Genomic DNA, 135,028 nt, shown 5'->3' on the forward strand with positions numbered 1-135,028 from the left:
ACTCTACTGAACTCCTGAGTCATCTTAAACACAGAAAACTACCTGGGACAGTATGAGAATCAGGTCTGACACACACTAAACATCATAAACTAAAAGCGTTTGAGAAACTCAGCTTGGAGTTTATGGGAACAACAGGCAGTAAAATTTGTGGTTTCGTGATATCCCCTCATCTGCTGCTGCAGCCGCTGCTCTGAGAGTCAGGTGGGATCCCCGGTCTCTTCCCGCGGGGACAGTATTCCCAGGAGACTCGTGGTGCGCAGTGGGAGCCCAGCCAGCCCCAGGCAGGGCTTGGGAGCAGGCAGCCCCCCGCTTGCCGGCAGCCCACCGCTCACCTCCCGGCCCTGGGACAGACCTGCCTCTCGCTACCAGACCTGGCCGCAGTCACGGTGTCCAGGCTCCTGGGCAGGGACGATGATGGCCCCAGTCCCGCAGACCCATGGCTGTGGCTTCACGGTACTGTGGGGCTACAGGGGAGCAGCTGTGGTACCCAAAATCACGGCGAAGGCGCAGGCAGCATTGCAGGCACAGTGCTGCCACGGCTCTGGGGCAAAGGATGGGCTGGGGAGAGGTGTCGAAACAAACCTGCAGCAAGCAGGTGCCAGTGACTCATGGGGAAAGGCTGCCTGCACGCCGGGACTGGCCCTTTGGAGGAGAGGAGGCACAGCGGGCGAACCCCGCTCAGCTTTTCCGCAGCTCCCAGCAGCAGCCGCTGCCGGAGGGGGGAAAGTTGCGGGTGATGGAGGAGCTGCCGGGGTGGGGGGTGAGGAGGAGGAAAATCAAGCTGCACAGAGAAGGTTTGCCAGATGGGAGGAATCTGCCGGTGCCTCTCCCAGCAAGTGATGCCCTGACAGAAATAGGGTTTGAAAACACACGGAGCCTGCCGGCCCTTCTCTGTCCTGCTGGGGCATGGACACCTCCATACACCACGTTATGGAGTCTGCTGGCCATACCCAGGGCTGGCTTTGTGTCCCTTGATACACAATTGCCCCCAACAGCCTTCAGGGGCATGGACCAAATCTGTTTTTTTCCAAGAAATCTTCCCAACCAACCCTAACCCAAATAGCTCAGGCATTTTGCTTGTGAGTGCCTGATTTCTGTACTGTCCTGACCTACCTCCATCCCTCAAAGGAGCACTGCAAAGGCTACGCGGGCTCCATCCTGCTGTGAGGAGTTTGGAGATTGGTTTGTCCAAGCTGCGGTGGAAGCAGTTACAGAGCAGGCATCAGTCCCGCTGCTGGCCTCGCCTGCTGGTGGCTTTCCCAGTGCTCCCAGCTCCTTTGGCACAAGTATGCAAATACCTGCCATGCAAACCATGCAGAGAGGGGCAGCCGTGCAGAGACAAACTCCAGTTGCAGCACCGGGCCTTGCTGCTTAAGTGCTTTTGAGAATCAAAACCGCTGGGCAAAGGCAGTTTCCCTGAGTGGAAAGACTCTCATCCTGACTGCTTGTTTCACTGCTTAGCATGAACAGCCAGCACAAAAGTGACTCAAAGACAGGACGGCCAAACGCAGGAAGGATATGTGATTTCCCTATCAGACAGAATTTCACCTGGTAATCCAGAGAAAAATGGGAGCATCCAACCTTCCAGTCAACCAGCATGAAAAACTTGCCCAGAATATGACAATGAACAATAAGTCACAGATTCCTTGGAAAACACATCTGAGATGCAGCCCGGCCCCATCCCAGTCCTAGCTGGCCAAGGCACTGCTGCCCCAGCCCCACAGGGTGCAGCAACCGGGGGTGTCAGCCTGGAGGGGTAACTCCAGCCTCCCTCAGAGAGAAGGGATGGCTGCCCAAAGCTGCTCCCAGCAGATGCAGCTGGGCAGCACCGATGGGGTTAAAGGCTGCCCGGGCCCCCTTCCACACTGGGTGACATTGCAGTGGTCCACAAACAGGTTTGGGAGTTAAATGCCTCATTAATATAAATGGGGCTGGGGAAAGGCATCTCCAGCACATGCCTATGGAAAACACTTTCAGGTTCTGAGCCTCTGCTTGTGCCCCACAATAAGGCACAGCGCTGGGGAGGCTGGGACATGCCTGGAGATTACAGATGTTTTAATTTTACCCCTTCACCTTCAGGGCAGGGTGAGCCAGCTCAGCATGGGGAGGTTTCTCCTCCAGACACCCACGAAGGGGCCCGCAGGGCTATGGCAGCTCTGCTGCTGCGTTCTCCAGCCAGACCTCCCAGGAAACACCCACGCGAGGGGCTCTGCCCCGCGGGAGCCCACCCGTGCCTCCCACTCAGCCGAAGCCCCGCGGTCTGGGACATCGGTGCTACCTCACCAACAGCAGCCGCAGCTGCCACCAGACCCCAGGGGCCAGCCGGTAACACATTAAAGCAACAGGCGTTCTCGACAGGCAGCAGCGACTTCCCTCTGCTTGGAGCTGTGGCCAGAGAGCCACTGCTCCCGGTGCCCAAACCGGCTCGGGAGGCTGTGGCAGCCGGGTGTGCAATACGGTGGCTGCTGGCAGGCAGGTACTTTATTGTACAAAATCATTGCCTTGGCTTGAAAGTCCCACTGCCCATCTCAGGCGATGCTGCAGCGGCAAGTGCCACGCAGCCGGAGCCGGGCACCCCCCCTGGAGCAATTCCCCACTGCCAGACACCAGGTCCGAGCCACCCCCACCAGCCCAGCCTGCACTCGGTGCCTTGCAAAAGCGTTTTCGAGCAACCTCAGCCCCAGGAGGGCTGCCAACAGCCAGAGCATCCCGAGCACAGGCCCAAGCCGTGGCAGCACCAGAGCGGTTTCAGGCAAGCGTGAGTCAGAGGTTGACCCACAATTGCAGCAGCTGCCTTCTGCAGTGACATGCTGTGACACGCCGTGACACGGCTCCGGCGCTAATCCCGATGCTGGCATCTCCCTGCGAACAGGACAGACCGGGAGGTGCGGAGTCATCGCCAATTCCCCACGCCTCCGCCGGCACATGCGGGTAACACGGTCAGCGGGGTGGCCGGGCAGCGCTGGTCACGGCTGACGAGCGCCGGGAAGAGTGAGAGTCGGGGCTGAGTGTGACCGATGCCTAAGGAGGGGAAGGAGAGAAGAAATCCTAGGCCATGCTGGGCAATCCCACCCGAGAAACCGGACTTCCCTCCTGTGCAGGGGGAGGCTGGAGCTGCCACTCGGGCTGTGGGGCAGCGCTGGTCCCGACCCTCCCCGCTGCTCGCAATGTCTCCTGGTGCCCCGCGCTGTGCCGGTGGCTCAGTGCCATGCTGCTCCCGAGGAGCAGTGCCGGTAACAGCCCTCTCCTCTGCCAGATGCCCACACATGGGGCTGCTCAGCCACATGTTAGGCGGGGGCTGCTGGGCATTGGGCTGTGCTTGCCCACCCGCAGCCGCACAATTGCTCCCAAAATGAGCGCTGGTCTGCAGCTCGCAGCAATGCATGCGCAGGGTGCTCGATCCTTTCTGAAGCAACGGCACAATTAGCCAACTGCATCACTCCCGAACAGCTTTTCTCTTGGGACTGACGCTCTCTGGCAGCATGGGCACCCCGATCCCTTGGGGATTTTTATGAAATCTCTTTCTCCATCTGTCCCCCTTCTTCCCAAAAGCAAAGGCTCTTCTCCCACACCCCGCTCATCCCACTCATCCGCTCCAGAGCAGTGGGGGCTCTGGACACCCCAGCCCTGGGGAGCTGGGGGTCGCGGGGTGGTGGGGGCGGTGGGCAGGGGCTCCGCCAGCCATCCCTGCGGCACCGGGCGGAATGCCGCGCGGCGGGTTCCTGCAGCAGCCAGCCACGCTGCACCGGGGCTCTTCCCTTTGGCCCAGGCGAGAGCAGCTGCGGGCTCGGGGCGCTGACCGGCAGCTGCGCCTGCTCCCCGGCCCGGTTGCAACACAGCCTGAGGTATAAACAGGGAAACACACCCGCCCTTGGGGCCGCGGACAACATGATCCTGGCATTTTGTTGTCTCTTGTATCATCACCTATGCTTTAGAGCTTTCCTGAAACACTCCTGCACTGCCTTGTGTCTCCCAGTCTTACGCTCCTGCCTCAGTTTCCCTTCCAGAAGGAGCTGGGTGGGAGCTGCATCCCGCTCCCCCCCCGCGCAGTGCACCACACTGCCCCAGATGCCATTTTCACCCTGGCAGCCTTGCCATCAGGCAGCGTTCCCAAAAGCAGTGGGACGCAAAGCACAGGAGGGGATGCTTGCCAGCGAAGCCTCTATTGGGCTGAGTGACACGAACCAGTGTCACCCCGACCTGCCTGCCTCCTGCCCACCTGAGAGCAAACCTCCCGGCAGGGGAAGAAGCCCAACCCTGTCCAGCGCGCCGATACGGGATCAATTCTGTCTCCATCCACTCATGTACTTTGCCCAAATACGTTTCTAAAGCTGGAAAAATGTGTGTATTCACTAGATGTATTCACCTGCAATTTCAAACATGCCACAGTCCCAGTGAAGCTGTGATCACCACGAAGCGTGGCTGAACGCAGGTGCTGGCCAGAGCCACGGTGAATCACACTGTTTTCACAACGCCTCTTGCTGCAGTACCTTCCTCACTTGTGTTTTAAGACCTTCTCACCCAAGTTTACACAATGAATCCAGAAAGGTACAAGCTGTTCCCCTGGATAATCACAAAGGGTAATCATCCCTGTTCTTGTTCTTGTTATAAAAAGTCATCCGTCACAAAATATTTCACATTTCCCCTAGAACAGGGGAGAGGACCATAAAGCACCGGCCCATGGGGATCTTTCTTTATGGTGATCCACCCTGCCCGGTGCCACGCTGGCACGCTGCCTGGCCTGCGTCGGGGCAGCGTGGCATCCCCAGGGCCAGACCCCACCCGCAGCTACCACATCTTTAGATGCTGGAGTCATGGCAGGCTGGTTATTTTTTCCAGTAAACTTCTACAGCAGAAAAGGCAAATGAGTGCAACTAATTGCCTGTCACACCAATTAGTTACGAAGCAGGTCTGGGGAAACCCCACCGGTGACAAACCGCCGCCCAGGCGCGCAGCCTGCCGCGGCCCCGCACCGAGAGCCTGCTCAGTTTCATGCACCCCGAGGAGCGCAGGCTCGCTGGGGCAAGTCGAGATTTGACGATCAATGTCACAGGTGCTCAGGCTGGAGGGAGCTGTGCCTGAGCTGAGTTTTGCCCCATCTTTCCCGTGCCGGAGCCAACAGCGTGGCTCGCAGAACCACACAGAGCAGTGGTACCCGCACCCCAGCAGCATGAGCCCCGGCACGGACCGAGCCCCTCTCCCACCAGCTCCGCAGCCAGGCCGTGGCCGCCAGCTGACTGTGCTGTGCCAGGCATGCAGGAGCTGGGCCCGGGGAGGACCGCTTCCCTCCCCTCTTCTGCTGCTTGTAAAACAAAACCAGTCTCGGTTTTACTGCCTGATCGTTGTAACGCAAACAGAGGTCAGTTAAAAAGGTTTTATACGCAGCGGTTACCGGCATAGGTTGGCTGGTGAGATGCTCGCTATCATTTGACCGTGATTTTACTCGTCACAACTAAATTACTCTATTTTGTTTAGTGACAGCGTGTCTCTGAAAGCGCACCCGATAAACCGAGCAATTAAAGTGCTGAATGAGCCTCTTTGCACCCTGCATGGGAACAGGTGATGCCCGGCTTCCCTCAGCAGAGCAGAGCAGGAGCAGCCTCCCTGCTGCCGGGGCTGCAGCGCTGACCACCAACACAGGGAGAGTGATGGCCATGGCCATGGCCACGGCGACGGGCGCGCTCCTCCCTTGCAAACCCCAGAGCTGTCCGACTGGAAGTCAGGCTGCAGACGTGACTAATATTTAGCACGTACATCTTGCAGCTCCTGCTAAATGGCAATCTAATTAGCGGGCGCGGGTGTGCTGGCAGTGCTTATCGTCAGCCGTAGGCAGGGCAGTTGGCCACATCGTCCCGGAACCCAGGCTGGGAGAGGGGCCGCCCGGGAGGGGACTCCGGCAGAGGCCAGGCAGGTAACGCGGGGCAGCAAAGCCACGGCACCGCTCCCATTTCTGGAGCCCAAAGAGACTTTCCAAATCCTCATGAAACTGCTGAGCACCGAGGAGTGACCAGGGGTCTGACGGCCACCACAGCAGAACCTCACCTTCCCCCTGCCCCGTGCCAAAGGGCATAATTTGGCCAAAAGCAATACAGATTTACACAGAACCAGTTACGAACAAGTCATACATTTTCTCCAGTGACCTGAACTCAATCCTACTAACAGGGTTGTAATTTGGGGGTGATTTCCTCCCTGCAGAGCTGTCCTTTGGTCTCTGCGTTGGGCTCTGGTACAAGCACCTCCGCTCTTCTTTGTCTTTACATACATGCCTAAAAACCAGCCCAGAAACCTTTTCAGCCTTTTTTGTATCCACTGCAGTCACCATTAAACTATTTTCCTTTTACCAGATAAATTTAGGACCAGTTGATATTTTCGAAACACTACAGATTAGACTGATGGTGCCATTTTCTGGGTTGATTTGCCCCGTGTATCCAGTTTCTCAGCTGTATTTAGCTGCTGTCAGTAGTGTATCATGCCAGCACAACACCCTGATGCAGAACACAATGCCTGGGGTGCAGAAGAGCTTTCCACAGTGTATTTCAGCTGTATTTTTAGCAGGAGGTTTTTGCTTATGAAATAAACTTTCTCATGAAGCAAGTGAGAGAGACAACAGAAAGTCAAGCCAAATTCAAGGTCATTTGGCTTCACTGGCTTCACAGCTGATGTTTCAAACCACTGAATAAGTGGAGCCTGCTCTATTTTCAGCGTTAGAGCTGCCAGTGCTGGTAACAGACATTGTTCTCTGGGGAAATAAGTAGCGATAGAAGGGCAATTATTTTGGCAGGATAGAGGTTAGAAACTGGGTAAGTCCTGGTACTCACCATCGAACCTGTTCATTCTAGCTTCACTTGGAAATACTGTTTAAACACAATCCCGCATTCCACTTCTGACATAATGGTAGGAGGTACACTTGTGCAATTTAAAAATAAAAATCCCTTTTGTTCCCAAACAACAAAACGTGGGGACATTTGGGAAAGTCTGACCAAGTCCTGATTGAACAAGAACCTGTGATTACTCTTCCTAGCAAGAGGCAATCGTTACCTTTTACAATGCTCTGCTGCTCTGCAGTGATTTATAGTTCCAAGGAGCTTTATACACGTTTACTGTTCTGTTGTGAGGAGTTAACATCTCCCACAATTGCTCAAGATGCTCAGAGTTTTACCTCTAAACTGTAACTGTACAGTAGTGTTGGGTTCAGGGATCTCACCCCACGGCATGCAGTGCACTGGCCCCAGTTTAGGAAAATACGGAAAATAAATGGGGGGGCGTGTGTCTCTCCAACCCCCCTGAGGGATTAATTATGTGATCAACAGGAATCAGTGTGCAAGACACATAATATTGAGATTAAGTCATAAAATCCAGAAACGCATGCTAAACACCGTGAAAATCACAGACAACCGGGCTATGAGGGTGCTCATGAGGGCACCCAGCCCCGTTCGAGCCACTTGCATTCCACCCTCAGAAGCAAACAGAAGAGCTGCTTTGTCTTTTAATTTCATTGTCATTTTATGGAAGCAGAGCTCATTTCTCCTGGCAAGAGATTGTCACCTTTCAGGCTCAGTCTGCCAGTGCCACCGAGGCAGAGTTCTGCCCCTTCTATTTAAGCATCAACATCTTCTGTAACCTGCACTTGAAAGACGTGCGGTGTACAAAACAGTCCCCAGAAAGCATGCCCAGCAGCAGTCTTGATAGTAAACACAGCTGCTCAGGGAGGCTTTTTTTAGGGAAAAAAAAAAAAAAAAATTATAAGATCTTATACTTCTTTTAAAAAAAGATTATAAGATCTTTTAAGAAAAGGATTCATGAGGCACGAGGGAAGCCAAAGCAGCAAGATGATGTCCTGGCACCTGGGACATTTCAAACCAGACTGTAAATGCTGCAGTGCAGGGGTCAGGGCAGTGGCCACAAGGTCCTGCTGCAAAAGTCTCCCTGCACCTTCCATGACTGCCCGCATCCCAGCTGTGACCCAAGTGCGCCTTCCCTCATGCCTGCCATTCTAATAGGACTTTCTCTTCTTTTGGGGAAAAAACAAGAATGGGTGCCCAGCGGCATGGAGGCACAGCTTCCTCACCATCTTGTGAAGCGGGAGCGGGCAGTGTCACGGGGAGATTTGTGCCACTGACGCCGCGCTGTCCGGTGGTCTTGGTAGGACCAGGAGCAGCAGAAGCGGCTGCAATTCCTGGGGGGTGTTAGGAAAAAATTAAAATTACTGCGAAAAAAAATTAAAACAAGAATTAAAAAATCAAACCAAGAATTTAACGAAGCCCGGACCAGCCAAGACTAAACTTGGAGCGACTCCAGCTTGAAGGGAGGGAGGGTTTAGATGCACCGTCGGGAAATGACAAGGGGCGGGCTGGGGCGGGACCGGGGCGGGGGGAGGCGGCGGGGCCGGTCCCGCTCTCAGCGGGGAGCGCTGCCGGAGCCGCCCGGGCGGTAGGTACGGATGGGGAGGGGGGGGAACCGGGGGGGGGGGGTCGGGGCTGGCCGGTCCCTTCGGCACCGGACCGCGCCGGAGGGATGCCCGCGGGCGTCCGCCGGCGGGCATCCCTCCGGCGCGGTCCGGTGCCGAAGGGACCGGCACGATGGGGCTGGACCTGCCTGCGTTAAGTAAAATATCATTTACATGTTAGTTCGGGTTTTTCCCTCGCTTCTCGCCGCGGAGGATGCGGTTTTAAGGCCTAATACTGTTTCTAAAGGGAAAAAAATAAGGGGAGTCCTTTGTTGATTTCTTTTTTTTTTTTGGAGGGGGAGGGGGATGGAATGAAAAACTTCAGTTTGGTCATGGGGTCTTTCTGCACTGATACAGACCCAATCTTTGCACACTTTTGCAACAACGGTGCAGGTTTTCGGGCCAGTCGGGTATTCTGGATGTGCGCAGTGTGCAGTCAGGTGTAGTCGTTCTTATTTAACTTCTGTTTACACAGTGTTTTCTTTAATCTCCCTGATCATGGAAGCAAACCGCAGCTTTCTGAATATTTCACTGTCCCGTCACTTCCCACAACACTTTGTTGTGGGAAATGTGCACCCGCCCCAGGCTGCTGCCTCTGGGGTGAGGGCAAAGGATAATCCCTCTCCGGGACACCGGCCTTATTGCAGAATAAGAGATCTGCAGGTGAGGAAGGAGCTGCTGGTTTTTATTTTTTTTCTCCTCTTACGTTCCAGTATTCACGTTGTTCATTGCACAAGCAGCAGAGTTAACTCTCAGCAACGTGACCTTACTGGCACGTGAGGAGTAAGGCTTGTCATCGTCCTGGGAAACAGGGACATCACAGGAACCACAGGGTTAGGCAGGCAGGGGAGGAAGGGATGGAGCATCTAACATACGGCACAGAGTCAGGGAAATGCTATCTAAACTTCCAGACTGTAAATACTCTTCGAGTGCTGTACATGTGCCCGTGGGGATTAGAGACCTGCAGGCGCCTGCGTGGATCGGGGCGGCCGTGGGTGCCTGAGCCAGCGGCTGCGTGCGGCGGCCACTCACCCTTCACACACAGCAGCAAGGCAAAGCATCTGCTGGGCACTCTGTGACCCCGGGCGCAGGAGAGGCTTTCATTGCTCACTGACACATTACTGCTCCACTTTTCTCTTTCAACTGCCAACCTATAAACTTGTGATGTAATAAAAAAGTTTCCTCTAATTTGCAAAAATATCACTAGATAGCAGAAATGTCTTCTCTAGGAAAACAAGGTCTTTTCATCAGGCTCTGGAGAAGATGGCAGATGAGCAGCTGGTGATCAAAGAGGAATGACTGTTGTGTCCCCCAGTATAGAAAGTACTGAATAATTGCAGTATCAGGCCTGGTTACGTTGGAGTGTTTTTTCAGCCAAGGTACCACCCTGGAGCTTCCAGGAGCATGCTGAGTTTTGCTTATGTCTTTATTTCCTTTAAGTGGCAATTGCCCTAGGAAAAACCCAGAGGAGATTCAACACAGCCAACGTAATCATTTCGTAACGTGGGAGTCTGATCTCACCCGTAAGGTGGAGGAGTTTCACCTGGGATGATGCAGGGCTGGACTCACGGCTGCTGGGGGACAGTGAGGACACCTCCTTCGTAGCACAAAGCAAAACCACGTTAGAACCAGGAGCACATTGCTTTTAGGACGGCTTTGGTCATCATGGGGATGTGGATACTGCCAGGAGAGAGGCATGTGGCACCCTGTTCATTTTAGGTGACACCAGTGTGCTGACAAGGGGCAGACCAGAGGAAAGCACGGCAGTGGGGAGGTGGCAAGGGAAGCAGCAGTGGTTCCCTGGAACCACCTGCGACGGAGACAACGTCAGTTCTTGCCTGCACATTATAGACCAGTTCTGCAAATGGAGCAGTGTGACAATTAAAAATGCAAAGGAGAAGGAGGAGTGAGGGAGCCTAACGGGTGTGTGTTCCCCTTCCCTGACCGAGGCCTTGGAAGTGGAGCAGCCAAACAAGAAATAAAACCAGTGAGCAGCAGCCGGGAGCTGCCAAACATCTGGGCCCTCGAGCTTCACAGGCTGTACAAATAACGGGGGATTTGAGGGCAGCAGGAGGGACAGATTTTTGTAACCATGAGCCTACCCTGCATGCCACTCACCAGCAGAAGCCAGGCTGCGTGTCCATCAAGGGGGAAGCACCTCCTGAGCCCCCAGCCCTGATCTCCTCCTCAGCTCCAGTCCCACTGTTGCCTCTGCTCCCTTTCCCCAGAGGGGGTTTTGGGAAGGGGTGACAGTTACCTGTATACTGATGGAGGGTGGGTCTTGTCATCCCTCATTTATCACTTCTCTGCTCCAGGTCTGGCCCGCTGATGGGGGAGAGCAGGACAGACTCCAGGCTGGCACCAAAACCAGTACCAAGCCCCCTCTGAAGAGCTACGGCATCTGAGCACTGAGCCTCTGTGCCCAGGGCAATGAGCCGCCCATAACAGGGGCTTTGGCTTCCGATCGGGCAAGGCGCCTCACACAGAGTGGCTTCCAGCAGTGAGAAAGAAATAAGAAGTCTATTCGGAAACATTCTGGAAATAAAGGTAAGAAGAAAACTATTAAAGAAAGAAAAAAAGATTGAAAAAAGTCATCCCAGTATGGTCAAGAGCAGCTTTTGCTTAATGCCATTTCTTTTATCAAATGACCATTTAAAAGCACAGCTTATGCCTAAAGGAAGAATAAACCTGGGTCCTTCACTCTGCTGCCATGTTAAGACATCCCCTGTAAAACCTGTGACTGTCTGCTTGACCGTATTGCCAGCACACCTTTGTTAACTTGGTTTTTTAATTTTGGGCTCCGTGAGTTTCATGGCAGGGAGGGGATGCTGCAGACATCCTGCCTGAGGACGCTCTTCCAGCCGACCCCGTCCTAGTCCCCATCCCTGTGCTCCCCCTGGCAGGTGCCCCGCGGGGCTGTGGGACAGAGCAGCACTTAAAAAGAGCAGGTGCCATAGCTTTGACATGAGGGAAAAAACATCTTAAATCAGTTTAAAACATGTCTAAAAACTAGTTTAATCTTATTTTCCACAGCGTGGCCTGAATCTAACTTAAAAATGTGAAAATGCTGCCCTTCAGCACAGTGTTTTTATGGTAGGTGAGCTGAAGAGATAAAGTGAGATAGAAGGCACTCCAAGCTTTGCTTAAAACTGATTTGGAGCTGGTCTTCCTTTCCTAGCACAGCATCTTCCCCTTGCTACCACTAGCAAGCATACCATGACTTTGCAAAGAGCACTCTCAGGCTAGGTGGTTAAATGGAAATAAATTCAAGGTGGAGAACAAGTGTATCAATGACTTCTGCAAAACCATGAACAAAGTTAAAGCAGCATCAAAATTATCCATTCTGTATCTCTCACTTTACTCAGTTATGAAAGCAGAGCTTTTACTCTGTGTGTGCTCCATAACCCATAAGTGTGTGTCTCGACATTGCCATCAGGAAAAAAAGCGCTAAAATTCAGCTTCAGGAAACAATATAAAAAGAAAAAATAACTTCTTCCAGCAATGTCAGGTTGATGAGCAACCCACAAAGATCTGTACAACAAACTGAGATCTCTCCGTGGCAGGTCTCTGACGCTCAGCAGGAGCCCACGCGCCGTGTTTGGCCGGCGCAGTCTGTAAGCAGCAGAGCAAACAGGCTGCAGGGCATGTGGCCAGTCAGGTCCAGCTGGGCTGGATTTTGCCCAGTGCAGTGTAGGTGTGTTTTAAATTTTAATCTAATCTAAGTAATTTATTGGATTTCTTAAAAGGCAGAAATTATTTACTAGTTTGCCTTGCTAGTCTCTCTGGATTTAAATGCATTTTGATGATACTATTTTATAAAGCAGAGACCAGTCTTGAGGCTGTGCCTTGAGATGGGTTTGTGTTCACACCTGGCAGCAGAAGGCTTGGGCAGAACGGCTGCGCGTCTTTCAAGTCTTCCCCATGGGTAATTAAGCAGAGGCTAAGGTCGTTGCTCCTGTTTTCGTTATAGTCCTGCCCAAAAGCCAGCAAGTGTCTGATGCAATGTAAGCTCCTTCTGTGAATAAACCCTTCTGCAGGCAGCTGTGGGCAAGAACCTCTGTGGCACGAGTTCACGGAGGATGAGCCGACGATGCGCTGGTGGGTTGGAGGTCCAGGGGGGTCCGGGAGGTCCGAGTCCCAGGACCCGTGTTCCTTGGGGAACAAAACGCTTTCACACGAGAGTAGAGCCTCCCCTCAAATCTTGGAGGAAGCAGCTGGAGTTTCTTCTTTCCAAAGCACTCTCCCATCGAGACTTCACTACATCTAACGTCATGTGTAATAGGGTGTGCAATGAAAACCATCATCTCTCTTTGCATCATGGAGTGAGACATCATAAAATCTATTGGGTTTATACTTTTATCAAACTCTGTATACACTACTCAGGAGATTTTGCAGATCTGGCCAATAAACCAATGAAGCAGTATTACCTTTTTTTTTTTTTTTTATTTGGAAAAGTAAGGACACAGTTGCTCCTGCTCCCCGAGAGGCCTGTGTGCACCCTTCAGCTTCCCCTTGTACCTTTGGCAGTCTAGCTACAAATGACTTTGTGTTAATCTAGTTTCTGCATTGCTGAGTACTGCTTATTATTGACATATTGCTGTATTATTACAGCACTCATTCTTCTAGGATGCTGAGTTATACACAGCATTAATCTTCAATTCTGTTCTCCCAGTTTAAATCTGAAAAAAGTTGTAAGCAGCTGACTCGGGTTTATTTTGAAATCCTGCCTCAGGATATTAAGATTTAGTAACACAAATTCTCACCTTAAAATAGCAGCACAAAATGTTCTATTTACTCACAATATGAATGTAAAATATGCAGCATCCCTCACATGAGCAGTGGAAGCATACCGATAGTATCTGAAAGACAAAGGAATTTGGTGGAAAAAAACCAATCCGTTGTCCTTCCTCCGGCGGGCAGCAGCACTGAACAGCATTCCTGGTCCTGGGAAAGGTGCTGCTCGTTCCAGGTCCTCTTCTCCTGCCCCCTCCAATAGCCTGGTGCGCTGTAATACTTTTTACTTTTAAGAAAAATTGTCTTAAGCCCTATATTAGCTTGAAAACTAAACACTGTTAGCCTGAATTCTAGCTCAAACCAGCTCGTGTGTGTACTGCTTGGTCCATCTAGCGTTGGCAAAGGTTTCAGACGATGTTACAGATGTACCGGTTGGCACACAAAACACCAACTTCCTAGAAGTTACCTGGTTAGTTATTGCAACATCTGCAGGGCCTGAGGGCCAGTCTTGGTAAGTCACACAGGCAGAGCCATGTCCAGCAGGTCCAAGTCACTTCACTCTCGTGGGGCCGGAAGGGACATGAGAAAAACATTTGCCACTTTTGGAACCGCTCAGCACAAACCTCCCCCTTGTACCCTCTCGGGAGGTGAGGGGCCCCGGGCCATTTCACTGCCACGCCGTGACCCTGCAGAACATCTGCTCTGAAGTTCCCCTGGGTTACAAAACCACGGTCGGGCCATCACATAACTACTCCAGTTCTGCTTTGCTGACAATACAAGTGTACTTGGCAAAACACAAACCTTGCCTTTCAACATAGCTGTTTTGATGTCTTTTCTCCCACTTGTGAACAGCGGCAATGAACCTGAAGAAGTACTTTGTTCGTGCGCTGCACCGCCTGCAGAAGGGCCCTGGCTACACCTACAAGGAGCTGCTGGTCTGGTACTGCGACAACACCAACACCCACGGCCCGAAGCGCATCATCAAAGAAGGGCCAAAGAAGAAATTAATCTGGTTCTTCTTAACGCTGCTCTTTGCGTCTCTGGTCTTCTGGCAGTGGGGTATCCTCATCAACACCTACCTCTCCTATAACGTCACTTCATCTCTCTCTATTGGCTTTAAGACCATGAAGTTCCCAGCAGTCACGGTCTGCAATGCCAACCCTTTCAAGTAAGTTTTTCTTCACCTAATTTACCCAGTCATGCTTTAACACCCTCAGTTATACTGCTAGTGTAAGGTACTGTGGACCTGTTCCTGTCTCAGCTATCACGTTAGGAGCATCAGTGGACTCACCAAGTGGCAGTAAAACCAAATAAAGGAGAACAATATGAGGGCGAATGGCACAGGTCCAGAAGAGGGTTCTGTGCTGCGAGTTTGCCTGGGTTTCCTTACTGTATCAGTTAATCTAATGGTGGTTGTTGCCTCCCAGCAAACTTTCCCTGGCTCAGGGAAAACTCGAAGTTCAACTCACTTGTCACAACCAAAATCAGTCTCTTGATCTTTCCCCACAATTCCTTTCTTTCTCCTTCCTTGCCATGAACGTCCCTCTTATCGCTCACACTCCAGCCATTAAGAGCTGGTTAAACAGTAGTATCAGCTGTGAGCTGCAGTGATATAACTCCATCGTAATTTCAAAGGAGTAACTGATTTTTTGTTAGAGCTGCTTTAAATTTATATGCATGCAATAGTGTAGCCCAAGACAAGATGCTCTTGACCAACACGCAGGAGTTACTTTGGGGTTGTTTTTTCTCTCTTCTTGCTAGAGATGTTTTGTGTAAACTATAGTGAATTACTGAAAACCAACCAGTTCGGTTCTGTGCTGGCAGGTTCACCACTGTAGCACTCTCTGTTTATCCTCCTGCTGGTTCTCCACCCAGTTGCAGGCTGCAGGGATGCCCATGTCTGAGCTGGCCGTACTCCGCATGGAGGCTCCCGTCGTTCTGCAGTAAATCTTTCAGGCAGAGAGCTGAGGTCCCCAGGAAGGTCCAAGCCAGTGGAGTGGCGATGAGCTGCTGCACATCCCCATCACCTTGACACTGCCTGGTAACTGCCTTTTGTCCTGCAGATACTCAGAGGTGAAGCATCTGTTGAAAGAGCTGGACAGGCTCATTGAAGCAGCGCTGGAGAGGATCCTGCAGCCTGCGCCGAGGAACAGCAGTGAGAACGCCTCGCCACCGCTCGACCTGAGGCTCTGGCACCAGATACCCCTGGTCCTCATTGACGAGCACGACAAAGACAACCCCGTCATCCTGGACATCTTTGAAAGCAACCAGACTGCTGGGGGCAACCAAACCACTGTGGGCAACCAAACCGCCGCGGGCAACCAAACCGCCGCGGGCAACCAAACCTCTGCCGGTGACCAAACTGCTGCGGGCAACGAAACTGCTGCAGGCAACCAAACTGCTGCGGGCGACCAAACCGCTGTGGACAACCAAACCTCTGTGGGCAACCAAACCGCTGCTCCACCTGCCCCAGCCAACATGACATCGGAAGAAAAGAAGTACAAGTTGGCGGTGAAGCTGGTGAGAGGGGTCCCAGGGGAGGCAGCCGGGGAGGGGTGAGGGACGGGCAGCGCTGGGCGCCTTGGCAGGGCTGCAGCACAGAGATCGGCATCTCTTCCCCACCAGCTGCCTGCAGCCACTCTGCCTCCAGCCTCTGGTCCAGCCATGCCAGGGCCAGGGCCAGGGCTGGGGGATGCCCGTGCCAGTGGCATCCTCGGTACAGGGCAGTTTGCAAGTTATGGCATGTTATTTCAAGGCTCCAGGGCTATTTGCTTGTTTTTCTGAGGAAGGCAGCACAGAGGTATTTTAAGATTTTTTAGAATTTCAGAGGGGGGTCTGATCCCCTGCAGGATACACAGCCAGACACCCAGCTGAAGCTGCTGGATTTCTGCATATGGGGCCTGCAGCAGGATCATACCCTAAATATACTTCTTCCTAAATGAAAGGAAGCCCAGCAAGGAGCCATGTTAAGTTAGTCTGTGATGAATTTTAGGTAGCTGCATAACACCAGTAAGATCAGCATGTTCCTCATGGAAAAACGGACTGACAGCGCGTAGCAGCCTAGCACTGCATCAGAGGTATGGAGCGGGTCCTGCCAGCGGGTCCGTCAGCTTCTGGTGAGAGGGATGTTGAAAACACTGGGCGGCAATGGGCAGTAACCGAGATGTGCACAGCGTTGATCGGTAGAGTCTGCCCGCAGCGCAGGGGACAACGCTGTACATCCTCTGCGGTCGCCCAGCGGAGCCCTGCTGCGGGCTGAGCCCAGGGCAGAGCCAGGGCAGGGGTGCTCCGCGCAGGCTCCCTGTCACCTTCACGTCTTTCTCAGATCTGGCACCCAAAATACGGGGGCCGCTGCCCCTGCCCCTCTCCTGCTGCAGTCCTCAGGGCAGGGGCACATGGAGGTCTCACGACCCCCCACCCTCTGCTCCCACAGAGGCTTCAGGGACCCTGCCTGACCAGAGCTTGGAAGCTGGGGCAACTCCAGCCTTAAAGAACTGGCCAAAAAGTGAGGTTTTCTGTAAGTTTGTGGAGGTAATGCCGGGACTGATGGAGAATGTGGCCAGCTGGGAAATCTCCCTGGGGAGGGACCCATCTGTAAGCACAGGCAGATGTGACAGCTGGCTCCACAGCTCCCGTTTGCCCGTACCTCTCCTTCCCCCGTGAGCAGCAGGCAGGGCTGGCATCAAGCCGAGCATGCAAGGAGAAGGGGTTCGTGCCGTAGGTCCCTCCTGCCGCCCCGCGCCGCGGGACGGGCTCACACCTGCCTGCTGTGTGTCCCCAGTGCAGCCATCAGGGCTCCGACAACTGCACCTACAGGAACTTCACCAGCGCGGCGCAGGCGGTGACCGAGTGGTACATCCTGCAGTCCACCAGCATCCTCTCCAAAGTCCCGCTGCAAGAGAGAATCAGGATGGGCTACCAGGCAGAAGACATGATCCTGGCGTGTCTCTATGGGGCCGAACCCTGCAACTACAAGTAGGTGCATACCGAGCTCCCTGCCCTTTTCTGTCACACCAGGAATGGTACAGGACGCTAAACGCATGACAGCCTCTTTCTTTTCTCTTTTTAAGGTATGTTTCAGTTAATACAGTGATTTCTGCTGGTTCTTAACTCTAACAACGTTTCCCAGAGGGTTTCTGGATGTGATCCTGCTGAAACAGGTTCTTTTGGAATAGTGCTGCATGAGTTTCAGTTTTGGATGGGCCATTTTGCTCATGACACATTGAGACTAACAGCATCCGTGGGACCTTCCCAGGGTTTTTAGTGATAACCAGCTGCCAGCCCAGGTGCTAAGTCAGTGTACCCTTGGTGCAGCAGTGCAGCCCCCAGTTACAGCCCCCCCCTTTTTACACAAGGCTTGGAGAAATGCATTTTAGCCATCGTTGTTTCTTGTGAATGCCAAATTTATATATCTAGTTTTGAGAAACGTGAGTGCACAGCAGCAGCCCAGGCTGCGAGGAGTCCTGCCCCTTCTGCAAAGAGGGCAACAGAGAATTACTGTCGAAGAACGAGATGTAACACCAGCCAAAACCTGTTACCATAGCTCAGATCAAGCAATTATTTCTCTCTTCTGTGTGACAGATGATTCCTTTCCATTCTGACAAAGCGTTACCCCCAGTGGCTGTGTCTCAGTACACACCAGTACCTTGCTTTGCTTTTTTTTCAACAGCAGATTGATTGAAATTATATCAGCTGAAATTTCTATACAGGCATTCAACAAAAGAAGCAATTTAAAGTGAATCCCAGATGTAGCTGCCAAGCACCGGTCCCACCAGATGCATTTTTTATAACCCTTTAGTCCTCCTCGAGAGTCACAGTTTTATGTGCATGATTCTTCCAGGAATTTCACCCAAATCTATCACCCAGACCATGGTAACTGCTACATCTTTAACTGGGGCATGGACGAAGAGGCTTTGAATTCCTCCAACCCCGGAGCCGAGTTTGGTAAGAGAGAGCTCTGCTAAGGAGGAAGGAGCTAAAGGAGCAGAAGTGCTGGGAGTTAGTTATTCTGTCTCTCAGTGGCCATTTCTGTCAGATATAACAGATTTACCATTTCTGTGTCTCTGGAGCACTACAGCAGGGAGTAACAGTTTTCTGGGAGGGGATAAGCCCCCAAAAGAGAAACGTGCCACATAGAAACAAGTGATGTGACTACGGATGTTACTTAGCAGAAGTGTAACATCTAGATAGCCAAAATATCTGAGGCAATGTCTGAATATTCACTCAGATATTTCCATCCTGTACATTCGCCATTGTGTGTGTTTATGCACATGCAAGGCTGACATGACAGCCAGACCCTGGCTCTTCCCCCAGGGCAGAGATCTTTGTGCACAGTGAAAAGAAAATAGACTCTTTTTTTTTTTCCAAAGACCCACATTTTGATACAATTCCTGTTCTGTTTTGTTTGTTGTCCCAGGGCTGAAGTTAATTCTGGACATCAGTCAGCAAGACTATATCCCCTACCTGTCATCCGCTGCCGGGGCCAGGCTCATGCTGCATCAACAGAAGAGCTTCCCCTTCCTTAAGGATCAGGGCATCTATGCAATGGCGGGGACAGAAACCTCCATCGGTGTGTTAGTGGTATGTGTGGCATTCCTCTAGAGCAGATTGTCTGAGAATAATGTTATCTGATGGGACTGCAACCAAGTTTGTTTTAAGTCTTGGCTGAACTGGCTCAAACCAAAAGAGTCAAGGTATACACTAGCTGTGGGCTGGAACAGTTTATGGAGGCTTTTATGTAACTGTCCTGGCAAAGTGCTTTATTGAAGCCAAAATATTGAGCTCAGGTCATTGTTCCCTCTTCCTTGAGCATGTCAGAAGGTGCCTTGCTAAAACATACTGCTCCTGAACATCCTCATATACCTCAATCCACCCCGGGGAATGGGCTGCATCTCTTTCAGCTCTGCTGCCTACGATTCTTTAATTTTTTTTTCAAAGTCAGCAGGGAATACAAGAATTACAGAGTCTCTAGAAAACAGGCACCAGGGACCTGGGGAGGAGTGATAACTGCTGAAGTTTGCTGTTTTGGTCTTCTTTCAGGATGAACTGGAACGGATGGGCTACCCCTACAGTGACTGCACCATTAACGGGTCTGATGTCCCCGTAAAAAATCTCTATAGCCAGTATAATACTTCCTATTCCATCCAGGTAAAACTCATTTTTAAATCAAACAAGGCTGTTCAGGAAAAATCGACAAAGCAGTTAAAATCTTTGACTAGCATGCACGATTGCTGGCGGATCAGCAACGATGAAGTAGAAAGCATAACCCAAGTACAGGAACCTTCTTTTCTGGTAAGGAGAGGGCATCAGCAGTTATTGTTCTCTTAGCCAGGTATGAATTTTGTTTCGAGAGGATGAAAATCATCATTTTCTCAAAAGCCAAACTACAGCAAACCTCCCCAGGATCCCTGTTGTTACACCGGACCCTGCTATGTGAGACCTACCAGCAAAGTGCTAATTTGCAGACAAAAAACCCAAATCTTTTTACCTCCACATATGACCACAGTTTAATGCTGGTCCTTTCCTCATACCCTGTCACCTTGGTGCTCAGCTCCCCAAAGCGGAGGGTTCCCTCTCATCCTGAAGACCAGGCAAAACGAGAACAGGCTGCGCCTGGGCCCCTCCGTCCCTTAAAAACCGCTGGCTCTTCAGTTTTCCCCCCTTTTGGCTCCCTGAGCAGCCCCAGCTGCTGTCACGCACCAGTCGGTTACTGCCTCGGCTTGGAGGGCAGAACCGCAGCGCCAGCCAAGGAGACCTCGTGCCCCCATCCTGCCCAGTCTCACTCCCTCCCTGCACTGGTTTCACTGGGAGGTGCTGGGGACCACTGGAGCCCCAGGGTGGAAGGGTCAGGAGGCAGCCCCCTCCTTCGGTGCAGGGGAGAGCGGCTGAAATGGGCTGAAACTCCCGATAGCTTTGGCTAATGCTGGTTCCTTAATAATGTAAGAAATGCTGGGAAAATACATCTTCCAGAGTGTCCCGTTGGGACCGTGGATCTCCCCGTCCTCCTCGGGGACCCAGCCTGCTCCCGGATGGCTGCCGGCACAGCATTAGCCCGACGCTCCTCTGCCGGCTGCCCACCTCAGCCCCAGGAGGTTGCAGAGCAGTTTTTCTCCTTTAAAAAGGGTAACTCCTCATGCCACGTCATTAAGGCAATTCATTTCTTTTTCAGCTGCGAGAATATCTTTTTTTTCCCTACAATTTCCATGCTTGGCTGAAATCTTTTAATTATAGGTAGATCAACTGGCAAGGGCTAGACTCTAGTCACTCCCCATGTCCAACAGGCTAACCGCTCTAAACTCAAGGGTGTTTTGAGCAATCACCGTAGCTGCGTGTGCCGCTGCAATGGGGACAGCAAAACTGCTCTGTCCGCAGCAACCGCGGGCACCATCCTGCAGCATCAACGGCCACCGCGGCTCTGGGAGGTTTTTGCTGAGACGTTAATGTGACACTTTTCAGGAGCTAGGCTGGCTTCTGCTGCTTGGGGTGCGCTGGGAGACTAACAGCTATTCAGAGAGCTATTGTGCTCCGGGTTTTAGCCACGGCACTGCTCTAATGTGCACAGCAGCTCCTATTTTGTGTGCACAAGTAATATTTATCCCTGGCAGGAGAGGAATATACAGGAGGGATTCCTCTCCTGAACACTCCTACTCTTTTTAATCCTTTTCTCTTTAAGGGAATTAAGTCATTTTTCACCCTGAAAATGCCTGCTTGTTTTGTATAGGAAATGAAGACAGACCTTTGCCTTTTCTTCGCTTTAACATTGGGATGAGAAAGTTGAGTGTTTGTAAACCTTGAAACTGTAGAAAAATATAGTGTAAACATTAAGCACTGGTTACTTTGTAACAGGCTATAACATAAGGGAGAAGCATTTCTGGAGGGTGAGATCTGGCAATAAGGAAAACATCAAAACCATTTTGGGGGTTATTTACAAAAGCCTGAAGAATACACCCCAGACAGGTGGGAGGGCTTCAGTCTAGCAGGGTTTTTTTATATTTCTGCCTTTATATAATTATAACAATTGGACCACTTTACCCTACTTTTTAAGATGCTTGTATAACGTTTAAGCAAATACTTGAAATGATTGCATTATTACTTAAAAGTTGCTAAATGCTGACTGGGGCTCTACGTCCACATAATCCATGTCACTTCAGAGACCTCTCAGCAAAATCAGGCTTTTCCATCACTCCCTGATTGCAGTGAACTCTGTAAGCGTTTCATATCACACAGAAATTCTCTGATTGTTCTACCTAGCTGGAACTGTTAAATTTAATTATCTTTTCATAGACTTTGTTATTGCTTTGTGCACTGTTTCGTCCAGAATCCCACTCCAATCTCGGATGATTAACTTCATGCCTCACTGAGCTAATGGCAGCACTGCAGCCTGGCTCACATGCTGCCGAAGCTGCGGCTGCAATCCTTTCAAGGAGAGAAGCAGATGCACAGATAAGATAATTCAGATTTCTAAAACCTGCTCTTTATGTTGAAGTATTTTTAGAGTCCTGGCTTTAAAGTGGAAAGCAGCCCTTTGTCAGTATATCATATAAAGCCTGGAGACAACAGCAGTGTCTATGGGTGTAAGAGAACATTTTTATTCCTTTTTGGAAACTCCATATTACTTCCACGAAGCCCTAAAATAGTTAAGAAATGAGTAGTTTCTCATGCGACTGGGAGCAGGCGTTGAGGTCCCTTCTGCTCCTGCGAGGTGACTTACCCACAGGCAGCTCACAACTAGGATGTGCCTTAAAATCCCCAGGAGCGATAGTAAAAACGCATCATAAAGAAAACCGTAACTGCAGTGCAACTCTACACATGGCAGCTTATCCACCTGCCTCTTCTCGCCATTGTAAAACCAGTGTCAGTTGTGACAGGCTTCCAGAGCGACGGCGATGCTCCGTGCACGCTGGAGGAGGCATTCGCGCAGGGATGGGCTCCAGCAGTACCCACTCCCTCTGTGGCTTCAGCTTTCCCCGCGTGCGGCCACAAAATCATCTGTTCAATGCAAAAGAGAGAAAATACCTCGGAACTGAGTGATTCTCATAGCCAGCATAGACTCCAGAGGCACAGAGGTGGGCAGGGCGGCTCAGCCCACATCTAAGCAGCTCCCTCTTCCCTTTTTCAGGCTTGCCTGCGCTCTTGTTTCCAAAATCACATGACTGAAATCTGTGGATGTGGTCACTATATGTTTCCTTTACCTGAGGGGGTAAATTATTGCAATAACGAAGATAACCCAGGTTGGGGTAAGAACATGAACAAAACTATTTGCACAGCCTTCCCAGGGTCCTGGCACGCAGGAAGGGGGGAGTGGATGTGAGCTTTATTGCTGTTGTAAGTGCAACAGGTGAATGGCTTTTGCCTGTGTAACGTCTCCCCGTGGCCGTTGGGGTCAGTGCTGGGGAGAGGGGGCGAAATCTTGGTCCTGGCCACGGGCTGAGGGGCCTCAGCATCCATGCTGCCCCAGGGCAGGGCTCTCCCAGACAGCCAGCTCCAGCCGGGGAAGGTAACGGGAGCCTCTGGGTACCAAAGGGAGAGGAAAAGGGGTCACGCTCCAGGCCTCCGCGCCTCAAGAGTTCGGGTGCTGAGACAGGCTGGCCCGGGCAGGGGCAATGGGCTCTGGCGAGGAAGCTTGCGGGCAGGCAGAGGCCGGTGAGCCGGCTCTGCATGGGCAGCTCCGGCAGGCAGCCGCCCTCCTACCCCTGCCGCTGGCCAGGGCTGTGCCAAAACCACCGCCATCGGGCAAGCTAACCTTATAGAAACTGTCTGCAGAAAATTAAAATTTATTTTTAATTTACTATTAAATTGTCTGACCGCTTTGCCTGAGTTTCTCAAGGAAAGGAAGGTTAGAGGGGAAGACAGCAAACTTGTGCAGCAGGTTCATACATAAATATTTATTTTATTAAATGAAACTGATATAACCCAGTAAGCAGGGTCCTTATCTAAACAGGTGCTTTGATTTTTTGTTTTCACCAAACAGCATATTGCTATTCATCACTGAGATCAAGTATAACACACAGACAGATTTGTATTGACTCTTGTAAGGAAACGTGCAAGTAAGTACCTAAGCCATTCCTGGCAGCTGTAAAGGTGGAGGGGATCCTACATTTTGTCTCCCATCAATTCTGACCTTTCTAAAATGGCAGCAAATCACACGGGGCTGCTTTTCTGCATGACACCTGAAGTTCCAGTGACTTCAGAGAAGTGGTATCTTCTGTACTAATGCTCTCCTTTCCTCTCTCCAGCGACACGCAGTATAAGATGACCATCTCCATGGCAGACTGGCCATCTGAAGCTTCGGAGGTAACACTGATTTCTTGTTTTGAAACATACATTAATAATTACCTGTTCTTAGCCACATGAATCACTCGGTATTTTCAGAGCTAATGTCCAGGTAGCAAGTGCCTCTTTGCTAAATTACACATTTTCAGCATGCAAACAAGCAGCAGCACTGGGGCACGTGTCCGGAGGAGGGACACCCCCATGGCAGTTCCTCCTCCCCGAGCACTGGTTCGGGTCTGCAGCACGCTTGCTTCACCCGCTTACCGGGGGGCTGGAGGCTGCCTGGGACAGAACATGGCACTGGGATTTCATGCTCTTTCAGGACACCCAAAACCAGAGCAGCCTTTGTACAGCGTGAGGGTAGGCTGAGGCAGAAGGATGAGATAACGTCTCATGGGCTCCCTAAGGAGAAATGAATACTCCATTTGGATCAGGCATTACATGCTAAAGACTAGCCAGTGTCAAACTAAGTGTGCAGCCCTACCTCTTGGTACCCACGTACACTGCAGGCCTTTGCTTGCACGCCTGTTCTCTCCAGATGACTCTTCATCATGTAGTATTCCCACAGCATCACAGATGAACGTACAGCATCTTCCACCACGCAGGCAGCATCCCCAAGCCATACCCTGCTAAGTACGGGATGTCTCATGACTGCATTGGTTAGAATCGATTTCGAAGGAGATTTCCAACGCACATCCAATTTATCCTAGCACGTGGCTGCCAAGGACGTTGCATGTATCTCCTACAGAAGAACTTAATTTTTATAATAGTAATATTTAATCCTGAATCGGTAAAGCTGCAACCAGCATAACTTGGCTATCGCAGCATGAGTGCAGCCATAGCAAAAGTGCACTTGAGCAAAGGCATCTACAACTTGCCAAACATAGGAGCTATGGATGGGTAAACAGGCGTCGCCTCCTGTCCCAAGCTCCTGGTAACTGCCGTTGCCTCGCTTGAAGCACATCAAACCAGTGACTTACAGACTCGCACCATTGAAGCAAAATGCACCTGCAGCCCCAATGGGCACTTGACATCATCCATGAATGCAATGTCAGACCTGGTTGAGGCAGTGTGGGGAGATGCTGTAACCCCCAAATAACCACAGAGTGGGAGCGGGGTGGATGACACTGGTTGAACACATTACTCGGTATTTTCCTTTGCTTTTAATCCAATAGAGCTGGATTAAAACAGGACTAGTCAGGACTATGTGACTCCCTTGGGTTCCTGCCCCAGCAGGTGCCCAGTGAGGATGCTTCTGCTCGGTTCTGAATAAATTTTGTTTTCCTAGGACTGGATTTTCCATATTCTGTCTTATGAAAGAGATATGTCAACAAATGTGACTCTGGACAGGTAAGTGAAAGGAACAACCACTTTATCTTCTCTTTTGAGCCTGTTAACATTAGATTAACATAAACCTTGGCGATGGGCCAGAGCACACATGTGCTGATGGAAAGGGAGGACAAGATTTGGCACGTGTTTGCCTGGAAGATACATAAAGCAAATCTGAAACGTACTTCATGCATATCCTCTACTCTCCATAATGACAAATTGGGTCAGACAAACTCAAACGTATAGTTAACTTAAAATCAGCATTAACAGCAGCACCTCTAATCAGTTGCATGTAGGAGTCTGGAAGCTCTGAAGCTGTGAACTGCCTGGGCCCAGCTCCTGGATCATAACATTCATCCCTCTATACTCACATCTGAATCTGCCAACAGCAGCAGCAGTAGGGGGGATGCACCAAAATTAGGGTAACTGGTAAGTTACCCTTTGAGAACCTAAACCCTGAATTAGGGGGAAAAGAGGAGGGTTTTTCCCCAAGGAAAAAAACCTGAGAGAAGCAAGAAATAGCTTCACAGCTATTGGCTGATCTGTACACATTAAGCCCCCTGGTCCATCGTGATGCAGCTGCTTTGTCCGTGCAGAGGAACATGAGGTGCAGGGCATTGAAGAGGGGCAATGGCCCCTCTAGACCAACCAGGGCAGTTGGGAAAAACAAAGCAAACAGCCCCAAAGAAGCTGCCAGGTACCCAAGCACTTCTTCAGGAGGAACTTCAGAACCGTGTCTCTCTTCCCTTCGCAGTCAGTAGCACTTTAACTTCTTCCATGTGCCAGACAGAAGTTTCAGTGGGCACTCGTGAGCAGCTCCGGCCAGGCTGTGCGCAGCCCTTCCCGTGGGCAGGCGTTAGAGCGGAGACACGGCATGCCTGCAGCCCGGCTCTGCGCTGAGCTGCTGTTTGTCCCTTACAGAAACGGCATCATCAAGCTGAACATTTACTTCCAGGAGTACAACTATCGCACCATCTCGGAGTCTGCCGCCACAACGGTGAGTGCCCATCCCTGCCCTTCTGCCCGGTGCCGCAACGTGCTGCGAGCGGACGCAGAAAACAAGTCACCCTGGATGCACAGGCAGGGCTTGGCTCCTCGGGGCCAATCGGCCCTGTCCAGAGATGTTCCTCACCGGGATAGTCTGCCGAGTCCTTCGGTGCTGCCGCTTCACACATATGCTGCGAGGAAGCGGACAAAGCCGCCTCCGCTGTCCGGTTTGCAGCCCCTGGTTCGTTCCCACTCTCCACCTCCCGTCCCAGTCGCCAGTGCGGGGCAGGGCACTGGGACACAGCACCAGGGAGCGCAGCCCCTCCAGGGCAGCACCCGCAAGGCGAGGGTCTCGGCAGGCAGGTCCCGGGGGCAGGAGGGGCAGGGGCATCGGCCGGCTCGGCACAGCACACGGGGTGATCGGCGGGGGCTGATGAGGGACGGGGGTCCGCCGCCTCAGCTCGCTCTGCTCCCCTCCCCGCAGATCGTTTGGCTGCTGTCGAGCCTGGGAGGCCAGTTCGGGTTCTGGATGGGGGGCTCGGTGCTGTGCCTCATCGAGTTCGGGGAAATCATCATCGACTCGCTGTGGATCACCGTTATTAACGTGATCAGCTGGTGCAAAGGCCTGAAGCAGAAGCGGGCGCAGGCACGGTACCCGGACGCGCCCCCGACGGTGTCGGAGCTGGTGGAGGCTCACACCAACCTGGGCTTCCAGCACGAGGACGCGGGTGCCCTCCCCAGGGACGAGGCGCTGCCCCCCGAGCCCGGCACCCCCCCGCCCAACTACGACTCGCTGCGCGTGCAGCCCCTCGACGTCCTCGGTCCGGACAGCGACGCAGAAACTGAGTGAGCAGCATGCCCCGGCACCTCCCGATGGCAAGCTGCCATCGCCGTGCTCAGTTTGTCACTTGCTGAGCAATCTTCTACTCTCTATCGAAATTAGGAAGGAACTAAAAAGCCCTGGCTGTGCTCCCCTCCCTGATGGTTCACTGTGAAGGAGCTCTGTCTAATAAACCCTGTAATAAACCTTAGAGAGTTGGTGTTCAGGCTCTGGCTTGTATACATCGATATTGCTATATAATCATAAGTCACCGTTTCTTTTTAACACATGGGTGGGAAGCACGTCCTCGTGAGAAGAGCGGGGTGGTGGCAGCCGTGGAGGGCTGCAGCCGGGGGACAAGGCAGGGCTGCGGCAGCACTGGCAGGGAGCAGTGAGGCAGGGGGTGCTGGGGGGAGGCCAGGATGTCCCGACGGTGGATGCATGGCCGTGGCCCGGGGGATGCCGAGACACAGCACCCTGTGTGCTGCAGCTGTGCTGCACCATGGGTCGGACCCTCGGGTTGGGACCCAAGCTACTTTTGACTTCTGAGGTTGCAGTATTTCCACTGCTAAACAACTACAATGGAAACAGAGTGAAAGAAAACCATTCCCTTTGCTTCTGGAGCCCGCGAGTGCTCTGTTTGTGTTTGCTGCTCAGGGTTTGTTAACGCTCACGCCGCAGGTGGGCACGGCTGTTAATGTGTGTCGGAGATAAACACTCCAGCCTCCAGAAAGATTCAGGTGTGGGGAGGAAGTGCCAGCCATTTAACAGTACCACTCTTAGCAATAAATAAATTAATTTAAAAGTTGCCTTCAAGTTTCCCATTGGCAGTGGGTGCAGTTCAGTGCTGGCAAAAGGCTGATGGCAGCAGCCTTCAAGAAGAGGAGGTGCTGGGCTCGCCCCGACGTGAGGGTGGCTGGTGGGGTTTGGTGGTCCCCATGGGGGTGGGCTGAGCGGGGCAGCGAGTTTGCCTAGCCCCCGCCTGGTCCTGGCCCCCGGCTTTCCCAGAAGCCCATCACAACCCACCAGATCCTGCCTTACTGAAGTACTTTTGCAAAACTTCAAGAGGAAACACGATCGTCTGGTTAAATCACGCGACTGGGAACCTGATGTTCTGGGCACAGCGCCCAGCACAGTGCGAGCGCAGGGTGGTGGGGGCAGCCGTGGCAGTGAGGGGGGTCCAATGCTCCTTCTCTGCTTGAAGCTCCGCAAGCACAGGGTGCTCTGGTGCAGAGCTGCCTGCGCAGAGCTTGCCGAGGGTCTCTCCATCTCCCCTCAGCAGTGATGGAAGTGGTGGGTCTCGTTGCTGATGACCACCACCAGCAGGACCAAGGAACTGGGGGACGATCTGCCGGGTGAGATGCTGCTGGCACGCGGGGGAAATTCTGTGTTCAAAATTCATTGAAAAAGTCAAACCCTTAATTACTGGTGTACAGCTGGTCTAATGCTGCTGCTGTACAGTTACAAGATAATAATGCGTAGAATACCTGCAGTCTTAATTTCATAAGACTTGATTAATGAATTTTTTAAATTTTATGATTAGCTCCAAAAGCAATGGCAACTTAAAGTTTTGATTTTCTATTACTTCTGATACCTGAATTTTTACAGACATTTTCCAATTTCACTTGGTGATCGTAAGAACAAGAAGCTTAACCACTTTTTAAAAATTAAATTCAGACTCTTAAACAATGAAATGGCTTTAGAAATCACATGCTCAGCATGTTTGGGTTTTTTGCTGTTGAGAAAGAAGGGTAAGGATCAGGAGAGTTTGGTGTGTATCTGTGGTGTGCTCCTTCACATCCTCCTGGGTTTCAGCTCAGTGACTGGAGTCCCGCCACCTCTCGCTCAACATGTGTGGGACACTCAAAAAGGGGTAAGTTAACAAATCCTACAGAGCCAGACATTAGAGCCAATTTAGAAACCATGCAAAAGTTTCACCATTGCTTCTTCATCAGTACTTCAGCAACCCACCTGGCCGAGGCTTTTGATTCTGACAGTGCCCAGACACAGATGCAAGAGGAAAAACCCGCACCAGGGGCACATGCAGAACAGCCTTTCCTTGAGTTCACCCTCCTAGCAGCCCACGGTTCATGGACCTCCTGAGCTGGAGGCTGCATTTGTTTTAGTTGCCACAGCTTGAAAATCAGGAGAGAAGGAGGTTACTTAGAAGCTGACGCTATGCCATGCCACTTCGCAGAGCAGTTTCATTTGCAGAACTTCCTACTCATTCCACCAACTAGTACTTTACAGGCCTTTTAGCATTTGGAACAATTCCTCCAGAAGTTTTGCCTCAGAAATGACATATGACTATCTTTTATACATTAAGCAAACAACAGACTTGCTACACTTCACTAAGAGAAGAGGGAGATGACACTTTCATCCTTCAGCACCAGATTCCTCATGAACTGGAACAGGTAAGCGAGGACTCAGCACACAGAATTCATCCCTCACCACCAGCCTTCCTGGGCTGGTGAGCAACCATACCTGCCTCTGATCTTGATTGGGATGAGAAGTGGGAAAATAGGGGTAATTTACAGTCATCTGCAGCCAGAGAATACTTGAATTAAAAGTTATAAGGAACAAAAATCCAGATTCAGGAAGCACCTTCTTAACAAGCCCACATGCTGCCCCCAGCCCCTTATCCATCAGCTGGTTCTTGTTTGCAAGAGCGAACAACCAACAGCCCATGAACACGCTGGTCTGTGAGGAAGCCATCTAACCCCGGGTATGGCGTGAACTCAGCGAGCACGTAAAACCAACCAGAGCAGTGACAGGGCAGACAAAAGGCAGTTAGACACTTGTAAAGACAGAAGAATCCAGCTCTTACAAGTTGTCCTAGACTTTTCCCGCCTGACTCCTCACTTCCCTTCTCCCTAAAGGGATGCTTCCCTCCCTGAGCACCATAAAGCTACAGTACAGCCTCCTTCACCAAAAAGGAGAGTTCTTGTAAAGTGACAGCACTTCATCCCACATCACAGCCAAGCTGGAAACAAGCACCTGACACCCATTTAGCGTTCAGTGCGTGCACACAAGCCAATACATGACAAAGACCTCCAAACGATTTTGCAACAGTGAAAAGACACTGCTCCCTCCAAAAAAATCCAATAGAGCAATTTGCTTAAAACACTATGAAAGCTGAGAACAAGAACCTGGGCATCTATTCCCACACTCTCACCAACACTGTCAACATCACTACCACTAAGTCCAGTTGTGTGGGAATCCAAATAGCTGTTCAAACATAAAGATATGGCAAAGGGACATCAGATGCTTTTCTGTGGGGCAAAATGATCGCCCTGAGCCCGCTCCTTGTGCTGGTGAAATGGCGGTATCTGCGAGGAGCTCACTGCAATGAGATGGGCTGCAGAGAGAGGGGGAACACAGAGCTGTTTTCCCAGGCTAGCCCTCTCCATGGCACTTTGAAACGCAGCACCTCGGCTGCCGGCATCCTGAGGTGGGCAGCAGGTCTCGGGCTGCGGAGCTGGCAGGGCAGTCTGCACCCTCCAGCTCCTCACACCTTTAGCCCTAGCTGGGTACTCCCCCAGGACCACTTGCCCTGTGAAAAGCAGTAACAGCAGGCAAAGCACAGCCTCAAAAATCCTCACCTTCTAGTGACAAGGCAGAAGGATTGGAGAGGTACAGTGAGATTCACCCATCTCATACCAAGGGTAAAGTGGAACAGCATGTTCTTTGGCAGGACACGGACAGTTTACTATTCCAGTTACTGCTGGTTTATAGAGGGCGTCTGATGACTAATAGAAGTGGAAAGTGTCTCAGGTACTTGACTTCAGCTCTTTACCAGCTTGGCTCTCTCCTCCAAATGAACTGATTGCAGATAAGCATATGTGCGCAAAGGGGTTTTTTCTTGCTGCAGCAGCAATGCAGCTGCTGGAAGACTCAGCTGAGCCCTGCACAGGACTGGGCACAAAGCTCTCCAGGGGAAAGGCTTCACAAATCGCAGCCAAACGAGACACCTGAGAAGTCCCAACTCAATACAGTAGCAAATTTCCAATTCATTTGGGGATCTTTTAATAGACTTTTCATACTCTGAAACAAAAGAGGAAATATCTAACTGAAAACCTTGCCAATAAAAAAAAAATAATCCAGAAAACATATTTTATTTCCCTGCTCTGAAATTCTTTTAGGTGCCAAAATTCGTAAAACCCCAAAACTGTTTATAAAGCACCTCTGCTCTCCTCACCTCCCCAGACTGCAGTTTTGGCAGTGAAACATCATCAAAGTCCAGCTGAGAACAGCAAAGGAATCCAATTTCACTGAAAAAATACACTGCTGGTAAAATATAAGCCTGTATCAGCACATTACATGTGTGCCCAGAGGAGAGACAGCTTTGGCAGCCATGGCAGCTACATGCACAGCCACCCAGGGGAGAACATATCAGGCTAATGAGTCCCAAAAGGAGGACCACGAATACAGCAACACTGGGACAAGAAATGACAGCTGTCCAAAAGACAGAGGTAGTCAGGGAAAAAGAAAGCCAGCCAAAAAGCAAAGACAGCAGAAAGATTTGTGGACCAAGCTAAACACTGATTAGAGCAGCCTGAACCAAGTTAAGGAAAGAAGAGACAAAGACATGGACACTTGGAAAAGAATAATTCCCCCAAGGCATCTGGTGGTAAAATGGAGAAAACTGCAGAAATAGATACAGATAAGGGGAAGAAAGATGGTTTTTCCTCTCCAAATCAGAAGAGTGTGCATGTGGGGTGTTACCCAGCAGCATCTGACACAGCTGGCATTCCAATTTTGGGACCTCTTTGTATTCCGTCCAGTTTTCTCCTAAGAAAAAAAGCTGTGGGAGTGTTGGAAGCACACTTAGGCTAGATGAGTTGTTCTACAAAGATCTATATACCAGGCTTTAATAAATTTTACAAGAAAGCAACACTTTCATTAAATTTCTTATAAACTTCATAGCTTTCAGTAGAATACATTAATCGCACAAGGAACAACCTACAAAACTGGTTTTATTCTCAGGGTTGAGCTTGATCATGCCTCATCTACTAATTGATGAGACTGTCTTCCTGACTTTGTGAATAATGACAGAGTTGAGCAATGATGATTGCCTCCAGGTAGAAAAGCTTCCAATCAGTCGATCTTTGTTGCACCTACCCCATAATTTTAGATTCAGAATTGATTAAATTTTCTGAAAAAGCCAGTCATCTCACCGCCATGAAGCATGAACTCTCCAGCAACCGGCAGAACATTTCTAGTTAGAAGCCCGCACTGCTCAGCCTACTCAAGGTCATCCAGATAGTTCTTGGTAAATTAGGCTGTAGGACATCTTTCCTTATTTCTAAGGATGGAAAAATGGAGCAAGCTTTTCCTAGACAAAGACATTTATTAAAAGATATTCAGAAATAAATTGCCCTAATCCCCAGAGATATTTTCACTGTCCTTGCAAAGTTTATAGGGAAATAAAATCAACCCAAACAGTTCAGCCCTTGAACAGTGTCCAGCAGCAGGGACGTTACAGCTAACATTCCAGGCCTCTCATTGCACCGATGCTGCTGGCCATTCTGCGGGGCACACTTTTTGCAGCTTGCCGGTAGTCCTCTGGTTTTGCCTTCAACAGAGTTACAATATTTTGCAGTGTTCTTGATGGCTGAAGGCCGAGGGCATCCATCACATTTATGAGATAATCTGTAAGATTAAGGATAAACATGTATTTGAACAGGTACCAGACAGAGTGCTAATGAAAGTTATCCTTTGTTCTTCACGACAGCTAGAATCCTGTCACTGATAGGTCCAAACGACAGAAAACGGCAGTGTGTTTGGAATCTAACTGTACTGACTGGTGTGTATTTTTGGCTTCCTGTACACTAGTTTAGACAACCATCTGTTTTGTTCAGAGGACTGAGACACATTCCGCCACGTTTCAGTATCTGCTCACAACACCCTCGGGGTGGTCAGTCACCAGGGTCACAGATAAAGGATCACAAGCACACTTTCAAAGGCAAAGAGCTTGCAACAAAGCTGGGAAGTTCTGCAGAAGTGAATGGCTGTCAAGGCAGGAGAGAGTTCCAGCTCACTGATTCAAAGTCAGCTGGGGAATTAAGGATGGCAGGGAGAATGCCAAGCAACCAGCCTCTAATCCACTGGTTTGTTTTTAAGCAATGCCAAAAAAAAAAGTATTCAGGCTGAGTTCACTGGCATTGAAGCCTACTTTCAGGTGAGCTGAGGAGATCAGGTGAGCTGAGGAGATATTGTCTGTATCCTTATTTTTGAGCTTGGCCATGGGGAAGTCAGCGTGCATGATTTACAGCAAAGACAGGATAAACTGGCATTTACAATAGCTGTGGTGGTCTCGAGGTAACACTTCCATCAGCTTCGGATAAGAAAAACCCATCTCCTCCATATGCTGCAGAAACGCTTTCCTCAACACCTTCCATCAGTTCCTCCCTCAGTCACCCTGCCTGGCATAGTAGAAGGAAGAAATGAACAACGTGTGCCAACTATCTCCCACTTTGCTGCTGAAAATTTCTTCATGTTGAAAGTAATTTAGTCATCTAGCACCTTCAGAGCAGCAGGGCAATAAGTTAGCCATGGCAGGGGAGCTGATCCTATAGGTTCTGTAAAAAAAGGATGCTGGTCAAGTGCTCCACAACAACTTTTAGAAGGCCTTTAGCCGACCTTCCCTACTTCAGCTATCAAGTGAATGGAAGAAATCAACCAGCTGCCCCCTTCATAATCCACTGGAGCACTTCCCAACAGGCTTGACACATGCTGTGTACCCCCTATATGGCATATACTGGTAGTACACAGCACTCCCATGAGAGGGGAAAGAGCAGTGCCACACGTGAATAGATTATATACACATCTTTCTTGCTAAGACTGGCTTGTAAGGGACTCCTCACAGTTCAGAAGGACTTTGACTTCCACAGTCAGAAACACAAAGCAGTGAAGAAGCAGGAGTATCTACTGGAACATCACCCTTCCCTCAAAGAGGGATGTGACAGACCACTTTGCAAAAGAGAAGCTGTGAACCACTCCACCATGCCGGATATCAGATCAACATGCTCACGATTAAAGGAGAAACCCACACTGCAGTTTCTTCAAATCTAATGTAATGACAGAGCAGCCCATGTGTTATGGCAACAGTTCTCAGGACAATGTATGCACTGAGCTTACCAATGTCAGTGGCAAGCTGCTTTGTCGAATGTACTGTGAGCTCTGGTATTTGCAGGATGACTTCGCAGTAAGTTTGCATCGTAGCTCTGGCAATGGAGCCCAGCCAGTAGTCAGCCATGTTGTCCAGCTCAGGTAATTCATCTCCTGGACAGAAAATTCTCGTTAGCTGTCAGCAGTCTCACTCACCTGCATTTTCTGGTTTTGTAAAAAAAACGTAATTCATAAATGGTTAACTGTTTCTTCAACAGGACATTAAGATATTCAGAGTTTATCAGCTGTTTTTGGAGTAATCAAAGCAGTTACATATCCTCCCTGATACTATACAACATTGAAAGTTAGCTCAAGACTCAAAACACTTCCCTCTATTACTTCTCCAGGTAAGTAATTTCCGAAGGGCTGACAGGTGATCAGGCTGGGATCAGGGGCACTGCCTGGCATGTTTTAGGGGATCATCTTCCAGGAGTAGTTTACAAACTACTGCAATGACAGGGGCTTTTTTCAAGCCCTAAAGGCATCCCGTGTTCATCAGTGTTTTGAAAATTAACAAGCTATTAAATATGTAAATGCTTTAAGATGACAAAAGTAATGCAAAAACCTGAACTAAAGAGCGTATTCTCAGAAGGCTACAGGAAGACTATAAATACCAAGCTCTATGCTTCCTTGATTATCAGTGGAAATAAATACTGAGAAGAGATTAACCACAGCACACCATGGCGCGCTGCCAATCTGCTGTGAAGCACTATGTAGTTACTGTTGTTAACTGCAGCAGGATTAATGACACAACAGGTAAGGACAGCCATGTGAAGAACGAATGCCAGCCAAAACTCAGCTTCCTGCAAGAAATTAAGGAACGACATGCAGAAAGAACTCCTTGGTGCATTCTGGGGAGAAAGTTTTGAAGAGGCGCCTGGGCCGTAGCTGTCTCAAACAGCAGCCACCCACAGCACCCACTGCACTTCCCTGAGCACAGGGAGTTTAATCATTGTGGCTGGCATCTAATCACTAAAGACTCAGGTGGCACTGGAAGTAGCAGCCGAGCTCTAATGATTTTTCAGCTGGAGTTAATATAGGATGAAAAAGGAATTTAAATGAAGTGGTCAGCATTCCAGAATTGTGTCCTTACTGAGCAAGAACCTGACTATGGAGACTAGAACACATGGTTGGACCCTTAAGAAAAGAAATTCCCAAAGATGCAGAACCTGTCCAAAACAAGACAGACAGCAGACCAGTTTCTGACCATGGGCTCCTAACGTTTGTAACAGATGAGCACAGGTTAGCATGTCACACAGGGTGTAACAGTATTTTTTCCTGGATTTACAGAGAAAAGAGGCAGAGAAAAAAGTTGTTTACAAGTAAACAGCATTACTATCCTGCTTGAGAACGAATATCTATTCCTCAAGAAAGGAGCTCAGGGGCTCCTCTTTTTCTAGCAACAACGTCAGGGGCTGTGGTTCTCAGCAAGGCTATAGAGAACTGCGTATTTTATACTACAAGTGACTAGTGTAAAACTAAGCTTACGGGACATTCTCTCCAGATTTCACTAGAGTCTGAAGATGGAAAGCTTCATACCAGGTTAGTTCCTGGCAGCAGTTGTTGCAAGAATCCCAGCTTAGATGCTGTCTGGGGATAAGAATACACTGTATGATCACCAGTGCAGGGTTGTTTTCTTCAGTAGATGGGGACATTTCATGAGAGGGTCAGCCAACCTAACAACTCACCACTTCTAAACATGGTCACAAGCTTCCTCTTTGCTTATTCCTTGCTGTGCACTCCTGCCAGCTCTGTTGCATAGTAGACCTCTTAGGAAGTTGATTTAAATCACTTTATTGACACATTTTTGAGAGAATCTAGGCCAGAAAAAAGTGAATACCTTTCTGTGGGCTTAATGAATGGAAATGGTGCTACGGTGGAACCAGCACAAAGGAGAGGGCAGGAGTGCAAAGCTGGAGCAAGACTCTCCCCTTCAGCAAGCTGTTAGACAGTCCAGTGGACAGGTTGATAAGGAGCAGAAGTTACAAAAGCTAACTTGAGAAGTCTTTCAGGCTAGATGGTTCAATGGTTCCCCTCAGAGTTTGGGAACTGACCCCAAGTACCTCCTGTTCACTCCCTGCACCTAGGATATTAAATACTGCTCCAGCTCTGAAACAGTAATACTTCAGACCCTGCACCCAAACCACAGTTTTAATGAACACTAAACTTAAATCGACCAAGCTAAAGCTTCTGGTTTGAACAGAACTGAAAAAGTTTTACTCATTATTTAGAGGCTCCTCCTGCATGTTACCTAAGAGACTCTTGGAAGAAACAGCATGACTAGACAATAGGAAATGGGTCTCAAATAGCTGTGTTACCGTAACACATCACACCCATGTAACGTCAAAAAGTGAAAGCTTTCCCCCAGACACTTCAAGTCTTTGGTTTTATCCTACCTTGTTCTGGGGGGTAAGGCAGCTTTCCAGCATGTAATGCCAGTTCCAAAGCAGAATCCTCTTGAGTGACAAATGGCTCAAGGTGGAGAGGAAGTGACATAATATATTGCCCAATCTAGAATAAAAGCACAAAGAGCTGAGTCACTGAACAAATGTGAAGCAAGTACTTTGCTAGAGAAAAAAAGTCAACTGCAGTAATCCACACCTGAAAGCAGAAAGCTGAGCTTGACAGCAACTCACTAAACTACATTTGCTCAGAAACAAATTGGCTCTTGCTCATCATTACACTTTGTACAAGAAATAATTTTTCACAAGGTCAGAGAACCAGTCATTGAAACGATGTTAAGAAAAACCTGTACACAGAACTGTTACTCCAAGCAAATCTTTGATCTCTGGAGTGTTCCTGGCAATTTGTTTTCTAGAGCAGAATCCAAGAGACTGAACCAAACAAAACCGCTGAAGAAGAAACACATATTCAAGTGACAATATAATAATGAATTACAGAAACGTATCGCTCCCAAAAAGGGACCATGCTCACAAATTCGCACACATGAGCTACATAACCTCAGGCATACAACAAATACTGCACTGTTTATAAATTATTATCTGCTGCTTCAGAGAATTTTCCTAGGTGCAGATACAATTCAGAGTACTCTGCCTCCCCATTATGGAGCATGCTCATTAATAGCTTTTTCCTGAGCTCACATCACCTGCCTTTTCTTCTACACAGCACATATGCCACATTAATTTGTTTCTAAACTCTACGCTAGTTTTTCCAGTTGTCAATTTTACCGCACAGTGCAGTAGTGTTATTTCAAGACTACCCAATAGAGAGAATCTGGCTCAGTCTTGGCCCACCTATTACTCAGCAACAGGATAAAGGGTAGATCTGAAAAGATGTCAGAAAACAAATGCTTTGTATCTGAAATTTTCTGAAGTTCCTCTGTGCCTTGGATAGGCAGAAATGTCTTTTGATTCCTCACAGAATTGAGTAACGATCATACACATCTCAGTTTCAACTTTCAGTTAAAGTGGCAGGTGAGCAGATCCAGCCTCTTACCACCCATGCACGTCTCTCTCTGTGACCTGTGTTAATTAGAAAGCTACTTAGAATTCAGTAGCAACCTTCCCTTGAAGTTACACCTTATACATTGCCCATGAGCTTTCTAAACCTCATAAAAGTCTCTCAGATTGCTAAATTCAAACTACCCATGATAAAATTGTGCCACAAATTGACTGACTACCCATTTCTATACATTCCTCTTTTTTTTTTTTTTTAAAGCTTTAAAAGCAGAATGTAACAGTTTGTAGGCCATAAACCAGAGGAAAACAAAATATTAAAAGCTTTTGGCTGCAGCCTGTCCTTGAAAAATCCATTCCCTGTGTGATGCACAGAATGGTAGTAACATAAAAAAACTTGCTTATCAAATTATATGTTGCATTGAAATAGTAATAGCAGCTAATATTAATATCTGAACTGCAAATGTGGCAGCAACTTGAAACACCAACCAAGAGAATGGGAGAGCAATTTGAATGCTGTTCAGCTGCACCAAACTGAGGAGTGCCTAGCCAGAAAGAATGAACAGCTCACTCTCCTTTTCCACTCAGACACCTCACTGCCAGAAAGGTTTCATTGTTATTCCATCAGAAAGAGAAACCAGGGAGTCACATGGGGATTAGAAGGGTAAGAGCTCAAGACTTGTTTTAACTTCATAGTGTGATTAAATCACTCCAATACACATTGCAGGAACTTCTCTGCTACATGAGCTGCATTATGAAGATACACTCAGTATTCACCACTAGAAACAAAAGTTGGCATTTTCCATCCCATTACAAGAGTTAACACTGTAAACAGCCCAGTTCACTAGGAAGGAACCTCTCCTTGTGCTCCTGACATTCTTTTGCCATTCCAGAACTTGACAGGGATTTCATAAAAGCTACAATGAATGGCACAACCCAACTGATGAGGGCTGGACCACTGAGAGCATCTATCACCATCATATAACAATTTTAACAAATACTACGATTTTACAAAAAATTGGGGAAACAGAAGAGCACTGGGCTTCCAGTAACTACCCTTGCATGCTCTTACATTGCTGATATATTCCAGAGGAGTCAGGCTGAAGTTTGGCAGGTCATCTGTCAGGGTCTCACCAATGCCACCAGAATTCCAACCCTGTAAGGCAAGAAGTACAGAATGAATCTATGACTTCCTGGAGCATGAAGTCTATCAGTGTTCTAGGAAGCGGTCGCCCAGTGACATGAACTGTGACTACCCAAGGACTTCTAGAGAGCAGAACATAGATGGCAAGAAAACTGTTTCCCTTGTCCTCCCTCAGGCCCAAAACATAGACACCCTTTCCACACAGCTCCCTGTGGGAAATACATGCTCACACAGGCTAGAAAAGCAACATCTCAAACAAACATCAGAGCTTGCAAACATAGCTGTCTGTCGCAAATGCTGTGGATGCAAGGAGATAAACTTTTCCACTGACTGTAGCTCATGGAAGAAACGTGATACAAGAGGGAAACATTCTGAAAAGGAGAAAGGTAAGCAACAATCAGCTGTACTCCACTATAAGGTATCCCATGGGTAAACCTTGCCAGTTCAGATCAGATCAATGTACCCATTACTCACCTCCATCTTTGAAATGAGTAAGAGTTGTTGTTTGATGCGAAGAAAAACAGAATCAAAAGCCAAGTGGTGTGCCAGCTGGTTGAGGCGGCTTAGGGCAGATCGCGATGAAGACAACAGGTTGTGGTTACTTGTACCTTTTTCCTAACACACACACACAGACACAGAAAAATGTTTATTTATGGAAGTCATTATGCTGACCACAGAGAAGCTATGTTAACATTCTTAAAGCGGTATTTATTGGGCCATCCTAATACAAAAGAGCTTTCCTCTGCAATGGCACAGTTTATTTTCTTTGGGATGCCCTATTCCAACCAGTTATTCAAGACAGAAACTGTGCATTGTTCCGTGAAATGTAAAACAAATAATCAGCATCACATTCCAGCCATGCCAGGCACCAGTATACGCTAGATACTGGGAAACTTGCAGAGAAGATGGCAAAACTGCCTTTTGCTCAGAGGGCACAACTAACTGATTCCCTGCACGGAATTAAGCAAAAATTTTATGTGAAGGGTACCTATGGAATTTGACTATTTAGCAGAGGTTTAAAGTCAAACATTTAACACTGAAGGCAGAGCTGCACAAGTTGCAGGTAAATTAAGTGCAAAAGAAATCAAAACATTCTAAGGAAATAAGAGACAGAACTCATAACCTTGACTTCACTACTACACGTGACTGACGATGGCAAACATAACTTAGATCCACAAGAAGATAACTAGAGTCGTTCTACCCTGTTCACAGATGCATGCATGAATGATCTTGCATACTTATATTTCAGAATGGATATGGCAGCAGAGCATAAGTGGCAAAGAAAGTCTTGCGAAGCCAGTACGTAGACTCCAGAATTTGAGATAGCTCCAACACAATCTTCCCAATGCGTTCTGTGACAAAATCTCCCTCACATGAACTGATAAGAGCATGTTCACAAAACACAGCCAGAATCTGGGGAGAGATGGAATGAGCCCAGACTTCCTGGGTTTGAACATTTCAATCTCTCCACGGATCAGTGTCTCTGTGGAAGACTTGGAACATAGCCCATCAAAAGGCTGCAGCTCAGGATGAAATGTAAACAGGCTGTAGGGGGAATCCAGGTCTCATCTACCAAATGTGGGCCCAACAGCATCCTGTGACAGAGGCAGGCTCTCCCAGGCACCAAAGCTACCTTTAGAGTGTAAAGTGTTTCCATAAGGCTGGCATACTCGGATGGATTCTCCTTCAAAAGATAATTGTACTCCTGCCAGGGATTCTTTACGGAGCTCTTCTTTTCTGCAGAACTGGTATCCTGAAAGCCAGAAAAACTACAAGGGCTGTAGGAGTCCGAGAGATACTTCCCAGCAGTTGATAAAATCCTGAAAACAAGTACACAAAAGTCACCAGCAAAATCCTCAAAAATCAGCACTGTTGCTCTCATGTTGGTCCAAGGACCAACACTACCTTTATGTTACTTCAAGGCAGCGAGTATTCACTGGTGGCAGACGTTAATTACAGCCAACTCTCACATCTACTGTGCAACTCAAAAACTGCAAAAATACTGAGATGAAAAAGAGAGGATTGTCCTCTCAGAACATGTAGCAAATATGAAACAAACGTAGCCTCCTGTGCACTGCAGGCCACTGTGTCCTATACAAAGCACAGGCACTCAAGTCAGACCAAAGCATTTCAATTACAAGAGGCTGAACAGTGCACTGCTGACAAGCAACAAAAGATCTACGTGCCGCCTGTGCTTGACACTCCTCAAGTTACAAGGAATTGATCAGTTAAGGCACACCTAGATTCATTTCAGCAAATGATTCATGCCCCATGTCACAAGGGGAGTGAGAATCTTGCCAATTTGATCTGGTGGAAAATTCCTTCCTGACCCCAATCTGGCAGTCCATTTGATGGCTAACCAGGTATCCAAGAAAAAGGATTCTTGTGACTGTCTCAGGGTACACAACTAAGTGGAACAGTCTGCAACCCATCTCTGACATTTCAAAAGATGGAGAGGGGCAGCGGGGGCAAATCACAGTGGCTGCTTTCCCTCCGTGGTCTATGCAACAAAAGCACCTTGGGGTTTGTTTTCTTTCAACTTGGTACCTATGTTGACAGCTCATGAATTAAGTTCAGCAACGCTTACCTGTTGGCCAGTTGCTGCTCAAAGTCTCCACACTGACGAAGGAGCTCACCGCAAGTAGTAATTATCCTAGGAAAGAACAAGACAAAAACACATGTGAGATTTGAGGCAGATAATGCCAGACCCCTCCCCAGACAACCCATCTCAGACACGTGTCAATCAGTAATAAAATGGAATAACCAAACTACAGCCCACAGGGGACACATCTGTCAAGAATTAATTTGGCTATTAACTCTCCATCCATTTGATAACATACTGAGGTTTTTTGCCCAACAACCTCATCCACATGCTGCTACTTGTCATCATGGCTAAGGCCAGCTCAGTGTCACTGGGAAAATGCTAAGAGCTGCTGACATTTCAAGTGATATGACATGCAGCCTTGCTCCAGACAGGGTGGGGAGCCTCATAGCACTTACTGTGCCAGCAGCAACCTGAAACCCAGTCACTAACACTAATGCTCCCAGCAGCACTGCAGCTAAGTGGGCATAGCCCTGCATTCTGCACTAAGAACTTGTGTAAACTGACCCCGAGTAATTCCATTTCATCTTTGATACAAAAATCAGTTCTGAGCTGGGCAAAAAAAATCCCCTTTACCGGACAGAGTTTTGGAATGCAGTCCAGTCCTCCTGGAAAAGGGAATCTGATAGGACATCATCCAGCTTACATTTCTTTCGTATAGACTGCAACGTATTTGTAAAGTCAGATGTATACCTGTAATGAGAAATGGAGAAGAGATAAGCACCAGCGTAAGAGAATAGGTTGGAGAGCAGCATAACTGCATGTCCTGCAATTTGCTCATTCAGTCCTCTACAAGGGTCAAATAAGAACAAGAAATATTAAAGGAAGAGGAGTTCAGAAGAGGCACTGTTGTTCTAGTCCAAACACATAGATGTGAAGAACTGACCAGCTATGGCCCACTCAAGCCTCCAGTGGAAGACAGGGAGAAACTCAAGAGTAACAGATACTGTGTGGCTACTTCAATTTGCTGCACATGGGTTACTAGGATCTCTCTACTCCCATGAGAAGGTATGACTAAGACATTTTTGTTACCATTACACTAATCACATTTCCTAGGAAAGATCACAAAAAGTTTATAAGGCTACTGCTACTCCAACATCACTTGGCCCTTACTCCAGGAACACAGTGACAACAATCTCATGTATTTGTTTTCTCAGCTACTCCCCAGATAAGAACATGGATAAAAAGGAGAACATTTTGTTTTCCACACTGCCCCCCCTTTTTTTAAATAAGGCCCATAAGCTGGAGGCATGCACGCTGCTATGTAATTGCCTATAAAGAAGGTGAGATCAGAGAAGAGTGTTTTCCTCTTCCCTCTTCTCCACAGGGCAGCAAGGTAACAGTTTGATTTATACCTTGTGAACAGCTCTTTTGGTATCAGGAAAGAATAAGGAGGTAATCAGCACTGGAATACTATCTAAGTGGGCTGTCAGCGACACTTTAAAACAAGAACTTAGCGTGAACCTCACTCACTAGGGTATCTTGCACTTACAGGTAGATTCTGAATGTGAGGTCACTTGTCCCGGTAAGTACGTATTTGCCCACTGAGACCCACTTTCATCAGCCTAATTTGTCTTTGTCTTATTCCATTTTGGGAAACATTTTCCCCTCCAAAAGTATTTATTAAAAATGAAAATTGAGCCCAACCAAAACAGAAAACAGCTGAGAAAAGTCTTTGATTTAGCCATAAAAAGCTTCCATTTTTCCCCTAAGAAATAGTCACTGCCTGACCGAAATGGTAGGAAGGGATATCAGATGATTCATATTACAGTTCCAGAAACATTACTTTCTGCTCTCAGTCGTTTTTGATAAACTACAAAGTCCTTGGCCACAAACTGAATACTTGCTACTCCCTTAGGATAAATGCAGCAGTGTAACTAAAAGCACCTTACTTTGTGAACAGAGCTTTCAGGGCCTTAAGGAGCCCACACACTCCCAGTCCATCAGTGAGTTTAATGCAGTTGTCGATGGCTCCAGAGGCCAGAATGAAGAGTTTGCTGACTGAATGGTTCAGTTCCTGGACACAGTCAATTACTTCCCAATGCTCCTAAATAACAACAACAACAAAGTTGAGCCTGACTCTTCTTTCAGTGAGCGTCCAGGCATTAAAGACAAGACACCTTGTGTAACACATCATTCTCTCAGTATCCTCCAATCTTGTGAAACACTTAAGGGACAACAATGCTGGTTGCTTCCACCCTCCTGCACAGTGACAGTTAATAAAAGTCAGGCTGCCAAATCCTGTGTTTACCAGGTCTTCAAGGAAAAACAGTTCTGCCAACAACAGAATCTTCTACTAAAAGGACTTTCCTACCCCGGATCCTGTCCTTAATAAATTCTATCAAACCTGAAGCAGGCTCTTGGTTGATAGTAATATTTTGGTAAAGTCTTTCTCCAGCAGATCCACACAGTGCTGGTTACTGGGTGAAGGAGAAGAAGAAAGGAGTTACCTCCGACCTGACAGGGCTGCTGAAATTAACTTCATTTCTTAAACAAAATTTACTTAACAGTAAAAAATATACCGCAAACAGAAAAAAATTAGAGGAGGAAAGAGAGCAATAACTATGACAAAGACCCTTGTAGACCCTTAGTAGAAGCTTCAAGCCTCTCCTTGTGCAATTAAACAAAGACTGCTACATTACCAACGGCACTGCACTGATCTGAATGAGGAGATTTTCTTCTTCCAGGTCTCCATACTCAAGTTGATAGGGCTTGTACGGACCATACACCGCTTCCACCAGTTCCATCACTTTTACCAGGTTCTGCTCCTCTACAAAGAATCAGATGTTTAGTCTACAAATAGATGAGCATGCTACTAAAAACCTTGTTTCAAGCAACATGCAGTAGTTCTTCAATTAGAGCATGCTGCCTACACAGGCTTGGAATGTTGCCCAACAGCTTTAAGTCTCAACTACACAGATTTTTTTTTTAATTTTTTTTAAACACAAGGTTATTATCTCTACCTGTTTCCTAAAACCAAGATGTTCTACCTCAACAAGTGCCTCAAGAAAATTATCACTCACTACTCCAAAACAGCCTGGGTGACAAAAAACTATTAAACATTCCAACCTACAGTAGAAGGAAAGTACTGAAACCATTTGAGAAGTGAAACGCATTACTCCCACAACTTAAAACAGGGGCAATCCTCATTTGTCAGAAAGCCTGGTTCATACTTAAAATAACTGACACTAACTCAATTCACTTATTACTACTACTTTACAGTGTTCATCAACCAGAGCTGAACGTGAACCATGAACTTAGCATTTCAGTGCTATTCTGTTCAGCAGGGAGCTGCAAACCCAAACAAAAACCAGGTCTCAATGATTATTTCTCAAATCAGAACTGGACGCCAGCTGCTACTGTGAAGCTTTGCCAAACTCAAACTAGCAGCAATCCATAATTACTTTGAATCCTAGGTATAAGAAAAAACTTCTACACCCTAAGAACAGACAAGCAATGGAGCAGGTTGTCCAAAGCCTGTGCTATCTCCATGCTTGGACGTTTTCAAGATCAGACTGGACAATACCCTGAGTAACATGGTCTGACCTCACAGCAGACCTTGCTTGGAGCAGGAGGTTGGACTAGATCATCTCCCAAGGTCCCTTCCAACCTGAATTATCCTGTGAATCCTAAATGAACCCTGTCCTCACACACACATATGTAGGAACTGGTTTGACCCTGTTCTGCTGAGTCACCTGGCCTTTCCATTCTCGAGATACTTCTCTTCCCAAACATCTTACCGCACAGCAAAAGAGATGAAAATAAAGTTTTGGGGTTTTTTGTTGGTTTTTTTTTTTAACACACCCAGATAACAGTTCAGTAGCTGTCTTCCTATTCCATCATCTTCTACAGCTTGACATAATTCTTCCAAGTCCTTTTTAATAATTTCTATTACAAACCACAAATTAAGCTAAGCCAAGGATAGAAAATGACTGACAAGAATATGCAATCACAAAGACAACAAAAACAGACACAATGACAGTCATACTCTCTGAAATTGCCCAGTAATCATAATTTACATGATCAAGTAAGAATCTGGGTTTAAATAGCTCAAGACAATGTTATGAGGAACCAAACACAGGAAACACAGCATTAGGAATGCTCCATTAGCTTTAATTTAGGAATTTCCCATACCCAATCTTTGAAGGGGCCCTACCAGATTAATAAAGGACTATAAATAGCCAACAGCTCAAGTCAGACATAAACCTATGTAAGCACAGCACCTCACTACTTTGTGGTTTGTGGGAATTATTCATCAAGTCATGACCAAAATGAGATGACAAACATCATAGGGTAAGGAAAGCACAGGTCAGATTTTGAATCAAACACCAAGGATGCTGCTAGGGAACAAACTACCAATGGTTCAGAAATAGTATTTGGCCCTGCATTTTTACTTGATTAAAACTTAAGCCAGTAGCAACAGAAAAACTACAAAATAAAATTTAAGCATCCAATGGATGCAGCTTTCAAGCGGGTTTTCTCTTGTTTAGTAAGGTGTGACTTAATTCCAGGAAACTCTTCAACTTCTATGCTTTGTGATCTTTCACAATGGGTTTCACAGATAGCTTCCCTAGAGACATTTCCTCATCTATTAGACAGAAGAAATAGCAATGCTTAAAAAATATTTAGCATTTTTCCTTTTACATTCTAGGCACCAAGCATGCTCAGAACAGGTCTGCTTCAGTAAACTCATTCAGTATTGTGTCAGTATCTTTAGTGCAAGATAAACACATACACACACACACAGAAGTGCAAATGCCACGTAACTGGTCAATTCTGTAGAAGAGAGAATCCCTCCCTCCATGTAAAACTAAACAAAATCCCACAATGGAACTTAACAAAGGAGTTGACAGAATGGAATGACAAAATTCAGTGCAAGAGCCTTACTCAAGTTTGGCAGCATTGCTACTTCCAGCCCTTTTGCGAAGTGGATGGTGGCATCATAGAGCTCCAGCAGCTTATTCAGCTTGGTCTCTTGGCCCGTTCTTTCCACGGCAGTGCTGAGGCAGACAGGGATGGAAGGCACCAACGCTCCCAGAGTTTGAATCAACAATACAGTCACAATTTCATGGGGGTTCTTGAAAACCTGTGGTAGCAGAAAAGCTACTAGCAAAAGCACATTATCTCAGAGGAACACGACAGGCAGCAGAGAGCAGCAGATAGCTTCCAGAGAGAGACCCAAAATGTACAAACCACATGTCACTGCCTCAGCAAAGACAATGACAGATTGTCCCACTCCAAACTGAGCAGGTCCTGTCTGACCAGGAGCTGATACCTTCTTCAGCCCTCCTGAGCACGTGCTGCTGCCCTGCTGGCAGAAGCAGCCTTCACACAAGCAGCTCCACTTCCCAGGGGCAATCATGCCCACTGTAGTCTCCCTTAGGCCCTCGCCACAGAAGCCTGGGCTCCTGAAACAGAGGGATGGAAGGGGCAGAACAGATGGGTTTGCAAATGCTGTCAGCAGAGAGGCAGGCTGCCATAACCAGGGAGCAAAGAGTTGGGAAAGAAAGCAGCAGCAGCTGCCCAATCTGGACTTTTTCACGCCCAGCACAGAAAACTGTGCTGGGTGTGTGCTTCTTTCTATTAAAGAATTAATATAAAATTACCTACTGGTGAGACACAGTGATATACAGATCAAGAAGATGACATTTTGTGCACTAACAGATCGCAGAGTCCTCAGATGACAGGTGCTCCCAACCAAAAGGGAACAAAAACAAATTTGAAAAACCTCACAAGGGGTAACAAAACCAAAAGAGGTCTGCTAAGACTCCAAGAACTTCACTGACCTAGCATGCAAGACAGCCTGATTACGTAAGTCTAGGTCAATACATATTTACTGCTGAAACTGTGCTTTGAATACAGCAACCAAGAAACTAGAAAATAGGTATAGGTCAAAAATTGAATTCAGCGGAACACAGGCACTATAGTAATTCGAAAAATGACCTGGCAGAAAAGAGCATTTGAAAACAGAGCATTCAGTTTACACAGGTGTGTTGAGAATAAACACATATATCAGTAAAATAGGAAGAAATAGTACTATATCACAAGGCAAATTACTGGTCAGATATGCAGAAGTCACTACTGGAAAGGCTAGAAAGACCATAATCAGCTGAGAACTTCTATTGACATGCACCACCTTCAATTCTACTAGCATAAAATGTGTTACAGCCTGTCATTGTGACTTTCTTGTCAGCTATTCTCATTCATTTGCTCTGAAAGCTTGGATCACCACGAAAAAGGTCCAAGAATTCTTCAGAAAGCAGAAGCAACACAGGACATTGAGTGACACGAGCTTTGCCCCACATGCCATTTCTCTCTCACAATCCCCAGTTCAAAGAATATCTGCTAAAATGTAAGCTGACATCTGACCTGTAATTCACATCGAATCATTAGGCAGAAAAAATACATTTCAAGGAAGCACAGAGCTTCTCTGCAGTACAGGCCTAGCATTTGCACTAGGCTTTGTAACATGAAGATAAGAATCTCTTACCCTTCATGGATGAAAAACCTCTTACAGGCTCAACAATATGAACTTATTTCTTCATTTCACTAAAGGACAATAACTTTTTTGGATCCTACATTATTATTGGCAGGAAAAACAAGTACACAGACTCCAAGGGGTGATAGCAGAAGCCCTCAGATATCTTACACAGAGTGACATGAATCAGTCCAACATGACCTTGAGGGCTTCCTCCAAGCCAAGTGATAAAGCAATTCAGCCATTTCAAATGTCTTGCAACAGAACACATTTGCAACACCAACAAATTAGATTTAACTTAAGATACAGATGAAAGTGATAGAGCAGCTTTAATGTCAGTAACACAGCAACCTTGCTGTTGGTAGAACACCAGAAATCAAATCTTGTCTGCAAGAGCTGGACAAGAAACAGAAAGTAGGTTGCAAGCCCTGTTTTGCATTGATAAGGCACAGAGTATAACTCAAAGAGTGAGCACCAATGAACTATTCTGAGCTTTATAAGAATTAAGAGAGTGTGCTCAATCTCATCCTCTCCCATACACCACACCAAAATTAAACAGTCACTGCACCTGTGTTGCCCACTGAAGCTGTGAGTGCCAGGTCCCAAGGAGCGTGTCATACAGTTCAGTCAACTGGCGATTTAAGCTTAAGTCACTTTGGCAAAGATCCTGCCACATGGCCACCAGCTGCACCTGCAGGGGTAATAAGAACTATTTTAAGAGAACTGACAGTCCACAGATCTGGCTTTTGTTATTTCAAACCAAGAACTTACCAGGCAAAGCACTTTTGCTAAAGCACAATGCCTACCCTTGGTCCTCTCTCCCGATTTCAGCATAACATTTTGCTATAATTCAGCACCACAGAAGGAAAAGACTTTCAGCATGAAGCTAGAGGCTTCTTAGTTGATTCAAAGATTTAATTAACATTGGTATTTTACTCATAAAATGAGACTGTAACTGATACCCCCACATAATAGTTCAAATACTTGGCAAGCCCTAGCCTTGAACTTAATCCTCAAAAGTCACAGTCATGAGAGAAATTTGAGGATCAGGTTATGGCTACAGAACTGTCTGGAATTCCAACTTTTAATCTTACCTGAAAAGAGTTTACAGAAGTCAGCAGCTGCCAAGGTGCAGCAATAAAGCTATTGCTGACATAGCTACATCCAAGAAAAGCAAAGCAAAACTATAAGGCACAGAGAAATCAAGTAGAACACACATATCCTGTGTCTGTTGCAGGAGTGAACACAAAGTCCTGAATGGAGAATTACTCTTGAAACATGGGGAGTAACCAGAGCTGTTAAGAGCCAGAAAGTGAAGTCAGAGAATGAAATATGGAAAAGAACAGGATCCATCCTCCTTCGAACAGGAAAGGTAAAATACATGATGTAGCAGCTCCCCCTACAGTCCAAGCCAAGCAAGAATTCAAATTTTTATTCCTCCATATTAAAATATTATCAAAATACTTACCTTGTGGCATTTATAATAATAAGCAAGAAGCTGGGGCATCCGATCAATTTCAGTGAAGACTTTAACAAACGTTTTTGCCTGATCTAAACAAAACAAAATAATAGGCAGTTAGCAGTCAGTCTCAAAGCCTAGGGTGAGACATTAGTCTAACAGCAAGAGAATTCTTCTTTTAAGAGAGTGTGCACAACGACCTATATAGAAAGACACACTTTCACCTTTTGTTTGCTTATCTTCTCAAATAGGAACAGAACTGCCTAAAACCCACATTCAAACAAGAACAGGTAGCAGACACGAGGAATTAATGCAACTTCTTAAATTTAACTTCTTAACCAGCAAATGTATCTAGTATTAAAGACAGATAAAACCAGAGCATTTCCTAGAAGGGAATCATTATTTTCCAGAAGCAAGCCGCTATCTACAAAACTAGAACATACCTCACAAAGCCCCCAGCTTTGCTTTCAGAACTCCTCAAACTGATACCTAAGCTAGCTGCCTCAAGACTGTGTAAGAGCTAACGGTGCCATTAGTCAAAGCTTTGAAATTCAAGTTCATCAAAAGCTCGTTTTGTACTGTAAGGGGGATGACTATAGTTCTGTCCACAAAATACATCTGGGGTTAGAGGAATTAGTAATGAGACCTTGTTTTTCAAACAGGACCCAGAAGGCAGATAAACTAGAACACTAAGTACTTGAAGTACTCTTCAGCTGTGGAAGTCACCAAATACAGACTCTCTGGGGATATGGTTATGGACTTGTATTACAGTTATAGGAGCCAGACTTCAGGAAAAAAATACGACTTCACAGTAAACAGAGAAACTCTCTTCAATGGGAAAAAAGCCCATGTCTCCACGTGGCCAGAACAGATTTTGAAAGAGAATGCAAACAGTGCTTAAAGTGAATTATTCTGAACAGTATGCCCAAGCAAAGGACCTCGTACCAGCAGACCTGCTGCCAGCAGCTTTCTTGCACCTGTATGTTTTCTTTAGTGGAGAACTCACAGAGCAGATGAATATTCAATTTACTTTCATCCTAAGCAGAGAAAATATTCCAAAATGTCATCCTTTGTCTTGATTTTGTCTGTAAAGGTCAATGCACTGCAACAGCAGAAAAAAGGCATGGGACCTACTGTGAAGGTGATGAGCACAGTCCAAGAAAAAAGGAAGCTGTGCAAAGAAGAAAAGCCAGAAGAGGAATGCAAGAGAGAAGAGAGAGATCTATGCAAAAGATTAAGCACACTTGTTAGAAGCACAGCACATAAAGCTTCTTCCCTCCTCCGCTCCCTCCAGCCGTCTGTAGTCACACACTGCTGCGCCTTGCCTTTACATAGACAAGAACTCCAGAGCACTGTGCAGCAAAAGCACAGCAGCCCCAGATTCTCACTGGGACTTCATGGTGCACACAGATGAGAGGCAACAACCAGAACAAGTATTTTTCAGAAGTGCTGTGACAGTAGGAGAGGAAAGGATGAACACAAAGAACAGTACAAGAAGTCAAATTTTCTAAAGGAGAATTTATAAAACAGCTTTTACAAGGTAGTAAGGAGTCAGAATGTTTCCAAGCAAATTTCCTTCTTGATTACAACACCAAGGTGTAACAGAAATGCCCAGTGGCACTACAATAACACAAAACCAGAGGCCTTCTGCTTACTTGAGCAGCACTTCCAACTTGGAGAGCATTCATGGCATAACTAAACTCTGACAGCAGAGCAGCGCTGCCTCAGCACCTCCATTTCATACATCTACATGGCCTATAAAACCAGCTCGTATTTTCCTTATTTCCCATAGTGGCCACAGGCACACCAAACTGTAGGAAAATCAAAGATGCACTGGAGAGCACATCTGCAACTGCAGAGCACATAACATTTCACAGCATCTGGCTCCACCAGAAAAAGCGCACAACCCAGCGCCAGGAGCCTTCAGCACACCAACTCCCCACCCAGAAAACATCTTACTTTTAAAGACAATAAACTCTGCACCAAGTGACACCAAGACTTACTGACCTACAGACTGGGAATTAAAAGCAGCAACAATCTGAGGGCTGGCCATAGCCTCTAGTCGGTTCTTCAGAGCCTCAAGATGCACACACTTCTCGGAGTAATCTGGCGTATCCACAAGCATAGCCAGGCTGCTCTGCATACTTGTTAGTTTGGCCGAAATCACAGACACATCCTGCCACCAGGGTAAGGCAACTCAGTTACCAAACATGACTTCAGAAAGCATTAATGCCAGCTTCATATGACATTTTACAAAAAGGTACGTGTTTTAGAGTCACTTCAAAAACCTACTATTACACTCAGTTTCCCTGGAAAGCTGAAGGCACAAAGGCCAAAAAGAATAATGGGGCCTCTACCTGTGTTTTAAGAGTCTCTTCAATGTCTGCACTTAACGTGCTCCATTTGTCTGCTTCCTGAAGTGACTCGGCAGCCAACTGCATTCTAGATTTCACTTGGTCAATCTCTACCAGGACCTGAAGAAAAAAAAATATAATGTTGCCCATTGAAACAAAAGATGATTGTCATAGATACTTGTATTATGGGAGTTATTTTTGGGTTGGCTTTTAAAAATTGGGTGAAAAGATCATGCCGTTACAAGGAGGAAGGAGTTGGCTGAAAGAGCTAGAGATGTTAAATCAACTTCCAAAGTCAAACAACAAAAGGTTAGTTTGCATTCTGAATTTGTACTTTTAGTATCCACTTTGCCTGAAAAATGGACCCCAGCTAACAATAGGCAGAAATCTGGGCAGAAATCAGCGTCCCCAGTCAGGTAACAGCAACTCTGTCTGAACTGAAGCATGATCAGCTGTTCCTCAGGAAACGCAGATTGCACTGGTCTGTGCCACACACAGTTTTTCTACTATTAACATTAATAGAAGTGGTTTTGTCTATCTTGAGTTCAGAAGATTGCTCAATATGAACAAGCCTGGAAACCAGAATTTCACTAGTTGCAAATAAATACTGAGGAAGACAAGAACCTACCTGCATTGACTGAGCTGTGTCTTCTTCAAATTTCTTGATATCTTCTTTAACAAGGATCATTTGCTCCTTCAGGAACGTTGCTTCCTGTTTCAAGACCTCCACTTCCCGGAGGACTCTGGGCATGTTCTGGAGAGCCTGGTGGCTTGTTTCTACAGAAACACCAAGCAGTGCAGTGAGGAAGGAGGGCCTGAGAACCCTTGCAGGAAAGAGGGAGTTTTTCAATAATCTTACGTAACCTTCCATACTTGGAAAAGACCAAACAACAAAGCAAAACACCAAACAACAAAACTTTAGTTGTAACTTTAGAGTACTTAAACTTCAAAGTACATTTAAATACGTACTTTATCGTAGAATCATAGAATCGTTTAGGCTGGAAAAGACCTTTAAGATCACCGAGTCCACCGTGAACCGAATGCCGCCAAGCCCACCCCCTAAACCGTGTCCCTAAGCAGACACGTCTTTCAAATCCCTCCAGGGACGGTGAGCCGACCCCTTACCCGGGCAGCCTGTGCTCCACAACCCTCTCCCCGAAGACATTTTCCCTAATACCCAACCTAAGCCTCCCCTGGCAGGGGCAGCCGTTTCCCGGCGTTGAGAGCGGATCTGTCAGGACACGCAGCCTGCAGCAGCACCCCAGTCCGTCCCGCACCGGGAGGAAAGCTTCACCGGAGCAACAAAACCCACACACACCGGCTCCGGCCCGACACGCTGACGACCCCCGCCGCCCACCTCACCTTCCACGGCGTTGTTGACCTCCTGGATGAAAAGCTGCAACTTCATCACCAGGGTAGCGGCGTGGGCGTCCACCTTCCCGGGGGCCTCCTGCTGCACGGCCCGGAAGGCCGCGTTCACCCAGCTCTTCACCTCAAAGTCATCCGACAGGAACCTGGAGAAATCCATCGCCGCCGCCTTCACCTCACCTCGTCCCGTCTCGTCTCCGGGCCCGCGGCGGGGACAGGCCGGCCGCGGCGGCGGCCCCGCAGCGCACCAGGAAACGCACCGCCGGGCCCCTGCCGGCCACCGTACCCGCCGGGCGGCCACCGTCGGCGGAGAGGGGCGTTCCCCGGCGCGGGTGGGCGGGGCCGGCCCCGCGGAACGGAGGCCCCGCGGAACGGAGGCCCCGCGGAACGGAGGCCCCGCGGAACGGAGGCCCCGCGGAACGGAGGCCCCGCGGAACGGAGGCCCCGCGTTCCGGCCCGGACACCGGCTTAAGGGCGGGTAGCCGCCACCCTCACGGGGTCTGTGGAGAAAAACCAGCGGGGGGAGTGTCCCAGAGCGGGACAAACTCGCACCCAAAATACCGCCGGGGCGGCCAGGGCCCGGGGAAGGTCCTCCGGGACCCCGCTGCACCGGGGGTGCGGATCCCCCCCCCCCCCCCCCCGCCCCGTCCTCATGGCTCAGCGTACCTGGGCAATAAAATACGCCCGTTCTCCTCCCGCACAGCTGGAAGCGCAGGGGGTTTTAACCGAAGGCCTTGGCCTCGGCCCCGCTGTGGGCCGGTGTCCCCGCAGCGCAGCTGGCAGGCAGGAGGCGGCTGTGGGGAGGATGAGGAGGAGAAACCCCCAGACGTGCCTGGAGCTCTGCAGAGCCCAAAGGAAGGAGCCAGAGCAAGACAAGATGCAGGGCCTGGGGCCAGATGAGTGTCTTGGTGGTTTTTTCTCACTGGCTGGCCCCAAAGCCCTCCCCCTGCTTGCTCTCTTCCCTCTGTTTTGTACCTTTCCCTATAAACCGCCTCCGCCAGAGTCCAGATAGCCCAACTCCCACCATTCCTCACGTTCTTGCCTGCACATCAGCACACAGGCCCCAGTGAAAAGAGGGTGGGTAGGCCCCTGCAACAGATCCTGCCCTAGCTCCAAGCAGTCTGCTACGAGGGCTGATTGTTGGTATAGGTTTGCTTTTTTTTTTTTTTTTTTTAATTCAGAAAGAAAAAGTAATGGGGGTGAGGGAACACTGGCCCAGAAAGCAGCAGGAAACACTTATATGAAAGAAGCATCAGGGCTCCCGGGCTGCAGGGCTCTACAGCAGTCTCTTGTAAAGCACGGTCAGCTACAGAGAAAGGCCGTGGCAGAAGCAGCCAGTTTACACTCCTCCTGCCAGACACTGGCACAGAAACCAAAAGGAAGAAGGAGATGGTGGATCCTGAGGAAAGGAGCCATTACGGAGTCCAGGCCGGCACTGCTGGCACACAGTCCCTCCCCACGCGTGGCTAAGGCAATATGGCAACATCCAAGCCTGCTGAACTTCAGCTCCTGCCCCAGAGCTCTGCCTCTGGGAAGCCAGTCACCTCTCCCACCTCACTGAAGGGCTGCACGCCTTGCGTGAACGCTAGTTTGTATCTCAGTCGGATGGGATCCTATGAGAGAAAGGAACAGAGAGAGGGGCATGTCACGGTTGCAGATTCCTGGGCCCCCTTGAGCCTCACCCCTCGAAGCCTTGCTGCAATGAATTGCCCTCTGGAAGGGGAGAGTAACACTTCAGCCATGTGGAACCTCTGCACAGAACGAGACCTGAATCTTCATAAGATATTTAGGGAGGAACTGGGAGACCTATGCAAGCCACCCAGGGGCATGCTTGGCAATCCAGGCCTGGCCAGCCTTCACAGTGACAGAGGATTCCTTACACCAATCTTCAGTCTCATAATTATTCACCAATGCAACAGAACTGCCACCCATCACTTACTCCTTGGGTGGCCTCGTGTTCCATCAGCTGCAAACATCTGCACAGTGTCTACCAGGAGCCATCTCTGCAGGTAGACTGAGGCAGAGCTGTGCAGGCCCCTGCAGCAACTGCCCATTCAATCCTTCAGATTATAGCTCTGGAAAGCTGTTTCAGTGGGAAAATGTCTTCCCAGCACAGCCCAGACTGCTCTGTCTCTCCCCTGCATCTCCCTGCTAATAATATTCTCCCCATCTTTCATACAAATACCCCACCCGCTACAGTGACATTCCGAGTGCTCCACCAGCAGACTCCATCACCACACATACCTTGCGTGGATTGGCGAGCAGCAGGACCTGGGATACCACTGCAGGGGGGAGGAGAGGACTGAAGGCGGGCAGCTCAGTACCGGATGCTGGTTGTAACTTTATTTTCATGGTCTGAAAGAGAAGACAAAAGGAATGCTTTTTGGTCCATGCTGGGACCACCTGGAAGATGAGGGTGACCTTCCCAGTCTTTGGACACTTCTCGCAGTCACCATGATCAATCAAAGATTATCGAGAGTGGCTTCGCAATGACATCAGCCAGCTCCCTCAGCACTCCCAGGGAGGGACCCAGGCCTTTTTCAGCATCCCAGAAGAGCAAGAAGGAGGACCCAGGGAACTACAGGCCACAGATTTTGGCATTTAATGAAAAGCATGCCTTTCCACAGCCTGCATCTAAAGGCAGATATTCCTAAATAGATAACTCCATGCTGCACATACACAGGCAGAACGAGTGCCTTCCCCAGGAGGCTAAACCAGCATGTCTGGAGCCCTGTCTAGTTGTCACAAGGCCAGGGATATACGCTGTGAAACAAGCACTGGCACCACAGGCACCACCACACAGCAGGTTCACCGTTCAGAGAAAGTGAGGCATGCCATTTCCGATGAGCAAAGAAAATCCTAAGCAAGAAATGGCGAACCTTCTCCTCAGGACATTTCTGAGTCGTCCCTCTTCTCTGCCACTCACCACAGGCTTCTCACCTTCGGGACTGCAGCCTGGAATGCTATGTCCTTAATTGGTTGAGCTGATGTGCTCAGCATGGAAAGAACCATCACCAGCACATCTGGTTGGCCAGGAGCCCGGTCTCTGGAGAAGTGGAGCATAGCCTTGAAACCATTCCTGTCGTACACAGTAAGTGGACAGATACTGCCTGCCAGAGACAAAAGGAGAGTCAGAAACAAAGCATGGATTCCCCTTCCTTCTGAGGGCAGAACAGCAAAGACGGGATAAGGAACAGCAAAAAGGAAACACGCGTACAAACTTTTACTTCCTCCAGCAAACTCACAGACCAAGCAGCTGCCTGTGATTTACGTTTCACCTCTAAGGCAGAGAAAGGAATCTGAATGTCTAAATTGGAGATTTAGCAGCTCAGATTTCAACAGTCAGCTGGAGATGTCAGGTGTGGATCCAATAGAGATATGATGGGAAAAGCAAAATGTAATTCTTCGGCACACACAAGACTTAGCCCCTTATCACCGTTGCCTGGTAAATCCACACCTAACTATCACCATTCAGCCCTTCCAAAATCTGGTAAATCCTTCACTTGAGAGACTGAAGGCAGAAGACAATCAGGTCAGAACGTCTCTGCACCTGTCCTCTTCCAAAAGTAGTGACGGCCCTGGAGTCCTCATAACAGGATGTGCCCTGCTCTGAGACACTGGGGTGCCACGTACCCAGGCTGACACTCCATCAAGTGGTTGCAGGGCTGGGCCAAAGAGTGTTGAATTGAAAAGCAGAGGTGGAAAGAACAGCTCTGCTTTGGGAAGCAGACCAACTCCCACCCATAGATACCTTTTTAGCCTCTGGAGAAGAACTGCTTGAAACTTGATTAAAGGTGCTAAGGGCAAACAGTTTAGAAGCACATCACAGAGGTTAGCCAGGGCAGGAAACTCCTGAGTAGGGAGGACAAGGACATTTCCATGGTACGATCCCTAGCACTTGCTCAACTTCTTAGATACATTAAGTCCTTCACAGAACAGTCATTACTTTTCTCCAGCCAACCCGCACAGCATGAAGCTACTTTGGCTTGCTCCCCTGCAAAAATCACAGAAGAGCTCTAGTAAGCCACTAGTAAGCAGAGCTGGGGCACAGAAATCATTGCACTTACTCGGTGTAATTGAAATTAAAGGGACAAAAAGGTTTTCTAGAGAAGCATCATAGGAAGCTGGATGCAAAGAGGCAGCAGGCTTCAGCTCGTAGCCTAGGCTGGAGAATGAAGTATCTGCCATTGAGCTATGTGGAAGATCTGGAAAGGGCAATTTCATGGGTGATAAATCCCTGGAAAGAAAAGCATGTAGAAAGCTTATATTAACTGGGGAGACTACATGGTATATACCATCTTCTTGCTGTGTGCATTTGTATTCCCAATCCCTCATCCCTTTTAGGTATACAGAAAGTACAAGCTTATACTCTCTGAGTTCTTGAGAAATTAAAAAACTGTCTCTATTTCATAGGGGAAGAAGTTGCTGTTTCAGCAGTCAGTAAGGCAGACTTTGATTTCTGTTACTATCGTGAAACTTTGTTTCAGGGCTTTGGAAGCCTACTCTCCCCATTCACAGGCTCTCCGGAGCTCTAGTCAGTGAGATTAAAGGAAATTCTAGCTCAAAGAAGTTGGGAATCTCCAGTAAAATTTCTTGGCTTGTATTATGGCAGAGTGGATAAGCATATTGTAATGGTCACCTGCTGTGAAGACATGTGGATGATTAATTTGGTTCATGAACTGTTAGGCTTCCACTGAATGCCTGGAAACTACTTTGTCACAGCCTGAAGAAAGCTGGGGAAAGTATTTTTTGAGTCACAGGTTATTATAAAAAGACCTGACTGCAATGGTTTTGTTCCTTTACCTCAGGATCACCTTGTTACTAGGCCATGGGGTTTGTCTCCCCAAGTTTCTGACCCTTGGAAGGTCCTAGTGTGCAATTGCACACAGTGCAATTAACAGGATCATAACTGCTGCTTAAGAGCCAATGCACAGATGGATAGCTTGCCATCACTAACCAGTTGTAGTTGAAAGGTTTTCCTAAAACTCACTGCTCTAAAACAGTATTCCTCATCTCCAAAGGCAGTCTGTATTATGCAGAGTTTGCTTACAAGGATAATGTCTTGGTCCTGGATGGTGGAGAGAGCTGATCAGCCAGGCCCCGAAATGCATTCTTCTCCAAACAGCTGTCTTCCCAGCTCTCCTGCAGTCCCAGTGTTTGAACAGCACTTACAATTTCACCATATCCATTGTGTACATCAGTCTGAAAAGTAAGGCACTTCTGGTTCATGCTATAGAACATCACATCAGCAAAAATCAGACCTGTTCCACTGAGAAGAACCTCATTTTCAATAACACTACTTAAAGTAGAAATAAATACGAGTAATCTGGTTGCAAACTGCAACTGAGAAATTCATTGCAGAGCACGAGGATTCCAGTTTCCCTTCAGAATAGAGCAGTGTAACAAAAGGCTGCCAGAGAAAGCTAGATCAAGAATCACATCTGATTTTTGTCCTTTGTACCTTATGGACTAAAGTATCTGAGGATCACTCACCTCTGCTAATCCAAAATCAGGTGGTGGTTTCTGTGCAACAGGAGAGTTGCTGAGACCTAAGAAAGATGCCAAAATGCTACAGATCAATTACAGAAAACAAGGGTTTTCCACAGGTTCTTGTTGTCTAACAGCAGTTTGACTACAGTCTAACAGCATTAAAGAAACTATATTCTTGAAAATTTACGACACTGGCTGAAAGGGTCTACTTTCTCTTAGGACTGACATTAAAGTCAAAGTTCTCCTATCTTCATTAAACGCCATGAACCCTAGTAACAAGGGTAATGCTGTACTGAATTGCACATACAAACCTAATGACTTTAACTCCTCATCGAGCAGACAGGTAGAGGTTGTGCTGCTGTGCCGGGAGGCGGTGGTTATGTTTGCAAATTGGTCCGTAGGAGACTGGGATGTCGCCTCCAGTTCAGAGAAGTCAATCAGTGTATAGCTCTTCATGCGTCTTGGAGTTGGCCGGCATGCTTTGGAAAGAGCAGAAAGAGTTAAAGAGAAACCTCCTGAAAGGAACAGTGTATTTATGGGTGCAGGCATGCCCGAAAGGACTCATAGATGAAGAACTTTAGGAATATTTTCTATCAACTATACATAAAAGCAAATGATGGTTACATAATAGTTTTCCTGTGTTAAAGGATTTTCTCCACATTTATTCTCTGAGAACCACTTCCCTTCCAAACTCCACTCATACATGACGTGCAGGAGCAGAGCTGTCGCGGAATGCTGCTGGATGCTCTTTACCTGCTGCATCAGCAGAACTGGTGGCTGAACCTCCTCCATCACCATTTTCATGCCTGGCTACAACCTGCCTGTACTGCCCGAGCACCTGTGTGAGTTTGTCATTGGCCTGCAGTATCTCAGCTGGAAAACAAGAGAAAAAACATTAATGTTCTAACGGGAGGGTCAGTTCCACGGCACTCTCCAAACTGCTCATGAGGAAGGTACAGTGCATCTGAGGACTTGCCTGGAGCAAAGTCTAGCGGGGCAATGTGCCTTAAACTCCTGACTAGTTTTTCATTCCATTTCCTGAAGTGCAGCATTTTGCGCATACATCTGCTGATTTCAGGCCTCTCTCAAATTCATCAAGATCACTTTGAAATCTGATCCTATCTCTAAAGCACTTACAGTTCCTGCCATCTCTTATGCACTTTATTGTTCTCTGCAAGTTTGCCAAGTGTACTTGAGTATTTAATCCAGCACTCCCCAGCTGAGGAACCCTGGCATTCATGGGTATGAATGAAATGTTTGAGGCACAGCTGAGCTCTTATGTTTGCTGTTTAAGATCTCTATTCAGCAAGGCATCCCTTCAGTCAGGTTTTCAAGGCATATGGACAAGACTGTGAAATGCAGTCCTCTGGGAAGGGCTAAATTTCACAACAATGGAATTCAAAGATTCCACTCATATGGCCCTCCTCAATATATTACTTAAGAAAGTAAAAAAATATTCTCCCTTCTGTGTTGATAGACGGGGAGAAATTCAATCTCTGTAGAGAAAAGACTGCAAAAGCCTCCAGTTCTCTGAACACCAGAACTCCACAAACTCTGAAAACCACCTTGGCCAGAAGAAACTGGATTGACTGTTTAACTTTGGGCTCCAAGTGAAAATTTATACCTTCCTTGGAGAGGGGTGGGAGGAGCTTCCCATGGGCATGGTTTAAAGGTGAATGTGGAAAGCTTTGGCAGCAGGGTAGCAAGTGCCTAAGCATTCCCCCTCTCAGAGGAAGGGCGTATCCCACTTGTCAAAGCAAAGGTAGATGAACTTAACTGCAAAGAAATCCAAGGACAGAGTTGGCTCTTACCTAGAGCCTCATCATCATCAACTGTCTCACTGGCAAGGCGAAAGAGCAGTGGCCTGAGCTTCTCACAGCGTTGAAACAGAGTCTATGGAAGGAAATGGTTCACATCATTGCTCAGAAGATCCCAGACACTCTCACACTTCTCTGTCCCTGTGATCACCTGTAAGTGATGCTACCCTTCTAGAAGAGGAAGATGCTCTTTCTGCCCAGGTCCAGACAAAGGATATCAATGCTGCATGTTGCTGTACTCTTAAAAATCCACAGTGGCCTGGAAGTACAGCCCACTGGAACAAGGAGGGTTTGCTGGTATCTCCTCAGCAATCGCATCCTCTCTATGCATACAGATGTAAGATAGATCAGTGTAAAATTACTCAATTTAAAAGAAAAAGTATCCAGGTGTGAATAGATCGATCACAGTACTCAGAGGGAAGTACTACAACTGCCAGTTGCAACTACCGTCAGACAATGCAAGGCCGCTTGGTTTTTAGGAAGTGAGGAGGCACGGAGGCAGCCCCTTCTTCAGTCTGAAAGTAGGCTCTCTTCCATCTACAGCAGCAGCCCTCCCAACAGCAGCTAACTTCAAACTCTGCTGTCACACATAGCCACAGAATTTCTTACCTACAAAACTTCAGTTTCTAGAATTTTTTTAATTTGAGAGTCTGGTAGGCATCCTAGTGGAGTTTCAGATATTTGGAGGCCATAAAGCTCTTCTGACAGCCCTATTAGTGACATCAAACATTTCTTAAATTCATTGATAATTATGAGCAGCAGCAGACCAGTGAACTCTGGGCAGAAAAAGGGGAATCACAGAAACCATAGCACAAGCTGAAGAACCCACAGCTTTGAGCTTCTCTGGTCGGATCTCGTCACACCCACCTAAGCATGCCCAGGCTCAAGGGGATTCCTGTGTGTTACACCACTGTTGGAGGAAGAACCATTTCCCCGTAAGATACCACAAGAAGAGCAGCTAACCTGGACAGAAAGTCAAACTGGCACAGCAGGAGCCGGTTCCATTCCAACTTCCATTACACTGACGGAAGGGACTGTTATTTATCAAATACGCTGGAAACTATTTGCTGTGGTAATGTTGTTTCCCTGGCAGAAGCTGCCCTTTGAATCCTGTTGCCCTGGGCCCTCCCAGCCATAGCCAAAAGAACTTCTTATGCAGGAAAAAGACCATTTACCTGTAGGGACTCCTGGTCAGATTTGGATAATTCTTGTCTCTTGTAATTTTCCAGTAATTCGTCCATATGTTTCACATTCTCAGAAACCTCACTGATGGTATTCACTCTTCTGGACACCTTAGCTGACTTTTCTTGTTCCTTTGATGAAAAATGAAATAAAAGTATATGATGATTTGGCTAGTACAGCCAATGCATGTTGCTTTCTACTAGTATCTTATTGCAGGTAGAGGAGGCACAAAGCAGTGTGTGTGTAAGGACTCACCCCCCCAGCAGCTCCAGTATCAGCGCTGCACCACACTTCCCTGTCAAGGGTGAAGATGGAAACCTCCTGCCCCTCTCAGGGTACCCTGGCCAGTGTGCTGGTGCATAAGAATTCATTTCACCACAGTCACGAGTAAGACTTCAAAATTAGAGTTGGGAGCTGGTGGCTTCTGCCATGCAGAACAACACTCTCAAAACGACAGCAGGGATTTCATTAAACCAGACCAAATCTCCTATTTATGCAGAGAATTGGTGTGCCCTTTCAGATGGAAGATGAAAACAGACACACCAGACGTGCACGCATACACTGCTGTACAAAAGAGGTGGTTCTGTACAGATATGGCTTTTTTCCACTTGGGAACTGAGTTTATTTTTGGAAACTTGCTATCACTAATGCAGTGCTACTGTTGCGATCCCACTAAAGTGGAAGTGTCCTGTCATACAGGCTCCTGGGTATAAATATTTGCTCTTCCTGGCAATGGCATATTTTAGGGAAACAAAACAAAATAATCCCGCATTGTAACTTTGGAGTAACAAATACTGCAAATCGTCCCTCCTCTGGGGCAGCTTAAACAGTTCACCTGAGACTGATATCGCAGCAAGGTTCCCACTACCACCTCTTGGTGGTGGTGTTCCCTTGGTGTTCCCTTTAATACCAATGAGGTGGCAGGCACTATGGAGGTCAGGTATAGAGGGACCACTGTCAAAAACTGAACTACCAAGTCCCCTCCCACCCTCCCCGGCTGCAAACACAGCTTCTGACCCAAGGAGGTCCCTACCTCTTTAATCATACTCTTGATCAGACGGTTGGCAGCCTGCAGGTCTTCAGAGTGGTTGCTTTTTAAAAGCCTTGCTAAGAGCTGTTGAGGGGATAGCATTGGACAGCAGTGAGCAGCAGTCTCTAGGCACCATACTACAGGCACACATCACATAAGAGCAGCAACTGAGAGACACCCACTGTCATAATAGTTTCTATAATTCTGGAAATAAATGGACTCATGTCCCATAATCTAATCCAGATTACATCGCTGCCTCCTACAGCTGCCTGCACACACTGGCTGTTTGGGTATAGGAACTTTCTGGCTCTGCAGAACTTTTCCCTCCCTTAGGAAAGTTTCTATTAAACTGAAGTTTTTCTCTAGAAAAGTTTCAGTTTTTACTAAGCAAAAATTTCTGACAAAGCATCAAAGAATTCTCTAGCTGTTGTACAGCATGAAGTATTAGCATTATTCTGAAGATACTCTGTCTGAAACAGCAAAAGCTCCCAAAATATGACCGAGCCTGTTTTCTCATCAGTACAAATCAGAGTGGGGGGGTAGGCATGAAAACCCTAAGGTTTACCTTGGATTTCTCTTCATCTGTGTCAAAAATAGAATTCTGAGGTCTCTGAGAAGGGGGAGGTAAAATTTTGTCTTCTGGCAGTTTGGGGTCTTCTTTTACAATCCCTGGAATGGGTAACAGTATTTGTTCATTGATGCCTGAGCTGTTAAAACACCAATGCTCAATGGTGCATTGGATTTTGCACCTATTTCTTTCACCCCACCCCAGAACTTTACAGAATGAGATGAAGCAGCAAGGAGTTGCCTTAGCACACACCCAGACAAAAGACTTCCCTTTCTCCCTTGAATTAAGCACAGGCCAAATGAGATTTTCAGGGTAGAAAATAAAATTCAGATGTGCTGAACTCCCTCTGGGTGAATTGCTAAAATTCCCCCATAGCAAGAGCACTGGGAGCACACCAGTATTGACCTCCGAGCAGCAGGATTGCCACAGTCAGTACAGCCGTAAAATGTAGGGCACCAAACACACACAACCGAGTACCAAAGGAACCCTTAACGCCAACAGTGATTCCGTGGACGTCTCCCGTCCTGCCTCTCCGGCCAGCGCTTGCAGCAGCTGCAGCCTCTGACTGCGCAGGCATTGGATGGGCAGCGGTCCCCAAGAACTGCCCGGCAAGAGGGCACCCAGCACCCCTGCTCAGCACCCCACCAGTGCCGCAGCAACAGCCCAGCCTGCAGCAGCCACTGCACAAAGGAAAGGCAGTGACAGCGAGGAAGCTTTCCACAGCAGTACTTGTGGGAAGGCTTGCAAAGCCATTTGAGGCTCAAAGATGCACAAAGCAAACCTGGTGCGAAGCATCTAAACAAATTCCCTAATTCCCCTGAACTTCCACAGAAAGTATTATGGTATTTTCTTAGTTAAGCTGTGAAATTTATTACCTGGGATATCAAGATGGGATTGGACAAATTTCTGGATTACAACACCATTAAGGACTATTAAATATGATGGAATGGATGAAAAATCCAGCTCAGGATCTCTCCGAACCCATCCCTCATAATCCTGGGAGAGTACTCCAGGGCAAAGATCACGCTGAGTCTGTCCTGTACCTTTTCCCTGCACAACAGTGGTGAGCACTGTGTGAACAGAGGCCACAAGGCTAGCCTGATCTTTAACTCAATAAGGCTGTTCTTCGGTCAATCTCTTTAAACAGTTGCATGCATCCTTAAGTACCCAAACAGCCTTGTAAGCGTGGCCTTTGTCCTTTTCTCCTTACAACATTTTATGAAAAAAGCTGAGTCACAAATTAAAGAGGGCAGATATCTGTGGTCTGAAACCATGTGACTTAGAAGGCTAAAAAGGAAACTGAAATAACAGAACTAAACCTTGTTTCTTTAGCATCTGATAAGCATCCCGGATTTTAACTTCCTGAGGAAACCAGACTGTCCAACTGAATATTACTTCTGTGACTCTTGACTTTACTTTTTCTGAAGACCAGGTTCCATAGTACTGAAAACAAAACAAAAAAGTAAAGTAAGACAAAAAAGATTAAAACCAAAGAATTAGTGCCAGATATGGCATATGGGTCTAGCCCCAAGTTGTTTGTGTGCAGAAACCAAGTAGCAAATGGATTCCCAACACTTTATTCACAGTGTTGTCAACTGTGTATCTTGCGGTATAGGAAATGGTGTATATAGCTGTGGCTGTAAATACAAGGAATGCTATTAAGTGTATGATAATTACATAAATATTCTATGACAATCAAAATGAAACCATTTCAAAACTTCTCTGATTGGTTATTGAATCTGAAACCAAAAGTAGGTTGTTTTATTTTAGTGTAAACAGTTCTGTGCTTGACTTTAAATACTTCCCTTAACTGCCTGCAACGCAAATAGCACCACTGGCCTCAGCCAGACCCAGACAAATGAAAACTGAACAACACAAGAAACGAAAGTTACTGTCTTTTCTCAGCATCTGGATGTTTTCTCTGATTTCTCTCATTATTGCCTACAAGCACTCACTTTAATGTATTATAAAAACATCAGGAAGAATGACAAAAGCCACATGCAAACCTCCAAAGCACTAGGCATTTTAAACTCATTAAATGATACCTGTTCTGCCAAAACAGCAAACAAAGCACTCTGTAGTGACATATACTTTAAACTTTCTTGTTTCACTGAAATACCTTTACTAAACCTGGGACTGAGAGAAGAGGTTTTGCTGTTCAGTTAAACATTTCCCTGAAATCAGCTTTTTGCACCTCTGCCATCGAGATGATGTAATGGAAAATGAAGCTTGTACAAGTGGTAAATGTGTGCAGGACCCACTAAAAGGGGGAATCGATTGCTGAGTTGCTGAGAAGGGTATTTAAGAAAGTCCTAGGTCTGCTATTTGATGCAGAGAGGAGCAAGGCGTGAAGATTACACAGTCTCTGATAAAACAGCTCTCCATTTTTCATCATGAGAGGCACTGCCAGGGGACCAGGTGCATCCATTCCGAACTCACAGCTCACTTAGCTTCTCAAGCTAAACTTCTCATTTCTGTTGGCTGCTTCTCTTCTCAGGAGGCGGCAACTGCACTCAGAAGCAAAGTGCTCCACAGCAGGGAGCAGGAATGACTATGTTGAATATATTGAATGAATATATTGCAAGCCAGGGAAACGGAGCAGCAGGAAGGGACTTGGCAGCTTCCACGTTAGTACAGCTGATCCCTTCCAGCCCGCTCCTGACTCAGGGCTGTGGCTGCCCGGGGGCTGGGAGCCCTCTGCCCGGCGTTCAGGACACCCTCAGCAGGACCCCAAAGGGGCTGCAAGAATGCACAACTGTCAGACGATGGTGGAGCAAGAGCTGCACAAGGGCTGCTCAAATCCAGTCCCCCCTGCTGCTACCTAAGCTGATCCTGCCCCATGAACAGGACCCAAACCCAGGCTAACCTCTGGCAGGACAAAGCAAGAAGGAGAGCAGCGTGAGCACAAGAGTTTGAGGACAGAGCATAAGAAAACAGGGGAGAGGCTCTTGGCAGCTCCTGGCATCTCTGTCCTCTGCCACTTCCCCGACCAAAGTTCTGTAAATCACCGAGAGGCAAAAGGGGTCACAGGAACAATTTCAAGCTCCTCTAGAGTCCCTGACTCCCTCTGCAGAGCTGGGAGAAACCACAAGGAAAAATCTTTTCACAGAAAGAGGCTCTGGCTTGCATCTTTTACAGGGGGATTCACATCCAGTTCTTGTGCTTGGAGGCACAGAATATAAATTCTGTTCTACTTCTATGTGAGATTAATTCTAAGTTTTCATATCCAGCATGAAATAAACAGTGTGCCCCATGTGTTTTGTCCAGTGTAACCATGACCACCTACCTTTGGGGAAAGCACTTTAATCAGCTCATTCAGAAACCTGAATTTTGCTATTTCATTATGAAATCTTTCGCCGCAGTTATTCACACAGGTCTCTAGCACCTGCAGAAAACAAAACAGTACCAAACAGAAACTGTAGACACAAGTCTTGGGGAATTTTTTAAAATAACTTTGCCATTAAAATACTAAATCTGAGAACTTTCTGGCCCTGCATTCACAAATACAAGATACTGAGGAAGTTGTGCAGCAAGAACATGTATTTCTCCTTCATCCAATCTTCTTAAGCAGCATTATTAAGACCATCTGCTCTGTTCTACCCATCGCTAATAACTTTTGGGCCACTGACCCTGTGGTGGAACCACAGGTCAAACAGCAAGAACTGCAGACCACTGAAACACCTCAGTAGAGCGACAAGGAAAGGAACAATAGCAGTTACTCCCTCCATTATACCCTGGTTTCTGTATTCCTTATGCAATGGAAAGTTAAAAGGGAGAGACATCTAAGAGAGAGAGAGGGAGAGACATCTAAGAGAAAAAGAAGAGACAGCTATACTGTCTCTACCCCCCAAACTCTGCTTCCAGGTTACTGCTGCCTCTCCTTGCACACAGATGAAAGCACTTACTGTGAGAGCATGGAGAGCTTCCATCTCCTGAGGTGACTGTATTTTATGCGCCAGCAGCCTCAGTGCAAGCGATGGGCTGGGGAGTAGCAAAATCAAGTCAGACAACGGACAAGTTCTCAAGAAAAACAAATGCTGCTGATTTTGCCCTGCAGAGAAGAGCAACTGCTGGATTCACAACCTGCTACCTGACAGACACCCTTCCTCTGGCAGAGCGCTGGCCTGGGGGACACACGCACAAGGGGCGAGAGGTGAATTGAAGCAGCTTGTGCGACCCCAGTGCTGTCCTCCAGCCGTGGCCAGAGGCTGTCCTCCGGGAGGGAGCCAGCTGGGACAGGCTGGGGGCTCTCCCTGGGCAAGTGCCATGCGAGCTGGCTCCCTGTAGTCACAGGAGCCTTGTTGCAGAGCCCAAGACAGTTTGCTGACTGCTCCTGTGCACACACGCTGCTGGGGCAGATGGCTGCCAGACTACGGGCTCTGAATGCACAGGCATCCGCTCTAAAGAAAGAGATGATCACTAAGCTTTGACAGTTTATTTGCTTAATCAGTTCCTGCTCCTTCCCACAGAGCCGAGACTATCAGCTGGAAGGTGTGGGAGTCCCAGCAGAGATCTCCCACCTCTCTGAAAGGAAAAGCCGAGGCTGAGCCCACCCAGGGCTTCCCTACAGCAGGTATCCTCGGGCAGTCTCCCGAGAGGCTGGTGAGGGCACAGCAGGCAGGACCTGCTGCCTCGTGGGTTGCAGCAATGGCTGTCGGAGCCCATTCCTAGACATCAACCTCCACCACATTGGCATACTCCTCTCTGCAACTTATTTACACTCTCAGGAGCAGCAGAGCCCAGCGAGCACTCCCAGCTGTCTCTTCAGGCTCCCCACACCACGGCTTACAGATCCCATTCCCCCCGCAGCCATGAGAGAAGCTCAGAGCCAGACACAGCCCAGAGCAAACACAAAGAGCTGTCTGTCCGCCTTACCCTTCTATGTCAGCATTCACCTGGTCACAGAACCGCTGGATGCATTCCCAGTTTTCCTCGGGGATACTTGGGTCAGTGGCCTTATCTTACACAGGAAAAAAAAAGAAAGAAAAAAAGGAAAAAACCAGCCTCAGTCCGAGATGTGTACAAGCGAGCGGCACAAGGCAGGAAGCAGCTCAGACCTCGCACTGCTACCAGCTGCATTAGGGCTTTTTGTAAAACAGGCAGAAATGGAAGACACAGGACAAGAATGAAACAGCTGTTACTAAAATATGCCTAAAAATACAGTCCTGAATACACACTCTTAAAGAGTCAAAGTCAGGCATAAACTGAGGTGCTGAAAGCAGCAACACCATGATGTTGCTTTTAGCACAAAGCACATGAAACTGTTAAAAAGCATTTACAGCCAGCTCTCCCAGGACCAGACTGCAAACCTTGCCGCGCGGGAACACAGGCACAGTTTACCCTTTTGCAACAGGGCTGCACGAGTGCCTGTCCCAAAGCTCTGCCTCCATGGCTGAATTGAGGAAAACAAGTCTTTTTCAGCTTTATCCACTCCCTAGTCCAGCGCTTTGGGAGGACTGGGGCTGACAATGGACAGGCGAGTCTGGGAGCAGGACAGATGCAGCAGGTTAAGACAGCACCCATGAACATCACCTTAAAGGGGCTCCGTGGAGGAGATGGACCCTTCCCCACAGAGCTGAAGCTGGTCCGGTGCCCACCAGTCCCCAGCCCCACTCACTGAGCCACTGCTCCAGTTCCCCAGTGCCAGCCATGGACTCTTGCTCCGCTCCGCCCCGCTGCTCGCAGGAAGCAGATCCACCCACCGTCGTTCCTTGCGTGCCGCTGCTCGCCCCCGTGGGAAGCCCACGTGAGTTTTCGTGGCGTGGAAGTGTAGACTGTGGGTGTGGGCTGGCTCGGTAAAACATACCCCCCCCCCCCCCCCCCCCCACTTCCGACTGCTCCTCCCCTTGCTGGCATGCAAAGCAAGCACACATTGGAGAGAACAGAATCAAAAGTCACCGTATTAATTTAATAATTAAAAGGTCACCATCCAAAAGAGGAAAAAACATCCCAATCTCCTGGTCAGGAATATTTTTAGCAGAACCACATGCATGACACAGTACACAGGGAGGGGAGTCCCTCTCTCTGAGCAGCTCACTCAGCCTGGCAGGACACCAGGGCAGCTAAGAGGGCAGCAGCTATAATATACATAATATATTATATATATATATATTTATATATATAAAAATACCCTTCCTGTGCTAGTTGTTGGGGACCTCTGTAGTTGTAGGTGTAGGTACCCTGATTGTGAGGTCCTCTCCAAAAAGAGACCAATTGCTTGAGAGGAACCATGCTGGTATCAGAAATAGCATTGCTTTCTGTCCACGTGGTCTGAATTTAAACGCTGATAAATGTCTCTTTCTCCCAACCTGGAAACCAGGCCATTTGCACGAAATGAAAGCAGAAGGACGGACCTAAAACTGTATTTGGTTTCTCTCCCAGATGAAGTGGCTTATGCTTAGTGCAGACACATACAGACCTGGAAACATCATGGTGACACCTGCCTGGTCTAAAGCCTAGCTCATCTGATAAAAGATACATCATACTGAGATCAAAAAATACAGGACTAGGACAATGACACGTGCTGCCTACACCATCTGAGTCCGTGGGCTGGCTGTCAGTGTCATTTCTGTCTTGTATTAGCTAGATAGTGCTTTGTGTATTCGTCCACACACTTCTTTGGGTCCCAAAGTCACCATCATCTCAGCAACGCTCGGTCCATGCTGAAAACACATAAGAAGTCATTGTACAAATGGAAACTTACACTTTTCAGCACTTGTTTATGCATCATCGTGACGGAAACGACAGAGTGATTAGCTATCAGATTGCTGTTAGACCAAGGGTAGGGGTTTTATTAGCAATCTCAAAACAAGGGTTTGGGATTTTTCTCTCCTGAAGTGAAATGCTAAGAATGGTCAAACTGACCCAGAAAGATTGATGCCAGGGTGTAAGCCAGGATTAGGCTCTGAAGAACTTTTGTAAAACTTGTTTTTGAACTTTGTAAAAGCAGATTGCACATAAAATCCCAGTTTTGCCCAAAACCTACTACCTTGCCAACACTCCCAACAGCTGGTCCAGAGCTTTTTCTAACTTCAGATTTGGTACCAGCATATTCATGCTTTGACAACTTCTGCCTTTCTGAAACTTTCAACAGCTCTTTCTTCCAGAATTGCTGTATATCGGTACATTTACTCATAACAGAAACTGATGTCAGTTCTCACAAGATGTCCGAATACCAGTACCTTGTAATCAGAGAGAAGATAGCTGTTCAGAAAAAAAAAAAAAAAAAAAAAAAGGTCCCAGTCCCAGAATTTTTATTTTTTACCTGCTGCCCACTGAGAGCCAAGCGAAGAAGCTGCATCACGCTGCTATACTTAGTCTCCTTGGTTTGCTTCTGGAGGCTTCTCAGGTCTTTGTTCAACTCCTCCATGGTCAAAACAGCTGCCTGCCTTGTCATGAGCCTTTAGGAAAGAAGATGTCCTTACAGTCTAGGGACATACAAAACACAGGATCCTTTCCCAAAAATGACTAATGACTTCAATGACTGCCAGCAACCTCAGACTGGTTTTGCAAAAATCTTCTGGCAACGGCAGTGGTTCAAGGTAAACTTCCCTGCCCTTCACTCCTGCTCTGTGCCAGGGCACTCTCTCTGCTTATTGCAGCGTTGGTCATGTACACAGGTACCCTCCTATGCTGGCAGGTGGGACTGCTTTACCTCGATACTGCTGCTGAAGACTCTGCTTTGCAAAACCATACCTTTAATCTACTTCAACAGCAGAGTTTGTTCAGAAAGACAAGCATCAAGTTTAAATCACAAAATTATGCCAAGGACATGGAAAACCACAGGAAAAGCAGTATTTGTGATTTCTTTTTTAATAATATGATTTTCAGAGATGCAGGAGCCATCACTGATACTACTCAGCTGTAGGTAGCAGTACTATTATCCCCGCAGGACAGCGAGTATTGACATTTAAATTACCATCACTTGGATTCAGTCACCACTCAGCTGTGACAAATGACTGAGGGCAACCAACTTTACAGACAGCTGGAAATAGTAGCTCAAATTGCAGATACTGCCACCTTAATTACTCCCAAAACTGGTTTTCAGGGCTCATTTTAGTCCAGATGTGAGATCTGAACTGGAAAGGTGATGGACATACCACCCCGTCTAGCTGCAAGGCGTGGAGTAGCAGAGGGACATGGGGCAGTAGTGAAACATGTTGGCAAAACACCACAAAACTCCCTGGTACAGAAGGACTGTCTACCATCCCAGTGATATTTCTGAGCAGACAGAACTGCAGACTGCTAGCTAGAAACAAAGAAATGGAAGCAGGAAAAGCCCCCCAGGGGTGAGCTTTTCAGAAGTGACAGTGATTCCAGCTGGACACAAACTGGGTCCAGAGACCCAGAAGTCTCATTACATAATCTGAATACACGTTGACGAAAACCACCTTGCACTTCTCCAGTTTGATGCTACAGCAGACAAAAAGCACGGGAGATCAGGTGGCACAAGAAAACCGTGCTAACACCACAGCTTCATTAGCTCCATGCTGGCACACAAACTCTGCTGTGCTTGGTGCCTTACAAAATCCAGACGTGACAATTCTTGCTTGAGAGCATTGATGCGAGCTTTCCCACTGGCAAGCTGCCTTTCAATTAAAAACAGAATTTCTCATCAGTTATTAACTACAGCACATTCCAAAGTAGAGCAAATTAAATAAGAACTATAAGCATGTCCAACATCAATAGAACAGCCAAGAGTGATGCTCTGGGGCAGGCAGGTGACTGTGTACAGAGCTGGGAAGAGACACTTACCCTAAGACTAGTTTTCCTATGTCATCTACTTCTGCCGAAATAGTTTGGAGCTGCTCTCGGGACACCGAGGGCCTAACCCATAAGTAAGAATAATCAGATGACACCAGGTTCTTCAGGAAGCTTATGTGACCCTGGAAAAAGGAAGCAAAGCTATCAAGGCTGAGGGTTAAGCTGGCGGGGAGCAAACACATCCTGTCTAGACTTCACAAACAGTTAAAGAGGGTCCAAACACACCGCCTTGTACTCCGTACTGCTCAGAGGAAATGTTAATCGATGACATTTAGGCGGCTGAGTTTTTAACACCCATAACCACCTGGTGTGAGCAGGGACACAGAAGCAGCCCAAAGGGCCGTGGCTGTACCCGTGCTGCAGAGCCGCGTGCGGGCTGACTCAGAGTTAGCCCGGGGAAGTGGCTCGCCACATTCATCTGCTGCCTTTCAACAGACAGTGGGAAGTCACATGAGTCACTGTCCCGCTGCCACAGCGAAGCCTTCACGCTGGAACAGTCGGATCTCTTCCTGCCCTTATAAAGAAGGCTTTATTCTTCACAAGGAATCCCCCAGATACTACAGCAGCATCCCAGGGGCAGGCTTGGAAACAGCTGGGCTCACCCTCCTCCTGGCACTGGGAAGAGCCACAATATCTTCTGTCCCCTTTACAGATGGCACTCTGCCACTTACGTGAGACCAGGGCTCCCAATGCGCAAACCCCACTAGTTTAACCAAGAGCTTCATCTACCTCTGCAAAGAGGTTGCTTTGATTTTGCTTCCAAAGCATGGAGCAGCGGCAAAGCAGAAGCACCTTATGCTGCCCAGTCAGCAAAAGCTAGAGGTGAGCAGTCTCCTGGCACGAGGGGCCCTGGGTGCTGGACCTTCCCACCACAAGCCAGCCACATCCTAGGCTCTGGGAGGAGAAGTGCAGCTTGGAGGTTGGCACCACTCTTGTAGACAAAGCCACAGCTGACCTGATCCAGCACTACTGACAGTCCTGCTCTGAGCAGGAACCAGAGAGGTCTTCCAAGAAATGTCCTACAATCCTGTGATTTGCTTCCATGGCAGGGAGACATCCATCCTCCCTCTGGTGAGGGAGCTCTCTGCTGGCCCAGCAAAGTATGGATGAGCTTATGACTGTGCAAAGACCACCAGGATATTCACCATGCCCATTCCTACAGGTCAGCTAACTATATCATCGGATTTCGGCAGTCAGCACGTACACGACCACTTGAGCTGGCAGTGACAGCCATTTGCCATTTGCAGGCTATGGAGCTTCAGAGCTCAGATCAAAGCAGTGCCCAGGACTCAGCTGAGTCTTCATCCAGGAATCCCACAAAACCTCAGCTCCCCAGAATGGTGACACAATGCTATCACTGCTCATACTTTTCTCAGCAGGAGGACTCGCTCCACGTACTCCTTTTCTAGGACCTCTTGATCCACTTGTTGATCCCCATAGACATGCTCCACCAGCAACTGCAACTCTCTAATTAGCTTCTGTCGCAGCTCTTCATTCTCAATATGATGAGTGAGGTGAATCCTGTAACAAAGAAAACTGCTTTTGGACTGCTTTGGGTTAGATTGGATTTCATCAGCCCAGTCTCACAATATTTAACAATTAAAACTAGAATTGTTAGAAAAGCAACATTAGACTCCAGACAGACATCGTACATCAAAGCCTTAAGCACTAATGCACCACAGTGAACAAAAGATGTGGCAACTTTCAGCAGCACAACATCCCCATAGCATACAAGTGTACTTGCAGAAGTACCTTCTGGAAGTGTTGCCTCTTTTTAGATGTTATTCTGAATCTAAACTTAGGGCCTCGCATCCTCCTAGCTACACCTACCATCTGGCCAGGTTTTTACAGTGTGCCAACACCAGTGTCCAAGCACAGGAGAGGAGGCAGGAATGGCGTAAGCAGAAACTCGTACTTTGCTGTAGCGCAGCGAAAAAACTGCTGTGCTGGGACCGTGCTTGAAACAATAAACAAAATCTCCAGGCAAAGCCAAGTACTAGGAATAAATTCTCACTGACGTACAGATTATTAAGTTTTAAAGTTACTACTGATATTTATACCTGTTGAATTCTGGGAGTTTTTCAAGATCCAGGAGGGCAGAATGGGTTGTAATTCTGTCTATTTCAAACTGTGAGATCAGCTCCTCCAAAGTCCTCCCCATCTGTTTCTCTGCAAAATAACCCAACAAGGGAATGATACGCACCCACTCTCCCACAGAGAACTAGCATCACTGCTTTTCATTGCAAGCCTCAGGTGCAGGGCTGGGGCAGCAGCAGTACACCCAAGGAAGAAGTGGCACAGGAGAGCCACTTTTCGCAGTGCTAACAGGGATGTACCCAGACAAACAGGAGGGAACTTGTAGCAGGCACGGAGGGAAAGCTGCCCTCTCCCTAAGAGCCGGCTCTGCTAACTACTGGTGAGGAACTGGAAACTGGGATGTTCTGCTTGGCTCTTCAGTGGAACGCCCCTTGCATCAGTCAGCCAAAAAGAAGCAACACTCAGCCAGGAGGCTCCACTGCCCAAGAAAGGTTTCATTCCCAAGCAGAGTTCCTGAAACACAAGTTAATTTGTGATCCCCACACAGCAAGAGCAACAGAAGGAGACATTGACTCAACTTCTCATGGTCTTTCAGGTTAAACGAGAAGTGTGACAGGTGTAATACATGACACTGCAATTATTAACCATAGAAAACACATTTTCCCAAGAGTTCACAGACAGTTTCTTCACCTTGAGATGAATGTTGTCCCAAGTGGGAACCCATTAAGCATCAGACTCAATTTAAATGGCTGCTGTCCTGGTTTCAGCTGGGATAGAGTTAATTGTCTTCCTAGTAGCTGGTATAGTGCTATGTTTTGTGTTCAGTATGAGAAGAATGTTGATAACACACTGATGTTTTCAGTTGTTGCTGAGTAATGTTTAGTCTAAAGCCAAGGATTTTTCAGCTTCTCATGCCCAGCCAGCAAGAAGGCTGGAGGGGCACAAGAAGTTGGGATGGGACACAGCCAGGACAGCTGACCCAAACTGGCCAAAGGGATATTCCATAGCATATGGCATCATGCCCAGTATATAAACTGGGGGGAGTGGGGCTGGCGGGGGGATCACTGCTCGGGAACTAACTGGTCATCAGTCAGCAGGTGGTGAGCAATTGCATTGTGCATCACTTGTTTTGTATACTCCAATCCTTTTATTATTATTATTATTATTGTCATTTTATTATTATTATTATCATTATTAGTTTCTTCTTCTCTGTTCTATTAAACTGTTCTTATCTCAACCCATGAGTTTTACTTTTTGTTTTTCCCAATTCCTTCCCCCATCCCACTGGGTTGGGGGGGAGTGAGTGAGCAGCTGTGTGGTGCTTAGTTGCTGGCTGGGGTTAAACCATGACAACAGCTGCACAGCGGCAGAAAGATTCCCACCATTCCAGCACACCACCCAGTCCTTCACAGGAGCTCTGCAGAAGCCCTGGTGGCATTTCAGCGACAGACTGGTCGTCTGACACCCGTCTCCTGACCCCTTCAAACACTGTCAAATTTCTTGGCTATTAAAAGAAACCTAACCCGTTCCCCAAAGTCAGCATCAAGAAATGTCCTAGCAAGTACGGAGCCTGTTCTCATTACCTGTGAATCCAGAGCCACAGTTGGTAATGATGTCCAGGAGGGCCTCTGGCAAGTAGCCATCCCGAGCAAAGCGCTCCAGAAAGATGTCCCCCTGCCTTTTTGACAGCTTGCCACCATCTTTGTTCAGAAGCAGTGGGAGGTGACCAAACTGAGGGGGATCCCAGCCAAAGGCTTTGTAGAGAAGGAGGTGCTTGGACGTCGAAGTCAGCCACTCAGTTCCACGCAGAACGTGGCTGATGCCCATGTAATGGTCATCCACCCACATTTGCCAGGTGGTAAGTGGGGAAGCCGTCCCCCTTGAGAATCACTGGGTCGCCTTCCACATCAGCCACTTCGTGCTTGTTCCAGCCGTAGACCAGGTCCCGAAAGGGTTCCACCCCCTTCTCCAGACGGAAGCGGACTACCCAGTCAAGGCCCTGTGACAGCTTCTCAGCCACTTCTGTGGGCGTCAGGTGCCGACACCGGTTGTCGTATCTTTGAGAAAGGAGAACAAAGGTCTCAGTTCAACACAGGCCAACCCCATCAGCCATTTTTACATTCCCAAAACTCTAAACTGATCCCTGAATTTTAGCTGTAACCTGCCCACTACGTGTCCAGTCAAACGATCTCATCTCTGAAGCTCACTCCCCTAAGCCTCGAAGGGTTGCACCAGCTTCTCTCTCTATGGGCAGTGAGACTACAATCCTATTGCCACACACGTTGTCTTAAGTTTTTGCAAGTGTGCAGCACAGAGGGAGCCACCCAGGGGACAAGGAATCCCTACCGCGGGGTCTGCTGGCTCCGCAAAGCCTCCTTCTTCAGCAGTTCCAGGCGCTGAGGGGTACAAAAGCAGCGGTACGCCACGCCTCTCTCCAAAAGCACATCACTGGCTCTCCTGTAAAGGTCGAGTCTGTGTGACTGCTGGTAGGGTCCAAAGGAACCACCGCGGCGAGGACTCTCATCAGGGGGAATACCTGAAATACCAGTATGACGGGACATAAAAAGCCCGTAAAAAGGCAGAGCAAAACCTACCATCGGAGCACACTGAACAAAGACAAAATAGCAAGGTTCTAGAGAGCATCCAAAGATGGTTTCTGCTCCAGGGCAGCCAGCTAATGGCATCTGTCTAGTGCAGGAGTCAGATTCCCCTGGACTCAGAAGATAAACAGCAGCCAACATCTTCAGAATTTAGAGTACTGTGTGTGAAGCAACAAGCAGAAACAAACACCAAAACCTAGTAAATAGTTGATGTCCTGGTTTCAGCTGGGATAGAGTTAATTGTCTTCCTAGTAGCTGGTATAGTGCTATGTTTTGTGTTCAGTATGAGAAGAATGTTGATAACACACTGATGTTTTCAGTTGTTGCTGAGTAATGTTTAGTCTAAAGCCAAGGATTTTTCAGCTTCTCATGCCCAGCCAGCAAGAAGGCTGGAGGGGCACAAGAAGTTGGGATGGGACACAGCCAGGACAGCTGACCCAAACTGGCCAAAGGGATATTCCATAGCATATGGCATCATGCCCAGTATATAAACTGGGGGGAGTTGGCCAAGGTGGGGCGGATTGCTGCTCGGGAACTTACTAGGCATCAGTCAGCAGGTGGTGAGCAATTGCATTGTGCATCACTTGTTTTGTATATTCCAATTCTTTTATTAGTGTTGTCATTTTATTATTGCTGTTATTATCATTATTAGTTTCTTCTTTTCTGTTCTATTAAACTGTTCTTATCTCAACCCATGAGTTTTACCTTTTTTTCCCCCGATTCTCTCTCCCATCCCACTGGGCGGGGGGGGTAGGTTAGTGAGCGGCTGCATGGTGCTTAGTTACCGGCTGGGGTTAAACCACATCAGTTGAGCAGCTCTGATATACTACCTAGAGCAAAATGCAGTCAGGCGTACACATACGAAGTAGCATCCACCCTTTTTATAGTAAAGGACACTCATACCACAGAAATACAGTTGAGATCTTTGCCAATTATTTTACCTATTCCAAATTTATTACTCAACAGCAAAGTTCTAGCCTCTTCAAGCTTACCTACCCATTAACGGCAGCATCTGTGGGATCTGGCTCTAAGTTTATCACAATTCTGTATTCTAAAATCACTCTCACTTCTAGTTCTTAGGCTCAGAAGGATGCAGAAGATTCAAAATGAAAACTGACACCTCCAGATCCCCTTTAGCAAATACTCTTTATACAAACAATCTATAAATTTACAGTGCGGTCTGTGAGCTCCAACTTCTGACCTTTCCATCATGTCTCTTGTGCACAGCCTTTGTTACAACTCCACATTGGGCCTCTTCCACAGATTTGGATCTTTCTGTGTGTCAGACAACACAGCCAAAAGAAACCAAGCCTAACTAGTTATTTCTGCTATGAAACATACTTCCAGTAGGACTTCCCTGATGCCCAGCTGTAGAAATAACTACATTTCAGCTAATTCATCACCTGAAACGCTGCACAGCTCGCTATCAGGCAAAATACTCTCAATTTGGGTACTGTTAGTCCCTAAAAAGGAGAGAATCTTTCAGTAAGTAAAGAATGAAAGGTGTCTGTAAATACCTGCCCAATCCAGCATATCTTCTATCCCTTCTGCAGCTCCAGGCACCACTCGATTTTGATCTGTATCCTCCACTCTCAAAATAAAGGTCCCTTGGTGCTTTTTGGCAAAAATATAATTGTACAAAGCAGTCCGAAGGCCACCCAAATGCAGAAAACCTGTTACCATGGGGAAATCAGAGGACATGGCAAGAATTAAGGCCCAATAAAGAGATTTTTAAACAAGAGCTGGAAGGGCAATGCCACCTGAAACGTAAAACGGTATCAAACCCTAAGGGGGGGGGGGGCAGGCAGGCAGGCGTGCTGCACAGAGACACTCTGGGGGCCCTTGCTGTGGAACCCAGTTACTGGTAACGGCCTTCCAAGAACGGATTCCCTGAAGTCACCTGGAAATCACTGGCACATGCTCGGAAGGAAACACCGCTACCGGGGCCTTTCCCCGAGCCCCCCCCCCCCGCCTTCCCGCACCCGTTTCGGGCTCTCCTTTATTTCCACAGCGACGGGGCGAACCCCACAGAGCCAGCAGGTACCGCGGAGCGCCCGGCCCTGCCCCCAGCACACGCTCCTCAAGTGTCTGAATTCACATTTTCCAACCCAAAGCGCCGCCGCCGCCCCCACCCCGAGGGGGGGCGGTGGTGGGGCGAGGGGCGGGCCTGGCGAGGGGCCGGGGGTTACCTGTGGGGCTGGGCCCGAACCGCACCCGCGGCCCCGGCCCCGGGCCCCGCTCCGGCCCCGCCGCGCCCCTCAGCGCCCGCAGCGCTCGCGCCATCCCTCCGCGCCGCCCACGTGGCCGCGGGCGCTGCTTCCGCCCGGGAGCGCCCAGCCAATCCCCTGGCCCGCAGCGGCCCGGCGGGAGGGGCGGGGCGCCCCGTAAAGGCGCCGCCACCCTCCTCCTACTGCCGTGAGGCGTCGGCAGCGGCGGGTGAGGGACGGGGTAGGGCCGCCGCCGCTTGGGCGGAGAGACGGGACGCCACTGCCCGCGTCCCCGGGCGGCGCGGCCGTGGGCCCGGGGGCGCGGCCTGTGGGTCGCGCACCGCCCACCGGGGCGGGCTACGGGAGCCGGCGCGGCCCAGCAGCAGGCGGCGGCGGGCGTTTCCCGGCGTGCCCCGCGGCAGATTGTACACAATCATCATGGCCGCCGCCGCCGCCTCCGCTGCTGCCGATGGTAGGAGCCCGCGGTCCCGGCGGCGGGGCGAGGCGAGGCGAGGCGGCGGGGCGGGGCGGAGCGAGGCGAGGGGAGGGGAGGCGCCGGTGCGGGGAGCGGGGAGCCGGCCGCGGGCAGTCTGCGGGCGGCGCGGCGCCGGGCGGCGCTCCGGGGCTGGAGAGCGGGCCGGGCAGGGCCGGGGCAGGTTCCCCAGCTGGCCGGGCTCTTACTGTCCGCTCGCCTCCAGGTGCCGAGGAGCCGGGCATGGAGGCGGAGGCGCAGGAGCTGCCGCTGGGCTGCGGCGGAGAGGCCGGCTCGCCGGCGGCGGGGAGGTCTCCGGAGGGCGAGGAGCGCCGGGATCCCCCGCAGGCGTCGGTCAGCAACGGCGGCGACGCGGAGAGCGGGAAGGAGCTGGTGGAGCTGAAGGTTATCTGGAACAAGAACAAGTACGACGTGAAGTTTTGCCTGGACAGCACGGGGGCCGAGCTGAAGCAGAAGATCCACTCGCTCACAGGTCTGTCGGGGCCGCCGCCGCCTCAGCCCGCGCCTCCTCTTGCCGCTGTCTGGCGGTCTGGTAATCGTTATTCTTGCCTCTTAGGCCTTCCACCTGCTATGCAGAAAGTTATGTTCAAGGGACTACTACCGGAGGAGAAAACGTTGCGGGAAATCAAAGTAACAAACGGAGCGAAAATAATGGTTGTTGGCTCTACTATCAATGATGTTTTAGCAGTAAATACACCCAAAGAAGCTGCTCAGCAGGAGGTCAAAGCTGAAGAAAATAAAAAGGAGCCGCTTTGCAGACAAAAGGTTATTGATGTTTCGATAATTCCTGGTGTGGGGGAGCTGTAGGATTTACGCGGTTCTCATGTAATGCTCTGCAGTCACTTTTGGGTCCTGTTCCTCCTCAAAGCAGGCTGGGGTTTCTTTTCTCACAGCTAAGCGATAGAAGAAGGGCTCTGTGCAGAGGAGTTCTAGCAGCAGAAAAACGTTTAGCCTAGCGGAGACTGGGGCTTTGCAAGACGCCGCTTGTGCTGGTGCTAGGTATGGCCTAGCATTTCAGACAAGAAATGGTAAATAATAGAAATATTTTGTGGTTATTAGCTGAAACGCAGTCGAAATTAATTATATCTAAAAACTAACTAATTTTTGTTGGCATAAAAGAATTTGATCTCCAAAAACTGCCTTTAAAACAAACACCAAGAGAGCAGTTCCTTCAGCTGTCCCAGCATTGAAGGGAACATGGATGTTGAATACTCCTCTCACATCTTGAAGTGCTGCCTCCGAACAGGGAGTGAAGTACAGTGCAGTGAGGCTTGGTTTGGTGGCGGTGCTGCAGTGTTGTGGGGCAGATAAAGGATTTTCAGCTCAAGGTATTACCGGCCCCATACCTTCCTCAAAATAAATTTGATTAAAAATTAAATAGTGCATCATTGAACTGCAACCTTTATGAAACGTGCTTTTGTTTTTCTATAATTTATCATAGTTCACGTTCACTGTAAGTTCCATCATTGTTTAAAGGTACTCAGCGACTTACAAGCTGTGAGCATGGTTTTCTTAGTTACTACTGCTCTAATCTCTTCTGGTTTGTTGCTGTGTTGCGGTATGTTGCACTGTCAGATGTGGAGGATTTTCTGCCATTCACTGGATATAACACTTGACTGTTAAAACTGTCTTGCCAAATGCCAACTATGTTGATTCAGCATGTACGATATTAAAGTGGGACTCGGGACTTTTTAATTTTTTATAGATATATATTTATATATGTTCTAGAAGGGATGTTACCCTTTGCATTATATTGGGGTTTTATTCATTTATATAATTTCTTTAAACTGTCATTGAAAGTGCTCGGTTAACTTTGAAAATTAACCGTTTCCTGTGTGATAAATGACTGTGAATAGTCCTTAACTGTCTCTTAGTGCTATCGGGATATCAAGGGTGCAGCTGGAAGTAAATTGAAAAGCTCTGTTGTGTTTCTGTAAATTCTAATTTCTGGTTTTATATTGTAGCAACACAGAAAAGTATTGGATAAAGGAAAACCTGATGATGTGATGCCTTCTGTTAAAGGTGTTCAGGTAAGTAAATAAGAACCTGAGACATTGTCATAATCAGAAGAGAGGGACTTTTTTGTGGTTTGAGACCTTTCTTTGCTGCTTCAGTTGTTCTTTGCCATCTTAGCAGAAAACTGGAAAGATGGATAATCCTTATGCTTAAAAAGTTAAGAGGATATAGCTTTTCCTGTTAAAGTCCTTCACCGTGACTTACTATGTTGCCTCTTTGTAGGAGCGCCTGCCAACAGTGCCATTATCTGGCATGTACAACAAGTCAGGGGGGAAAGTAAGATTGACCTTTAAACTTGAGCAAGACCAGCTATGGATTGGTACAAAAGGTGAGCAACTCTAAAACTTTGAGATGAATAATTGATATTTGGGCTGTAAGGGCATTGTGTGACCTAGAAATAGCTTCTGGTCTGACTCAATTGTGTTTAGGTTGGTACATGTTTAATGTTGGTATTGTAAAACTTCAAAACTAAATTTTCCTTCCTCTTCTCAAATGCCATTCTCCCAGATCATTGAATGTTACTTGATATTTTACTTCTGTTCTTGAGTTTAACCCCAGCCAGCAACTAAGCAACATGCAGCCGCTCACTCACTCCCCCACCCAGTGGGATGGAGGAGAAAATCGGGAAAAGTAGTGAAACTCGTGGGTTGAGAGAAGAACGGTTTAATAGAACAGAAAACTAGAAACTAATAATGATAACACTAATAAAATTACAGCAGTAATGATAAAAGGATTGGAATATACAAATTATGCACAGTGCAATTGCTCACCACCCGCCGATCGATGCCCCGTTAGTCCCCGAGCGGCAATTCCCCTGCCCCGACTCCCCCCAGTTTATATACTAGATGTGATATCACATGGTATGGAATACCCCGTTGGCCAGTTTGGGTCAGCTGCCCTGGCTGTGTCCTGTGCCAACTTCTTGTGCCCCTCCAGCTTTCTCGCTGGCTGGGCTTGAGAAGCTGAAAAATCCTTGACTTTAGACGAAACATTACTTAGCAACAACTGAAAATGTCAGTGTTATCAACATTCTTCTCGTACTGAACTCAAAACATAGCACTGTACCAGCTAGTAGGAAGACAATTAACTCTATCCCAGCTGAAACCAGGACACTTGAGTTCGGTGGTGCCAGGAGACTAATGTTCCAGTGTGCTATTCGTAGCTCCAAATGTAAATTACAATATTTGACATTTCTAGCATATCTCAAAAGCACTTCATAAATGTTGGTTTGATGCCAGCATCATATTGAGGCTCAATGATTTGGCTCAGACTCGGAAGAGAATCTTAGGACCAGCATTAAAACTAGCAGTGCTGGCATCTCTGTCATTATCTGTCCTTCCAACCAAATTTAGTTGGGTGTCTTGTTTCAGTGATGTACAACTGCAGAAACTATGGCATGTGTTGCTGTGCAGAGGAATCAGTTTACCATCTTGAGTGGTGCCAGGAGGAGCTGAAAGTGCTGTGGTGATAACGTGCATTGCTGAGGACATCTCAGATAACCCCCTGCCTCCAAAGGAAGCTGTGCTCCTTTAGTTTGACCAGGATGGGGCAATATTATAGTGATGAGCAAGAGGAATAGAAGTGCTTGCTCACTGTCCCAGTAAAGTAACCTAATTGGATGGTAATATTAGCTTTGGAAGGCACCTCCACCTGCTACATTATTTCCAAAGTAAGCAGAAATCTCGGAAGTGTTTGACCTTTTCTCTGTAGGACAGACTTGACTGTGAAGTTTTATTTGTCTTTAAAACCTCCCTTGGTACCAGTTGCAGTGATTTTTCTCCTGGGCTAAGTGATGGAGCGAGACATTGGGGGTTTTTTTCATCTATAGGTTGGGCAGGCAGAACTTTTTGTTACTGATAATCTGTTGTAAATGCTTGCTTAGTATTTGGGTAATTAATCTTCTTCCTTGACCTTCTAGATGAGTTCCAAGTTTAGTATTTCTGAAGTGGTGTTCTTAGTGTTTCTTAAGCTGTGACACTTGATTCTTCTTGTAGTCATCGTGTCTTTCATGTAACCTGTTTCCCTACTTCCCAAAATTAGCAGCAGCTTGCTTCCTCTAGGGAATGGTTGTAATTGCTTGCTGTTGTTGGGAAAACCTCCTTCCTGCTCTGAGAAATTCATGGTAGATGCCAGCATGTAAGGGCCAGAATAAAACCAACTGGGTGTTAGCACGGTTTTTCACTTGCTAGTCCCGGAAAGTTGAAACTGATTCTTCCCCCACGCAGCCTCCCTGTGCTTCATAGATCACTTTTGATCACTATGTTTTTGTAGTCTAAGGGTTGGTACAGGTAGATGTTGCTCAGTTGCTCTGTGTCATTTTCGTAGAGGCACTGATAATACGGATTTGTCTGTTGCTGAGATAATGTGAAGAGTAATTGATTTGCGGGATGCTAAATGAGTACAAAGTAAGATTTTACTCAATGAATGAATGTTGCGAGTCTGGGGTATTTCGGAGTCAGCTTAGTTACAGCACTGAGGTAGAGATTATTTGACTTTACATCACTAAGTTTATCTCCCTGTGTGCCTTTTCTAGGTAGGTACTTTTTTTTTTTTTTTTTGGATCACACAAATTAGTTAGATATATCTAAGGAACTCGTAGTTCAGTTTCTCCTTTGTAGAGTGTTTATGGCTTTCTCTGTCTGATATCCAAGAAGATAATTTTAGGCTGCCACTGAAACCTGGAACTGAAAGGAAGGATCTTGGAGTTAAGTCTTCAGAAAGAAGTGAGGACAGAACTGAGAAAGATAAAGTCTGCCATGAACTATATACTTTGTCATTCTTGTTGGTTGCCTCTGGCTGGCTGACATTACTCTTGTGTAATTGTAGTCACCTTTTGGGTTTTGTTTTTTTTTTTTTTTTCAGTTTCTGTTTCTTTCCCTATTTACTCATTAATATTTCCTTCCCTGTGCTTTTATAATAACAGTTGAACACTGCCTCAGGGTAAAACCAGGACTAGGCTTTCAAAGAGTTAGTTAGCCTATCTATCTTCATTCAGCTTTTTCAGCCTTGTCATTTCTGTAGAGCTTAGTATAATCCGTGGTAGTCAGTCCTGAATATTCTTACACCTGGACCAGCTTTCACTATGGCAAGTAATCCTGCTGGTCCGAGTTGAGTTCCTTATGGGGAAACATTAAATAAAGCCGGGTTTTCCCATCACTCAATTCAGGCCTGAATCAGGTACACTGAAGTACTTAATGTGATGCAGAGACATAAAATGCAAGGAACTGTGTGATATGGTTTTGGACTCCTTTAAATTATTAGCATGCCAGCTGTGGGGTATGTGATAATGGGGAAGACTGGCTTCTCAGCAGCAGGTATCCAAAGTTCACCCAAAGAGGAGACTGCTGACATGAGGAGCTTTTTTGGAAGTAATGGAGGTGGTATTTGAAATTAATATGACATACTACTTCCTCATGTATCACAAATAATACTTTGATCAATTTTAATGTAGAGAGAACAGAAAAGTTACCCATGGGGTCCATTAAAAATGTGGTGAGTGAACCTATTGAAGGACATGAGGATTATCACATGATGGTAAGTAATGTCTCTATTTTAATAATATCCAGTCTAATTACTTCATGCAAATACACAGAAGTAAGGCTTTTAAAATGGAGCAAGCTGGAGATGGATAGTAATATCAGCCTCATGTGTTGTGGAAGGTGGGAATGTGGACATTCTGTAAATATTTTGGGTGGCATATTGAGTATCTGCCACTGTGGAAATCTGGGCTGGTTTCACACAAACGTTAAGTGCTTAAGCATTATTTCATATCTTCTGTCTTGTAACAATGTTAAAACAGTAAAAATACTCCATATAGCTCATGATTTCTTAATGTTAGTGGTATTTTCCTATATCTAGGTTGATTTCTGGTTTCTAGGTTGATTTCTGGTTTCTGTTGTCTATATAAATATAACAGGCCTTGCTGGAGGTTAAAAAAAAAAAAAAAAAAGTGATTTGATGCTGTAATATTTTTTTCCCATATGTAATTTTCTGAAAAACTGGTATCGGGTCTAGAAAGGTAACACATTGAAGAAGAGAGCTCTAATAATTCTACTGAATTTTTGGCTGTTTCTTTTAATCTATGGGGTTTTTTGAGGTCTTGCTTTCCAAAGTACAGTAACTAACTTTTAATGTTGAAGTAAGCTCCTTAGGTAAGTCTGTTTCCTTCTTTAGGGGAAGAAAGGGGAAATGTTATACCTTAAAATTATTGTCTGCAGGAGGGCGCTGATCTAGTCTTTGTCCAAATACTTGATTTTTGATCACCCATGTAAGAAAATGTCCTCTTCGGAATATGCTACAATAAACTTTTATCCTAAAGCAAGGATAGAGGTTATTGGCATGCCATGGTGCTCCTCTTCCTATGTATACTGACATAAGTTGAGAATAGGACATTATGTCTAAATATAAAATACTGTGAAATTTTACAACTATGAAAACATGGTCGTTGTCTTCCTTAGTTCCTGTTTGGCTTCTCAACTCTGTCCATTCTGGTCATTTCTTTAGAGACTTTGAGTTATGCTTCAGATTGTGTCTTCCAGAGTAATTTCTCATGTTCTTGAAACTGGCCAAGAGTTTTTGTTGCTGCTATGATATCGTAAAAGGAAAGAGCTCATCATTTTAATGGGTACTTTGCAGTTCTTGTTTCTCTGAGGAATGTTTACCAAATAACTGTAGTGTGCACCAGGTGTTTGAAGGAGGCAGTAGATATAACAGACTTGTCTGACTTTGTAGTGCGTAAGCTGTATCTGTCCACTGGTATAAGCTGTTCTGTTTCCCATTTGTAAATGTTGTCATTTTTAACTTTGCAGGCATTTCAGCTGGGCCCAACAGAAGCATCTTACTACTGGGTCTATTGGGTACCAACTCAATATGTTGATGCAATCAAAGACACGGTGCTGGGAAAGTGGCAGTATTTTTGAAAGCACGCTCACCTCTGGCACAGGAAAATGACACAAAACTAAGGACACTGCTGGGAGAGGCCTCCAACATCCCTGGATGTGATAGTCCTGGAACTTATTAATAAAATATGATAAACGAGGCATTGATGGAAGCCAGAGGTGATGTTCTTTCACCATTAGTTTACTTTTAACTTAAAAATTTCACCATCCCTTTTCTGCAGTCAGCTTCAACCATATTTAAAGCAAATACAATGGAAATCAATAAATCTTAATTTGCAAAATATTGTGTGTAATACACTTAAATCTGCTGAGAGTTGATCTTCCAATTTAGTTTAAAAAATATTACAATGTATTATTGAGGCTTTTTTACATGGTTTGAACAAAAACAAATATTTTCATAATCTTTCAGTTACAAGCGTTAGACTTAATTTAGTTACTTGGTTGTGACTGAGAATTTCAGAAACAGTTTTTAAAAATAAACTTTAAACAGTATGCAAAATCGATGTTTAGTAAGCCATATTCTGCTGGCCTTTTTATTTCAGGTTTGACTCTGATAGCAAAACTTTTTTTTTTTTTTTTTACCCAAAGATACCCTGCTTTTTTTTTTTTTTTTTCCTCTCACCTTTTTTTTCAGTACTAGAAGCTCTGGGTTGGTACTCTGTGTAGCATGTTTGGAGCAAATGAATACCACTGTGGATGTTTTGTAATAGCGACTGACCCAGGGCTGCATACTGTCCCGTTTCATGCCATGTTAGTTGTTCCCCTCCCACCTGCATACCTCTCTGCTCCTGTTCTGCCTCCTGCCCTGGGGGTGCTACATTTTAGGAGCATTTTCTTGATCATGCATGTTGCAGTCCAGAATCATTTTGCAGCTGTTGCGATGACACTTACCTGTTTGACTGAAAAAAGCTCTAGAATGCGCTGCATAATGCTGTCAGGCATGAGCGGGGTGAAGCAGTGACACAGATCTCGCAAAGGGAGTGAACCAAAGAGACCTTCCTGCCTTGTTTGGGGGTTGGGAGAGCGGAGAAGAGAGAAGCTTGGATGCTGTTTTGGATCCTAAATAACTGCAGTAGTCTTTTGTGACCTGGATTTGAAAATTTATAGTGATCTTATTCAGTGAATCTTACCAAATTTAGAATATCTATCCAGCAACTGATCTTTTGAAATTTAAATCGCCTTTCAGCTTTTCTCTTGCTCAAGTTTACAGGCAGTTCTTGCATCTCGTCCTGTCTGAAATAATGCTCCTCGCCTTTGGTTTGTGACGTTCTGTGTGTCATCTCAGCAATTCATGTGCCATTTATCTCAGGTTTTCTGAATGGACCTTTCAGTCCTGAAAAGGTGCACACCCTTAACAGATTGTATTGTGCAGTCAGACTGAATCAGTCTTGCTCTGTGTTAAACCTGCATCTAACAGATCGCTGTTCTTTTTTTAACACTGTAGGCTTGATATTGCTCAGTGCAAGTAGCTCAACATTTTGTGAAACTCCTGGAGAAGCAGTCTTTTAGGAATAGCTGATCTTAATATAGTCCATGTCCATTTTTCACTCTCCTTGAAACAGCCCAATTGAAACTCAGCAGGTGCAAATTCCTAAATGAGTATTTATTTTATTTTATTTTATTTGAGAGACTGGGAAAAGCGTTCACTTTATGGTATGTGTTAAGATTACGTATTTACCTGTAGACTCTTGATAGCAACATAAGCAGCTTTTGGTTTGTATTTTCAGTTAGAACATTCATGCAATATGGATTTTAAAGGTGTTTCATACCTTACATATAAACTAGTGATGTGCTTGTTACTCTTGTAGCTTGAGATATTTCCTTTCTGTATACAAGCCACCAGCAGTGTGTCTTGACATAAATGCATTGAGACAGGAGCTCTTCCTGTGGCAGTGCTGTTGTCAGCTCCCTGGAACAGCCCCCTTCTGACACTCGGAGCAAGCAAGTGCAGGTAGTGGAGTTGGCATGAGTTATTTGGAGATAACATTACAAATTAAATGCAGCTATCACACTTCTTATTTTCTAATTGTCAGTCCTGGTGTTAAGGCTTAAATTTAAAATTCAGTACCTGGTGGAAAGTGTACACACTACAGTATAAAGAAAATTGGTGACATTAGCTTTTTCTGTCACTTGGGGTCACCTTTGCACTCGTTATCTTGTTGGTTCTGTGATTATCAGCTCCCACTTGCTACTTGACTTGCTTGGACCTGTCTGTGCATTCGTTTGTATTCCATTTTCCTTTCCTACTCTTCTGTTTGCTTGCTCCTTGAGAGGGCATGTATCTTAGTTCCAGCTCCTCCCCAGAGTTCCTGCGGCTTCTGTGCTCTATGCAGTGACCCGGGTGAGTACGTTCTGCTGCTAGCGCTGAGGGAGGGCAGATACCTGATCTGCCGCTGCCGAGGCAAGAAGGGCACCTTGGGCATGGGGTACAGGGCCATATTTAAGATTCCTGTCTGCTCCTTTCCCAAGGGCACGATTACTCTGCATCCTGTGCCAGGTACAATCAATCATCTCAAAAGAAACTGAATATAAAAACTCTTGGTTACAAAGCAGTTTTAAAGGTGGAGAAGAAAATACTATAAACTAAGAAAATGTGATTCTATTTAGGTGCTTCTTTTCAAGTTGGATTTGATTTGAAAAAGGAAATTGTTTTACTTTTTTGTTCTGTGTGCAAAGTTTGAATTAAAATACAGGGAAGTGGTACTTATGTAAAATGCTTTAATTGGTGTTTGTTGGCTTAGTATAGTAGGTTTCTTGGGGGTCTGTTGCTAAGTTCAGGTGGAATATTAATTTCAACACTGCTGTTAAGGTCCTTCCTCTTTCAGAATGATGTGGAGCTTTTTCTTCTGGTATATACTGATTTTTCCAAGGCAATTACTGACATTAACTAATTATCATTAACATCTAAGAGAACACCATCTCTTTAGTTTGATAGTGTCACAGCTTGCCTAACTGGGGAGCCATTTGCTAGCCTCTCTCTTGACTTTGGATTTTACTCTGTGATATCTGTCATCGTCTCCCAGGCAGATTCAGTGTAACAAATGGTCCTGTGGAGGAATTTGGCAATTAGTCCTCAGTAAGACACAAGCGTTGTGAGTAAAGTGCAAATATAATCAGTATTTTGAGTTCGCTCATAAAGATTGTTTTGAGATCCAACCTGTAATCTTCTGTAGGAAGTTTATGGTAACATCTGGTGATTCTTGCGCAAAAGTTTATTTCAGTTAAATTGCAATTTAACAACGTCCGTTCAATGGAGATTGGTTCCCTTTTCTCTATATGTGTAATTCCCTATGAGCTTTTTGGGGTGCGATTCCTTATGAAGTTGTATTGAGTGCTTTGCTGGGTTTACTAATTGGGGATTAAAGCATCCGTAATGCAAACGTGGGTTTCCACAGAACAAAGCCGGTGTTTCCTATGCCACACCGGCAGCTGCTCCCAGCTCCCAGGCAGCGTGCGTCTCCTTGCTGCCATCCTGATAGGGAGTAGTCCTGCTGCAGCCCCTGAGCTCTCTGTACGCTGTTCGATGGCACTGCGTCTTGCAGCTCACCTGCATGCCATCCCTTTCCCTTCTCCATGCCTAGTGCTGTAGGTTTCTTCTCTCCTTGTCCTGAGTTTAGTATTCCTTCCTTCTGTGTGCATCCCAAGCGTACAGTTCCTGGATTAGTGTTGCATTAGGAATCCAAAAGTACATCACTAAACTTTGTTTGGGTTTGAACGTAGACAGTATCTTGCATGAAAATCTTGTATTACTTGCAAGTTTTTCATATCAAATTTAAGATTGAAGTAAATCATCAATTTCCATTAATGACACCATTTGATGAGAAATGTGTAACTAAAATAAGGATGTTATGATGATGGAAGAGAAAAAGTGATCTGAATTCAAAGAACTAGGTAAGAAGCTGTTAACACGCAATACGTTATAACTGGTAACACGCACACAACCTGCTAGATTTTATACTTGATGCAGTTAGTATCTGTTGCTTCTTCATACTTTAAGGGCCAAAGAGAAACAATTCACTTGCAGTGACACTGTTGAGGTGCCATACTGTGGTGGTCTGTTCCGTGCTCTCCCCTTCCTGGTCGCGGTGTTCCTGTACAACCGCTGGTGACGCAGCTGTGCGGGCACAGGCGCAGCACACGCTCCCTGCTCCGGTTGCTCCCTGTGCCAACCCAGTGGAGCAAGGTTTGTTTCCAAACTTTCCTTCTTCTGTTTACTTTTTTCTTCCTCTGTAACTTGGTTTTTCCAATGGAACTGTTTTAAGTTTTGTACTCCAGCCTTTTGCCACCTGTTAGGATTAGGTCATTAGCATCTTGTTTTGTTAATTAACGTCCTTGTCATTGGGGGGGGGGGGGGGGGGGGAGGAGGGGGACCAGGAGAGCTGTAGCAAGTCTTGTATGAAACATATGGCCGTCTTACCTTATAGCCAAGGATTCGCTTTCTGCGGCTCATGGAAGTTCACTATGTCTTATCCATATTCTAAGCAATTCATTCTTTGGTTTTATATTTAAAAAAAGTCTTAGATATTTGTGTCCACTGCAGATTTATTTTAAATGGAATATGTAAGTACCATGTATTATGGTATTTTTAAATAATCTATTGCCTCTTTCAGGGGAGGGGGAGATGACAAATATTTAGTCTTAGATTTGCACTGCTGGATTTTTTAAGTGTAACCTTGACTGGTTATCCTATTGTTTTATTCTGTAAGATTAGTCTTATGAATTAAAGTTTGATAATTAAGTATTTCTGTGTTTGAGTGTTTCAACATTCTGTACGTACTAAGCTACTTCCTACTGCCTGAACAAATGTTGGCAAACGGTTTGTAGTAGGTTTCTTTGTAGAAGGATGGATGCAGGCAGAAATCCATGGGAACCTGTGCTCGTTGTCACCTCTGACACCATCGGTGCCTTTCACCCAGGGTGGGGATTTGGGAGTACTGCTGCCATATCCCACTTCGTACAAAAAGGCTGTGAATTACAGGACAATTCTTCTCTAGCTCCCGCTCCAAAACCAGGGCTTAATCTTGTTTGAACTGGGTTTGCGTGGCAAGGTTTTGGTACTGGCGGGGCTGCAGGGGTGGCTCCTGTGAGAAGCTGCTAGAAGCTTCCCCTATGTCTGACAGAGCCAGGGCCAGCCAGCTCCAAGACGGACCTGCTGCTGGTCAAGGCCGAGCTCATCAGTGATGGTGGTAGTGCCTCTGGGATAATGTTTTTAAGAAGGGGAAAAAAGTTGCTGCGGCACAGAAACTGCAGCTGGAGAGAGGAGTGAGAACATGTAAGAGAAACAACTCTGCAGACCCCGAGGTCAGTGAAGAAGGAGGGGGAGGCGGTGGTCCAGGTGCCAGAGCAGAGATTCCCCTGCAGCCTGTGGGGAAGACCATGGTGAGGCAGGCTGTCCCCTTGCAGCCCAGGGAGGACCCCATGCCGGAGCAGGTGGATGCCCAAAGGAGGCTGTGACCCCAGGGGAAGCCTGCACTGGAGCAGGCTCCTGGCAGGACCTGCAGATCTGTGGAGAGAGGAGCCCACGCTGGAGCAGGTTTGCTGGCAGGACTTGTGACCCTGAGGGGGACCCATGCTGGAGCAGTCTGTGCCTGAAGGACTGCAGCCTGTGGAAGGGACCCAGGCTGGAGCAGTTAGTGAAGAACTGCAGCCCGTGGGAAGGACCCATGTTGGAGAAGTTTGTGGAGGACTGTCTCCTGTGGGAGGGACCCTATGCTGGCGCAGGGGAAGAGTGTGAGGAGTCCTGCCCCTGAGGAGGAACGAGCGGCAGAGGCAATGTGCGATGAACTGATCATTCCCCATCCCCCTGCACTGCTGGAGGGGAGGAGGTAGAGAATTTGGGAGTGAAGCTGTGCCCGGGAAGAAGGGAGGGGTGGGGGGAAGGTGTTTTAAGATTTGGATTTATTTCTCATTACCCTACTCTGGTTTGATTGCAATAAATTAATTTTCCCCACGTCGAGTCTCTTTTCCCTGTGATGGTAATTGGTGAGTGAGCTCTCCCTGTCCGAGCCTTTCATTGTATTTTCTCTCCCCTGTCCAGCTGAGGAGGGGGGTGATAGAGTGGCTTTGGTGGGCACCTGGGGCATCCAGCCAGGGTCACCCCCCACACACTGTTTGAAGCTGTAGATGTCCTTGTCCTGCTGAGCATGCTCAGCTCCAAGTTACACGTGTAGGCAGCTTGTTTCGATGTCGGAAGTCCCACTTGAATTTACGAGCCCCAAACAGCTGGTGCTCGGGGAAGGCTGCTGTATTGGGGTGTACAGCAGACTCGGCTTTTTAATGCTTAACCCATGCTGCTCCTGTTTGCTAGTGGCTTTAGAAACTTTCTCTCCCCCACCCATTTAAAAAAAAAAAAAAAGGTCTGAGGTGGTTCACTAGTGTTATCACCAAAATAAAGTTCAAAATCTCCCACATATAGTCCACCTAATGTGTGCAAATGGGCAAGTTCTTGTTCAGTTTAATGTCTAGGTGTGCTCTGACTGCAAGGGCCAACATCATAAATTGGGGGGGGGGGGAGTTGAGTCCCCCTGAAAATCCCTTTCAACTCCCGTTTGTCTTTCTGGGAAGAGCCCTTTCATAAGCAGCAGTACCCTGCTCTTTCTTGAAATGAAGGTGAGGATTATTTAAAGTGGGTTGGAGCTCCACTTCCCCGCGGGAGCGGGGCGGGGGGATGCTAAAGCACGAGGTGACGGGTCCTTGGGCTCATGCAAAGGGATCGGGAAACCGGCGAGGGGCCACCGGGCTGTCCGGGGCTGCGGCCTGCCACCGCCGGCTGCCGCTGTCCCCGGGACTGGGGGGGGGCGGCGGGTCGCGCCCGGGGCCGGGCCGGGGTTTTGGGGGGGGGAGCAGGAAGCCGCATCCTGGACCCGCCCCGGCCCCGCTGACTCACGGCGCGGCGATAAGCCCGGCCCGGCCCGGCCCTGCGCGCCGCGGCCCCGGCATGTCCGGGACATGGGCGGCCTCGCCGCGCCGCTGCGCCCGGGGCTGCTCCGGGGGCTGCTCGGGGGGCGGCGGCTGCCGCTCCCGCTCCCGCTGCTGCTCCCGCTGCTGCTGCTGCCGCCGCCGCCCCCCGCACAGGTACGGCCGCGCCGCAGCCCGCGGGTGGGAGGGTGCGGGTGACCGTGCCCTGCGTGTGAGCGCGGGTGGGCGCGTGTCCCGCGGGCGCGAGCGCGTGGGGGGGGTGCCGGCACGAGAGGGTGCGCGTCCCCTGCGTGCGTGACCGCGCGGGCACGGGCGTCCGTGAGCGCGCAGGCGCCGCCCCCGCGCTCCGCTCCACGCGCGCGCGTGAGCGCCCCGACCCGCGGGGCCGTGCGTGGGAGCGGGGTCCTGCTCGTGACAGCCGGGGGGCGCGGGGGGGGGGCGCGGCGTCCGGCACCCGGGCGAGCGTGGTCTGGGGGGCGAAGGGGCTGCGATGGCTGCGGGGCCCCGCGGCCGCACGTCGGTGGTGCCGGTGGCAGGCGGGCGATGGAGATCCACGCCGGGTGAGGGGCCACGGGCGGTGCCCGGGACGGGGGTTGTTCTCCGCTCAGAAAAGCGTCTCCATCCCTGGGCCCGGCCGGGGCTGAGAGCGGAGTCCCCTGCCCTGGGAACCCTCGGCCCCTTCCCGCCCGCAGAGCTGCTGCCTGGCAGGATGGAGCCCTCGGGAGCCCGACGGCACCTTCCGCAGCTGGCGCCGTTTCAGCCGGGGAGGGCAGCGTGCCGGGGTGGTTTTGGCAGAGGTCGGTAGCGCTGCTCCGGCAAAGGAAGCAGCGGGCGCTGGCACCGAGTTTCTGTCAGTGCCCGGCCGTCCCCCTCCGTCGCTGGAGGAGCGAGCGTGCCCCGGGCGCGCAGCTGAGCTCCAGCCCCAGCGGCATCACTGCAGACTCCCGGGTGGTGTGGTGGGGGCCTCGGGAAAGCACGGGTCCTGGGGACATCCCATGGGAACAGCAGCCGCGCTTCTGGGCTGGGGCTGGCCAGAACGGCTGCTGGGGCGGCCGGGGCTGGGGGCCAAGGGGAGGGTGGCAGCTCCCGGGCAGCCAGCGCTCCCAGTTCTGCCCATGGTGGTGTGCAGGGAGCAGGCTGGACAGCCTGGCCTTTGTTCGAGTGCCCCGTCACCGAAAAAACAGTAGTTGCAGAAGAGATGGAAGAAACTGCAAAGCATCGGGGGGAGGGAAAAGCAGAGCCTGCGAGCGCAGAGCCTGCTGTAGCTCTGACAGCTGGGAGGGCTCGGCGGTCTCAGTTCTGTTTCCCTTGTGCAGGTGGCCACACCACAAGAGCTCCGTGTCTGCTGGCCCGGCTTGTCGTCTCAGCCGGTCCCTTGCAGCCGGCAGCGAGCCTGCCTGCATGGCCGCACGGTGCTGGAGAAGCAGCGGTGGGGAGCAGTTGCTTTTCTCTGCCTGCCCCACCGCGTCCTCTGGCCAAAGTGAGAGCTCAGAAACTCTCTCTGACCTCACTTAAAAATTAAGCAAGAAGGGCAAATAAAAGAATTGGGCTTAGAGCAGAGGGGTTGATGTGAGGTGCGTTGGGAGGGAGCTGGTGTGTGCTTGTGGCAGGAGGTACAGCCAGAGAACAGGTTACCTGGCACCCGTCGGGGCTGCTGTCTGTGTTGTTGGAGCTGGGGGAATTTCAGTAACTCAAGGGAAAACGTGTCTCCTGGCCCCACAGTGCCATGGCTGCTCTGTTACTGCCATCAGGTTCTGCTCTGTGGACAGGCACGTGCTTACACTTAGGACACCGTCTTGGCACCGGCTGTCAGCCGGTCCCCGCTCTTCGGTCTGGCCGGGTCCCCAGGCCGGGCTCTCTGCCCGGCTCAGGCTCCAGGAGCTGGTACAGAGCAGGTGAGAGGCAGCGAGGGGGCTGCCGGGGGGACAGCGTGCCGGGCCCAAGGGATGTCCTTTGGCTGCACCTGCACGAGTGACCGGGGCAGCAGCTTGCTCAACTGGCTGCTGCATCGCGGCCAGCGGTGAGCCCGGGTGCTGCTCTGCTCCTTGGCATCGGGGATGGCCATGCTGGCCCTGCCTCTGCCTGAAGCCGTTTGGGTCCCCGTGCTGTTTGCTGATCCCTGTTTGCCGAGAGGGTGAGGCTGGCGTGTGTGCCGGACTGCGGCGGCTGAGCTGGCGCTTGCTGTACAGGCGCCGTACACGGAAGCAGCAGCTCCTCTTCCCAGCGTGAACTTGCAGTTACTCCCTCAACATCAAGATAGCTGAAATCTGTAGCTTTGAAGGCCTGGGCGAGCATTAATTGCATTTCTGGCATGAAAAGTCACCCAACTCGTTCGTTTCTGGAAGGAGCCGGTAGTCAGGCTGTTCGTGTCACCTTTAGAAAGGGAGTTGTGGCTGGGAACAGCCGCGCAGCAGATCATCCCCGCTGGCAGGAACGCTGGCTCTGGGGGAGAGGGGAAGGGCTGGACCGGCCCTGGGACTGTGCCGGTGGGATGTGACTGGTGCTTCAGGAGCCAGGGACCACGGATGCCACACGCTGCCGGTAGTGCTGCTCACTGCGAGTGCAGCAACCTTAGTGCCAAGGCTTAATGCCATGGATTGATAAAACACAGCACCTCCAAAGAGCCGTTAGCAGATGTGATTCTGTGCGTGTCCTGTGCAGGTGGAGCTGGAGGAACAAGCAGATTTAATATGCTGGTGCAAGGAAATAAATTCTTTTCCCTCCCAGTCTTGCCTCACTGGGGACGAGAAGGGACCTTGGGGCCCTTCCCCAGAGTCTGCTGCTGTGGCGTGCTCGGTGGGGGGCTGCTGAGCTGCCTGAGACGGCCTGGGCCACGGGGGCTCATCCCCCACTCTGGCCCTGCTCTCTAAGGACGGCATTTCTGTCCGTAGTGCCTCAAAGCCAGTGCTGTGACTGTCCCAGAAACACTGCTCTTCATATCCACTCTGGATGGAAACCTTCACGCAGTGAGTAAGAGCACAGGTGACATCAAGTGGACCCTGAAGGATGGTGAGTAACGATACGGGGGGTGCTCCCTGGGCTTGTCACTAGCCGGGGTTTGGGGATACACACCCCCAGCCTGGCTCTTGCTGGTTGGGCTCTGGGCCAGCAGTTCCTCCAGCCCTGGGGGACACTGCCAGCTCCCGCCCCAGGCACGGCCATGTGCAGAGAAGAGCAGAGGGGGGGGGGGGGTGGTCAGACCCCCACTGCCAGTGGTGCCTATTCTGGGTCTGAAATGCAAATAGACTGTGGACCTGGGCATGGCAGCGCATGGCTGCGCTTGGTAAACACTGCCACGTTGTCCCCGCTCGTAGGGAGAGGCTGCTGACGTCTGTGTTTCACTCTCTTTTTCAGATCCTATTCTGCAGGTGCCGGTTTATGTGGCAGAGTGAGTGTCATCCCCCGCGGGCAGGGTGCCCTTTCCAGTTAGGCAGCCTGCGAGCCGAGCAGGAGCCTTTCGGAGGTGCACGGCTGCCCTGATGAACTGACAGATTCACAGCAAGAAAGAGGAACCTCAGAGAAATGAACCTCCCAGCCCATGCCGTAGCATTGCCTTAAACCTACCCTTTGTGCTAGCACTTTGTGCATGATGATGAGGAATAGCTGCTCCCTGCGGCTGAACATGTAGCCTTTCTACAGACAGGGGAGAAGCTCTCACCACCACCACGCACAAAAGCGTAGGAGAGAAATTGAGGAAAATCCACCTGGAAGTGCTGGGGGAAGGCAGGACAGCAGAGAGCTCCCCTGGGGCGGGCAGGGCACGGAGCCAGCACGGCTGGTAGGCACAGGGTGGCCGTATGGAGTTACAGTGCTGACCCAGAGTGGGAGTTCATCTCCTACCAAAGCCGGTGCTGGAGGTTTCCCAGAAAGGTCAAGCCCTGTAGCGAATCACCCTGGAGCAAACTGCTGAAGGGGTTTCCTTAGTGCAGCTCCTCTTTAGCCCTTGGCGCGTGCCCGGGGCAGGGGGCAGCTCACCTTTCATCCTCCTCTCTCCTCCTTTCCAGACCAGCATTCCTTCCAGACCCCAATGATGGCAGCCTGTATATCCTGGGAGGAAAAAACAAAGAAGGCTTGATGGTCAGTGGGGCTGCATGCATCCCGCCCACCCACACCCCTCGGGGTTCACCGGGCTGGGGGACCGGGCGGACCTGCTGGACAGGGCGAGCCCGGGGCCTTCGATTGCTCCAGCTTGTCCTTGGTGCCTGGAAGATGTCAGCTGAGTGGGTGTGGGGCAAATACAGCCGGCAGCCTTTCCTTCCCCACCACCCCGTCCTGCGCTGGGGTTGAGCAGTGAAGGCAGGCGAGGAGGAGGGGGCTGTCCGGGGGGACCTCTCCTTCCCACCCTGCTCCTGAAGGCAGGAAGGCTGCTGCTCGGGGAGGTGTTTCTCTGACCCCGCATCCACGCTGCCGTCTGTGTTGCAGAAGCTCCCGTTCACCATCCCGGAGCTGGTCCAGTCCTCACCATGCCGCAGTTCGGACGGCGTGCTCTACACCGGTACGCAGAGCCCGGCCGCTCCGCTGGACCCGGGGCGGGGGGAGGAGGAGAGGCTGCACGGGGACCTTTGGGAACGTGTGTCCATGGAGGGGAGGGACAGGAGGAAGCCTGACGGGCGGCTCTTGGGGACAGACAGCAGGGCTGCGAGACAGAGAAAATGTATTTTCGTTCTCAGGGAAGAAGCAGGACACCTGGTTCATTGTGGACCCCAAGTCAGGAGAGAAGCAGACCACTCTCTCGACAGAGGCCTGGGATGGTCTGTGCCCATCAAGTCCCCTGCTCTACATCGGCCGTACCCGTAAGCCAGTCCTGCTCCCCGTTCATCCGTCTAGTCCCAGGAATGGGGTGCTGGGCGGTGACCTCATGCCCTGCTCTCGTCCCCAGAGTACGTCATCACCATGTACGACACCAAGTCGCGGGAGCTGCGCTGGAATGCCACCTTCTCCGACTACTCGGCACCGCTCTGCGAGGAGTCCTACCACTACAGTGAGTGCCCGCTGCGCAGATCCAGCTCCCCCGGCAGCCTGCTCGCAGCGGGACCCTGGCTCTGCAGGGACCCTGCGGTGATGCTGCCATGGCCAGTGGGTCTCGGCTGTGCCGATTGCTGGGGAAAACGGCTGCTGCGCCGGCCACAGCTCTCGTGGGAGCAGAGCAACAGGCAACAGCCCACAGCCGGTGGCAGGACTGAGGAGGAGCAGAGGGGGGGCAAAGCCCCACGGCCAGCACCGCTGCATCACCCCCTCCCTCTGGCTCTGCCTAGAAATGGCACACTTCGCCTCGAGCGGGGACGGGCTGGTGGTCACGCTGGACAAGGAGAATGGGGAGGTCCTGTGGGCGCAGAACTATGGCTCGCCCGTGGTCGGTATCTATGTGTGGCACCAGGACAGCCTCCGCCGTGTCCCCCACCTCAACCTGGCAATGGAGACCCTGCGCTACCTGACGTTCCACTCACAGGACATCCACCTCTTCAAGTGGAGCTACCAGTCCGTGAAGGACTTTGCCACCACCAAGACCCAGCTGCTGTACGTGGTTCCTGTGCAGTGGCAGCCGGTGGCGTTTGCGTTGCCTGTGCTTGGCCACTCTGATCCGTGATGGATGGAAGCCTGATGCTTGTCCCTGTCTTGCAGGCCAGCGCTTTACGTGGGGAAGTACGCGGCCAGCTTCTACGCCTTGACCTCCCTGGTCCATGGCAGCGTGGCTCTGGTGGTGAGTCTCCCTGCTGGCCCCTTCTGGGGTGAGCTGCGGCGGGTGCAGGTCCTGGCTGCACGGTGCTCCACAAGCTGTCGGACCCCCAGCCGCAGGGCATCACGCTGGCCAGGATCGACGGCCCCACCACGGATGATGTGACCATGAGAGAGTCGGGGGAGTGTGAGATCACGCCCAGCACCGACGTCAAGTACCCGCAGGGCAGCATCACCTCGCTCCACAACCAGTGGCTCCTAATAGGTGCGGACCCACAACGGGCACCAGCTTTCCCTGCGTCCTCGCTCCTGGAGGGTGCCCCGGAGAGCGGCAGCCTGAGCTGCCGGTGTGTTTTGGGGTGGCAGCCCAACCTGCTTTGCTCAGTGGGGTAAACGGGACCGAGGCTGTGACTCAGCCTCAGGGACTGCGGTGACTCTGGCTTGGGGCTGGTGGCAGCCCATCCTTGTCCTCTTCCCGGGACGGGGACCCTTTGAAGCGGGGCTCACAATTACCCATGCTTCTCGGTGTGCTATTGCGCACCGAGCCCTGCACGCAGATGCTGGGTTAATTAGCCTGCTCTGTGATTGCTGTCACAGGTGTGATGGCTGCATTGGCAGGTTTGGAAATCAGGGTGGTGTCTTGGGGTCGTGGCAGGGATCAGGCCCCCCACTGCGTGCTGAGAGCAGGGGACCTTGCCCTCTGCCTTTCTCCACTGGCTGCTGCTGCTCCAGGTCCCCCTCTCTGGGCTGTAGCTGTGATGGTTTTTGCGTGTCCTGTGAGAAGCAACACCCCTTCTTCTGAAGAGCCAAAGCTGTCTGGCCAGGCCGTGTCGGTACTGGGGAGATGAGGGACTGATGCTGTGACCAGAGACCAGCTGATGGTTGTCTCTGTTCTCCTCCCACCACAGGGCACCACGAGCTGCCTCCCGTGGTCCACACTACGATGCTGCGAGCCTTCCCAGAGAACCTGAGGAAGACAACGGAAACCATCATCCCCAGGGCTCCTCCTGCCAGGACCGTGTTCGATGACGTGAGTGGCGGAGCTCTGCTGGGTCCCACCTCTGCGCTGGGGGGGAACCTCGCGCCGTGCTGGGTTGCCGAAGGGTCTGGGCCGCCTGGGGCTGGGCAGTGGGTCCCCAGCATGGGGTAGCACGGGGAGGGGGTCCTGCGTGCAGGGCTGTAGTGAGGAGGGGGTCCCAAACCTGAGTGCCCAGAGGTCCGTCCCTCTGGTGTCACCCAGCCCTGGGTGTGTGTTGCAGTTTCTGGCCCCGAGCAGCCCGGAGGAGCCGGCTGTCCGCAGCGAGGGGCAGTTCCAGCCGGACCCCGCGCCGAGGGAGCAGGTGGAGGTCTACCCCGAGGCCGGCACCTGGGACCTGGTGATGGCTGGCATCGGCACGGCTCTGCTGGGCGGGGGAATCCTGTTCCTCCTGCTCACGGTGAGTGGTGGCCGGTGGAAGAGCCCACCGCCTGCTGCACAAACACCACTTCTGAAGGGCCGGGGACCTCGTCCTTGTGGTGGAAGCAGCGGTGTTGTGGCTGCAGTGAGCCCCGCAGCGCCCATGCTGTCTTGTACGCTCTCGTGGTAATGAGCCAAGGTGGTGCGCGGCTTGCTGCCGGCTGGGCAAGGGACAGAGGGTGCACATGCTGCCGGGGCTGAGCCCTGCCGATTCCCCGGCTCTGCTCTGGGTGCAGAAGCTGAGCGCTCCCGTGATTTGTGTTCCAGAAACTGCAGAAGCAGCACGCGGTGCAGCAGCAGCAGCTGGAGAAGCAGATTCAGCTCCTGCAGCAGCAGCAGGAGATGCTGCTCCCGGGCCGGGTCTCCGGGGAGGGTGTCCCTGCAGAGCCCGGGGAGCCGGGGCTGAGCCGGGGAAGCGCATCACAGCTCTCGCAGAGCTCCGGCCCCTTGGCCCGCCTGAAGGACCTGGCTAATGGGGTGGTCAGCCCAGATCCAGCTGTCCCAGCGGCTGCTGCAGGTGTGTGCAGGTGGGAACAGGCAAGGTGCAAGGGGCTCTCTGTCGGTAGATATTGTTACCCACAGCAGGAGCAGAGATGAGAGGGGATGCAGCCCAGCTGAGATGGGAGGAGATGCAAGATCTGCTCCTGGATAAGCATAGGCTACAAAAGCAATTGCAAGAGTAGGGCCGAAGAAACGGTCAGGTGGTTAAAGAACTGGATGTCCTTCGTAAAGGACTAAGGCTCATAGGGTGAAGGATGGGTGCCTTCCTCTTCCTCTGCAGATGCAGAACCAGATGTGATTGTAGTTGGGAAAGTTTCTTTTAACCCCAAGGATGTGCTGGGCCACGGAGCTGGAGGAACCTTTGTCTTCAGGTGGGTGGCATCCCGGGGTGCCTGCCCTCATTCCACTCTCATTCTCCGTGGGAGCCACAAGGAGAGGCGCGAAGGCAGCTCCTTCCCTGGGCAGTGGCCAGTGATTCAGGGGCTTTTGTGAATGGGTTGCCACCCTCCCCTTCTCATGGTCCTCATCAAACCCATCTGAGGAGCTTGGTCTTCTGTAACCAAGGTACCAGTATGCAGGGCAGGTCTCCCCCTCGCACCAGCGCCCTGTGCCCCCCTTCCCCTCCTGCCTGCGCCAGGCTGTCAGGCAGCTGGGCTGTGCCTGCTCCAGGCCACCCCCAGCAGCGGCAGGTCTAGTCCCTCGTAAGGTTCCCCTGGCTCTGGCTGAGCCCCTTTCCCCAGCACTAAACACAGCATAAAGCAAGGGAGGCTGTTTTCCTGCAAAAAGGGGAACCTGAACCCCCAGTTTCCAGCTCGCTGCAGAGATTTCTGCCTGTCCATGGCTGTGACAAGACTTTGGAGGTCACTCCAAGGTGACCTATGTTGAGGACCCCGAGGGGCAAGTTTCCAGCATCAGCCAGAGCCTGGCCGGGCTGTGCATCTGCAGCGCTGGGCTCTGCTCTGGCTGGGGAGGGCCGTGCACGGACACCGCCACCGACTCTCCGTGCAGGGGACAGTTTGACGGCCGGAACGTGGCTGTGAAGCGTCTCCTGCCCGAGTGTTTCCATCTCGTGGACCGCGAGGTCCAGCTGCTCCGGGAGTCGGACGAGCACCCCCACGTCGTCCGCTACTTCTGCACTGAGAAGGACAAGCAGTTCCACTACATTGCCATCGAGCTCTGCTCTGCCACGCTGCAGGAGGTGAGCCTGGTCCTGGGGGCATGGGGCCGGCCGCGTGGGGCTGCTGCTGGGGGGCTGTTGATCAATCCTGGATGTCCCCATCCCTGTGTTTGCAGGTCGGTCCCCAGGGCTTTCGTCTGTGCTGTTAGGGAGGTCCTGCAGTGCTCCCACGGGAGCAGCAAGCTGTGCCTGCCCGAGGGCAGGGTTGGCAGCCAGCGGCTCCCAGGTTTGGAGCCCTTTTTGGGGTTCCTGCCTGGCCACAGGCATACAGCCCTGCTCCGAACCTGCTTCCCAGCAGTCAGAGGGAACAGGGTTTGGATTGGGCATGGCCAGGCTGCGAGGTGCTTCGGAGAGGCAGAGCAGCCAGCAGCAGCACTGTTCCTCTGTCAGTCAAGCCCCTGCCCTTGTTCTCCTGCTGATTTGCCCCCTCAGGAGGGACCGGGCAGCTCCAAGCCTTGGCATCGGTCAGGGCAGTTGTTCACGTGCTGGGAAGAGAGTCAGTGGCGGGGAGGAGAAGCGTCCTTTTACCGCTCCATAAAGCAGGAGTGTTGCTGAAGCTGTGGAGGCCTGAGGACACGAGTGAGGGCAGTTTGCTGCAGAGGGAATAGATGCCGACTGGTAGAGCTGGAAGCGGCAAGCCTTGGGCACAAATGGCCTCCACATGGGCTTGTGTCCTTCCACCTTGGTGGAAGCCTAGTGAGAAGTCTCGCTTCTGGCAAGCTTTGCCTTCTTTGCCCCAGTAAATCAGGCTTCAGTTCATCTCTTTCTACCTCTGTGTGGTTCCAGTACGTGGAAAGCCCCAGCTTCGATCGTCGCAGCCTGGACCCGGTGTCTCTGCTGCGTCAGACCATGTCCGGGCTGGCCCACCTCCACTCCCTCAGCATCGGTAAGAAGGCAGCGTGCAGGCAGGAGGGCAGCATGTCCCATCTCGGTCCCATCCTCAGCTGAGGCTGCGGGGTTCAGGCAGCAGCTGTCGGGGTCGGCAGCGTGCAGGGCAGCAGGCAGAGCCCCGTCCTGCTTCAGCAGGTGACGCTGCCCGCTGTCTCTTCCAGTCCATCGTGACCTGAAGCCCTGTAACATCCTCATCTCCGTCCCAAATCGCCACGGGCAGATCCGAGCCGTCATCTCTGACTTCGGCCTCTGCAAGAAGCTTCAGGGGGGACGACAGAGCTTCAGCCTCCGCTCCGGCATCCCTGGCACCGAGGGCTGGATCGCCCCCGAGGTGCTGCAGGAGGCCCCGAAGGAGAATCCCGTCAGTGAGCCTTCCCCCGCCTAGGGTCCTCTTTGAGCCCGTCGTGACAGTCCCCCGTGCTGGCAGCAGCCTCGCGGTGTGCTGCTGAAATGCACAATTAAGACAAAAGCTCTGAGAGCCCAAGGCAGCCCAGGTGCAGAGCACTGGTGCTCCTCGCCAGGACCACCCTCGTCAGCGGCTGCCCCTGCTCTCCTGCCCTCACGGGGACAGTCCCCCGGCTGTGTTCAGCACAGAGCGTCTCATCTGGCTACAGTCCTTGGAAATTCGGGGCGGGGAGGTCAGAGGGGGCTGTGGCTCGCTGCGAAGGTTATGCTTCTGCTAGTCTGTTTAGCCCAGGAAAGCCTGTTCCTGCTGGAAGCCAGTTGCTGTACTGGTCCCTGGCAGGGCACGTACTGGTTCTGGCAATATGTGCTCCACCTAACCTTGTACTGGGGTTGGTTTGCACAGCTGGGTGAGACAACAGCAGTCCTGGCATGTCCGTCTAGCTGTGAAGTCCTGACTCTTGTCTGTGCCTCTGAAAACTTCTTCCCTGATAAGGACCCGGCGTGATGGGTGCTTCACTGACTCCAGAAAGCAGGGCAGGCAGGAGCCCTGGTGCGATGCATTTTCCAGCAGCTCTGTAGCAAAGGACCAAGCATTCACATGAAAGAATGGAAAAGTGGGGAGGTGAAAGCTTTCCTCACCCTTTACTGCGGGTGTCCCATCTCCACCTTCGTATTTTGCAGACGTGTGCTGTGGACATCTTCTCAGCCGGCTGCATCTTCTACTATGTGGTGTCAGGAGGGCAGCACCCCTTTGGGGACAGCTTGCGGCGACAGGCCAACATCTTGTCGGGCTCTTACCAGCTGAGCTGCCTGCAGGAAGATGCTCATGGTGAGACCCTTCCCCCCGGCATGTCCCCGTGGGGAAGCCCTGAGCCGAGGAGCACAGCTCCCGGTCCTTCTTGGGGGGGTTATTTCTCCATTGTGTTGTTTCACCTACAGACAAGCTTGTTGCGCGAGAGCTGATTGCGGCAATGATCAGCCCCGAGCCCCAGCACCGCCCCTCGGCCCCCATGGTCCTCATGCATCCCTTTTTCTGGAGTGAGGAGAAGCAGCTGCAGTTCTTCCAGGTGAGCACATGCCGTCCCACTCAGCAGTGAACATAGGTGTGGTCTGAAAAACAAGTGCTGGAAACAGCCGTGTTTCGGTCAATGTGCTCATTTTGAGCTACTCTTGCAAGGGGGGGGGGGGTCCCTGGGTTTGGGGTCAGGGCCAAACCCTCTTTGTCCCGCCTTGGCACTGGCTCTGTTCCCTGGCGCTGGATGGGGCAGCACAGGGCAAGGGCCAGCACCGTAACCACGCTCTCGGGCACGCAGGACGTCAGCGACCGCATCGAGAAGGAGCCTGCCGAGGGGCCCATCGTCTCGGCCCTGGAGTCGGGGGGACGGTCAGTGGTGAGGACCAACTGGAGGATGCACATCTCCCTCCCGCTGCAGACAGGTGAGCGTGGGGGGGGGGGGGGTCTAGGCTCGCCCCTGCAGCTGGAGCCTGCTGCCGCCTTTCACGCAGAATTGGGCAGGAATGGGGCTCCCAGGTCTGGTCCCCTTTACTGGGCAGGAGGCACCTGCTCCCGCCTAGGAGCCGAAAAGCGGGGAGGGGTAAATGTGCCAGCCCTTCCTTGGGAGGGCAGAGCAGAGCAGTGCCCCGGTTTGCTGTGGGCGGCGGTGCTCGCCATGCGCCGCCGGGGCACAGGCACGGTGCTGGCACCACGAGGGGCTGTGGCAGCTCCTCGCCCCGGCCGCATCCCACCTCACTCGTGTCTCTCCTGCTCTCCCCAGACCTGAGGAAGTTCCGCACTTACAAGGGGGGCTCGGTGCGTGACCTCCTGCGGGCCATGAGGAACAAGGTACGGCCCCCCTGGCTCCCCTGCACCCCTGCCGCCCACCGCCCCCAGCCCCACTCACCTCGACCTCTCTCCTGCAGAAGCATCACTACCACGAGCTGCCAGCCGATGTCCAGGCAGCCCTGGGCTCCGTCCCTGACGGGTTTGTGCGGTACTTCACCTCCCGCTTTCCCCGGCTGCTGCTGCACACCCACGGGGCCATGAGGGTCTGTGCCCAGGAGCGGCATTTCCACTCCTACTACTGCCAGGGGGCGGGGAGCGAAGGCAAGTGAGCCAGGACGCACGCCGGGGCAGCACCTGCGGTGCGAGGCTGCTGCGGCCGCTCCCCCCTGCCCTGCATGCAGCCACAACCCCATCTTGCAGCAGCTGGGAGCAGCCCTGGGGGCTCTGCGGAGTCCTTCTCCCCCTCCCCGAGGTGAGGGGGGGCCCCAGGACCAGGTGGTCGCCCAGCATACACATGGGCTACAAGCAGGATGGTCCAGAAGAGGCGAGAGCGCGGTGGCACTGGGCTCTCCAGAGCCCTAAGAGGGACACTCTGGGCACCCACCTTTGCAAACGCTCCCAGTCAGACTCAGCGGCCTGAAGGTATTTGTGTCAGAGAACAACAACAACAACAAAAAATCTCTGCGGTGGAGATGGTGTTTGAGAAGAAAGAAAACGCGTGTAGGGTTTTCCCAAGGGCAGCTGGTGGAGCAACGCACCCGCAGAGCGATGCAGCCAGGCTGGGGCCGGGTCCCAGCGGGGCGCTCACCAGGGATCAGCACGCTTTGTCCTCCCGTGCCGCGTGCCTGGGGAAGCAGCTCTTTGAGCCTGTGTCCAGCACACGGCTGTGACCAGGACTGATACACCCGTCTGGACACTGGCAACGATCCTTCAGCCCAGCCGAGGGCTGAGGCTCAGCAGGTCAGCTTTTAGCAGCCACCCCAGGGCTTGGACCCGCTATTTGCACCAAGGCTGCTGAGGGCAAGGCACCACCACAGCCCCAGAGAGAGGCACGGGGCCTCCAGCACAATTCCGATAATGAAGTTTTTAATCTCAGCTGGGCTGAGAAAAAGATTTTCTCCCTTTTGGTCACCAGCAGCTTGTAATTATGCCAGGCCAGAGCCCCTGCATCAGTCCTGCACCCAGGAGCCCTGAGCAGTTTGCACAGCAGTGCAGCTGTACAGGAGCAGTTGTCTGGGACACAAAGGCAGGGAAACCCCTTCTCCCCAGGGATCCCTTCCCTCTGAATACAAGCCTGTGCCTGCAGCTCCCACAGCCTCCTGCTGCCCCAGCACAGGTGTCCCATGGGTGTTCTGGTTTACAGCATCCTCATGGGCATGTATTTCATACGAACCAGCCTCTAAACGCAGCACCCACTGGGTCCATGGGCAGCCTGGGAGCTGACATGGCAGCTGGAGCCCCTTGGCAAGGCTTCCCCTCTAGAACAGCAATAATTTTGTATAATCTGATTCCTCTGTGTGCTGGGGTGTGTGGGATTTTGTTACACAGGTAACAAGAGGTTTGTACCTGGTTTGTTTTCAGAACACTGTATGGCCTAGAGCATTTTCTACAAAAAGTTATGTAAAAAAATAAAAACTAAAAAGCTCATCCTGCTTAAAAATAAGCCATCCTGAGAGCACCAGTAGGTCCTGGCAGTGAGCAATGGTGGGAGAAAATGCAAGGTAGCTTACTGGGCTCCTGCAAAAGTCTACTAAGGTAGATGACTTTTGCTAACTCTATATTTGCGAGCATCACTCGCAATATTTGCTAACTCACATTTGTGAGCATCTTTCATGTAGTAAATAGAGCCAATCAAATGGAAAATGGGAAGGTAAGGCCATTAGCCTACCAGTAGGCTGGTTACAGCACATCTGTGATAGCCCTAAGGTCTCTCCCACAGCACAGCTGGGGAGATCAGCAGAAACAGCAGTAACAACTCCCAGGCCCTTCTTCTCTTATGACAAGCATCTCCCAAAACTACTTAACCCCCTTCCCATTTCCTGTCACAATCTGCCACTCCTTCCCTATTGCTCTGTGTTAAGAGGTAGAGCTGAGCCAGGAGCAAGGCCATGGCTCAGCTCAGCCAGGGGCTGTTAGTAAGGGCAGTCAAGCAGAGAGCATCAAGCTCGTGAAGAGAACAGCTCTTGCTTGGAGGGGAAACCAGAGGGAAAGTGCTGCTCCCTCCCTCACAGCAAGCCAAAGGGAACCACGACAGGCTGGACGCTGCAGCGAACAATCTTTAATCAAGTTATGCAATATACAAAAGTGTATGTTTCATGTAGATTAATTTCAGTATTAAAAGGCTGATTGCTCAGTCTCACCCTGGGCATGTTAAATATCTTACCTGAATTTCTACAAGAGGAAACAAAAGCCTAGAGCATCGGCACAGACATGTACAAATAACTTACATGATAGTTCTGCTCTCCCCATGCTTTGTTCTCTCAAGAGAGGGCCCAGGAGCCTCAAACAAGAGGATTGGTTTTCAAGTCAGACTTTTGGCTTTGGGAAGTTAGAAAAAAAGACTAGGTATGCAATTAAAAAATAGACTTTCTATTAGGAGTGGGGAGCAAGAAACCTTTGGGTACCAGTCACGAGTGAACAACACCATTCCCACAGCATCAGGGGCTTCCTTGTGGCAACTAGACCATACCCAGGAGTGGGAGCCCAGCTGTGTGATGGGAGGTTACAGTGCAAGCAGGGGTGCTACTAGACCTCCCCATCCACAGCTGGGACAGTTTGGCACAGATGTTGAGTCCATCAAGAACAAGGTCTAAGCAGAGGGTTTCACACGGGCTGAGCCAGACTTTGAACTGAGGAGCTTCTCCACCATGGTGCGAGCATAGCGGAGCCGGCTGGCCAGCTCCTTGCAGCATCCATGTTCCTCAATGAGGCTCAGCTTGTATGTGCGGAAGTCCCGTTTCTCATCTATGTATGTGACAGCAGCCATGAGAGGGCACAAGATGACTTTGGTGTGGTCCTGTGGAGAGAGAACACACCGTCACCCTCAGCACTCTGCTCCTTGGGGACTACGTTTTCTCAGGATGAACCATCTCGGCAGTAGTTGGGGCATCCCAGCTGCACCCAGAAGCATGCTGAGAAAGCAGCATGCTGCAGCATTTGTTCATAGATTGCAGCAAAGGGAAACAAATTGATCCGGCCAACCAGCTCAAGACTGTGCAGCAGTCTACCTCCTGCTAAAGGACAGCCCCTTCGCAAGCGAGGAATGTCTGGGTGGCTTGTGTACCAGCAAGGGGAGTCAGGAGCCTCCCAGTGCTCCGTTCACCAGGCAGAGCTTCAGCTGAGGTTATACCCCCCTGCTGCCTTGCACCTAGCACCGTGCATGTTGGGGCTTTTGCAGCAGCTGGAGCTACAGCCCTGGAAAACGCAGAGCAGCAGCCTCACCTGGAAGAAGTTGATCTGCACAGTGCCATTGCTGAGGTGCAGGATGATGGCGCTGCGGGTCCGGAACCACGTGCAGAGATAGGGTAAACGGGCCAGTTCGTCTCCTTCCCGCGGCGTGATGTTAGCACCCGCCTTCAGCAAGTGCTCACTCATGTAGTTCCGGAAGTATTTCAATAGTGTTATCTGCAGATAGGAAAGGCTGTGAGCAGGCAGGCTGAGGATGACCCCTACTATTTGGGGAGGGCAGGGGCTGCTATCACAGTCACAGAGCCTCTCTACACATTTCAGAGCTTGAGGTGTCACTGCACAAACTCGTGCAAATTCTCATATTCAAAGTTAACTCAGTCTGTGATACTTGAGACTCACTTTGCTGAACACTTCGGTACACGCAAATCTTGTGAGCACTTATTTCTATGAAGCTGCTTGTAAATAAGCCTCAGATAGCAACTAGAAATAAACAGAGCTGCTAGTGTCTGTCCTTGGGGCCATGTTTTACCAGCCAAGAGGAAGCCTGCAGAATGCCAGTGATCCCAAGTTACAGATGTTTCTCTCTGAAACCCACCCTGCCAACAAAGCCCAACAAAGCTGGCAGAAGTCTCACCAGGGGTAGCCACCCCCCAGCAAGGGCTCCTGTCCCCAGGACTGACCTTCTTGTTCAAGGCAGAGGAGTAGGATCTCACAGTGAAGTAGGACTCAGTGCCGTTTTGCTCGATGTACTGCAAGCTGTCCCCATCATTGTACATAATAAGGCGAGTGGAGTCATTGAAGAGAACTCCAACACTGTTGTCACACAGCTGGTAACCTAGTCCAAAAGGGAGCCCATTAGACCTTCAAATACAAGGGACCTCTGGTGGTGTGAAATACAAAGGCAGAAGGCTGTATCATCTAGGGGTTACCTGACAGCCACCCCACCAAGTCCCACCAGGTCTAAAGAGTCTCCTCTTTGTGGAGGTCTGGGCAGCACTTTTCCTCCTCTAGATTTGTCATCCTCCCTCGTTGCAACACCTGCTGCAGAAGCAGCTTTAACTCCCACAGTGGGTACATGTGCTCACTGCAGAGCAAGGGTAGCCATCTTATGCAGCAGGTAGCCATTTTCCACCTTAAAGTAGCCAGGGCTGATGTTCAGTGACCACTACTCTGGGTTCACTGGGTATTTGGTAATGTTCCTGGTGGTGGTCTCGGGGACACATACACACACCCTGGAATACTGTGACTAAAGAACCAGACCTATGCAGTGACCAAATCAACGCTTCCCCCAGCCTCTTCAGAAACTAGAAAAGGCTGAAGTATTGCCCCCATATTATTTACCTAGACCGTATTTATCCGAGTAATCCACCCATTTGCTAACCCAGAAGATGGGAATGCAGGCTGGGTCTTCAGCTTCTTCTGCAAAGAGGAAAGGAGCTTGTTAGAAGACACTTCACATCCTGTATGCCCCAGCAAGGCCAAAAGCCATCCAGTTTGAAATTGAGGTCAGCTGGCCTCTCACTTCAGACAACAGCATCAGAGTGACAGAGAAGCGAGTTATCCTGGAAGGCTGGTGCCTGTGGGGTCGCCCCCAGACTCACCTTGTCTCACTGGCACTCTCTCGGAGGGCTTGGCCGAGTTGACTGCAGTCAGCTGCTGTAACATGTCAGCTAAGTGACAGTCAACAGCATCTCCCAGCTCCCGCAGCCCAGCTCCATCTTCCTTTTCAGGCAAGTTCTCTAGTGCAGGGCTGTCTGGTCCTGGGCCAGGAAAGAGAAGACCGTGGGGGCATGACCAGGGAGCAGGTTTCTAAAGGCACCAGATCTACATTCTGCCCTAGCTATAGGAAACATGCTATATACCATATAGCTAAAGCTAGTGCTGGCACTTCCTCCCTGCTTTGGTTCTGGGAAAAGAGCAAGGAGCCCTCTCTCTCACTCCCAAAATAATCCAGGTTCTCATAAGAATTGTGGGAAGAGGTGAAGGATCGTCGCATTCCCCATTGATGGTTCTGGATGTTGCTGGAGGCCAGGCAGTCCAGTCTCACCTCCAGACACTTGCACTTACCTTTGTTGAGTGCAGTCAGTGGCTTTCGCCCGTTCAGTTCAAGTCCACTGGGAGCAATTGAAAATCTAGGTGCAACGGTGAGACAGCTGGTGGGCAAGCGGCTGGGGATGTATCCCGATGTGAAGAACTCGTCATTCAGCAACTCATCAATAGTTGGGCGTGTGGTGGGGTCGGACCTCAGCATCTTCTGGATGAGGTTAGCAGCTACGGGGTTGATGTGCTAAGAGGAGACAGACAGAGTTCACAGAGAAGGGTCAGGGGACGACGCACACTAGCAGCAAATGCATTGGATATACAACCCAGGGGAAGTTCTGCTTGGAGCAGAGCTCCTGCACCGCATCAGGCAAGCAGGATGCAAGCCTGGGGAAACGGAATTGGTCAGGTATGGAGGGCTGTCTCCTAATAGCATGCAAGGCCTAAAGTCAACTGACTTTAGCAAGACCGAATCAACAGCAGCAGGATGGGCTGGGGACCTGGCCCAGACCTCTTGGACTTGAGCGTGTCCGTTTAACTCCATGTGCCAACTGCCCAGCTGGGATTTTTGCTGGATTACAGGGGAGCTGCTGGCTCTTCAGGAGGAAGTTGGCCCTACAGGTTCACTCCACCACTGACTAAGACATCCCCTTCCTAGCACTCCACCGTAAGAGCCATTCCACCATTATGTGAGAGCCCATTAAGTGCCAGAAACAGGATGGTGCAGCAGAAGGCTGACCGAGAACTGCTGCGGGGTGAATGGGTCCACCCATGGGAAGCGCCATACCTTGGGAATAGTATACTCATTCTTCTTGATTCGGATGTATGTTTCTTTTAGACAAGAAGTTTCAAAAGGCGGTTTCCCCACCAGCAGAGTGTACCTGCATGTTTAGAGAGAAAAGGGTGTCAGTTTTGCAAAAGTGACTCTGACACTTGTGTGCAGAAGTGACCCCATCCTAAGCACAACTTGGGACCTTCCTGGCAGAGGGAACATGCTTGGCATCGGACTTGTAGTAGTGCAGGCAGCTACGTGTACCGTGCCTGGTTCCTGCCCCCTGAAAAGGGAAGCTGGGATCTAGTACCCTCTGGAGAAAGTTCCAGTTGGGAAGCATGGGCTTTTGGGAAACGCCTTGAGACAGCCATGATGCATAACAGATGCAGACACAGAGGGGCCAGCGTGTGCAGAGCACAGTGGAAGGTCGTGTGCTGGCCGGCAGCAGGGCTCAGCCAGGGCAGGCACTCAGGAGACTGCATGCCCAAAGCTTCAGCTCACACCAAAACCCAGAGTGTCCAACGAGACCAGGACCACAGGGACCGCCCGGCCCCACAGCCGCACGAGAGGCATTTTGACTCACATGATGCAGCCGATAGACCAGATGTCCACCTCGAAGCTGTGCCCCTTCTTGCCCAGCACCTCCGGGGCGATGTAGTTGGGGGTCCCACACAGGGTCTTCTTGCGCTCGCCATCGTACTCCACTTTGGTGGCCAGGCCAAAGTCCCCTGGGAGAGATGGGGAATGACTGGAGACGCCCCGGATGGCCGGTCCCCAGGGCTGGGGTCCCCACCACGGGGCGGGCTGGCGGGGCATCACGTCACGGGCACCTACCGATCTTCACCTCCATGTCGTCGCTGAGGAAGAGATTGCCCAGCTTGAGGTCCCGGTGGATGACGCGGTGGCTGTGCAGGTACTGGCAGCCCAGGATGGTCTGGCGCAGGTAGTACCGCACCTCGGGCTCGCTCAGCGCCTTCCGCCGCTTGTGCAGCTCCAGCAGCGACTGCGGGGGCGGTCAGTACCGGGGGACGGTCAGCACCGGGGGACACCGACACCCCCCTCCCCCCCCCCCCCCCCCCCCCCCAGTCCCCTCACCCTGCGGCGGCAGAGCTCCAACACGACGTAGACGAAGTCGGCGTCCTCGAAGAAGCCCTGGAAGCCGACGACGTGGCGGTGGGCCAGGCTGCGGTGGATGGCGATCTCCATGGACATCTTCTCCTTCTGGTGCGGCTTCACCAGCAGCGACTTGGGCACCACCTTCCCCGCGAACACCTCCCGGCTCTCCGCCTCCGCCAGCTCGTAGCACCGCGCGAAGCCGCCCTTCCCCAGGAACCGCCCGCGCACGAAGCTGCGCCGGGTCCGCGGGTCCACCAGCACCTTCGGTACCTCCTTCCCGCCCGCCGCCGCCGAGGCCGGGGCCGTACCGACCGCCCGGGCCGGTTCCCCCGGGGCGGCCGCCGGCCGCGCCGCCTTCCCGGCCGCCGCGTTCATGCTGGGCCGGGCCGCCGCGGGTGCTGGGGGAGCGGGAGCCGCGCCGGGCCGGGGCAGGGTGAGGCAGGAGCGGGCGGCGGCAGGAGCGGGCGGCGGCGGCAGGAGCGGGCAGGCGCTGCCGGATTCAAACGCGGCCCCGGAGCGTTACGCGCCCGCGGCCGCTCCCCATTGGCCGAGAGGATTTAAAATCCACGCCGCCCGCCGCGGGGCACCATGGGAGCGCCCCCCCCCTCCCCTTAAAGAGACAAGCGCCGTCAGCGTGGTGGGCGGGGCGGGGCAAGCCACGCCCCGGGGCGGGGCGGGCGCGGCCTGGCGCGGCGCGTGTGCTTTCGGCGGCCGTTGGTTGCGGGCACGCGCGGCAGGAGCGGCCACGGGACACGCGTGGGGTCGTTCCACGGGGGGGGGGGGTGTCCCCCCCCCGACCGGCACCACCACCGCTCCGCTTGCGCCCGTTTCTCCGCGCCCACGGGGGTGCGTGGGTGGGTGGGCGGCATTCCCGGACACGGGACAGGAGGTGGATTTGGGGGGGGGGGGGAACCGGGAGTCAGAGTTGGGGCCTTCCCCTTTTGCGCTGGCTGCCGTGCGTCCCAACCTCGGGCGCTGGCAGCGTTTATGGCTCCCCACACGTACCCCAGAACCCAGTCCTTCGCCCGGCGTTCATTCCGTAGAATCCCACCCGCTCCGGGTGGCTCCGGGTCACCTCGGGTGACCTTTGCCGGTTGAGCGTGGCTGTGCCCGACCTCGTTAACCAGCTCTCCCGCTGACCTCACGACAGCCCCGGGGCCCCCCGAGCTGCTCCCGCGCTCGGACACCACGGGCCAAGAGAGGTAACCGCATCAGAGGTTCTCAGCCCTTCACCTGGTCTTGCTGCCTGCTGGCGCGGAACAGAACGCCAAGGAAAAACAACCGAAAACTGCACAAAAAACCAGCCACAGCACCTCAGCCCACAAGCCTGCTTTCTCCCTCCAGGCTCGCACAGTCCCACCCTGCTGAAACCAGCGACTTTCCCTCGTATGGCTCTCCTTCCCCGTCAGTGAAAGCTGTTTCTTTCAGCCCTGACTAACGAAGAATAGATGGTCCTGCGTGCTTTTGCAACGTGCTGGACCCGTGGGCGCTGCAGATGACGCCCAGCTAGCCTTTAACTACTGACACAAGCCGCTGACTGCCCCAAGGTGGCTCGGGGAGTCCAGCAGATGGGACCAAGCCGTGAGCCCCACAGATCACTGCAGCCAGCAGCCAACAGTTAAGCCGTTATTCCCCCAGGAATCTCAGGAAATCCTGCTCCACGCAAAGCAGACATGGCCTCCACTCAGTGACTTTGTCACCTGCCCACGCAGACCCTCACAGGCAGCGGCTCTTTGCCGTTCCTTACACTGAGCAGCTGCGACTCCAAAGAGCCATCGGCACCAGCGCCTCTTGCAGCCGACAGCGGACGGGGGTGAAAGAGCAGGAGTACATTCCCCAGGACTCCGACTGCCCTGCAATAAAAGCAGCACGGCCCGCCAGCCTTGGTTCAGAGCAAACTGGAGTAAAGCACATAGGATCAAATGAAGCAATACAGCGACTCAGTGTTTGAAGTGATCACTGTTTGTACAAGATTCCTGAAAGAAGGGGTTTCCCTCCCTGAGGGGCACGCTTCCCCACGCACCTGCAGCTCCGCTTTGGCTACGCAGCAAAGCCCTCCCTTGGAAGTCACGTTTTATTGCACTGCACTAGGCTGAATGTCGCCATCAGAAACGCGTAATTCCCCGGGGCTGTAGTAGCACGCTGCAACCTACTGACGCTCCATCTTTGCAGAGCTGGCAGAGGCGTAGAGGTGAGCCCAGGTCAGAGGGATGCTTCAGAGGACAGGAGGATAAAGTGGCCAAATCTAAGGAATGTTAACAGTGCTGGGTGTTTGAGATCTTCAGTGGCGACTTGGTTTTAGACCCTGGCAGAGGCCACCTTAACAGAGACAATAAAAGAGGTTTTAATTAAGGCGGAAAGGCCGGCTCAGCCTGCTAGAAGGAAGAGTAGGCCAAGAAACGCGCCAGTAACTGTGCAGTGACGCACCCCTCCGTGCACTGCAGCTGTGCTCCTCAAGTGATCACTCAGACTCTTCCAGCTGCCGTCCCATTCCCACTCTCAAACTCGCATCCCTTAATTTGGCAGCCGCCTCTTCCCACCCCTCTCCCATGCCAGCAGCCTAGCTTCGCACTGCCCAACTGCGGCCATTAATCAAGCGATCCCGGTGAAACATCCTGTGTGGTGTTGAAACTTTGAAGTGACACCATGGCAACACAGCACACACAGCCCCCTCCTGACCAAACAAAGCTCGGCTTCCCACCCTCCAAGAGACAGCCAACAGCAAGTTAACAGGGCAAAGGAGTACTTGAGAGTGGCAGCGTAAACCCCTAAACATCTGACTTGCAGGAAATCTTGCAGGAATCCCCAAACCTGCCAGGTCTTGTGACCCGGGAGGCCTCCTATAGCCCCTCACTGCAAATGGCTTCTGCAAGGGCTAGTCAGATTCTGGACAGCAGGAACTAAACGTTTTTGGAAACTGAATTCAACTAGGAAGCTGCCTGTAGTACAAACACAATGAACACTTAATACTTTTTCATGTAGGTAGAAAAAGTGGTGAGCCTGGGCCTTCCACATGGACATCCCCCCGAACCCACACAAAATCGCAGGAAGAACACAGCCTTCTTCTGCGCTTGTCTCCATGCCCACTTCAGGAGGGCTGGAGGAACACAGCTGCTATTGAACAGGCATTTCCAGCCAGTATGGGACTAGGTGGTACAACGGTCCTGCTGAATCTGGCCTTGCTAGTAAAACACTTCACCTCTGTTGAAACCAGACCTAACTGAGCCACTGCACCAGACAGCTCAGCAGTACCAGCCCCGCTGTTGCAGCTTCAAGACAGAATCTCATCTTCTTGTCCCAGCTGTGCTCCCTGCCAAGAGAAGCTGGCTCCAGCTCCTGCTGTTTTACAGAGGTGCAAAAGGAGAGTCATGCCATCTGGGATGGCTAGACCCCAAAAGTGGGCCGTTTCCAAGTGCGTGAAGCAACACTACCGGAGCTACTGCTGTACCAAATAGGTGTGCCTAACATTTCAGTGCTGAAGAGAGGATTTTAGAGTCACCCTGGTGACTGAATAGAAGCAAAGACACTCTGTGTCAGAGCCATTATAAAACAACAATGCTGGAATCATTTGTGGGTGAAAGTCATCAGCTCAGAGGCAGAAAGAAGCTGTTTCACACTGTACTTCACTTTTTTTAATGTGTTGACACTGTAATAGTCAGTAACAACCTGTAATAGTCACAGAACAAGAGACTGCTGCTCGCGTGCCCAGGCACAGCAGAAACCTCACTCTAGTCTCGAGTTTGATTTGAGGAGTCATAACCTTGAGTCACTTGAACAACTGAAGAGGCTTTAATTTATGTACAGTAAAAATACAACCAAACCAGTCAGTGGTTTTACATTTGATTAGCAGTAGTTACTACACTCTTTAGTACTTGCACAGCTGTTTGCTATTGAAGGTGTATCAGTACTTTGCATTATACAGAACAGCTGAAGGCTCCAGGGCTGCTGATCTCACAGCCATACACCTACTAGGTAACTAATATGCGTCCTGGCCCCCAGCTGCTACACTACAACATGCAGGAGCCCCAGTTTTACAAGCTAGAGAAGGACGATGCTAAGCTTTAACTAGAACACAACCAGAGCAGGCAGATTCACTTTTAGCCAGTTGTCTGGTACTGAGTCAGGTACACACAGGTGTCAGCTGCCTCCAACTTTCACAGACCTGCTCCCAGCAAGAATTATTCCTGCTCTATTACATGTCCAAAGTGAAATGTTCGCTCTTTACAAGAAGTCTGAATCTCCTTTTTAAGTTTTACAATGCAGAAAAGCACCAAAGAGCTTTCTGCAAGTATACACACCAGGTAATAAATGGGGACAATTGCAGCATTCCCTCACCCACCTCCAGTTTCTGCTTTTAATTACCCACTTTCTGCTGCACTGAATTCTGAGTGACATGGCAATCCTCTTTCCAAAGCTCTTTGGCTCTTTAAAGTCTGCGATGTTCAGGAAACAGAACATGCATTGGCTACAAGAATGCTAACCCTGCGTGACGGGTGAGAGCATAGTACCAATGTCTCCTTCAAGAGCTAAAGGCTAAGAAGCGTCCTGTCAGGCAAGGCATAGAAAGACAGGTTTCAATGTCAGCCAAAAGTCCTAAAGCCAATCCCAGGATGATGAATGATATCCTGTTCCTATAGGACAGAATCTCAGTCCACAGGGAGAAAAGGAAGAGGCCATCCACCTCAACACACAGGCCTAGAGAGCAGCAAATATTTTTCCAAAGGGAAGCACTGGACCTAATGAACCCTAGTAAGTAACTGCCTGTAACACACACATCAGCCACACAGCACTTCTGTTCTAGGATGGAGATTGCTTCTAGCAAATGTAAACCCACTTGCTTTGGGTTAGGAACAGAACTGACATGAAAGACAGGCTTAGGCTGCAGAGTATGTGCTGTCAACTCTGCCTTGTTCCCCAGCTGCAACGAGGAGATGCTGCCCTTCAGGGAATTGTATCAGCTTTCCTAGCTCCGTAACATTTAATGGCACAACTCAGACAACATGGAATGAATTACATTCAGATGAGCATACAAAGTTTAAACAACATGACACAGCAGCTTTCACGAGGGACTGCTTGGCCAGACCTTTAGTGTTGAGGAACGCTCACGGAACTGCTCAGGAAGAGCGGAGGACCGTGCCCTGCTCTCACTGAACAATATCCCTCTCCCTGCCCCCAGAATACTCCTGCGTGCCTTTACTGTCTGAAACATGGTAAATAGGCTACTAGACCTGAGTGAGTGGCAAGAACTTCTGGTAATAGCTCTTTGTAACGTCAATCATGAGTTCCTGGGTACATTCTGGGAGTTCCCCGGAGAAGAGTCCTGGAAGAAGAACAAGAGTATGACCATCAGCGTTCTTGCAGGAGAAAGCAGAAATAAGCTTATATTCAACATTCAGAGCAGTGACTTTGAATTGTAAGTAAATACTAATAGAACAGCAACGGGCTCTTCTCTCCTGTTGAGCAATACAGTATGATTGTTCCCATCATACCCCGTGGGGCAGACGTCAGACAGACTGCTGCAGCTGGGTCCTGTAACAGCTTCCACTGTTCCCCATAAAACACTATCAGAAGATAAACGACCGAGTGTGCAATTTGTACAATGAGATCTCTGGCACAGCCAGGTCGACGGGCGGGAACTAAACATTCATATACCTCAGTTTAACGTACCTCCCTCCCTATTAACATATGAATAATGAGCAAGTGGATTTCCTACAGTTTGAACCACTGAAATGCCTGCACAACCAGAAACCACAGGAGGAGGAGGAGTGCTCCCTCTGCTAGAGCCCAATGCCTGTTGGGTTCTAGATGCCTGAAAAGCTGTGTTACTTACTGTACAGGATGGCCACAGATGGCATCCTAGTAATACTGTTCTGAATAAACGTGTACCACCTACCTAGCACACACTAAAGCAGCGAGTTTCACAAGTTAAAATTGTTACTTTTCAGTTCGCCAAGTGCCCTATACCTTTACTTCTAGGCGCTAAATGCTAACAGGCAGCTTTGTCATAGCAATCTCATTTTAAAGTAAGAGTATCCATGTTATCCACACTTCTGTGCAAGTAAAGTTAGAGGGAGCATACCTGGGCAGCCCGAGAAGACTGTGAAAGGTGGGACTACCGTTTCAGGAGGTAGTACTGTGTTGTCCAAGATTTTGCAGCAGTCTTTCAAAACGCATCTACGACCCTAAAACAGAGATTAGGTAAAGTTATACTTAAAACATGATATGCTTTTGCTTATTACTGGTAAGCAACCTAAACTTCAACAAGTTTAACGGCTCAAAACATATCCTGCATAAGGGATCACAGGAATAAATCTTTACCCTGACTGAATGCTCTTCCCAACGCAATTAACCTTCTTTCTTTTTTAAGGAAAAACGTCCATTTGCTCTCGACTAACACATGTACGGGCAGCTGCATATTAACACATGTCAATGTCCAAACTGGAGCCTAAAACCCGAGTCATGCAGTAACGTAGCAAGGCCTTCTCTAACGCAGACAACAGCAACATTGGCTATTTTGTATTATTTGCATAGAAACACAATTCCACTTCTATTTGTGGAAAGGCTGCCTTCCCCAGACAGTCCCATTAGCCACAGGGACAATATTGTTGGGACAGACTTTCCAAACAGTGGTCCCTGCTATCCTCAGAAAAGCAAAACTGAAAGCACCGCTTTCTGTGGAGAAGGAAGAGGAAGAGAAAGGAACAGCGCAGAGTAAGTATGCTTGCTCCAGCCAGTTGGTGCAGATACCTCTGTGCTGTTTTTCCAAAGCCTCAACAGCGCTCAGGAGTTTAAAGAAAAGACTGAGAAATAACACTTACAATGACACAGTTCTTGCCTATGTGGACATAGGAGCCAATCTGGGCTGCATTGACAACACAGTCCTCTTCTATGAAGACGTGATCACCGATGTGGAGTGGGAAAAAAGCCACCCTGCAACAGGAGAGTTATTTGTTCAGGTGTACAATAGACAGACCGATCTGCAACACTGTTAGACCCAAAAATCACACTGTGGAGTCTCCTGTCTCCAGCTGGATTACCAGAGGTAGATTTGATGCTAAGGAAGATGCAAGAGTAGCCAGTCTTTCTCATCTCTTTCTAAAGGATAGCCCAAATGAGCAACAGGAAGGTGTTGTGAATAAAGAAAGAACAAGTGAAACAAGTTCTTCCCTTAGCTATTTTAATATATCCCAGCCCTCCCCATAGTATGGTCTGAAGGGAATGCTAACCCTCAAGGCAAAGCTGAAAGTTTGAGGAAAAGGCAGGTTTAGAGGGATGTATTTCTGCAAATTGCTGCAAAAAGAACACAGCCCTCTCAGTACAGATCTCAGCCGAGCCAATATATTTTTTCAGGTATATAGATTTTAGCCTCAGTCTCCCTAAAGGAAGGGGACCTCTTACCCTTTACTAAACTTCTTGAAGGGTGGTCTAATGACACTGCGGCTTTTCACCACGCAGTGTCGTCCAACCCGCACGTTTGCCAGGTCACCACGGATGATGCAGTCGTTCATAACTATTGTCTGGAGAAGAAGAGAAATAAATGAACTCCAATTTCTACCCGGCTTACCAGTTACAATACAGACTCATGCAGAGGTCAGGCCACCCCAGCACGATTACAGACGATTCCTTTAGTCAAAAGAAAAGTGAGAACAAAGCAAACGCACAGGAGCCTGGAACCACCAGTTGTGCTCCCATTGTGCCAGTGAGCTGCACACAGTGAGCCAATACGCAAAGCAAGGCTTAAGCACAAACAGAAAGACATTGTCCCACGGATAAAAACATCACGATCTGCTCGCACGTCGAGCTCCGGTACCGAGTAGAGCCGATGGCGGTTGTCAGCGGGTAGCAGCGCAGCGCAGGTGCTGCTGCGGTGGTGACAGGGACCCCGCGGCTCGGCCGAGCTGCTGGGCGGAACGAGGTACCGGGGCGGGGGTGAGGAATACCGCAGCCCCCTCCCTCCCCACCGCCTACCTTGCCGTTGAGAACGATGTTCTGGCTGCCGCACAGCACGGACTGTCGGCTCACCTTATTGCCGGACGCCTGCGGGGAGAAGGGACGGGTCATCGCGGCCACCTCCCGCGCCACACCGCCACACCCCCGAGCCTCAGCGAGCCCGACTCGACCCCCTCAAGCGCCCCCAACCCCGCACCGTCTCGATGTACTCGGACTTGTTGTAGAGCATCTCGCTCAGCTCCATGGCGGCAGCGCCGCTTCCGCACAGCCACTCCCGACTTCCGGCGCGTCACTTCCTTCCCCGCTACCGCCAGCCAAGCGCTTCCGCCGCGGGCTCGGCCTATGGCGGCGCGGTTGCCATGGGCACGCACCGCCCGCTTCGCGCGGGAGGCGGCGGCGGGTCCGGCCGCCATGGAGGGTCCGGCGGGCGGCGGGGAGGCCCTCAGCGGCGCCGAGAAGGAGAAGGTGCGGGGCCGGGAGGGAGCGAGGCCCGGGGCGGCGCGGCGCGGCGGTGCCAGCCCGGTGCGTTGTGTCTTGCAGCTGAGGGAGAAGCTGGCGCTGCTGAGGAGGGAGTATAGCGAGACCGTCAGCCGGCTGCGGGTGAGCGGAGCGGAGCGGGCCGGAGAGGGGGCCGGGACCGGCCGGGCGCGGGAGGGGGTGGCGGGAGGCCGGTCCCAGCTCGGCGCCGGTCTTGTCTCCGCAGCGGGCGCGGCGAGCCGAGCGAGCCAGGAGCTACGGCCGGGGCACGGCGGCGGACGGAGGCCGGCGGGAGCGGAGCCCCGCAGGTAGGAGCCGGCTGCCGGCTTCCCGCTTCGGGGGGGGGGTTACCCCCGTCGCCCTTCTCTGCCCCCGCGGCCCGGGGACGGGCCTCAGCTCTGCTGAGCGCCTGGCTCCCGGCTCCGCTGTCCCCTCTCTGCGGCTGCTGCCACGTCCCCCGCCCCCCCACCAGCCACTCGGGGCCTCCCCAGCGCCGCTGAACCGTGACCTGCGATAACGCATCCTCTCCTTTCCTCCTCCCCAGGTCTGCAGTGCTCCCTGATCCCGCCTGTAAGATCCCGCTCTTTCGCTCCTAACAAAATCGTCTAGTTTTATTGTGTGATGCTTTTCTTGGACGGGGCTTTGCCGGGAGCCCTTTACACATATGTCGTTTTTTCCCACAGGTTCTAGAGATAATGTATCTCCTAGTGCTGACAAACATGAAACCTCTCAGTTACAGACTAAAACCTGCTTTGATCTCGGCACAGAAAAGAAAACGTCTGTCACATTTAAACACGTTCACAAATTCTCCAACAATGAGGTTAGCCTGCAGGATGGCTCACAGGCAGAAAGCATACAGGCTAGCCAGGAAAACCCGTGCTGTGGAATCGTTAGGCCTGCCCCAGCGGAGAAAAAAACCCAAACCTCCAGAAGCTTGATGAAGCTGAGGAGACGGACAAAGGCTCTGGTGTCGGAGGAAGGGGAAACAGTGCGTGATGTCTATCTAATCAACGCCAATGAAATGGTGAAAAATCAAATTGCCAGTACAGAGGAACTTAGGTCGCCAGTCTTCAGGCGAAGCGGCCTCTCAAACACTGAGGAAAACGCTCGAAGGGCATCCAGACCAGCGCTTGTGCAGAGAGAAGAAAACAGTTCCACTCCTCCCAATGCAGCATTAGGAGTTGTACAAGAGATGCTTGAAGACAGTGTCCCTCCAGGAGAGCCTGAGCTGTTCCCGTGTGCACTGAGCGACAGCAGCGACGTCTGGCAGCCTGAGTCCCCAAGTGCTGTGGCTGCATCTGATAACTGTGAGCCTGCATGGCCGTGTTCAGGGAACAGCGACTCTGTTTTACTGGACACCAGTGGTGACGGAGGAACAGAATCCTCCAGTATAATAAAACAAATGGACGGTGAGAGTATGGGTGAAGATCAGGGAGAATTACATAGGCTCCTGGATTTAATGTCAGAAAATGAAGTATTGCCCACTGGCGGAAATAACGATATAATTAACGACAGCAAAAGCCATGAAGGAGATCAAAGTGACACTAATAGCTTAAATCTCTTTCCTACAGATCTTGCTCTGGGCAATGCTGAAGAACTGTTGGAGAATCAACAGCTTGAAATTCAGTCAAAACTTTCTCACCCAGAAAAGGTGACTACTCCTGAAAGCGCACTGAACTCTTGCACAGTGGTTGAAGGGCTTCTCTTTCCAGTTGAATACTATGTCAGGACAACTCGACGCGTGTCTAATTGTCAAAGGAAAGTGGACCTTGATGCTGTAATTCTTAGCCAGCTGGGCAGAAGCAAGAAAGGTCAGCGAAGTAAGTGCAAGCAGAAGGATGCAAATTCAGGTCGGCTCTCCCAAGAAAGAATTGAAAATGATTTGGAGTCAGGGGTCACGCCGTTCCCTTTTCTTGGTGCAGAAAATGATCCAAATTCAAGTAGTTCTCAGAAACCTCTTCCTGCGTCCAGTGGTAGCAGCACTTCCCTTGGATCAATTTCTCAAAACAGCATCACTAGCACAAAGCGAGATCAGAGACAATCACAGAGGAAACAAAAGGGAAGAAGAAAGTCTACCTGCAAACCCCCCGTGCAACAAGTGTCACAGGAACTTATAGGGAGTTTGGATCTCACAACGAGAGAAAGCAGTAGTCTGCGGTCAAATGAGTGTCAGAGTGAAAAGGAAAACTGTGAGGCTAGTCTTGAAAAATCATCTTCAGATGAGAGAAGGTTGTCTGCTGCTGCTGCTCTTGGGTCTGGAGAGACAGAAGTGACTGGTGCTATACAGCCAATGAGTGCTGATCCTCCTGGTGGGAGCCAAGTGCTTGGCAAATGCCGTAAGACTCTGTTAGAACAGGTTCAAAATCCTCTTCAGAACAGCGATCCTCTGAACCCAGGGAATGAAGCTTTTGCTAGCTGTATAGGAGATCTGGAAGCCAACTTAACTGTGCGTGAGGCTGGTAAACATCCAGTGGAGCATGTTAAGGATCAGCAAGCGCAAGGAGCCCGCAGGGCTGAGGAGCTTCTAGTGATTAATGTCCCTCCACGCCGCTCCCTGCGTTCCTCAGCGAGACAGAGAGCCAGTCAAGTCTCAAAAGGTACTTCATCAAATATAAGCACTCCCTAATACTACAGTGTGAGAGCAAGGCAGGGAAATGTCCCAGTGAGTGCATGCACTGCTGTTCACGCCCTGCCGTAAATTTTTAGTCAAGCAAATCTGATATGGGTTAACTATTATTTTTTTAAAATAAGAATTTTTTAAAAATTTAGATCATTGTGGAGCCCATGTTCCTTGAACAACTCCAGAAACTTCTGCTTCAGCACAGTGACCGGGAGTGAACAGCAGTGCATGGATGGAGGAGCAGGGCCAAGAACTTAAGTTGCCTTTGCTGTTGGAGCAAATGTTGTGCACACTGGACCTGATTTTCCATCAAATGGATGTAAATCCGTTTCTCCAACTAAGTCTGTGTATTAATGATATTTCTTTTTTTTTTTTTTTGTGCTGACAAGTGTGAAACACAAAGAGTAGAGTTACAGTCTGAGGGTCTGTGAATATTGTGAAAAGAGAAAGTGTTCAGAGAAAACCAAACAAAACAAACTGACCAAGCACTCGGTTAATTCTGGCAGTCTTTGGCAATGATAGTTTAGCTGAAGGCTTGATGCAGAGCAATTGCAGAGTGTAATGTCTTTCCAGAAAAGTGCCACTTCCATGTGTTAAGATGGATATGGCTGCTTTTTTTTTTTTTTTTTTTTTTTTTTTTTTTTTTTTTCTGGAAAATAGATTAGAGTGGCACTCTGGATGAGAGATTCTGAAAAGGCTAGTTGCTGGTTATTTTATGATGTAATGTTCTCTCTTGTATTCGTTTGTCTAGATGAGAGCAAAAGAGGATGTAGCTATCCAATGGGTTCAGAGGGTCCTGCTTCTCTTGGCCTCCCTGCTATGGACACCGACACTTGCAGCTCTCTCTTCTCCTTCCGCAGTCTCCAGTGGCTGGCCCCCAGACTGGGTATCAGAGACTTTCACTTACCTGATGAGGAATTTGGACTACTGAAACTTGAGAAATTAGAATCTTCCCCTGTGAATGACTTGGAGGCTTTTGTTCCTAGTGTGTTTGGAGATGGTGTGGCTTCAGAGGATGCACAAGATGCACAAATGAATCCAGAAGAAAAAAGTCTCGAAAGTAATTTGATTTTGCCTTTCAAAAATGGATTGCCCAAGTTACCTCATGTAGAAAGCCCAGCTTCCAAGAAGGAACTTTACACCCATGAATTACTATTTACTCCCATGGGGACTGTCTTAGCTGGTGCTCCCACTCAGCCTGAGTCTCTGATTTCCTCATCTGTTTTCCCTGTTGTGGGTGCAACCCCAGCTGTTTTACCATCAGTATGCAGCGAGGTCTTCCCCAACACACCTTCTGTACCTCCCTCGCAAGCGAGCCCGCACTCCTCCAAAGGAGCATCTGCCCAGTTTGTGGATGATGGGAAATGCAAAGACTCTGCCATTCCACTGCACTTGGACAGCTGTGGTGCAGGATCTGCTAGAAAAGAGGAGGAACAAGGTACAACGTTTCCCTTAGAAGCTGAAAGAGGTCCTGATAAATCCGATGAGGCTGTGGCCTTGGACAAGCATCAGCAGTTGGAGAGCAAACAGCAGAGATGCTGCAGAGCTTCTCCTGAACAGGTAACAAGCTGGCCTCTTTGCCAAGGGTACTAAGCCAGTGGTTTTGTGGGTGAATCCCCTTTTCCAGAGTCTCACCTGTCTTCAGGGGAAAGACCTCTTTGCATGCTAGCCCTGCATGCTGTCTTTTAGCTGACTTAGTAAATGTTTGGTTTTCATCTGTTGCCAAAGGTCTTTTGACCTCAAGAGAAAATTCTTTAAAATCCTGCTTGATGCAACTGGAGATGTGGGTTTCAGTGCTTATTGCAGGATGCATGTTTGAAATGTGGGTATGAACAAAAGGTTTCTGGCACCCCCATAGTGTTGGTCTACCTTAAGGAAAATTGTCAGCTAGGATTTGGTAGAGGAGATTAAATGACTCGCATGCAGGATGGGTACTAAGAGAATGACTTGTCTCTGAAGGCTGAGAGATGCAAAGTGGTGGTAAAAGACAATTTTCAGGTGAAACCAGGAAATAACCTGTCTGGGATCTCATTTTTCAAAGACATGCAACTACAAAAAGAGGTGCTCCTACCATAGCTCTCCAGCAACGTCACACAGAGTGAATTCACGCTCCTGCCTCATTCTTGCAGGTGCTGAATGTCATTTCAAAGTTGAATTAGCCTCCTCATTCTTTCCTTGTTTGTGCAGGAGAAAGACGTAGCGGAACAGCTGACTCCAGTATTGCTCGATGGCCTGAGAGAAGAGAGCTTGCAGCTTGTATCAAAGCTAAAGGTGGGATAACATCAGATAATTGTTTACTGAGTCAGTAGCAGCTCTTTAATACCAAGTTTAACAAAAATGCAATAAAAAATGCGGACTGGCTAGTTGAACAAAATAGATTGCTGTCTAATTTGATGAGTTCTGTCTTCACTTGTGGTAAGGCATGCTGAAAGGTTAGATTGCTGTATATCTCCTTTTGACTGATAAAGGATTTCAGTGTTTGTTTCTGAATAATGAATGTCTAAACACATGCAAGTTTCTTAACAAACAGAACTGCTGCATTTTTCTTCAGCCCCAGGTAAAATGATCTCAGCCCTTGTACCCCTGTTGCCTGCTCTGTGGCTCCCATGGCCTCCTGTCTCTATTTCAGGCACTAATTAACCCAGTAAGGAGCAAATGTTGTGAGGGACTACGGCACTGCCAAATAAATGTGTTGATATTCCCACCCTTCTGGAGCGGAGCCTTGATTGCACATGCCATGACCAAGGCAAATCTGCCCAGGACTGTTTGCACAGCTGAGCCGTGGGCTCTTCATCCTGCAGTGGGGGCCTTTCGCTGTCCTCTCTCTCGCAGCAGGTAGAGAAGGGTTGGCAGGCATGGAAGCAACATCTGTGGGAAAGCCCATTGAACTTGCTAGGGGCTGGGTCACCTCTAGCTTTTCCAAACCAAAGTGCAAAGTTTTGCTCCAGAAGCAAGCCTGGGGGGTTAGCATCACCAGCCAACAATAACGTGGCCGGAGCTGAAAACTTTTTTACAAGGGAGAAGAGAAGGCCCTTGCTTTGTTCAGTTTTAAACTTAGTCTGTGCTACTGCAAGTCTTGTCTCCCATTTGTGCACCAAGGGAAGTAAGTGCATGACTGCAGGTAGGTGGCACCTGGGGCTTTGTTGTGGCTGTGCCATGGTACCCCCAGTCCTGTTCCAGCTCCGGACTCTGCCGGGTCCCTGTCATTTCAAATGACAAGTGACTTGTGTGAAAGTGAGCCTGCTCTGAGGGTGAAACCCACCAGGCTCGTTTTCCTTGGGGCCTTAGTGGCACTTTAATGAAAATTAAACTTCGTAAGCATTAAGTTTTAGCCTTCAAATTCTCATCACACTGCATGTCAAGCATTTTTCTCGGGCTGAGCCTCCAGGTTAGATAACCATGTCTATCAGAATAAAACCAGCGCTGTTTTGTTTTGGACAGGATTCTTCAAGTTCCTGTGCCGTGGATGTGAGTACCATGTGGTGGGAAGCAGCTGGCTGCAGAGAGCTGTGCGTGGTGACTGCTTGTGAGAGTTCCGTCTCCCTGTGGAAACCGCTGGCATCCGACTGCTGGGGAAAGGTCTATACTTGGCTGCTCGGAGAGGTATGAACAACAATCCTTATTTCTAGAATTTAGGGCAACTTTCTTGTCCCAGGTGTTAGTTCCCAAGATACAAGGAGCTTGCATTCTTAGGGGCAAGGTAAGTTCTTTAGGTGGCGTAAGTTTTTCATTCCATCGGGCAACAGAGGAGAGTGATTTGCACTGCTAATGGAGAAGGCCAGTAGCTCGTGTGGTCGCATGTTATCTGCTGGAATTTGATACTTTGTGTACTGAATGGTGGCTTATGCTCTTTCCCCTTACGCTCCCTGGAGACACTTTTTGTCTCATATCAACAGGGATTGTTTAGTTTGGTAAACAGCAGAGAGTTCAACTGTTAATTGAAGTGTGCTTCTTCAGAGGGATCTAAAAATTAGTTCTGCTCCATGTCGTTTCACTTGAAACACTCTAGAAAATGGGAATTTGTGGGTGACACTGACTTCTTGTTTTGCTGTCCTAGATTCCTGTAATACAGATTGTTCCTCTGCCGGACACCTGTAATCTTATGTGTATAGCATTGGGAGATTTGGAGATTGGAGAAATAAGGTGGTGTATTTATTTCTTACTAGCGCTTTGCACCCTGAATAGCTGCAGCTTAACTCTCCTCTTGTGTAGTGGTTGAAATGATCTCCTACTAATGTGTCACTTTCTCAGTTGCTTTAACAGTTGGAAAATATGGAAGGGATTTCTAAAAATCAGCTATAAAGACTTGCTTATTCGCCCCTAGAGGTGGTAGACTGTTTAAACATGTGCCTATTTTTATATGCTATGGTATGTTTTGAGTTATGCTTCCTTCTGTCATTAGGCGTACTCTTCTCTTCATTTAGGCTCTTGCTTTATTCTTCTGAGAATGACTCATTCGAGCAATCACTAGTAAAAACTGGAAATATAAAAGCTGTTCTTGGGCTAAAGGATAGGAGGCTGGTCAGCAGCAGCAGGACCGTGCAAGAGCAGCAAGTGGAGATAGTATCACTTTCAGAGACCCGAAGGTGAGTCTGCTGGTTTTGGGGTGGTCTCAGTGTGGCAGGTGGAAGAAAAGTAAGGAAACATCTCAGATGTAGAAAAGCGTCGGGTTCCTATTCTTTCTGGAGGTGTGCTGAGTACAGAACACATACCTTACTATTTTGACTGCCTTTTCTCACTTGCTAATCTGCTGTTCAGGAGCAAGGACGGACAGACTTTGATGCCCCCCGAAGAAACCGTTTTAGCTTTTGCTGAAGTAGAAGGAATGAGAGATGCCTTGCTTGGCACCACTGCAGCGAACAGCATTGTTGTTTGGTCAGTGTTTCCTTTGCAATTAAATGATGTAGCTTGCGGGTGTATGTGGTGGCTGTTACAGCTAGCTGCAGACGTTCTGTAGGGGTGTTGGTTGGCCACGATTTGCCTGTGAAATGGTAATTGTCAAAGGGCCTGCAGTCTGGCACTTTAACTTCTGTACAGTTGGATAGATAGTGAATGCACTATGCTGCTATAATTCCACTTGCCATTGCATCATACTCATTACCTCTCTTCCTGTGGCCTCTTGTCTTAGTTTGGTTTATGTGGAATGAAAACTGTGTCCGTCTTGCACGGTGGTGTTAACTATGATTAGAAAATAGCATATAGAGGATGGAAATGCAGTCAGAATTTGTATTTTCACCAACTGTAGGAATCTGAAAACAGGCCAGCTCCTGAAGAAGATGCACGTTGGTTATTCCTACCCAGCTTCCATCTGCCATCGAGCATATTCCGACTCTGTACGTATGTGAAATATGGCACACAGTTTATGCATGGGCTGCACTGACTAACTGTGGTGGGGACCTAAAGGATTAGGGTTTCTAGAGTGGACTGAAATATCAGCTCTGTTTAGATACAATATTTCAAAGGAAAATAGGTTAACCAGGAGAAGTAAGCCACACTGGCTACCTCGGATTCTTGGCTTTCTGCAGTGTACTATTAAAATGAGTGATGCATCAAAGTGCATTCCAAAGCAGCAGCATCTTGCATGTGGGAAGCAGCAGTACTGTTGCCCAGTGCTGGTGCTTGGTAAGTCTCTTATATTTCACAAGTGGGTAGCTGCCAGCGTGGTGATGGCACGCTGCCGTTGTCGGAAAACCGATGTGAAGTGGTTATTATTTACATATATCCCTGAGGATATGAACTGTTTAAAACCAAGATTCATACTAATGATTCTTTCCTGCTTGCTTCCACCTGTGCTGTGATTCCCAACGAATTTTTGTGGTTTATCAAGGATTTGATTGTTTTCAGTGAGCATTTAACCTTTTGGGACAAGAGCGTTTTGTCCGATAATGATGGCTTGAGTTAGACTCAGAATATCTATCCCAGCGTTTTTCATGCTGGCCTGTGGCTGCTCTCAGCACTGCCGTTTTCAGCTGTACTGGTTTGCATGGAATTCTTGTTAAATGTTAAGCTCCTAGGGATTAAAATGAGGTCCAGAAATTTTACTTTAAATGTCATCACATCCTACCGCAAGTTTAGCTTTTTCAGACAGAAAGATAAGTGCATAAATCCATTGGGTCACTGAGCTGTCATTCTGCTGTATTGCATCAGCCCTTATCAGTCAGCAGCTGCTTTGGTTTTTATCTAATTTGATAAGGAAAGTAAACCATTTCCATTTTATCCAGTAAAAATAACGCATCACTGTCCATGGGGCTTTGATTATAGAGAAAATGTAGCAATTAATTTTTGGAAAATTCTCTGGTTTCTTTTCCCCTTGTGCTGTTGTTTTTAGTGATGTATTTTTCCTCTGTGTATCAGGGCCTTCTGTTTGTTGTTTTAAGTCATCCACATGCCAAAGAGAGCGAGTCCTGTGGAAACCCCGCGTTCCGTGTGATAGCGTTCAACCCCAAAACAGCCAGGAGCACGGGAGTGATGTTCTCCTCCCTCCCACCTGGGCATGCTGGAAGGCAAGTACCTCGGGGACTCTGCGTGCTGGCTTCACAACTCCTTCGAGGTGGTTTTGGGGGAGGAATTGCTTAACGAGCGGAGCAGCCTGCTGGCAAGGATCCATTTGCCATCTTGCGGGTGATAAGGAGGCTGCGTCCATCGCTGCCATTTGCCCTGTACCTAGGCTGGAATGGGGCGAGGGTGTTGGCTGTTTCCTGCTCGTTTCCTGCGCCCGGCTGCGCGCTGACCTCTGAGCTCCCAGCCTCGCCACCCGGCAAGGGACTCCGCTGACAAACGGGAGTGTTGATCTTCTGCGTGCTTACGCTTTTGTCTTTCTCCCCCTGCAAAGCGATTGTGGGAATGCTGTAACTGGGTTCATCGCGCAAAAACCCCCTGTAAAAACGTCTGCAAATGAGACGTTCTGAGCCTCTGTGCTGCTAAAGAGCACTGTGCTAGGTTTATTTGCCTTAAGCGGCTGTTTGCAGTCAGACGACCTTTCCCTTCCTAGGTCTTGCATTTTGAAGCGTCAGCCGTTTAGGACTCGGTCCCGCCATGCTCTGACACCCATCGTCGTGCGTCCGGTGTGCACGGGTGTTAGCCGCCTGAGGTCTTGGCTTACTGAACCGTTTTCAAGTACATTCTGAGACCGAGGGAGGATTGTCTCAACATCCTTCCTTCTCAGGCATGCTGAAAACACAACACGTAACGTTGTGTTTAAGCTTCTGCCAGTTGGCTTAAATCTGCTCACCGCTTTGCTACGTTAAAAGCTGGGTATTTTTGAAAAATGATGCGAGAGTGTTGCCACAAAGAAACCGCAGCATCATGACCCCTCTGTCTACGACCTTAGGTACCTGGAGGGTGACGTGAAGGATGCTTCGGCCGCAGCCGTGCTGACATCGGGAGCCGTGGCGGTGTGGGACCTGCTCCTGGGGCGGTGCACGGCCCTGCTGCCCCCGGCGCCGGCGGGGAGCTGGGCCCTGGCCCGCTGGGCCACCACCGGCGCCTGCCTGCTGGCCGGGCAGCGGGACGGGACGGTCTGCCTCTACCGGTACCGGCAGCCCCAGCCAGGAGCGGCTTGATGGAGGACTTCTGTGGGGGGAGGCGGCGAGGACTCCCACCACCGGCGAGGACCCCCACCACCGGCGGGGCCCGGCGCTTCAGCTGCCGCCGGGGGGGGCGGCCTGCGGGTGAGGGGCTGCCCGGGGCTGTATGTGCGCTCGGGCCGGTCCCCGGGCGCCCCGGTGTGTGCGATGCCATTAAACCTTTTGCCTTCGGAACGGCTCCGTGCCTGCTGCCGCCGCGGGGCGGGGGGGGGGGGAACCGGCCGGGGCTCGGCGGGGTCTGCCCGGCCGCTAGGGGTCGCTGCCGCTGCCGCGCCCCGCGCGTGGCGGCCCCGCCCCGCCGCGGGGGCTGCCGGGAGCGGCGCGGTGCCCGCTGGGAACAGGTCACCATGGCGGCCCGTGTCCTCTCGGCCTGCGTCCGCCGGCTCCTGCCCCGGCCGCCTCCGCCCGCCCCGCGGCCCGCCGCGCTCGGCACCCTCTGTCCCCGCCGCCCGCGGGCTCCGTCGGGCTCGGGCCCGGCCCCGCCGCTGGCGCAGCCGTTGGCGCAGGTAAGGCCCGGGACGGGCGGGTGGCGGCGGGCGGCCCAGGCGCTGCCCGCTGCTGGCCGGTTTCTTGCAGGTGCCGCGGGCGGCGTGGCCGCCGTGCCGCCGCTTCTCCGACCTGCCGCCCTTGACCTTGGCGGACATCAAGGACCGCGTTCTCTACGTCCTCAAGCTGTACGACAAGATCGACCCGGAGAAGGCGAGTGTGGCCGGGGCGGGCCGCCGGCGGTGCCCCGGCCCGGGCGATGGGTTTGGCGGGGGAGGGAGAGGAGCTGCCGGCCCCGCTGGGGCCGGCGGGAGGGCCCGCGGCTCCGGTTTGAGCATGGTTGCCGCTCTACTGAAATGGCTGCGGCCAAATGATCTTCCATTTATTCTTCCCCTAGCTCACAGCAGAGTCCCACTTCATGAAAGACCTGGGTTTGGACAGTTTGGACCAAGTGGAAATCATCATGGCTATGGAAGACGAATTTGGTAATTCAGAGCTGCGCATGCTCGGATTCATCGCTACCCTTTTTGGCTAGTCCTTAAGCACAGCTATAGCAAATGAGTATTAGTTCCTTTTTGTGAATAGTAACGTTGATTTTTCTCTGGTGTAATCCAGAGAAAGCCGTACCATTCTCAGTCAGTGAGAACGTGCGCTGGTGGCACCAGCGGGAGCCAGGAGAAGGCGTCCGTCCGTCTGCTGCTGAGCTGGGTCCCACCAGGAGCACTGATCGCTTTTCTCCCCACTCCCCTCCTGGGCACCACCCCTCCTGTTGCTGGGGGGGGAGACAGCAGCGTGTATGTGAGGGCAGGGGATCTTACATTTAGCGTGGAGGCTGCGTCTGGAGCTGATCCTGGCTCCTGCTTGGGAAATCAAAGATATCCCATGTTTTTCCTCCCCAGAATTTTTTTCTCCCCCAATACTTGATGCTGCTAGGAAAAACAAGGTGGTTTTTCCTTAGTGTATATTCCAAGTTGCTTTTTACTTCATTTTGGACTTCTTTATGCTTTCACTTAAAGCTCATAAATTCTGGAATATGTGCCTGATTTGTCCCGTGGGGTCCTAAGTGTTCCTGGGGTTTGGTCACTCTCTAAAACCTGGGCAGATGTTTCACTTTCAGAGCATTTGCAAACGCTATACGTTTAATCCACTTACTGTGTACCATGGGTGGAGTGTTAGTGTGTGACCATGAGGACTAGAAGGAAGAACGTTAAGTTTTCTGCCACACATTTCTGACCGGTTCGGCCGCCGGGAGCCCTTGTGCTCCCTGCCCCTGGCTGCGGCTTGGTGTGAGCTGTTGGTTGTACGAGTGCTCAACAGCAGACTCTGAACCCGAGGGGCTTCGGGCCCTGGCTTGCCTGGAGTTGCCAAGAACATCCCCCTCCCGTCGCACACCGGTGGCTGTGGGAGCTCTGGGAAGGCGTTAGTGGCTTTAATGAGGCGTGCGGGGCGCTCGCCGTCTGGCTCAGCAGCTCTCCTCCCTGCTGCGTCTGCCTTGTCCCTTATCCAGAAGCAGCGTCATGTAAGGCAGAACGCAGCTTGAAACTCAGCCTAGTAATGAAGTGTTGGCTCTGACTGACGCAGCAGCCCCTGCCTGTTTGTCCCCTGCCAAGCTGCAGGCATCTGAGCCAGCAGTAATTGCTTCCTTTAGCCTTGCTCCCGTTTCCGTTGTTTTGGGCTAAATATGTGCACTTTCTTCCAGGATTTGAAATTCCTGATGGAGATGCAGAAAAGTTAATGTGTCCACAAGAGATTGTAGATTACATTGCAGATAAGAAGGATGTTTATGAATAAAAACAGTTCTTCAAAGCTGAGTAAGTAGAAACATGCTCCTGTGAGTGTCTCGGGTAACAACGGTGCACACAGGGCGCACGTTCTTGTGTGATGCCTGTGGAGGGGAGTGTCTGGTGCAAGGCACTGAACACCGTATGGCTGTATGACAGGCAGGGGTCTGGCAAGTCTGGGAGGGAGCTGGCAGCAGCTGCCCGCTCCGAGTGAGGAGGACAAAGTATACGTGCTTTCCTGCAGCATCTGCTGTTGGAGGGAGGATGTGGGGCTCGGTGACCTTTCATCTTGCCCTGCGTGGCACTTCAAGCGCTCGGGTTACCCACAGGTCTTTTACTAGGTGGCGAATTGACTTTAGTCGGAAAGGTCCATCTTTTCAGCGCTCCTTGGCCACGTGCAGAGCGTGCGGGGTAGGCATCTCCCGAGGCGTGGGATAGTACAGCTCCCAACTGCCTGTGGCGACCGTTTCCTCCCCACCAGCCGCAGCCAGAGACTGGAGCAGGAAAGGAAACAGGCAGGAAAGGGTTACTGGAGCGACTGCCCTGAGGGGCTCTGGGGCTGCAGGGGAAATGAGCCGGTGGCCTCCGGCCAGTGTGCAGCAGCAGGTCGGGCCACGGCCCTGTTTGTTCCTGTGGGCACTTCTGGCCTCCCGCCACGGTCCCTCCTGGGTCGGTGGGGGGGAGCTGCGCCCCTTTGCTGCTCTCTGAGCCAAGGTGGGAATCTTAGTGATTTGAAAGACCCGTGGACTCGTTATGTGCCTGCTTTTGGTATTCAGCTTGTCTTGTCTCTGCCTGACCCACTTCTTTTGTGCCTTAAAATGGTAGTTCTTGCTTGCTGAAATATTAAATATGTGGATTTTTTGTTTTTAACAGGCTATGATGTCTCTACCACCAGGACTAGGCTGGTGTCAGCGGGTATGAATATAAACACACATGCTGCACCGTTGCTGCTTTCATCAGAAAGTTGTACTTGGATGTTGTATTTAAAGCTGTCTGAATGTGTTGTCCTTTAAAAACAAGAAAAAAAAGGAATAAATATGTAAGAAAGACCATTGTTGCGTTGATGGCTTTTCCGTTTCACGCAGTCGGTGGCTCCCTCCATTAGTGTTCAGTGCGTGAAGGATGTTTCAGAGGTGAGTAACTGACTTCACTAGAACCGCTCTTCCCTCGCCCAGGCTTTGGCCGGCGGCGCAGCCTCTGCTCGGCTGGGGCCCCTCACCCCGGGGGACACGAGCACCCTCTCCCAGGCGCAGCAGGAGGCGGTTTTGGGGCTGGCGGGCTCCGAGCGCATCTCGCTGAGAGCGTTTTGCCGTTCCTTCTGCCTGCGTGTGTGAGAGCGCTGGCAGCACCTGTACGGCTCGTGCCGCTGCGCTCCAAGCTGTGTGCCCTCTGCCCCTGGCGCGGTCGCTCTCCCCCTGATCTCGCTGCTGGTGTTGTCTGCTCTTTCCAATAAACCGCCCTTCTGCTGCCTTTACGGTTTATTTCATCAGTGCTGGTGAAAACAAGCAAGTTCCGTTTGAAAGGCTTCTGCTTTCCTGATGGAAAATAAAGGGGGGGGAATGACTTTCCTGCTGCTGAAAAGCAAAATCGCATCAGTGTTTCTGTAAGCCCAACTAATCGTGGCAGGGGAGGCTTGCTTTAAATCTCTCCCGAGACAGAAACAAGTTATTTCTGGACACTACACAGTTTTTCCTCTGAGCCAAGAAATGCTTTCATATGTCAAAGAGGCGCTGCTAGGCCGTGAGCCAAGAAAGTGTCGCTCGATAACATACCTTCCTCTGGCAATCAGGGTGGCGGAGGATGGAAAATAGTCGCGAGTCTGTCGGCGCTGGACCCGGTGCCTGAGCGTGGTGTGGGTGTTCTCAGGGCTTCCTCTAGAGCTGCGTTTCGCTTTTAAAACCGTGTGGTGCCAAATCCTCGGCCAGCTGGGTGACCCTCTGCCTTCGGTGCCCGAGTTTCGCTTTCGTTGTGCGTGAGGCCCACGCCTTTGGAAGCTCCTTAATCGCTCCCTCGCCCCAAACGTGTTCTGAAACGTTTCCTGAACGGGCTGCACGGGGGAATTGGGGAGACACGGTCGTTTCGGCCACCATGTCCGCGGTGGTTTCCCCTCCCTTCCTCGGTGCGGACGGGAGATGCCTGCTCGGAGGCCATCCCTGTGCGACCCAGGCGTGCCCGGGCGGCCGCTGGTTTCTCTTGGCGGTGTGGCCCTGAGCGATTTGGCGAGGGAGCCGCGGCCAGCTGCAGCCAGAGGTTGCTCCTCCAGCAGCCTTTGCCCTGAGCCGGGGCAGAGCCGGGCACGGCTGGA

At 50.0% G+C, this 135,028-nt stretch overlaps 10 protein-coding genes across 24 annotated transcripts; 5 read left to right on the plus strand and 5 right to left on the minus strand.

Annotated features, from left to right (window-relative positions):
• The first annotated feature begins 8,369 nt into the window (after positions 1 to 8,369).
• On the plus strand, positions 8,370 to 26,814 carry SCNN1B (sodium channel epithelial 1 subunit beta). Of its 6 annotated transcripts, XM_041120161.1 has the most exons (16): positions 8,411 to 8,430; positions 9,676 to 9,825; positions 10,762 to 10,993; positions 14,033 to 14,348; positions 15,244 to 15,585; positions 15,622 to 15,700; positions 16,962 to 17,155; positions 18,021 to 18,124; positions 18,597 to 18,760; positions 19,220 to 19,327; positions 22,299 to 22,416; positions 23,151 to 23,226; positions 23,416 to 23,473; positions 24,741 to 24,802; positions 25,703 to 25,778; positions 26,253 to 26,814. In XM_041120161.1, exons 4-16 carry the CDS (start codon positions 14,038 to 14,040, stop codon positions 26,616 to 26,618), a joined length of 2,058 nt encoding a protein of 685 aa, XP_040976095.1. In that variant the 5' UTR covers positions 8,411 to 8,430; positions 9,676 to 9,825; positions 10,762 to 10,993; positions 14,033 to 14,037; the 3' UTR covers positions 26,619 to 26,814. The 6 variants fall into 6 exon arrangements, with proteins under 6 accessions (XP_029858209.1, XP_029858210.1, XP_040976095.1 ...); XM_030002349.2 differs by lacking the exon at positions 9,676 to 9,825 and having other exon boundaries at positions 8,370 to 8,430; positions 15,244 to 15,700; XM_030002350.2 differs by lacking the exon at positions 9,676 to 9,825 and having other exon boundaries at positions 8,375 to 8,434; positions 15,244 to 15,700.
• Positions 26,815 to 31,918: 5,104 nt separating this feature from the next.
• Positions 31,919 to 52,879, minus strand: COG7 (component of oligomeric golgi complex 7). 4 transcript variants are annotated; one of them, XR_005931420.1, is made up of 18 exons: positions 52,574 to 52,879; positions 51,840 to 51,988; positions 51,215 to 51,331; positions 50,865 to 51,033; positions 48,867 to 48,949; positions 47,967 to 48,089; positions 45,808 to 46,006; positions 43,563 to 43,690; positions 42,813 to 42,967; positions 41,497 to 41,613; positions 40,906 to 40,971; positions 39,952 to 40,138; positions 38,793 to 38,933; positions 38,247 to 38,330; positions 36,155 to 36,269; positions 35,447 to 35,575; positions 35,247 to 35,348; positions 33,789 to 33,872 (listed from the first exon to the last, which is right to left on the minus strand). XR_005931420.1 is itself a non-coding variant. In XM_030001869.2 (17 exons), exons 1-17 carry the CDS (start codon positions 52,737 to 52,739, stop codon positions 32,074 to 32,076), a joined length of 2,310 nt encoding a protein of 769 aa, XP_029857729.1. In that variant the 5' UTR covers positions 52,740 to 52,878; the 3' UTR covers positions 31,919 to 32,073. The 4 variants fall into 4 exon arrangements, 3 of the variants coding, with proteins under 3 accessions (XP_029857729.1, XP_040976092.1, XP_040976093.1); XM_030001869.2 differs by lacking the exons at positions 35,247 to 35,348; positions 35,447 to 35,575 and adding an exon at positions 31,919 to 32,240 and having other exon boundaries at positions 33,729 to 33,872; positions 52,574 to 52,878; XM_041120158.1 differs by lacking the exons at positions 35,247 to 35,348; positions 35,447 to 35,575 and adding an exon at positions 31,919 to 32,240 and having other exon boundaries at positions 33,729 to 33,872; positions 51,840 to 52,035; positions 52,574 to 52,756.
• Positions 52,880 to 53,031: 152 nt separating this feature from the next.
• On the minus strand, positions 53,032 to 68,454 carry GGA2 (golgi associated, gamma adaptin ear containing, ARF binding protein 2). Of its 3 annotated transcripts, none has more exons than XM_030002296.2 (17): positions 68,284 to 68,454; positions 67,542 to 67,626; positions 66,572 to 66,647; positions 65,953 to 66,051; positions 63,986 to 64,109; positions 62,664 to 62,767; positions 62,102 to 62,182; positions 61,062 to 61,199; positions 59,881 to 59,962; positions 58,823 to 58,942; positions 58,381 to 58,548; positions 58,073 to 58,128; positions 57,630 to 57,781; positions 56,647 to 56,816; positions 55,520 to 55,692; positions 54,824 to 54,934; positions 53,032 to 54,192 (listed from the first exon to the last, which is right to left on the minus strand). In XM_030002296.2, exons 1-17 carry the CDS (start codon positions 68,315 to 68,317, stop codon positions 54,082 to 54,084), a joined length of 1,884 nt encoding a protein of 627 aa, XP_029858156.1. In that variant the 5' UTR covers positions 68,318 to 68,454; the 3' UTR covers positions 53,032 to 54,081. The 3 variants fall into 3 exon arrangements, 2 of the variants coding, with proteins under 2 accessions (XP_029858156.1, XP_029858157.1); XM_030002297.2 differs by having other exon boundaries at positions 53,033 to 54,192; positions 55,520 to 55,689; positions 68,284 to 68,453; XR_005931458.1 differs by lacking the exon at positions 53,032 to 54,192 and having other exon boundaries at positions 55,520 to 55,625.
• A 99-nt stretch (positions 68,455 to 68,553) lies between these two features.
• EARS2 (glutamyl-tRNA synthetase 2, mitochondrial) lies at positions 68,554 to 78,543 on the minus strand. Its single transcript, XM_030001861.1, is given in 10 exon segments — positions 68,554 to 69,328; positions 69,931 to 70,066; positions 71,421 to 71,551; positions 72,797 to 72,950; positions 73,490 to 73,598; positions 75,050 to 75,308; positions 75,310 to 75,523; positions 75,813 to 76,002; positions 77,584 to 77,739; positions 78,256 to 78,543. Coding segments are annotated over 10 exon segments (1,527 nt in total). The 5' UTR covers positions 78,350 to 78,543; the 3' UTR covers positions 68,554 to 69,244.
• Positions 78,543 to 90,421, plus strand: UBFD1 (ubiquitin family domain containing 1). Of its 2 annotated transcripts, XM_030001862.1 has the most exons (7): positions 78,608 to 78,745; positions 78,972 to 79,238; positions 79,323 to 79,531; positions 80,731 to 80,796; positions 81,005 to 81,110; positions 84,234 to 84,316; positions 85,591 to 90,421. In XM_030001862.1, the coding sequence occupies exons 1-7, from the start codon at positions 78,712 to 78,714 to the stop codon at positions 85,699 to 85,701; spliced, it is 876 nt and encodes a 291-aa protein (XP_029857722.1). In that variant the 5' UTR covers positions 78,608 to 78,711; the 3' UTR covers positions 85,702 to 90,421. The 2 variants fall into 2 exon arrangements, with proteins under 2 accessions (XP_040976178.1, XP_029857722.1); XM_041120244.1 differs by lacking the exon at positions 84,234 to 84,316 and having other exon boundaries at positions 78,543 to 78,745; positions 85,591 to 85,961.
• Positions 90,422 to 92,572: 2,151 nt separating this feature from the next.
• ERN2 (endoplasmic reticulum to nucleus signaling 2) lies at positions 92,573 to 105,147 on the plus strand. The gene is made up of 22 exons (XM_030002196.2): positions 92,573 to 92,754; positions 95,490 to 95,607; positions 95,953 to 95,986; positions 96,603 to 96,675; positions 97,021 to 97,093; positions 97,269 to 97,391; positions 97,478 to 97,579; positions 97,854 to 98,115; positions 98,221 to 98,299; positions 98,389 to 98,539; positions 99,183 to 99,304; positions 99,534 to 99,710; positions 99,998 to 100,247; positions 100,512 to 100,602; positions 101,240 to 101,429; positions 102,195 to 102,294; positions 102,461 to 102,660; positions 103,386 to 103,533; positions 103,644 to 103,771; positions 104,018 to 104,141; positions 104,480 to 104,547; positions 104,625 to 105,147. Exons 1-22 carry the CDS (start codon positions 92,629 to 92,631, stop codon positions 104,814 to 104,816), a joined length of 2,931 nt encoding a protein of 976 aa, XP_029858056.1. The 5' UTR covers positions 92,573 to 92,628; the 3' UTR covers positions 104,817 to 105,147.
• A 1,609-nt stretch (positions 105,148 to 106,756) lies between these two features.
• PLK1 (polo like kinase 1) lies at positions 106,757 to 112,451 on the minus strand. Its single transcript, XM_030002197.2, has 10 exons — positions 111,803 to 112,451; positions 111,542 to 111,710; positions 111,291 to 111,435; positions 110,723 to 110,816; positions 109,963 to 110,182; positions 109,497 to 109,655; positions 109,237 to 109,314; positions 108,576 to 108,730; positions 107,929 to 108,111; positions 106,757 to 107,503 (listed from the first exon to the last, which is right to left on the minus strand). Exons 1-10 carry the CDS (start codon positions 112,196 to 112,198, stop codon positions 107,297 to 107,299), a joined length of 1,806 nt encoding a protein of 601 aa, XP_029858057.1. The 5' UTR covers positions 112,199 to 112,451; the 3' UTR covers positions 106,757 to 107,296.
• Positions 112,452 to 113,763: 1,312 nt separating this feature from the next.
• On the minus strand, positions 113,764 to 120,076 carry DCTN5 (dynactin subunit 5). The gene is made up of 7 exons (XM_030001666.2): positions 119,970 to 120,076; positions 119,792 to 119,860; positions 119,222 to 119,340; positions 118,642 to 118,753; positions 117,903 to 118,005; positions 117,052 to 117,143; positions 113,764 to 114,142 (listed from the first exon to the last, which is right to left on the minus strand). The coding sequence occupies exons 1-7, from the start codon at positions 120,015 to 120,017 to the stop codon at positions 114,122 to 114,124; spliced, it is 564 nt and encodes a 187-aa protein (XP_029857526.1). The 5' UTR covers positions 120,018 to 120,076; the 3' UTR covers positions 113,764 to 114,121.
• Positions 120,016 to 130,627, plus strand: PALB2 (partner and localizer of BRCA2). Of its 3 annotated transcripts, XM_030001660.2 has the most exons (13): positions 120,093 to 120,238; positions 120,314 to 120,373; positions 120,477 to 120,558; positions 120,934 to 122,847; positions 123,622 to 124,430; positions 125,058 to 125,141; positions 126,312 to 126,473; positions 126,928 to 127,013; positions 127,295 to 127,456; positions 127,629 to 127,745; positions 128,116 to 128,203; positions 129,225 to 129,373; positions 130,201 to 130,627. In XM_030001660.2, the coding sequence occupies exons 1-13, from the start codon at positions 120,116 to 120,118 to the stop codon at positions 130,430 to 130,432; spliced, it is 4,068 nt and encodes a 1,355-aa protein (XP_029857520.1). In that variant the 5' UTR covers positions 120,093 to 120,115; the 3' UTR covers positions 130,433 to 130,627. The 3 variants fall into 3 exon arrangements, with proteins under 3 accessions (XP_029857521.1, XP_029857520.1, XP_029857522.1); XM_030001661.2 differs by lacking the exons at positions 120,314 to 120,373; positions 120,477 to 120,558 and having other exon boundaries at positions 120,016 to 120,238; XM_030001662.2 differs by lacking the exons at positions 120,093 to 120,238; positions 120,477 to 120,558 and having other exon boundaries at positions 120,263 to 120,373.
• Positions 130,432 to 133,775, plus strand: NDUFAB1 (NADH:ubiquinone oxidoreductase subunit AB1). Of its 2 annotated transcripts, none has more exons than XM_030001663.2 (5): positions 130,432 to 130,962; positions 131,033 to 131,155; positions 131,340 to 131,427; positions 132,642 to 132,753; positions 133,597 to 133,775. In XM_030001663.2, exons 1-4 carry the CDS (start codon positions 130,432 to 130,434, stop codon positions 132,731 to 132,733), a joined length of 834 nt encoding a protein of 277 aa, XP_029857523.1. In that variant the 3' UTR covers positions 132,734 to 132,753; positions 133,597 to 133,775. The 2 variants fall into 2 exon arrangements, with proteins under 2 accessions (XP_029857523.1, XP_029857524.1); XM_030001664.2 differs by having other exon boundaries at positions 130,432 to 130,946; positions 131,029 to 131,155.
• Positions 133,776 to 135,028: the final 1,253 nt, after the last annotated feature.

This window comes from Aquila chrysaetos, chromosome 25 (assembly GCF_900496995.4).
Source record: "Aquila chrysaetos chrysaetos chromosome 25, bAquChr1.4, whole genome shotgun sequence".
Taxonomy (NCBI): Eukaryota; Metazoa; Chordata; class Aves; order Accipitriformes; family Accipitridae; genus Aquila; species Aquila chrysaetos.

Bases quoted from the DNA above. Each gene is read 5' to 3' on its own strand.
- SCNN1B (XM_030002349.2), top strand. From the start codon at position 14,038: ATGAACCTGAAGAAGTACTTTGTTCGTGCGCTGCACCGCCTGCAGAAG. The intron at 14,349-15,243 runs GTAAGTTTTTCT...TTTGTCCTGCAG, and splicing joins TGCAATGCCAACCCTTTCAA to ATACTCAGAGGTGAAGCATC. The intron at 17,156-18,020 runs GTAGGTGCATAC...TGATTCTTCCAG, and splicing joins GCCGAACCCTGCAACTACAA to GAATTTCACCCAAATCTATC.
- COG7 (XM_030001869.2), bottom strand. From the start codon at position 52,739: ATGGATTTCTCCAGGTTCCTGTCGGATGACTTTGAGGTGAAGAGCTGG. The intron at 51,332-51,839 runs GTAGGTTCTTGT...TTTTTTCTTCAG, and splicing joins ACACAGCTCAGTCAATGCAG to GTCCTGGTAGAGATTGACCA. The intron at 38,934-39,951 runs GTAGCTTTGGTG...TGTGTGTGTTAG, and splicing joins AAACACTTTACACTCTAAAG to GAAAAAGGTACAAGTAACCA.
- GGA2 (XM_030002296.2), bottom strand. From the start codon at position 68,317: ATGGCTGGCACTGGGGAACTGGAGCAGTGGCTCA. The intron at 66,648-67,541 runs GTAAGGCGGACA...GCTACTCCCCAG, and splicing joins GTGAATGCTGACATAGAAGG to CCCATCGCTTGCACTGAGGC. The intron at 58,129-58,380 runs GTTTGTATGTGC...CATCTTTCTTAG, and splicing joins TGAGGAGTTAAAGTCATTAG to GTCTCAGCAACTCTCCTGTT.
- UBFD1 (XM_030001862.1), top strand. From the start codon at position 78,712: ATGGCCGCCGCCGCCGCCTCCGCTGCTGCCGATG. The intron at 79,532-80,730 runs GTTATTGATGTT...TTTATATTGTAG, and splicing joins AGCCGCTTTGCAGACAAAAG to CAACACAGAAAAGTATTGGA. The intron at 84,317-85,590 runs GTAAGTAATGTC...TTAACTTTGCAG, and splicing joins ATGAGGATTATCACATGATG to GCATTTCAGCTGGGCCCAAC.
- ERN2 (XM_030002196.2), top strand. From the start codon at position 92,629: ATGGGCGGCCTCGCCGCGCCGCTGCGCCCGGGGCTGCTCCGGGGGCTG. The intron at 98,300-98,388 runs GTGAGTCTCCCT...TCGGACCCCCAG, and splicing joins ATGGCAGCGTGGCTCTGGTG to CCGCAGGGCATCACGCTGGC. The intron at 98,540-99,182 runs GTGCGGACCCAC...CTCCCACCACAG, and splicing joins CAACCAGTGGCTCCTAATAG to GGCACCACGAGCTGCCTCCC.
- PLK1 (XM_030002197.2), bottom strand. From the start codon at position 112,198: ATGAACGCGGCGGCCGGGAAGGCGGCGCGGCCGGCGGCCGCCCCGGGG. The intron at 111,711-111,802 runs GTGAGGGGACTG...CCGCCCCCGCAG, and splicing joins TGGAGCTCTGCCGCCGCAGG to TCGCTGCTGGAGCTGCACAA. The intron at 111,436-111,541 runs GTAGGTGCCCGT...CATCTCTCCCAG, and splicing joins CGACATGGAGGTGAAGATCG to GGGACTTTGGCCTGGCCACC.
- DCTN5 (XM_030001666.2), bottom strand. From the start codon at position 120,017: ATGGAGCTGAGCGAGATGCTCTACAACAAGTCCGAGTACATCGAGACG. The intron at 119,861-119,969 runs GTGCGGGGTTGG...TTCTCCCCGCAG, and splicing joins AGTCCGAGTACATCGAGACG to GCGTCCGGCAATAAGGTGAG. The intron at 118,006-118,641 runs GTAAGTGTTATT...TCTCTGTTTTAG, and splicing joins TAGGCAAGAACTGTGTCATT to GGTCGTAGATGCGTTTTGAA.
- PALB2 (XM_030001660.2), top strand. From the start codon at position 120,116: ATGGCGGCGCGGTTGCCATGGGCACGCACCGCCCGCTTCGCGCGGGAG. The intron at 122,848-123,621 runs GTACTTCATCAA...TCGTTTGTCTAG, and splicing joins AGCCAGTCAAGTCTCAAAAG to ATGAGAGCAAAAGAGGATGT. The intron at 127,014-127,294 runs GTGGTGTATTTA...CTCTTCATTTAG, and splicing joins TTGGAGATTGGAGAAATAAG to GCTCTTGCTTTATTCTTCTG.
- NDUFAB1 (XM_030001663.2), top strand. From the start codon at position 130,432: ATGGAGGACTTCTGTGGGGGGAGGCGGCGAGGACTCCCACCACCGGCG. The intron at 131,156-131,339 runs GCGAGTGTGGCC...TTCTTCCCCTAG, and splicing joins ACAAGATCGACCCGGAGAAG to CTCACAGCAGAGTCCCACTT. The intron at 131,428-132,641 runs GTAATTCAGAGC...ACTTTCTTCCAG, and splicing joins GGCTATGGAAGACGAATTTG to GATTTGAAATTCCTGATGGA.